General features: G+C 45.8%; 1 protein-coding gene across 1 annotated transcript; it reads right to left on the bottom strand.

The window, feature by feature from the left end:
• Nucleotides 1-38,998: 38,998 nt before the first annotated feature.
• LOC119391907 (protein GPR107) lies at nt 38,999-111,236 on the bottom strand. The gene is made up of 16 exons (XM_037659560.2): nt 111,104-111,236; nt 101,220-101,324; nt 87,487-87,537; nt 85,576-85,661; nt 78,932-79,089; nt 77,479-77,681; nt 72,637-72,744; nt 70,964-71,097; nt 62,481-62,556; nt 59,784-59,857; nt 57,554-57,671; nt 54,801-54,931; nt 50,740-50,833; nt 48,595-48,642; nt 43,063-43,217; nt 38,999-40,482 (listed from the first exon to the last, which is right to left on the bottom strand). The coding sequence occupies exons 1-16, from the start codon at nt 111,197-111,199 to the stop codon at nt 40,368-40,370; spliced, it is 1,752 nt and encodes a 583-aa protein (XP_037515488.1). The 5' UTR covers nt 111,200-111,236; the 3' UTR covers nt 38,999-40,367.
• Nucleotides 111,237-144,179: the final 32,943 nt, after the last annotated feature.

A 144,179-nucleotide genomic window follows, 5' to 3' on the forward strand; every position in this document is an offset into this window, starting at 1 on the left:
ACCACTTACAAAGCCGACCTAGAATGGTTATGTAAACGTTTTCGAAACAGCCCAAGAATTCCACGACATTTTATGCGAAACAAATATTGTCTATCTTTAACAAAGGAACGTTACGATTACTTTTAAACCGACAAAAAATACCACAATTATGTAAACTGAGGCAAGCTCGTATACAGCAGCAACTAGAGACTTCGAAGTATTTTGTCACCGCAGGCTGAAATACAGCAGTGACTACAGTATTTAAGGTGGCACTTTGTAAGCAGCTTTTAAAAAATGGTATATAAATATAAAACAATATTCATATAAGTCGACATGTCATGATGAAGATAGCAGATTGACGACTCTGTCGCTACAGCGGCACTGGAGTTTTAAGCGAAAACGCCTTCATCCTGTGATCAAAACAGCGTCGATAGTCCCGTGGAAGCTTGGGCTACACATACATATCTTGGTAATTCGATTATTAAAACAAGAAACGTTACCCTTCTCTGTTTCAACGTTTCCTTCCTTCGAGGTTTTTCCATCGCGGCGCTTATTATTCGAAAAATATTCGGTATTTCTAATATGCACTATTAGGTTCGAGTACCGATATTCGGTTCGTTATTCGAAAGTTTCGAATATTCGCACACAGGCTCAATAGTATAGCAACGGGTAGGCAAGGGAAGTGAGCGAAATTTCGAGCACGGGCGTGGCTCTGTGGTAGAACATCCGCTGGCCACGCAGAAGTGCCGGAAACACCTGCTTGTCAAGCAGAAAGTGCCCGCTCGAACAGAAGATTTTTTTATTTACTAAATGCGAAGCATTTCTTAGCGAACCCAACGCACTTTGAGCATTCTACATATCTATTACTGTTCTGTCCCCTCTTGACCCTAGACGGTCGAATTTTTTCGCGAAATCCAGTCCAAAATTGTGTAATTTTTTATTGCTGAAATAAACTCATCAGACGATTCTATTTAAGAAAAAAAATGTCTAATTTTTTTTTCGTGACCGTAAAGTGACAAAAAAAATCATTTTTGTTGTTGCATACACATGGCTTATTCGTAGTAAAATCAAGCAAAATCCTAAAAAAACTTGAACAGTTTTTATAAATGAAAATTATGCATTGTATTAAACATAGCTCACAGACATACAAAAATAAGCGCACCAGAGTACTTTCCCGGTTAAAAATGTTCGTGCTGTAACACTAAAACTTTTCAGCGTGTGATAGTCTTTGAAGCATGGCTCGCCGCGCATGCTTTTCAGATGTCGCTCGTTGATCGTCATCGGAGTCTGAACTCGTATACAAATCCTCGTCTGACAAACTGAAATCCAATGAATCGGATTCTGATTCGGCACTTGGGGAATAGTCCGCATAGTCGCACTCGGCAGATCCCATGCCTACAAGGCACGGGATCTGCCGCATTTTTATTTGAATCTATCTCGAATTTTCGCTCACAAACAATGCTGATTTTTCGCTCACAACCAACGATGCCAACACCAGAATTTTTGCGAAACGAGCTCTTTAACGCTATCGCGTTAATTAATAAACTCCTCTAATGAAGTCTTTCGATGATTATTTGAAAACGTGTTGCAGGGCCCCTCTAAAACGTAAAAGGTGGATTGTCGTCGCATCATTGCCACAATGTTGCCTTAACATTGCTGCAACGTTGTAGCAACAATGCGTGCTACTAGGGAGAGGGCGTGGGGGAGGCAAGAGGCCGGGGCCGTGTGCCACCTCATGAAGCTACGCAGGCACGCGTAATGGCCTTGAGCAATATTTCTTTTTTTTTTTTACCCTGAAGCTGATGAACCAGGCCATCACAGCTTGCGTGGCTGAAGAAAAAAATTTCGTTGGAGAAGAAGCACTTTCACCGATTCGTATCATTAAACGTTTATTCGATCTCCGACTCAGATGTGTGCGGCGCTGGCACGTTTGCGGCTTAATAGAAAAGGCCCTCGAAGAACAGAGGTCCTCCACCCCCGGCCTCCTCTATGCCCTTCCCTGTTGGCCACTTTCTAGCTGTCACCGCGGTTGCCCATTGGTCGATCGCGTGCACCGCGTTGCTGTGCATTACGCTAAAGAGCTCGTTCCGCAGAAATTCCGGTGTCGGCGTCGTTGGTTGTGAGCGAAAAATCATCATCTTGTCCGTGACCGAAAAATCGATAAAGATGCAAATAAACAATCTTAGGTTCGAGTGAGAATGGAACCCAGGCCGACTGCGTGGCAAGCAGGTGCTCTACCACAGAGCCACTCCATTTTTTTTTTCTTTCATGGTATTTATTCAACATAGGATAGCACTTGAAAGCAATCGAATACAGACCAAGAACTAGTATGTTGATTATGCTCTTATCGCAACACAATGACGAACAGAAGGCACTACATAATTCGCAATCACCTCTATAGCGAATACATCAAGTAACTGATTTTCCAATTGTATGCTAGAATAGCGGTAAGGATAAGCACCTCACCAATGCCGTATACCATTCTGGTTGATATTCCATTTGCTCGTAGACATCTCTTAGCTGAGTGACCAACCTAATGAAGTGCAGGGGCGTAGCCAGAAATTTTTTTCGGGGGGGGGTTCAACCATACTTTATGTATGTTCGTGCGTGGCGTTTGTATGTGTGCGTGTATATATACGCAAGCAAAACTGAAAAATTTCGGGGGGGGGGGGGTTGAACCCCCCCCCCCCCTTTGGCTACGCCCCTGATGAAGTGGGCTGTTGAGGAAACTATCGGCTCTGCGTTTCTCTGCAACATGCGCGTCTTCCACAGGCTATGCATTCCAATGAGAAGAAACATGTCGAATGGTATGTCATTACAACTCACTGGCAAGAGATATCGCACGGAATGGGAATTTAGCACAAAGTCTTTTTGAAGAGTTCGTTGGAGCACATCCCAAAATAAGATTGCATCTCTGCAGCCTATAAAACAATGTTCAATTGTTTCTGGCACATCACACAGAGGACAATCTACGGACGACACAAAAATGTCTCTTGAACGGAGCCAAGTTTTCACAGGCAAGGTCTCTGAATGTAATTTAAAAAAGAACATCTTTGTCGATGGTGTCAGCGGCATTTTACGTACTCGATCTAGAACATCATGCCCTAGCAGTCCCAAGTATTTTGCACGATATAGTGGTGGCGGAAACAGCATCGTTATTAAATCTCTATAAATATGTTTGTGGGATACACATAGCACAAATATTCATTTGAAAACCTAACTGTTACAAAACGAGCAGATAAATAAACTTCTCGCATAAATCCCCACAGACATGGTCGTGGAGAAGAATCAGATGAAACTACTAATCAAGCAGCACATTTACCAGATTTACCTGCAAGAATGCTCGAATAATAGGGTGAGAAACGTCGCGGAAAAAGAAGTAGCGAGATACAATTTGCCACACGTACAGATGTACTAGACCTAGCCCACCTGCACTAACTGGTCTGAATAGATTGTCTCGTCTCATGGATTCATATGTTGATGACCATATAAATGTTGCAAATTTACGGTGAAAGCTCTGAATATGCGATCTAGCACAATGCAGCACTTGTAGTACGTAGAAAAGTTTTGTAGCCAAAAACTTGTTGCACGTTTCCGCTTTACCGAAAATTGAAAGGTTATGTGGCATAAAAGTTTTAGCATAACGCTCAAGGCCTGCCACCCTATCTTTCCAGTAGTGTGAGCTTGACTTGTGTGCACCTAATGGAACACCTAGATATTTTGGTAGCACTACAGACCACTCAATACCGGCAAACTGATCAGGTCTAGATCCCCATGACCCAAACCACAAACCTGAACTCTTAGAATAGTTCACCTGTGCTCCTGAGACGCTACCAAATTGTTCTACTACATCAACAATCCTTTCAATGCTGGGTTTGTCAGTACAAAAAAAGGCAATGTCATCTGCATGTGCTAAAACTTTAACTTCATTCTCTAGCAGTCTGAAGCCATGAATATTGTGTGACTGAATAATATGCAAGCACATCGGTTCTAAGTATAGAGAAAAAAGGAGCGGCGACATAGGACATCCCTGCTTAACAGAACAGTTGATATAGGCTGCGAGAGATGACCGTTCACTATTAGGCGGGTAGAACAATGATTATAACAAAGTTTCACTCCTTTTAACAATGTTGAGCCGACATTAGCTTGCTGTAAAAGGGCAAACAGAAACGAATGAGAAACACGGTCAAATGCTTTTGCGAGGTCAACTTGCATGCTTGGAAATGCACTGAAATTAACTTTAATGCTTCACAAACATACGCGGCTTGTGTACAGGTGTCACAGTATATATACGAGATGTAATATCGCAGTAAAACGGGGTACAAGCGTATATTGCCATCGGGCGTCACACCATGTGATGAACTGCATAACGAGTTCGTGGTTTAAAGCCGGCCTCCCATTACAAAAGGCACACACATTACTGCGCGTATTCCCTTACGAATACGTAGTGGGTGCATCGCAACTTCGAAAAAGTATCACGCGCATAATTGCTGCTGGTTTAAAGCACGCCGTCCATTACAAAGGGCATCCACATTAGTGCGCGCATTCTCTTACACACACGTAGTGGGTACACTGTTGTCATAAAAGTGCTGTTGAAGAGGGCGGAAACCTTTACCTTTACTATAAGTATGTCGAGTGTGTGTGTGTGTGTGTGTGTGTGTGTGTGTGTGTGTGTGTGTGTGTGTGTGTGTGTGTGTGTGTGTGTGTGTGTGTGTGTGTGTGTGTGTGTGTGTGTGTGTGTGTGTGTGTGTGTGTGTGTGTGTGTGTGTGTGTGTGAGAGAGAGACCGGGCGATTGAACATAATGACAAGCAAAATACAGCACGATGAGGATGGGGCCGGATATCGCCATCGCGTTCAACTCGTAAAGGGACACTAAAGAGCAAAACGATTTTTCTCGGATTAGTAAAGTACTCTTTCACGATACCAAAAACACCACGCTTGCTGCGAGAAGACGCTTAGTAAGCGAGAAAACGCGCAAAAAAAAAAAATGTGGGTGGCGACGCCACCTTGAAGTTTCCGCACCATTCGACGTGACGTCACATGTTTTGACAGCGCCTACAAGGGACAGTATTGTAGGAAACTCTATGCAAGGGACTACGTAGTTCCTAACCGCTAAAAATGAAGCGCATTGTCCTCTGAGGGGGCCATAGACTTAGCATACCAAGTTTTGGGGTAATTTCGTTGAGCCAATGGCGCCAAAATACGATAAATACACTTTGAAATCCGTGACGTCAAGCGGGGAGATTTCGGCGCGAAATTTAAAAATGACTATTAAATTGGGGACCATTTGGGGATACTTGCCTATTCTGTACCACTGAAGCGTCCGCGGTTACAATCAAGCACCTGTTGTGGACATGCCCTGGCCTGAATCAGATACGGCGGCGCTACCTGAGAACAGTGGGTCTTCATCCGACAAGACCACCGGATTATGATTTGTGGCTCTATGGGCCCCACCACAGAGCATTGTTGATGTATATAGCGGAAGCCGGCCTCTACCTGTATATTTAACTATGTATGCCGTTGGGCAAACTCTCGAAATTAAAAAATTCGGCAGATCACACGTACCGTGGGAATCGATGTTATGCGAAGCATACGCGGGATGGTGACTGCGGCGTAATTTCTCATATCGAGCGAAACGTTACGGAATGACGCTAGAGAAATGTGGAAGTGGTATAAACACACTCATATGCTGAAGAGTCGCATATGTATTATAGAACCAGTTGTTTACAGTTGCGTAACGATGTCAACAGCAACATCGGGTGTTACCAAAACCAGACGCGTCAAGCTGATATGTATAGTGTTTATATTCTTCAATACTGGATAGCGCGAATCCGAACAGCACAAAGAAGAAACACAAATGCACGGACAGGCGTTGCTCGCAACTAAGCTTCAATCAGGAAAGTTCCCCTGGATATACAAACAGCCGAGCGGCAAGCGCATGCGCACTGCACGTACGTTACAGTCACAGTTGCGTTACAGTTGTTATGATTATACTTGTCCGTTATGACGGAGAACACACGCACGTTTCACGAACCCGTGTGTATGTGTAAAAGGGGTTCTTGACAGTTCTTGAACAAGGTCGTCATCACCGTGATCAGTGAGCACCAGCAGCTGGACCGGACTTGTTCATCGGATCCGTTCGTGATCGCGGCTACGAGAGGTCTAAGTGTAGTGAAGTGCGAGGTAAAGCACAGCTGTTGGAAATCCTGGATGCCTCTTACGATGAAATGATCTATGACGCCTCCTGTCCTGGACGTGGCAGCGAGGTCTTTCGATGCCTAGTCCACATTCAAGCCGTATTTTACGCAGTGTAAAGACCAGGCGTTGTTGGGTCTTGATAAATCAATGCTGAAATCACCGGTAATGATGAAACGCCTGGTTGTCTCGGCAAATTTATTGTTCACGTGGTCCACGTTGCGGACCACGTGAACGAGTGCACAGTAGTTGAGCGTCTTCCAGGGGTGTTCTGTTTTCAGCTTCCTCCCTTTCCTTGCATCCGCCGCGGTGGTGTAGCGGTTGCGGTGTAGGGCTGCTGACCCGAAGGTCGCGGGTTCAATTCCGGCCGCGGTGGTCGCATCTCAATGGAGGCAAAATGTTAGATGACCGTGTGCTGTTCGATCTGGGTGCACGTTAAAGAATTCCAGATGGTCAAAATTCCGGAGCCCTTCGCTACGGCGTCTCTCATAATCATATCGTGGTTTTGCGACATAAAACCCCAACGATTATTATTATCACTTTCCTTACGTGTCAATGTGTGTGTTCGCGTTTACTGTGTTGGTTGAGACATTGTATCACCTGTGGCACATACCCGCAAAATATGAACTCTGGTATGCGGGTATGTGCCACACGTGACTGAGAGAGAGGGTTTCATGACGTACGCGACAGGTATTTTGCGTTATTCATGTCATGACCAGTGAACCGTGTTCGCCATACGCAGATCCCCTGTTATGCCAAGTTTGGTATATTACAAGTTATGGAGACGACCAGGAGAGCATCCAGACGTAGGCGGCTAGATAGATAGATAGATAGATACGTAGATAGAAACGCCCAAAGCGCCTGAGGTTCGCTAAGAAATGCTTCGCATTTAAAAAAAAAAAAAAGTTTTCAGATCACAATTTATCGATATAAACCGATTTATTGTTTCTCTTTAGTGTCCCTTTAAAGGCGAAGCTTAAGCGTCCCCCAATTTTCGCCTTCCGCCTACAGTTTAGGAGTGTACCCGGCATTTATGAATGGCTCCTGGCGCAGAATCTTACGCCTGGAACGGCTTCCACCTTTCCCGCCGATTTTTCAGAAATGCACGTACACACCGGAAATTTTGCCTAAATTAACAGAGCCACCAAAGCATTTGCGCGGTTGATTCTGCCCACATTTTCCGAGGGCCCTTTCCCCTGCCTTTCCTGCAGAATAGCGAGATGAATAAACGCTGGCTAATTAGCACACTCCTATTTCTTCAACATGTTCCGTCCTGGCCGTCTTTCCCTATCGGAATACATGCAGCCGATAGAAATACCCACCGCAATGTACACAACCACAGCAAGATTACCAAGTGCGCCACAATTTTATTTCAGTCGGAGGAAATTTGGAGACCGCCTGAATTTTCTCTCGTGTGCGACTACATATGCGCACGCCTTCTCGCACTGTGCAAGCAAGGTAGGCGCCCACTTTCCACATCTGGACAGGATGCAGTTGCATGAAGTCTGGAACTGCGCGACCACCCGCAGGTTTCACTCGCCGGCAAGTGCGACAGGCGACGATCCGGAGACGAACCACCGGCGCGGGGTGGGGAGCAGGCTGCAGCGTCTACTCCTGGATGATTATGGTCGACGATGAGCTCTTGGCTGTATCGATGACCTCCACCCGAGTGGGAGACGGAGACCTGCGCGTCTCAGTCACAATGCACACGCTGGGTGACGGCGGCCTCTCCTCCGTCACGATGCACACGTCGGGCGACCGCGACCGCGGCGGCGGTGCCGGGGACGACGTGACGATGCACACATTCGGCGAACGGGCGGGCTTCCGAGGCTGCTCGCCCTCGCTCACCACGTACACGGTGGTGGGAGACGACGTACGCTTGCTGCTGACGACGCAGAAGCTGGGCGATCGCGACTCTTCTTTCACCACGCACACGCTGGGCGATGGGGACCTCGACGACTCGGTCACGATGCATACGCCCGGCGAGGGAGATCGCTGCTCGGTGGAGCTCACGATGCACACACTCGGAGACGGCGAACGCGCCGGGCGCGAGTCGCCCTCGACAATCTCCACCGTGGTCGACGAGTTGCAGCGAGACATCCTGGTGACGCGCCGAGCGGAGAACCTCGTCGACTGTGGCAGGAAAGGTGTGCCCTGCGCAGAAAGAGACTTGCAGTTGACACGTGGTTTTACTCAAGACGTTCACTCACTCTCCCTGCTTTCTTCCTGTCGCCAGCCGGAGTACCCAGTACTAAAACTCGATACATATATTGGGGCTGCAGCAGCCAGCGCAATATTCGGTGCAACAACCAACCAGCAACGCAATAAACCTGCGTCGGAATGCAGTTCTTAGATAAATACTACCTCGCGTATATTTTAAACATCGCGATGGTTACTATGTTTTTCAAGTCAGTAATCCGAAATACTATTGTTTCCGGCGCCGCGCATTTAAAATTTGCACGGCGAAACCGTATAATCCTCATAACCTTCATAATCAGACTTTCTGTGGTGGCAGACATCTGAAGCATAGAAACGCGCACGGGGGGCATTTCCCTTACTTCTGAGGATTTTCGGACCCTTGAACACCCTGTCCAGGCTCTTTTGGTAAAACCTCAAGAGAGCAAGCAACGCACACTACAGCACTGCAAAGACCCCGCCCAGACTCGGGTCCGGACCAGGCTCAGGTCGGGCTCGGGCCCGAGTTTGGCGTGTAATAGGCCCGTTCAAGCGAATTGTAATACCGCGAAACTGTAGACTATAAATTGAACCTCAGCGAAAATCTTGATTCAGAATGAAGGTGGCGCGGCGAGTGGATTCACCGCGCCACCATTCTAAACTAAGATTATCATTATGAGGTAGTAGGGGACAAGACATTATAGCAACGGACAAAATAACGACGAGTTAGTCGCGTTGCAATGACAAAAAAAAAAGATCAGAGTGGTGGAACGCTCCTTGAGAAAATACGATGTTGTCTTCAGTTACCTGAAATATCTTCCGTATAGTTAGATCCCAAAAGAATCGGTGAAACTGCAGTACACAACTACATACGGTCCTTTCTAGCCGGCAGAAAGGCCACTCGGATTCCAATATGGTCGAGGTCCGCTATAGTTTCGATATGACGAAACGACGCGGTCATATCTCCCTTATTTAATACTGGGATGAACAGCCTGGCGAGCAAATTAAAGCGGATACCTGACATACGTTTTGCAGACGACGTAACAGTACAGTTTTTTTTTTACAATAAAGATTTTTTAATAAAAATACTTTGACAGTGAGGCACCTGTCTAGAGGACAGTTCATATGGGAAAAACTTAGGTTATCACCGTCGATGGCATACCCATTTTTTTAGAAATCACAAAAATTGCACGTAATTTGAGATAATCACCGAATTAGAATAGCGGTATAGAAACCGAGCGCACCGGGCGCGCAGGAGGAGCACAGACAGTAACTATCCGTGTCGAGGAAGTGACTAAATTTGAATAGCCAGTGAAAGGTCGGATAATTAATGAGTCCCATGTAGTCGGTATGCTTCGCTTATGGCGCCTAAGCAATGGCCTAGCGGACCATACTATAAATACCCCGAGAACAACAGTCAAATCGCGCGAATTATGAAAGCGTTGCAAATATCTACCACCCAGAGACCAGAAGCGCGAACGATGCAGCGCAAGTACAGCCGTCAGCACGGTTAACTAGAAGGCTCCGCCGACCGGCCTCGACCGGCTTCGAATGACGCCAGAGTCGCCAAACGTTGGACGCGGGTATGTTTGCAGCAGCTAACGAAAGATCGAGCGCGGGTCGATTCCACTGGTAAATTTCCGTTTCTCTTCAGCAGCCTGACCGGCGGGACTTGGCAGGTCCGTTTTCGCCACGTTTCGCTTGTGGCTATGTTCTCACGCGCGCCCATGAAATCTCGGCAATCATTGCCGAGATAAGCATACGGCAACGAATTTCATGAGCGTGCGGGAGATCGCAGCCACGAGTGAAACGTGGCGTAAACGGACCTGCCAAGTGAGTGTAGTCTACCCGCCGGTCAGGCAGAAGAGAAACAGAAATTTACCAGTGAAATCGATCCGCGCTCGATCTTTCGTTAGCTGCTGCAAACATACCGCGTCCAAGGCTTGACGGCGCTGGCGTCAGTCGAAGCCGGTCGAGACCACGCGGCTGAGCCTTCGAGTTAACCAGGTGTACATGCACGCCTCAATCAGTGCCACGCCGACATATATCAGACGCAGCGAGGAAGCCGTTCGCTCAGGAAGTAAAAAAAAAATAATTTAAAAAGAAAAATATTTCGAGCTGAGATATTCCGAATGCCAGCGCGTGCACCTTGCCGTGTGCTTCCGCGCGCAAGAAGAAAAAGGAAGAGCTCGCTCGTGCCAGGAACGCGCGCTCGTGCAGCAGCGCGACGTTCCAAGAAAAAAGAAAAAGCACGGTAAAATCGTACCCGAATGGGAATATCGCGCCCCTGTCATGTGCAAGCTCAGCCTTCCGAAATCGTCGGCGGTCGACGTATCCCGAAGGCAGACTCCTAGCTATGACGTGTCGATCGACCCGCTGTACTGAGGAGCAAAAAATAATTAGAGTCCTCAGCCTCGTAAATCTAAGCGAATGGGCGGCCCAGCCGCATTTCCTAGTCGGGAATTGGAATACGCCGAGTGGGCGGCGTATTGCTGAAAAGGAGACTGAGCGTACATAGCCTCAGAGTCAATGGCCATCGGGCCGCGCGTTCGGTAGCATCCGGGACGAAAATTGTTGGAAAGCCTAACATGGCGGCAGTCGAATGCCCCGGATACCAGCGCCTAGGGAGCCTGTACAGTGCCTAGGGAGCCTGCACAGTGTGTACAGGACGACGCTGGGCGTTGGGCTTACCTCTTGCTGCGGTGGCGGCTAGCCGACGGTGCCTGGCTGCGGAGAGGACTGGCGCCGAGCAGCGACGTCAAACCTCCGACGACCGTCTGAGCAGATGCCCGGTTTGCCGATGGAATGTCGCGAGCTGCGCGTGGAGAGCGAGCCCGGCTGCTAACTTCTTCGTCTTCCACCCACCCTCAGCCCCACGCACGCGCACATATCTTTTCCAATGGGCATTGTTGGTCGACTTCGTGGCGCGTGGCTCGGTGAGCGACCACCTGTGGCGGCTCTGCAGATGAAAGCTCGGCCTCCAAAGTGGCGTCAAATATTGGCAAAAACGATAAATTACCGTCGAGTCCCCTAGCAGCAGTTAAACTATACGTGAAACCCATTCGCATAAAAGTGGCTGACTGTCCCGTAACCGAGAGTAGATGTGAACATGAAATGGCTACCGGCAAAGCAGACAATAATAGCCACACTCTTACAATATGGGTATTGTCCAAGTTCGCAAGGGCACACCACACCATACTGTGCACTGGTCCGCATGCACGCCATTGTTTCCTGTCCCTGTTTGGTTTAAACTTTTGAGCTTTGCCTAGCCTATGCGGCCACGACGTTACGCAGGCCCGAAAGCTTATGAGTTGAAATCATGGAGGGAAAAAAATAGGAATAATAACTCCCATAGCTTTCGACTTATTATCGAAAGCTATGGGAGAAAGGCTTAAAGCAACCGCGGAAGAGCTATCGAAGGTGTCGAGGTGAACAAATTTAGAAGAGGTAGGAGACAGCGGAAAGATTAGGGCGTCGACCCCCAGCGCGGGAGAGGCGAAAGGAAAATCAGTCGTGGCAAAAGCAGGTGCAATGATTACAAGGCCCAGCTTTCGGAAAGTAGTTTTCAGGGAGGGAGGGGACAAAGCAGCAGCCGTGACTCACGCTAGTCACCAAATCTGCAGCCAGGAGCAGGTCACTTCAGCAGGAAATTCTGAGCACGCTATTATTGTCGATGACTCGAATTTAGTTCGATGCGCAGAGGAACTCAAGGAGAGGGCGAAAGGCGATAAAAGAGTTTCGATAGGGACGTTCCTAGGACATCTGCTAGGGTCAACCGTAAGGCAAGCGGGGGAAAAACTCGCAGCTAAAGCTCACGGACGCAACCTCGTGGTAATTGCGGGAGGGCTAAATGACGTCGTGAGCTAAGAATCGTCAGGACTAGAGACGACCTTGGCCAAAGGGGTCGATGACATACGCGCCGTGTCCCCTCAGGTGCAGATTGTTGTATGCACAGCCACGGCCGGACTACAGTGGCGGCACGCGCGCACTTTAGTCCGGAAAGGAATGGAACAGGAAATGGGGTTGCTTTATAGACAGTACCATGTTTGACGTCTGCATCCCAGGTCAGTGGGCATGGGCTGAAGATTACCGTTGCGAGTGCCTCATGCCGCTTGAGTTACATTGGCGAAAAGCTGGTGGAGATAAAAAATTTCAAAAAAATATTTCTCAAGTCAAAAAAATAATACCCTTTTGTAACTTTGCCTATGTTCAGCTAATATATAGCGCGTTCAAATGAAGTATTGTGCATATTTTTAATCCGACCACCAAGGCAAGTTTTTTGATGCTGAATGCAGAGCTTTTCTCAAAAAAAGTGAAATTTTTTTTCAGACGATCTGCTAAACCTTCAGTGACTAAATTATTTTTCTTTTGTAGTATGTCGAACAGGCCACCAGTACATAATTCATTTCTACCCTTTGAGTTTGCCTTGTTCCTGGAAAAAAATATCAAACTTTCCAACTTTATTCAATTTTGCTCGTGCGAAAAGCCCTCGAAGAATTGATATACCTAAATAAGTCATTATTTTTACAGTTACATCACTTCATTAGCTTGCTGGAAATACCAATTCATCGAGTGCATCCCATAAACGTCTTCTGAAAAAAATTGTTGTTTGATGCCCTTTAGCCCAGTCGGCGCGAAACTACAGACTCTCACAAATAGGCGGGAAAATTTTTGTCAACAGAAATAAACGAGCAGAACGAGTTTCGAACTTCAAGAAAAACGTTGAAATTTTTGCAGCATATATGTGTGATGGTCGGAAAAACGCTGGATAATTTGGCGCGGAATGACCCATACACAAAAGGTAGCATATACAGTAACTCTAATGCGCGCTAAAGCCCCTTGATGTTGTAGCGGCTCTCTCATCTACGCCGCCACACCCTCGCCGCGCCGTCAGCCTCCTCTTTTTTTCACCCTCACCGCAAGCAAACTTCGTGCGCTTTTAGTTGCTCACTGTATGACGCCAAAGCTAACCGCCATCGAAGCTAGGGGTGCATCTGTCCCTCCACTTGCTTCCCTCGCACGTTGGGATAGCCGGGAACGAGGAGGCCGACGCCGCCGCTAAGGCAGCACACCACGGCGACACCATCAAGGCGGTAGCCCTGTCGGACTACTCCCGGCAACGATTGCGGCAGCTGCTACCAGCGGCCCTCCCTGACACGCGAGTGGCAAGCGGCCAACCACCGCCACCCCTACCAGAGACCGGCCTGGAGAGACGCGAGCGGTGGCTGCTGCTTCGCCTGCGGACCGGCAGCGCTTGGCCTGCGGCACGCATGTTTTCCAAGGGTCGCTGCTCATCGCCTGCGTGCCGCAGATGCGGCGACGACGAAACGTTGGAACAATTTGCGCCTGCCCTGTCCTGGCCGCTGAACGACGCCTGATGGCGCGCCGCTATCGCCTGCTCGGTCTCCCTGCGACAACGGTGGAGGACTTCCTTTTTCCCGCATGGTCAAAGCTACAAGCCCTGCGAGCCTTCCTCGAGTTTGCGGCTTCTGCGGACCTCGCCGCCTTATAAACGAGCGCTTTGGCTTCGTGCTCCCGCCTTCGTTGACAAGACACTCTTGCCACGCTAATCACTCCTTTCTGTCTTCTTTTCTTCAATCATCTTTACTTCCCCTTCCCCATCCCTAAGGGCGCTGAGCCGTTCCCCCACGACGGGAGGCAGAGAATAGCGCCCCTTTTCATTTCTTCTTTCGCGAACCACTCTCTCTGTATGACATTTTGCCGCTAGTGAAAACAACACACGCAAGACACGAACACAACGACATGCATGTCGTTGTGTTCGTGTCTTTCTTGCTTGTGTTGTCATCACTAGTTGCAAAACATCATACAGTAAGCAATACCAACTAGGCCAAGTTCTGCTCACGCACGCCATGAACCCTCCAGGCGTGTGTGTACGGGTGTGTGCGTGTTTGTATGTGCATATGTGCGTATGCGCACGTGTTTGCGTGAGCCATCGTGTGCGTACGTGCGTTTGTGCATGTCTTCGCGCCTGTGTGTGTGCCTGCGTGCGCGCACGTATGTGTGTGTATGTGTGCGCCTGGGCGTCCCAGTCAATGAATGGGTCCAACTGGTCCCAAATGGAATGAATTCGAAACCAACTTAATGCTGCGCATCAACAGGGAGGACCAATTGGACCTTGTCGTGGTCAAGAACAGAGCACACAAACGAGCAGACGGATAACGACAACTGTTTAATGACTTAAGGATTAAAGCACGCGGGCACGCGCGGCTACCATAGGTGCGCACCACCCCAATGGGCATTGAAGCTCCCTCGGACAACCGAATAAAATCCGAACGTCCACGTCCTAAGCAGTTGTCCAGGGGACATCCGATGGATACCAATGTTGGATTAAATTTTTACATCCGTTTGGTTTTCTCCAGCGGACGTCCTCGGGACATAACATGCAGGACATATCTCCAGTCGCGTACGATTCTAACTTGTTTCGTGCTTTATTTGCAAACTTCTAGTTTTCGGTACTTTAGAATCAAGGATATGTCTTGGAGGGCCATCATGCGCGCGATAGGTCGACTTTTCAACAGAAAATGTGATGTACATAATTCACGACGCTTTTCAAGTACTTATAATTAGAGCAGCCAAGCCTATATACCGCTTTCACAAACTCCACGGTCATCTCTTGCCGTGCCCGAGAAAACCCGCACGCTGCCAGTATGGCCCCCACGGGTTTTTATTGGAAGCTGCAATCAATGTCGGTATTTCCATTATGCTTTAAATCGTTTTTATTGGCGCGAAGTAAGGAAACAAAGGCGGCGAATCCGCCTCCCCTGTAATATATAGTGAGGATCCAAGCTCATGGAGCACTTAATAATTTTATTCTGGAAGTATTAAGGAAAATAAATTTTAAATAAATGTCTTTTCTATTATAAAAAATTCGCCGCCTATCTGCGTGCTTCGTTGCAAATGTCGTCGAAAAACAATAGTCTTCTGCCGGCCGTACTACATGAGTCTGTTGAATCGCCGCATCTGGTTCATAGCGTCGCATTTTCAGCACAGCACAAAAAACACTAGCATTTTCAGCGCAGCCTAAGAAACACTAGGGTCTTTAGAACTTCGTATCTATGTATTTTCTACTAAAGGAACACACCATCTAATACTTACGTATTGATGTTGCACCTCAGATATGCGTAATATTTGCTTTTTGATCGACAATGTTCACAAGTATGAACCCCGCTACCAGTTCAAGTTGGCTGGGCGTTATGTAAGTGGCTAAACTTTGGCCGGGTGACTGAATCGGGTGACAGACAGACAGACAGACCAGAGTAGCTGCGTTTAAGTTCCCCAAGAAAGACCATCGTCTTTATTAACTGACGATATGGCGTGCATATACTATATATAGTCACGCTGAGGCGGCGACGCCCTTTAAAACAAATTACGCATATTTTGAAGCCACAGATCCTACTCGATCGTTGCAAGCGACTACGGTTGATCTGCGGTTGCCACGCGCATTTTTTCCCCTCCATGGCAATAAAAAAATAAATACAATAAAAGAGCTCCTGCGTCCGTTGGATATCCGCATATCCGCCCTAGACCCCGCAGGACACCTGCTGGACTGCCAATTAGTATGCGCCTTACAGTCCAGCGGATGTCCGCTGTACGCCTATCGGCTATTTGCGGATGACCACTGGACGACCAAGACATCCAGAAGTGGATATCCAGTGGACGCCCATCGGTGTTTAAATGCCCAATGGGAGATCTGTGGCCTCGTCGACCTTTCTGATGACGCCAAGTTTCATCCATTCTCTCCAACTCACTTTTGACACTGGGCAGCATGGGCAGGGGTACTCGCCGCAGATACGTAATAGCGCTCGGCTTGGCATCGGGGAGTAATATTATCCTGTATTCTGTCTTGAGAAGACCCAGGCCTGTAGTCAAGTCGGGGTAGTGTCAGAGAATGTTGGCAGGGTCGCTGACCTTGCTTGTTGACGCTGTGACTTCGAGGAGGCTTGGAAGGATATCCAATGATTTGATTGCAGGAAGTCCGAGAAGTGCATCGTGTAACTTGTCGATCACGTAAACTTCTTGACACACTCGGCCATTCCAGCACAAGGTTGCGCTAAACAGACCTATTGTTGCGATTTTGGTCCGGCCGGGTCCCAGCAGCTGTTTCTTGGCCTGCTTCAGGTTGCCCATGACTTGTTCGACATCTGCACCGGTGTCTACTTTGAACTTCATTGGCAAGCCATTTACTGTAACGTCAGTCCTCCACGGCCCAGAGTCCTGTTGGTCAGTCAATTGACCCAAGCGAGAAAAGAGCTTGCTTTTCCGAAGAGTTGATTGTTAGTGCATGCGTGCTGGCACTGTGCGGTAGGATAAAAAACTTAGTGTTCAAGGAAATAAACTTCGCTTAGTATAGGACGCTCATGTGTGCCGTTGTCACTTCCTTTAGTCGTTGTTGTGTTTGCGCATTTCAACACTCTTGGTCCCGTAACGCTGCCATTTGAAAGATCGCATTTCCCATATCTCGATCATTTCTAAAGGGGACTTGATTTGGCGTCATGATTCGAGAAACACGTCGATATTGATCTCCAGAGTGACTCAAATGTGCACGCGGATTGTGAAATATTAATCTTTTTTGTTCCGCGGTTGTGTTTCAACACATGGTGACCGCGTGGGGTGCCTCAAGAAAAAAAAAAGGCTTGGAAACAGTCCCGTCGCGCTTACCAGAACAAAGCGTTATTAACCACAATGGGCGAGTAAATAATGCAAGTAACAAAAAATACACACACACGCGCGCGCACGCGCGCGTCTGTGTATGTGTGTACGTCATTCCACGCCAAGTGGTGTCCCAACCGTGGCGCTCCTCGGACATCGCAGATATTGCTAATAAAATTTGCGCCTATTTCATGTACCACATGGAGTATTATGGCAAAATTTTTCAAAGTTCGCTTGCTCTTGGTAAACTGTGCCTAATGTAAAAATGTACATAAAATCTATTTTCCTGTGTTAAGCTTCCAACTGTGCTTGCGCTGCTACAGAGGTTCTGCTTAGCGGTCACATTTAAGAATTCCGAAATTTTTTTTCCTTTCACTGCCAGCTACGTATTTTCAAAAAACTACAAAAATCTTCAAGGTATTCTCGGTAACCAATCTTAATATTACTATGGTTTTCAGGAAAGTGTATTTCCGTACAAAAATGTTTATGGGTGAAATAGACTTCCGAAAATTTTCCGAAAAAAATTGTGAAGTTAGAGAAAATATGCGATTTGTCGCATATCTGACATGGTGCTACAGGGCCGCCTGCACAACTAGTATACACAGGAAAAAAATGTATACAATGCGTTTTTTTTTTCTTTTGGTATGTGTCACAACGTGCCAAGGATTCCGTCAGAGCAGCTCTACTCTCCGGCGTCCATATTCCCCATTGGGCCCGCTAAGCGTGATCACATTGTAAGGCAAATTCATTACTTGTAACGCTGAAATCAAGGCAACAAGACTTCCGAGCGCTCACCAGCCGCTAACATACATCTCGCATCTTGCCGCCTACTGTTCTGAGTGTCAGCTGTACATAAGAGCGACTATGCGTGCTTTGCTGGCAACAAAAATAAATGCAGGGTGCGTTCTGAGTGAGGGCCAACTTCAACAACAATTACTTTCTTCCTTAATATATATATATATATGGGTCATTTCATGCCAAATCACCCAGCGTTTTTCCGACCATCACAAATATGGCTGAAAAAATTTCCACGTTTTTCTTGAAGTTCAAAACTCGTTCTGCTCGTTTATTTCTGTTGCCAAAAATTTTCCCGCCTGTTTGTGAGAGTCTGTAGTTTTGCGCCGACTGAGCTAGAGGGCATCAAATAACAATTTTTTTTTCAAATCGCGTTTATAGGATGCACTCAATAAAATGGTATTTCCGGCAAGCTAATGAAGTGATGTAACTGTAAAAACAATGACTTATTTATGTATATCGATTCTTCGAGAGCTTTTCGCACGAGCAAAATTGAATAAAGTTGCAAAGTTTGATTTTTTTTCCAGGAACAAGGCAAACTCAAAGGGTAGAAATTAATTATATACTGGAAGCCTGTTCGACATACTACAAAACAAAAATAATTTAGTCGCTGAAGGTGTAGCAAATCGTCTGAAAAAAAATTGCGAATTTCACTTTTTTTGAGAAAAGCTCTCTATTCATCGTCAAAAAACTTGCCTTGCTGATCGGACTAAAAATATGCACGATACTTCATTTGAAAACTCTATGTATTAGCTGAACATAGACAAAGTTACAAAAGGGTATTATTTTTTTATCTTGAGAAATATTTTTTTTGAAAATTTTGTATCTCCACCAGCTTTTCGCCGACGTAACTCAAGCGGCATGAAGCACTCGCAAAGGCAATCTTCAGTCCATGCCCACTGACCTGGGATGCAGACGTCAAACATGGTGCTGTCTCTAAAGTAATGGAAAAGGAAATGGGGTTGCTTTATAGACAGCACCATGCTTGACGCACCATTCAATTTTGCTCGTGCGAAAAGCTCTCGAAGAATCGATATACATAAATAAGTCATTATTTTTACAGTTACATCACTTCATTAGCTTGCCGGAAATACCATTTTATTGAGTGCATCCTATAAACGTCCTTTGAAAAAAATTGTTGTTTGATGCCCTTTAGCTCAGTCGGCGCAAAACTACAGATTCTCACAAACAGGCGGGAAAATTTTTGGCAACAGAAATAAACGAGCAGAACGAGTTTTGAACTTCAAGAAAAACGTGGAAATTTTTTCAGCCATATTTGTGATGGTCGGAAGAACGCTGGGTGATTTGGCATGGAATGACCCATATATATATTTGATTAGACTGTTTATTTCCTAGCAATGAAGTTCCCGATAAAATGCCGGATCACAAGGATTTTTACTTGGACCGCATCATTACAAAAGATCTGCGATGTCCGAGCGCCACGGTTGTGACGCTTGGCCATAGGCATGCGCAGGGTTCTGAAGGGGAACCCTGCGCTCACAGATGACTTCAGGGGGGGGGGGGGCGAAGTTTTGTCGCCGCGCCCCCTCTTCCAATTATGGCGCTGACATTGCGCCCCCCCCCCTAATATGTCAATGTGTGGGGCTGACTTTGCGCGCCCCCCCCCTGCCCCCCCCCCCCTGTGCGCACGCCTATGCGCTTGGCATGGACTAGCATGGATTCCGGCAACGTAAGCAGTGGCGTAAATTATGGTGGGTGGGGGGGGGGCAGGGGGGTCCTGAGCCCCCTTGTGTTAAGTCCCCCTTTGAGATTTATCTTTCAGACGTCATATTTGAATTTGAATTAAGGATAGCGCACTTTCCGTAATACCAACTCTGAAATGATGATGATATTTGTACAAGAAGGGAAATCTGGGCTAGTTGGTTATAGTTGATTTTCGATCAGCTTACAGCGCAAAAACGACGATGACACAGACAAGAATGCGACGACACGAGCGCTGACTCTCAACTAAGGTTAATTGGAAGGAAGGGCACGAATAAATACATACAGAGGTCAACCGGCTATCAACCGTGCAAGTGTGCGTGTGCATCAGAGTCATCCCGGTGATAACCAAATTACTCAGGGCACGTGGAGCACCTACGTGCGTCAAAAAATATACATAAACAAGACGCACTTACAAACAAATGTGTGACGCCATCTAATCCGGCGCCAGTGAAGACAAATTTCGATTAAGAAATTGCCCTTCCTTTTCGCTGAGGGCAACCGACGGATGACTTATACACCTTTCACCTTCTCTGGCAATGAACAAGGCCTCCATAATCTCCCTCGTGTTCTGATTCTTATGGCGGAACAAACAATCTGTTTTCCCCGCGACCGGTTCGCAACCACATTCTCTGCAGTGTGAAGGCAGGTGCAAACCGCCTGCAGCCCTTAACGATGACAAGTGCTCTTTCAATCTGATATTTACACATCGTCCAGTTTGGCCAATATAAACACGCCCGCATGACAACGGTAAACAGTACACAACACCTGACTTGCATCTAATGTATCTATCTTTCAGATTCTTGGAACATGAATTACAATCCTTACCAACCCCCGATAGTCTCTTATGCAAACGTGAACAGATAGTCGCAAGTTTACTAGGGGCGGACAAAGCCACGCGCACCCCATATCTGTTTCCTACATTCTTCAGGCAGTGCGAAAACCTATGTACATAAGGTACAACCACCAGCCTATTTTCCTTACGCAGTTGTTCTGTTGTCTTTTTAGCCTTATTGGCACCCTTAACCCACTTGACCAGATTATGGCAGGCTCTCACGATTTCCGTGTCCGGATAGCCGGCCATCTGCAATTTCTCTATCTGGCTCACGAAACTCTCCTTTAGAGAATGACTGCACGTTTTCTGGAGCACGGCGCGCAGTGCCGCGTACACGATACCGGATTTAACCGTCTTCGAATGGCCATACGAAAAGTTCAAGATCGCCTTTAAAGAGCGTGGCTTATATAACCAGCACAAGTGGTCCTTCTCAAATCTAAGTATAATGTCCAGGAAATGTAGTTCCGCGTCAGCGGGTAGCTCACAAATAAATTTCAACCCCATACCGCATGCCGTAAAAATCCTTATAATACTATGTACCCTGTTATGCTGACTGTCACATTCAGTGATGACCAAGAAATCGTCAACATATCGGAAGACCCGTGCGGCCAAACTACCTAAGCTGTGGGCTATTACTTTGTCAACGCGGCTAAGGAAAATATGGCTTAGGATCGGGGCCACCCTCGACCCAATACAGATTCCTGACTTATGAGCAAAGAAGTTCCCTCTCCATTCAACCAACATGGATCGCAAATAAAACGACAGCTTTTCCAGAAAACTTTCCACAGAAGTACCACATTTGTCAATAAAGATAAGCTCGTCATTATCGTCAACAATACATGAGTAATTTGGTATCACCGGGATGACTGATGCACATGTGCACGCACACTTGCACGGTTGATAGCCGGTTGACCTCTGTATGTACTTATTCATGCCCTTCCTTCCAATAAACCTTAGTTGAGAGTCAGCGCTCGTGTCGTCGCATTCTTGGTCTGTGTCCTCGTCGTGTTTGCGCTGTAAGCTGATAGAAAGATGATAAATATTTGTGTTTTAATGGCGCAAGGGCCAGGCTTGGCCAAAGAGCGCCATGACAAATAATGGAGTGTTAGCTGTGACCACGGTGTAAGAAAAATAATTTAGGTGTGGACACTCCGCCCGACGGCGCGTCCACATAATGTTCGCCTCTTTCCTCCTCTCGGCCCCCATGTCGCAGCGCCTCCCACGCAACCGCGGCCGGCGCATGTACTATAGAAGACGAGCTGCGTGCGTAGCGTCCGAAACGGCGTCGCGCACGTGAGAAGTCAGCGAGCAGAAAGACTGCTCACGCGCTCTAAGCGAGACGCCGCGCTTTTACGTACGCAACGCTGTTAGGGACGCTATGTGCGTCGGGTGCGCCGTTTACACCGTGGCCGTATGAAAACTCGCCGTGAAAAAATGCAATGAGGTCAAAAAAAAAAAAATGAAGAAAAACGCGCGTTCGCCTCGTCGCAATAGGTTTCTTAAGCCCCCATGTCGCAGCGCCCCCCACGAAACTGCGGCCGGCGCATGTATTAAAGGCGAACGTTATCTGGACGCGCTCTCCTTCGCGGCGGGTGGAGAGTGTCCACACCTAAATTATTTTTCTTACACCGTGGCTGTGACCAATGATTTACTATGATAGGATGTAGTGTGGCTGTAAAGTGGCCTAAAAACACGCGCTATATAGAAGCGTAAAAGATATAGGTGGTATAAAATAATGAGAGTGATATCGGAAGTGTTCTATGAGTGTTGAATGCAATAGATGTGAAAATGCTATTAAAATTTTAGGCATGAAGAGAACACAAATGCCTCCTCTAAGCTTCTTCCCCCAAAAGCCGGGAGGCAAGTGCTTTCTAATATAGAAGATCGCAGCATCAGCCTCTGTGCAGAGGCCGTGCTACGGATTGCCTGGGAACAGAACACGTAAAGTATGGACGTCTCTTAAAAATGCAAGCAATGATCCGTGTTTAAAAAGTGGCTCCTATACCTAAGAACATCGAAGGATGCAGTGGAAGCTGCTGTCGGCCAGGTAGTAGAAAGTGTTGCTTCCTACTATCTTCCAGTTGTGGACATTGTAGCAGGACGTGAAGAACCGTAAGTGGCTCATCACATCTGGCACAGCTGGGTGCATCAGCACCGGACAAGGTGTGTGCTGTGTGTGTGTCCTATTCGAAGTTGACAGAACGTTACATCTGTACGACGTATGTTTGATGTGGGTGGCCAGTCACCGAGGGTGTGGCTTGATCACGTGTAACTTATTTTCTACTAGTCCCATAACCGCTGCCAGTAAGCCCTGAGTTTTTTTCCTTAATAGGGGCTTTAAGTCCATTACAGGGACAGCTGTGGATGATGCAGTAGCGTTTGCATGAGTTGATATGGCGAGCTCATCAGCCAGCTCATGGCCTTTTATACCACGATGTCCTGGCACCCAGCATATTACAACATGCTGTTCGGCCGGTGCACAGGAGACAATAACAGGATTTATGTATGTTTTGATGGTTTTTAATCCTTTCACCACGCTTAAGGAATCTGTATATATTACTGCATTTCTTAGTTTCATTTCTTTAATGTGTTTTACGGCCGCCAGTATTGCGTATGCCTCTGCTGTGAATATATGCTTGTGTTAGGGAGAATAGGATTGACAGACGACTGCGTAGGACACGCCAGCATGGGTCTTTGACGCATCTGTAAAAAATTTCTGCGCAAGGGTATTTGTGCTGCAGTTCACGGAAATACATCTGGATGCGTAGAGGGGGGGGGGGGGGGCATGCTTTGTGACATCTACAAAAAAAGTATCACAGTCTATAACCTGCCATTCCCAAGGCGCGGCCTGTAAAGTAAGAGCCATTAAGCGGTGTTCGAGCAGTGGGACACCTGTTTCTTCAGCGAGAGCTCGTACACGCAGCGAAAAAGGCTCCTTCACTGTGGGTTCAGGGGTGCAACAGCTGAAATAGGATTTGGAGCAATTTTTGGAGCAGCAAAATGTTGCTTTTGGAGCAAAAAATTCAAATTTGGAGCAGGTTAGGAAAAAAAACCTGAATTTTTTAGCTCGAAATCCCAAATTTTGAGCAATATAACAAAGAAGGCTTAATTACTTTTAGAAACCAAAAAATATGTAAAAACCATTCAACATCAGCTAATTCGCGCACAGTGCACGTGAACACCGCTGTTTCAATAAAAGCAGTGTGTTGAGCCACCCCACAGTGCAAACAATGACTAAGTCAGTGCGAACAATGACTAAGTCCACATTAGCATTTGCAGAACCTGTCAAATAATTCTACAAGCACTGGAAATGCTAATGTGGACCTGCGAATCTGGAAATTTGGGAGATTCGTAAAGCAGGAGCAAGTGGGGGTAGCGAAAAAAGAAAACTGCCATACGCTTTTGTCTATTATTGCTTCTCAAGCCCGCAGAAACGCGATACACAGCAGCTCCAAATGATTACGAATAATTTTTTAGACGTCAGCGATCATACTAGTACTCGTAATTACACGGCACGTGTACGAATGAGTAATTAAGGAACAAAATGTGCTGTGTCGCTAGCTAGTACTAATAGCACCTTCTAAATCTCAGTATGCTTTTCCACAGGACACCATTGTACTGCGGCAAAAGTGGCTTAAAAAGCCTTCTGCACGCAATAAAACAAGCATCAGGAATTTTGAGAAATACTGTCCTTTTCTATCGCGATAGCAACTATATGGGCACTCTCGACGAGTTTTTGCCGTCATCTCCCGTATAAAGTCCAAATTGATAACATATCCCTGCGCATAGTATGTTCTACCGCGGGTGAAAGCGCGCGAGTGCGGGCGACGAACGAGCCAGCCCATCTCCGTCGCTCGGAGGGCGCATGCGATAACACCACTCCGCTCGGGAAGCCTGCCGTCGAAGCATAGAGGAAACGTCCCGCCCGTCTTGAACGAGCATGGATTGACGCGAGAGTGGGGCGGGGGCTGTCGCTCGAGCAGCAACTTTGAACTTTGATTCTAAGCTAGGGCGCGGTCGCGATCTCTGGCGCGCGCGCTATCTCGGCAGCCATCAGCGGGCGGCTCGTATATCCTGCTACGTGCTGCGCTCTCAATGCGAAGACACTGTGCAGAAAGAGCATCTTTCCCTGGAGGGGCCGTATTCTCTTACACCAACGTTGTGTAAGGCTGTTTCACATGCCGCGATTGCAGCGAAGAAAATCGCTCGGTTCGTTCTATTCGCTCTGTTCGCAACCGCCGCTAATGGCGGTTTCGTTTCACATGGACTCCAAATGGTCTGCGATTTTAGCTCTGCGACTGGCGCGGCGCGCAAAGTTGCTTGCTGCCGTTGTTTGTGGCAGACTCTGCATAATTTTCGAATGTAATGTAACAATCTGTGCGTTATGATATTCTTTTCATCACCGGTAGCCAGGAGCACGCGTGTCTTGTCATTTAAGAACACTTTCCAATCTAAATTCACTTGAGAATGCGTACGCGACAACGGCCATAACCAAAGCAAACTCGCTGGCGCAGTTTCTACGGCTCGGCCGGGTCGGTGCAATTTCGACGGGTGTCGGCTGAAAAATCGCTCCGCCGCTGCGAAAAGAGCGAAAAATTTCCAACATGTTGGTCGCTCGTCGCTGACCGCTGCGGCGAGAGCGATCGGCCGTTTTTTTTTTTCGCTGCAAGCGAATTCGCAGCCTGAAAATCGCTCTGTTTTGTGTCATGTGAAACGGCCTTTACGCGAGATCGTATACAAAAGAGGTTGCTGCCAGCCTCACTTCGTATAACATTACAATTTGTTGTTATCGCATTCACTGCTTCGTCCTTGCGGTGAAACTGACTTTTCTTTCGCGGTGGGGTTAGGGTTAGGGTCTGCGCGTCTGTATTGGATGACGATGCCCACACTGCAGGTGACCAATGCGGCCTCCATTTCTCGCTCAAATTTGCGCAACTGAGAAAATTTTAAGCTGGTCGGGCATTTTGGCGCAGCGTGGCGCAATTTTAACAAATTTCACGGTTTTTGGCTCAGCTTGGCGCAAAAAAAAAAAAGGAATTGTATCAGCTAGCTGTTGCATCCCTGCGGGTTTGTTGTGAAAAAGCTGACAACTGGACAGGTCATTTGCAGCAGGATATGCGGGATGATCAGTACTTGCGTTCACTTTCAAAAAATACTTTAAAAAGATAGGTATGACCTAGACCACTCGTCTGATTCCACGTAGAGTTTCTACAGGGCTTGTTCTGAAGGCACACCTGTAGAAAGACGAATGCCTAAATGGTGGACAGGGTCCAGCATTTTCAGCTGAGCAGTTGGCGTTGCAGACTGGTAAACGGTCGCTCCATAATCTAGACAGGTGCGTATGAGGCTTTTATAGAGGTTCATCAGACATGCTCTATCATTGCCCCACATTGTGCCTGACAGCACTTTTAGGATATTCATTGTTTTCATACATTTATTTTTAAGATATTTTATGTGCTGTACAAAGGTTAACTTTGCGTCTAAGATTATGCCTAGAAATTTATGTTCTCCGTTGACAGGTAGACACTCACCCCGCATAACAATTTCAGGATCAGTGTGCAGACCTCTTTTTCATGGTGAAAAGGACGCAAGTGCTTTTTTGTGGGTTCAGTTTGGACCCGTTCTCATAAGCCCATTTCGAGACAGCTGGACCTGTCGCTCACAGATTGCGAGAGAACAGGATTTAAACCCCATCTGCACATCGTCTACATACGTAGAATAAAACATGTAACGTGGGATGTACAGGCAAAGAGAATTCATTTTTATTATACAAAGAGTACAACACCCCTACCCTGAGGCACTCCGGTTTCCTGCACCAAATTGTCTTGACAGTAACATTGCCCACTCGAACACGGAATATGCGGTTCGACAAGTAGCTCTCTATTACATTTAACATTACACCACGCACGCCTATAGGTGTGAGAGGTCTCTCATAATTCCACACCGCCATCATACGCCTTTTCCATATCGAGGAACACAGATAAGAACTGTTTATGGACAAATTCTTCACAAATTTGTGCCTCGATACGTATCAAATGGTCAGTGGTCTGACCTTCTCGAAATCCACACTGATAGGGGTCAAGAAGTTTGTTGGATTCAATGAAATGTAACAACCGGCGGTTAATCATCTTTGCAAAAATTTTACAAAGACAACTTGTTAAGGCTATATGGGCCTGTAACTGAAAACCGAAGATAGATTCTTGCCCTCTTTCAGAATTTGAATTATAATAGCCTCCTTCCACGCAGAGGGGATCTCGCCGGACGACCATACGGCGTTGTAGAGACAAAGGAGGGTGTTTTGTGTTTCATGTGGTAGAGTGGTAGATTTTTCAACATTTCGTATACTACACGGTCGGCACCTGGGGCAGACCCGTTGCAGCTAGCTAGTGCTGCCTGCAGCTCTGCCAAGCAGAAAGGCCGGTTGTATTCCTCACTTTTCGCACTTTTCCGTTCTAACTTCTACCGTTCTGCCTGTGTTTTGTACCGTTGAAAGGCTTCGGAGTAGTGTGACGAATGTTCGAAGTGTGCGCCCAGGAAGTCCGCCTGGTCCTTCAATGTGTCTGTTCACCAATAGAAGAGAGAATGTTTGTCGACCCTGTACCCTACCAACCCTGTCCCATACCCTAGCCTCATCCGTGTAGGAGTTGATACCCGATATGTATCTTTGCCAAATCTCTCTTCTGCCGGCACGTTCTCCGCCCTTGGGATTTTACCTGCTTAAAATTGATTAGAGCTTCTGCTGTGGGAGAATAACGTAGTATAGCCCCCCACGCTTTGTTCTGCTTCTTGCGAGCTTCACGGCATTCGTCGTTCCACCAAGGAACACGACGTTTACCTATTGCAAGCTAGGCAGCGTCAATGATAAAAGGAGTGAAATATTGAACTGCAGCGTCAATTCCTAAGGAAGACATGTCGGCCCAGGAGTTGCTTGCAGTAAGACTTCGGTACTTTCCGCATGCGTTGACACGCTACACTTTTGCCTATATTATAATGGCAACACCGCCAGACGACGCGAGCGCATCATCACGGTCTTTGCGGAAAATGATATGTAGTGTGTAAGGAAGTTCGTATGCTTTGGTTTAAGGTGTGTTTCTTGCACACACAGCACTTTTGGGTTATGTTTGTGTAGGAGTTCTTGAACGTCATCGATGTTCCTAAGAAGACCCCTCACATTCCACTGTATAATTGTGAAAATGAGTTGGTGCTGTGTGTACAAAAGAAAGAGGTACTGCCTTAGATTACAGGACCCTCTCTGGGCCCTGTGACGCGTGTCTTATCTTTTTTGGAGCGGTCGAGGGACGCTCGCCGCTCCTTGGGCGCTTAATTGGTGCGCCGTTAGGATATGTGTAGCGTCCATTGCCTCCTGCGAGGCGCCAGACAAGCGCTCGTACGAGCGAGAGGTTTCCCGTGAAAGTCTCGCCACAGAGGACGAGATTTTTGAGCCCACCAGCCCGGAGGTCGATGGGACTGTCTTCGGGTCCAGGCTGCGTTTGTCCTCGACAGCGCCAGCCGGGGCCGGAGAGGCAGCCTTGGCTGCGCCCACCGTGAGTCGTCACGGTCCTGCGCTTTCGATTCGCGTAGCGCAGGCTTTCGCCGGTGGTTGTGTTGGTGCCAGCGACCAGGGTTGGGGGGGGGGGGGGTGTTTCAACCCCCCCCCCCACCAAATTTTTCAGTTTTGCGCACATACAAACGCACGCACGACCACACATAAAGTATGGTTGAATCCCCCCCCCCCCCAAAAAAAAAAAAAAATTCTGGCTACGCCCATGCCAGCGACCCTAGCGTAGCGGGGCTTTCTTGCGGGGTGGGTGGAGCAGAGCCAACTGCCTCCACCACGGGGTCGGAAGCCACAGCCGACACCTCGCTGCGCGCGAGCTGGGCTTGTGGCGAAGGCCGCTGCGGCGCTGGCCCCCGCCGCGCCGCATCAGCATAGAATGTGCCATGGAAAGGTGAACGCCGCCTTCGTGCTTCCCTGAATGAGATATTTTCTTTGTATTTTAGTGTGACTATGTCTTTTTCTTTTTTCCATGCAGTACAGGCTCTAGAGTATGCTGCGTGCTCACCTTCACAGTTTGGACAGTGGAGCGGACTGTCACAGATGTCGGAGGAGTGTTCGTAGTTCCCGCATTTGGCACAGGTCAGTCGGCCTCATGCAACTCTGCGAACCATGGCCGAAACGTTGGCACTTAAATCACCTACGTGGATTGGGGATGTAGGGTCCGATTCTTGTTTTTGTATAACCAGTTTCAAGGGAATCTGGCAGGACAGCTAGTTGAAGCAAAAGTGATGATTAAAAATTTTGTCGGAATTTCTTTGTTCTCGCGCTTGATCTTAATTCTTTGCACCTGGGTTACGTTCTGCTCCCTCCATCCTTCTAGAAGCTCTTCTTCACTCAAGTTTAGAAGGTCATCATCGGAGATCACTCCTCAAACGGTGTTCATTGACCGATGAGGGGTCACTGTGATTGGAACAGCGCCGAATGCCACAAGGTTTGAACGCTTTCTGTACTGTGCACTGTCTCGCACTTCAAGCAACAAGTCGCCGCTAATCACTTTAGTGGCCTTATAGCCGGGTCCTATTGTGTCAGCAAGACGCTTGGCAACAATAAATGGGAAAAGGGTTCTGACGGTCTTCTGAGGATCTGTGCAGTGGATTACATGATAACGATCGAGGGAAACTTTCTTTCGGCGAAGCAAAGATGCTGTGGGTTTCTTCGGTGCGCCATCTCTTTGCGAGAGGGCGATCAGACAGTACATGACCACTAATATATAATGGCCAAGGAAGGACATACAAAATACAAATAATAAACTAATACATTACCAATAGGCAACATAGAACCAATAGGCCAATATAGTTCCACTTGGCTAATAGAGAACCAATACAACAATATAGTTCCGATAGGCTGATAAAGAACCAATAGACCAACAGGTGTCAGTAACCCAATAGGCTATTGGTTTTCTATTGGGAATTTTTGCTAGGGCGCTTTACTTAGGCGTCATCTGCAGAGGAGAGTCGCCGTTATTAGCCGTCTTCATTGTCCGCTAGAACATAATGAATGCCGAAGGGTGCAGTTTCGTCACCTGTCATTCACCGCGACGTTCAGCGCGGTTCATTTCTGTTGTAAGAGCATTCGCTGTTCGGCGAAAGAAAAAAAAAAAATCGGCGTATATTGACGTCAGTGCCGCACATGCCGCACACCGATTCATAAGTTTTGCGGCGTTCTGCTTATTTTTGCTAAATTGCAACGGGCGTGCTTTATTTATAGTCATCGTAGTGATGTTCACGGATTTTGTTCACCGTCCAACTAGCCCAGGCTACCCAGGCACCCCGATTTTGTGTGCTATCACTCATAGGTGTGCGCAGAATAGCCCCCCCCCCCCCAATTCACTTAACCCATGCATATATGCCCAAACTCAGAAAAAATGACAAAAGAAATATTTTTTTTCACAAAAAGTGTACTTCTACTTTCAAAAGAAAGCACAAGTTCTTTATTTACTGCCAGGTAAACGCAATACCGTTTTTCAAGCCGTCCTATACAAATAGTACACTGGGCATTAAGGGTGCTATGTGCGGGTGTGGTAAGCCTTGAAATATTTCGCGTGCACACCGACATAGCACTTCTTCCTCTCCATGAAGTCTTTCATAAAAAGCACGCGTTTGCGTGGAGAAAGCGGTCGGCATTTCGCGTGCACTTCTTCCTCCATGACGTCTTTCACACAAAGCACACGCGCTTGCCCGGAGAAAGCGGTCGGCACGTGGTAGCATGAAAAGCAAGCAATGTCTAGGCTTGCGCACGTTGAAAATGAGGCCTGCTTGATGTGCTGTAGGAGGCGCTAGTCATCACCTAAATAGCGACGTTAGAGTGCATCAAAGAAGCGTCCTATATGTAGGACACTGGGCATGGGTTAAGAGAAGGGGGGCGCTAAGTCTGCCCATGTATATATTGACTTAAGGGGCGCTGCGATGAACCTCCGCCTCCCCTGATGAGGAACCCTGCGCACGCCTACGCTATCACTGTTTGTCTACACTGATGAGTTTAAGAAGGATGCCTTCTTGCTATCCACGTACGGCAGCGCGAACAAGACAACGCGATGAGCACCGACGAGGTACGTTTTGCGAATGCGAATGCAACCCGGCCATTGAGTGTGCGCTTGCATCAGAAAATTATCTCTAGCCGTCATATCACTAAAGTAGTAGTTGTCAAATATGTCAAAGGAGCTCTTGTGAGGTTTTGTAATGTGCACTTTTTAGGACAACAGTTCACACTGTCTGAGGCGAACATTCCCCTTTTTTATTGTTATACTCAATTGCAGGCGTTTGAACTGGTGTCAGCATTTATTTTCGTCGTAAATTCTTCGCTTCTCTGATTTGCTTCCTTAACACCTTAAGCTGTTTCAGAGATGCCAGTCAAACCAAAACAATACCCTGGGGCAGTTGACACCTAGCTCTTCAGGCTGTGAGTAAACTCCCTGGAAAACTAGACCATACCACTTTTTATGCAAGTATGCTAGTGCAGTTACATCTAACAAATAATTTCTTCAAGCGAAGAAAACTGCAGAGATGGAACAGTCAGATAACTGCTATTCTGAGACCGCAGGTGAGAAGTTTGTAAGCTTACTACTCCTAAAATGTGACATAACCTGTGTAGTCAGTGGCAGTAGTGCAGGGGCGTAGCCAAGGGGGGGGGAGGGTTGGGGGGTTCAAACCCCCCCCCCCCGAAATTTTTCAATTTTGCATGTGTATATATACACGCACACACGAACACACATAATGTATGGTTGAACCCCCCCCCCCCCCCCCGAAAAAAATTTCTGGCTACGCCCCTGCAGTAGTGGTAGCTTGGTTCATCCCCTAATCCGATCGGGCTGTTTGTGCATGTGGTGCAAGTCTGTGGCACATTTGTTATTGCTGGATAACAGGAATGCAACTCTCTATCGTTCAAAACAGAAAACTGAGTTTGTTTGAGCACAATCATCCCTTAGTTGGTGCAGTGCACACAAAGGTGAGGTAAGTTAGAGTGTGGACAGGTCATGATTGACTTGCAACTATATTTTTATTTGGAGAAACATTTGTTTATATATGTGCGCAAACAACATTTGCAAAAAAAAAGACGGGAACACATGACAACAAAAAAGCATTGCACATGAACACTGGCACTGACAAAAAAGTGGTGGCTGTGTTAGCCTACTGTCCATGACCCTAAGTGATGTCGAGTCTAAATACATTAACAGCATGTATATACTGCAAGTCAGCGCATGCCATGTGCACTTATTAGACATTCTCCCCTTTGTTTGGTAGAAGTACAATCAAAGAAAGCTATTTCTTTGATTACACTGCCTATTTCTCAAAGGATAAAGGCATAAAGGGAAGGTGCATATTTTTTTTTTTCCACAGGAAGAGCATTTTCGGCATGCTTGACTTGTCAATGATTATGCAGATATCTGACATAGAAAATTGTAATGATTCAAACATGTCAGCAAATTTTGTTTATGCAGAAGGCACCATGAATACAGAGAAGGTGGTCATGTCCTATGGAAGCAGAGGTAGACGCCTGCGATTCATAATAGTACTGCAGATTTTGAAGCATGTGCACAGCACTTGTTCTAATAGCCCTTGCATTTGTTGCATGTACAGGCTACACTTTACAAGAATGTGAAAGTGCAACAGCAGAGTGATCCAGAACCATGACGCCTGATTAAGTACTTGGGAGGCAAGACCGATGTTGTCCCAAGAGTATTCAGTCGTGAATTACCTTTGTTTTGCTTATAATATGGCGTGCTTGTTACTCCTTGACAGTTCACGCCAGCGGCCTTATCATTGTACCATCAGCAATGCTTCCAGAGGCTCTGCAAGCCCTGCATGATGACGCGAGAATTCCGGAGAAGTACCATTGGCAGCACCTTAACACCGACGTTGCCCATTACATTAGAACATGTCGGGACTGCTAATGACGCACGACACTGCCAACAAGGCCAGCGGGATTCCTGCAACTGATCGAACCACCTTACCGACCAAACCAGCAGGTTGGGATGGACTTACTGGGGCCCTTTTCGGCATCAACATCCGGTAATACGTGGACCGTCGTGACTACAGACTGCCTCACCAGCTATGCCAAAACGAAAAGCCTGGCCAAGGATAGTGCCGCATTGGTAGCCGAGTTCTTCATAGAGAACATCATGCTGCGGCATGGTGCCCCAGAAGTCCCCATCAACGACAGAAGGACAGCTTTTATAGTGGACCTAACTCAAGCCATCCTGTGATACAGCAAGACACAGCTTGTGTTCTGCATACTTCACCATCACGACCATGTGACAATATGAGCACCTGTTAAAACATCACAGCACAAACAGTGAAAAACACGCAGCTGCCAGATGGCTAAAAATGACAGCCCTGCAGCCTGCCTTCTTTTGCTAGCCACACTGGCGTGGTTGCAATAAAGCAAGATGCATGGCTGATAGTTCAAAGTGAGACTTCATGGCAACCGCGAATATCCTACTAAATAGGCTGGTTCTCTCAATGTTGCCAAATCTTCACTTCCAACAACTCACCTCCCACTGTGGAAAAGTGCAAGTGTTCGGCTCTAGTCAGAAAGCAGATGTGTCCTTCATGCAGTTATTAAAAAGAACTATATATTATACAATATTTATTTATTTATTTATTTATTCATGATACCTTACAGGGCCCAATAGGGCATTGAGTAAGGTATCACATGTCCAAAGTAACTTGCTTAATATGAACTGAACACTATATATATTGAACATCAAGCGTCTAAAACATGTGCCATAAATCTGACAAGTCATCGCAAGACAACCGCCTACCATCCGCAGACGAATGGCCCTAACAGAATGCCTGAATAAAACCATCGCCAACATTTTAGTCATGTATGTTGACGTTGAACACAAGAATTGGGACGCTATCCTTCTTTATGTAACTTTCGCCAACACAGTGGTATAAGAAACCACACAGATGGCACCTTTCAAGGTGGTTTACGGAAGGAGCCCCGCAACGACGCTTGACGCCATGCCACCCAACGTCACCGACAAAAACGTCGCTACCTATCTGCAGCACGCTAAAGAAGCCAGGTCGCTTGCCTGCCCATGTATCAAGACCCAGCAGATGACCAATAGCTGTCACTACAAACCTTCCACGACGCCATATCGAATTCCAAACTGGCGACCGTGTGTGGGCGTGGCCGCTGATACTAAGCTTGTGCGAATAGTAAATTTTAGGTTCGAAGCAAATAGTGAGTTGGTCGAATAATTTCGAATCGAAGTCGAATAGTACATATCACATATTATAAAGAAAAGTGTGCATATTTGTCCTGGCCCAACTAACCTGCGCAATATATTTTTTTTAATTGAAAAGCATGTGCAAATGTCATTCTTTTTGGTCCAAAGGATGTGGAAGTAACTTTGAATAGTAGCAGGATTTGACTTTCGGTAGAATACAAGTGATAACCTGTAAAATATGTTACGTTTTAAAATTTACCATACTTAGAGCACATGAGGGTGTTACTTAGAGCACACGAGGGTGATGTGAGGGTGTTATGTTCATGTAACATTGAAGTGGGGCTTCGCGGCAGTGTGAATTTTTCCTGGAAAGGTGTATTCATGGTACAGCACCCCTCCACTGCAGTGAAACCACCTTTACAGGGGGGTTACATGCGGACTAATATCACCTATTCGCTCATTTCGAATACTTCGAGATTTCCAATAATTTATATTCGAATCGAAGCAAATTCGAATAGTGTAATATTCGTTCGAATATTCGCACAAATCTAGCCTATACGCGTCCACATGAGTGTGTGGATGTTGTCGCACACAGTGAGATTTCAAAAGGCCTATGTAATAAATTCCGTTCTTTTGTTAACTATCTCTGTGAAAAATGTTTACATGTTGTGCATTAAGACAAAGAAGGGTTTTTTATTGTATTGCCAGAGGATCTCTTTGTTGAAAAGGCACATTGCTCAGTCTTGAAGTATTTCCGGCCAGTTAAAAGTAATACTTTTCAATGCAAACAGAAGGCAGTTGATCTACTATTAGAGTCCAATTTAGAAGGTTCAGCAAGAAAAGTGAGAAATGCCGAGCTAGTTGTCCTTGAAATTTTTTTCACAGCCAAGACACAAGCCAGAAGTCCTCTTCAGGGCAATGGTATCCGAACACTGCACGTGGCAGATGATTGTTTCCTTCTGTTTGAACAAACATTTATCAACACCAACTGTATCAGACCTGTTTCTGGGTCCAAAATCTGAATTAATTGTGGAATTCCTACAGCATAGTAACCCAGGGGCATGCTCAGGTTTCAGCATGGATGTAGAGGATTTGTTTTCTCTTCCCCTCCTCCTCCTAGGGCCTTTCTGTCCTCACTCCCCTCCCCTATACAGAGTAGCATGTAGGTGCCTTTAGGTACGCCGGCAGAATTCTCTGTTTTTCATTAAAGAGCTTTCTCTCTCTTCCCCACTCCACTCTCCTACAGTATGTTCGTAAGTGCATTGAAAATGAAAACAATAAGCGAGTCTTTCAAAATGAGTCTGGAATTTTTACTGGGCCTTTCCTAGAAGTGCTGTCCTTTTACATGAACAATACATATGTGATGTGCATGGGACAAACATACATGCAAAAGACGGGTGTGTGTATTGGTGCAAAGGTAGCCCTTTTACTTAGCAGCATTTTTCTTAGCTTCATTAACAGAAAAGTAGAAAAAGAATTGGCCGGTAAATTTGTGCACATATTTCGTTATGTCGATGATTTCCTTGTCATCGTGAATTCACACAAACCTAAAACTATGCCACGTGTTGTTGATGTTTTTAGGGATAACTGGTCCGGACTCAAATTTACCTATGAAGTTCCACAGAATAACACACTTCAATACTTCGATTTGAAGCTTACTTTTGAACCGGACCACCTTTGTTGGCAATACGTACTCGCCTAGGAGTGAGAAGCCGCTGCTGATCTACAGGTCATGCCATTCAGAAGTGGTAAAAAAATGGGATAGCTAGTGGATGTATGACTATGGCTGTCAAAAAAATCGTGTCTTCACATAATAGGTCCGAGCCTCAAGGCTCAAGTTAACCGCTTCAGGGATGCTGATTTCAAGGTCTCTGTCCTTGTTTCGTGTGCAGGAAAAATCATGAAGTTGAAACTTGCCAAACATGACGTGGGACAATGCACTAGCCAGCATGAGAGCATTAAGAATATAGCTGTGATTCAATATGTTCATGGGCTCTCACATAGGTTTAAGAAAGTAGGGGCAAAGTTTGGCATCAGTTTCCTTTTTTCCACTCCCAATAAGTTGGGCAAAGTGGGAGCTGTGGTTAAAAGAATAGATGAAGGAATGGGTAAGAGGGTAGGCTGTAAAATAAAACATCAAAACAAGTTTGTTCCCTGCAAAATTGGTGTAGTATACCATATCCCTTTGTCATGCAGCCGTGCATATGTAAGACAGACAGGCAGGTGTGTTAATGCGAGACTGCTTGAGCACCAGAATTCATTACCAAAGAAATTAACTTGGCAAAACAATGCTTTGAACGTGGCTGTACACCATTCTTTGTTCTTCTGTTCATAAAGATGTCTCCACTAGAGAAGTGGCAGAGGCCTTTCACATTTTGAGAAAAGGAAGCAAATGCATTAGTCACCCTTCTGTAGACCTGTCTATTAAAGAGATAGGCCTGCTTAATTAGGGATAACATCAGCACTTCTTGCACGTGCGTGTATGAGACAAAGTTTTTATGCTTTTATGTACTTACCAGTGTTGCTATTGACAATGAGCATGCGCATATGCTTGCTATCTGGCTTAAAAAATAGCAAAATCTTTCTTCCAATAAACTCAGTTGCAAGTACAGCGTCGTATGTGTCTTCCTTGGTCCGGTCTTTTGCGCTGTTCAAGTACCATGCCTAAAACGTGCCATAAATATGTGTGAATATTTTTTTGATTTGTGCTTTCCGAGCCAACTTTTTCAACAATGGAGTTGTTTAAGTTAGTCCGTCCGTCGTAGACAAGAAAACTCGTGGAGCGTTGTCTAGCATTGTCTAGCAACCCCTGGCGCATCTGTGCATAGCTTCGTGCTCGCTTCACTATTTAGCCCTTGCGTGGCAAGGCCGGCTACTTGGCTCAATAAAGCTGGGTGTAGCTTGCACTAGTAGCGCGAAGGCTAGAGACACAGCGGAGCTGATCGGCACCTAGCTGGTCCTGGCCCGAAGCTGAGCACTACTGGTTGCTACTGGCTCCCACCTGGCAACGTTGCACTCATCTCTGATGCGGGGGCACCTACCGAGACTGAAGGCTGGCTTAGAGTGATAAGAGTGGGACATGGCAAGTCTGGGCATCACCTCGCAACACATTGGCAAAAACTTAGCAATGCCTAGCAAAACTTAGTAAAACTTTGCATATGGCGAAACTTGTAGCACACAAAAAAGACATGGACAAAGAAAGTGACGACAGGAGGATGCACTTTGAAGCGCATTGTCCTGTTGTCACTTTCTTTGTCCTAGTCTTTTTTTGTGTGCTACAAGTTTTGCCATGTATCACTACGTACTAACAAGCCCATTCTTACATCCTTTGAAACTTAACATAACCTCGCAACGCTCAGCATAACCTCACAAAACTTAGCGAAATCTAGCATAACCTCGCCAAACCTCGAAAGGTAAGGTGCCGATCAGCTCCGCTGTGCTCTAGCCATGCGCCACTACTGCAAGCTATGCCCAGCTTTTTTCTGATCAAGTGGCTGAGAATTCTGGACAGCATGTTCAAACATAATGAGACAGAGTTCAACACAACTAATAATTCAATAGAGGGCCAGATCATATTGTCTTGCTGCGCTAATTGCAATGTCCTGTGCTGAGATACTGAGCTGATGTTGAAGAAAATGGCCTACAGTGCTTCCATACAATGTCACACATTGAGAATGCTATTATCAAGGATGCTATAAAGATAAAGGCTACACACCAAAATTATTGCATACTAAATGTAGCTTTGTCCCCAATAAATGAATTTTTCACGTAAGTGGTGCAGATAGCAAGACATAAGAGACTCATCTTGGGCATACAAAGTAACTCGGGTCTTGGTGTATCGAACAATTTTTAGCATGTGAACCAGTTCATTATAACTGGGTTTGACTATTGCATAGTAGCAGTACTTGGTCAAGCATGCCAACATTCAGAGCAAAGGCCTGCACACACTGAAGGTGTACAGAGGCATGTACCGAGAAATACTTGACCAGCAAGAAATGCTGACGTGTAGTAATTTGCAACACTTATGTGCACTTTCAACAATCAAGCTACATGAAACACCAACCTACACCAAGAAGACAAAAAGGCACAAAAAGACATTATAACAACAGAGAGCTGAGGTAGTTGTTAAGTATTCATGGACTAGGTGTTTATTTTCCGCCGTTGTGCACCTTTGCAGTTGTTAGTCGGCGTTTGTGGTGTCTTGACTTCTCTCTTGTGTCCGTGTTTGCACGCACAGTCTTTTAGCACAAAAGACATGTCCCACCAAATGTGGCTGTACACAGCAGCGCAGCTACAGCTTGCAGATGTTGGCATTGTCTTTCCTTAGAAATTGAACAAAGTTTGCAAGAATTTTATGCAGTACAGCACTTTCTTAGCTGTATGTATTTGAATAAGCTGAACAACCAAGCAAGTTGCAAAAAGTTAACATCTTCAGATGCTGCTTGCACCTCTTCTTTGCTCCAAAGAATCCTCTATAGCAGTGGTTCTCAAATGTGGGTCCGCAAAGCTATTTTTGGGGGTCTGCGAAACTCATGCTCGGGGGAAAAAAAAGAACGAGTCTTTTTGAAGCCACACTATGCCCCGTGACAGCAGCCCCTTCCGATTTTTGGTTTGCTTCACCACACTCCTCCTTTTCATCGCATTGCTCCGCCGTTTGCTCCTTTGCATTGTGGTGGAGCTGACTTGTGTGTGCCCTTCTCCATGAGATGGCTGTAAAGCTTTTGTTGCAGTTTTCTACGACATATGCACAGCATGCTTTTTGCAGGCTTGCATACTTGAAACGCAAACACAACTAGAAACAGGTTGAATGTGGCTGGCTGCAGACTGTACAACTAATTGGCACGCTGTTGAGATCGAATTGGCGTGGTGCTTTAGTTTGACTGTTCTTTGTCAGGTAGAAATAAAAGGCACCTATTTCATGCTGCATGTCGCGTTAATTTATGACCCCCACTTTCACTCGCTGCAAGGGGTCCCCCAACCACTTCCACCGGTCCACAAGGGGTCCCTGAAACATCCGTGGCTGAGAACCACTGCTCTATAGTGTGTCGGAATGAAAAAAATTAAGTCCATTAAGTTCTCCGTCACCTTATTCCACTGAATGAAAAAAAATCTACGTTCCCTTTGGCCAATGCCAAGGACAGCATAGGCAAAACCCTATGCTCTCACGAGACACCCATTAAACTACACTTGACTCACTTTATTGACTTCAACATTTGACTCACTATTAATTCACTGCGATTAGCTTGCATACCCTTACTAGTACTTCAATTCACTTGAACATCTGAGTCACTTTTCATACACATTTGATTCATTCTATGCAATAATTATCACTTCTATCACTTGGCATACTATTACTACATTAGCTTATTCCCCCCCCCCCCCCTCCCCCATGAAGCTTTCTGCACATCACTCGGAGTTGTACTACCTACGGGATCAGCCCACCTGACTTTTGATACAATTCATGTTCACACCTACAGCGGGCGCCGGATTTTTTCACTCATGAGCCATATAAAGCTTTCAATAAACACTGAACTGTAGCTGTTGAGCAAGATGCTACACCAGGGATATAGCACATGCTCTTGTGCAATGGTGTGCATCAACATTACTAAAATTTCTCAAGAAAATGCGTAATTTTTCAGTGAGGTGCGTCAAATGCTCCAAATGCAGCAAAACCACTCGTCAGTAACTACCAAACATTCAACTGAAGAGTGCCCAATGTTGCAGGAGGAAACACAGTAGTTTCAATTGTGTACTTTATTTGAAATCGTCTGTAAACTCAACGCAGATCAAAGCACAAAGGGAGTGTGAGATCCTCCATCTAGCACTGGTGCCCATGACTAGGCAGATGTGGCGCTAGGCAGCATGTCTAGCCTTGTGCTATATATATCATATACATATACATATCATATACACATATATATATATAAAAGCATTCCTCTAACACTGGCTGGCTCGACAGATGAGGGGCACCAAACAAAGATGTGTTACAAGGACCTACCAATTTTCTTTGCACCATAAATTATAATATGTACGTACCATGCACCGTATGAGTGCAATACACTAACATAAGAAAACAAGGAAGGCACGGAGAAAGAGCGGGGAAAAAAAAAAAGACTACAGCAACACCAGCATCGAATGCGTAGCCAACATATACTAGGAAGCTGCAACGTTAACGCCTCAACTGCATATAATACAGCAACCTCGTCTAAAGATACAACAGTTAGGAAGAGAAAGGAAAAAAACAACAGGATACTGCACGATGCAGTAAGTGCATAAACATTAAACATGCATTCGTAGCACATAACACTTAGGGGCAACAATAATATTATTGATAATAATGAAAAAAAAAAAAGAAGCCCCTGCAAAAAAGTAAGGGGAGGATAAAGTGTGCCTCACATGCGTGAGTTTTTTCACGTGCATGTGGACTTTCACACTGGACTCCTTTTTGCTCGTAACACTGAGCTGATGAGTGTGATGCAGAATTAGGAATGATGAAAGTGACACACCTAGCAGGCAACACAGACATGATAACTACAAACACGAATGCCAAGAAAAAAAAAAAGTGCTGCGACACGTGTTGTCTTGAAGAAACACGATAGGAAACGAGAGAGGGAGAAGAGGAACGAAGAGAATTGGGTTCAGAATGCAGTCAGTGGGACACCAAAAGATTTGTATCGGGAGAGGCTGGCCTGGCTCGCTCGCACAACCAGTGGCAAAGTGCACGCTTGCATGTGTGTCGGTTGAGGGTGGGACACCCCTGTCCTTCTCAGTCGTACTCATGGCTGCTCTCGCGTTTGGTGGCCGTGGTGCCCTTCTCATCGTGAATGTCCCGGTTGCGCAGCGTTTTGGACACATTCTCCGTCAGCCCAGTTTGAGTCAGCCTGCAGTGAAAAACATGGGTGCACTTATTTGAACGTAGCAAAAAAAAAACTCCACGCTTCTGAATTGCAATTGTGACGTCAAAAGCCTTTACATACTCTTTACCAGACAGCAGTCAAGAATATGTTAACTGAATGCTCTTTTGTCAGGTAAAATCAAATGTTTGGGAAAAAGCAGGGCTGGTATTTTGTAGCGATGCCATTTCCAATGCCACTGTTTTCATGCTCTTCATGCTTGGCCACTGACCAATGGCCAAACACGAAGAGCATGAAATGGCATGAGCATCGCAAATGGCATTGCTACAAAATACCAGCCCAGGTCACTCACCAAAGTAAAAACAAAACGTCCCTAGAAAATTCTGGAAAAAAACAAAACGTGATTCGGAAAGCAGTGACCTGCTTGTTTCCTACAAATGGTAGCAGTGATTTGCACTAGCAGGGGTGGAAGCGGACTTGAGTGTTTTGGAGCAGCTCAGGGAGCAGGAATAATGCTGTTTTGGAGCAGCTTTGGAGCACCAAAATGTGTGTTTTGGAGCAATGCAAGTTAGTTTTGGAGCAGAATTCTATGATCAAATATCATTGTTCTTTTTTATTTCTGGTAAACACAAGAAATTCCAACGATTTTTGAAAACATTTAATACTGATGAACCAACCACACTTAACACAAATTATATATATATATATATATATATATATATATATATATATATATATATATATATATATATATATATATATGCTCGCTTACTACCGCGGCCGAAAGATCGACCATCCCGGGAGCAACACCAGGGCGTGGTCTACAAAGTGTCATGTGCTGACTGTCCAGCGAGCTACATAGGCGAGAGTAAGTGCTTCCCAGAAAGAATGCGCCAACACAAAAACGACGTCCGAAAGATGGAAATACAACGCAGTGCCCTTGCAGAGCATTGCGAGAAGCACGACCACAGAATTGACTTCGAGGGCGCTTCCATCATAGAAACGGAAAGGAATCTGGGAAGGAGGCTCTTACTCGAGTCGTGGCACATCCAGAACACACCTGCGAATGTGAACCGGTCCCTCGGAACAATGCCTCCGATCTACGTGCACGGCCTCCGGAACGTGAGGGAAAGAGAAAGGCGGAGCCAAAAACAAGCTGCGACGAAGCCCCCCTGATCAGCACAGTCTCCCCTGAAGAAGAGACCAAGCCGGTCTCGAAACGTCGGGTTCCCTCCAAGAATTTGTGGCTGGAGGTATTTCAACTTCTTAATCAACAAACTTACAAAACCAAGCGGCGCAGCGCTGGCTATGAAACCAACACACTGGCGAAGGACGGTGTGGAAAGCGTTCGCTCCACGAAAGGCGTGGAGCAGACGCGTCCTCGAATGATTGAAACGTCGCTCGCACAATTAGTAACAGCGCTTTGCTGACGAAGGATAGAGGCCCTATTTTAATGTATCGACAACTAGAGATCGCTCAGTTTTACAAGAGCACATCGCGAGCCCGCGCGACCTCCCGCGTACAGTGTTATGAGATTCATGCACTACAAGAAACACTGACCAATGCTATATGCAAGTAAAACAGGATGAGCTTCAACTGAATATGTCAGACGATATCATTTAACTAACTTACGTGGCTAGAGAAAGCCTCGCGAAGCTGATAGTATGCGTACGCTGTGGGCTAGCAGCATTGAAAGCGCGAGTTGCCACGTATTTTCACGAAAACTTCGCGTCTCGCAAGAACGAATCAGATTTCTCGTGTCACGGAAGGCCCGGTTTGTTCACTGATGCAGGGAACATGCAAAGTCGTAGTGTTCCTTCCTTGCCAACGCGTTAACACTGAGCTTAGCACAGCCGAACAAGGGAGCGACTGCGTAGTGCTGCCATTTTATCGTCTACTAACCCTCCTCGAGAGGACGCTCCTGAATTCCGCTTGGCGGCGCGACACTCTATGGGCATTGCGAATACAGCGGTTTGCTTAATGCAAAGTTTCTAAATAATGGTCGCGCGTTTACGTCCGCGGCGGCTGCTCGCACTACCCTCATGGCTTTACATCAAATTAAGTATTCGCAGTAAATAGAACCTTTTCGACAATTATGAAGCGTCAACGCAGTTACTTTTGTTCATGTTCGCAATCCCAGGCCACGATAACCGCAACCGCCTCGTGCGCGCAGCGCACCAGAAAGCTCCATTGCCGCCGGAGTCACAATCGAAATATGGCCGCACAACTCACTTTCTTGTAGCTAGCTCCTGTACAGGCTCGCTAGCTTTTTTGTGCCTTCGACAACGTCACGAGAGCGCGCCAAGTGATGTGATGATGATATAAGCTCGCATAGGCGTGCCATGACACGGATGACAGCGGCACATAAAGGCACCAAACGTAGCCTCGGTGATCGGTTCCGGAAGCGCACTGGAGCCCATCGCGGAGGCCGTGCACCAAAGACCGCTTGGGAGCAGTTTCGGCGCAATAATGCGTTTTGGAGCAGGATGGCGCAGCAGAAGCGGATTGGCGCAGCGTGGCGCAAATGGCGCAGCGCTTCCACCCCTGACTAGAAACACAAACTGTAGATGCCAAGAATAAAGTGTAAAACACAAATGCGATGCTCACACTTCCTCCATTTCCTCCTCATCATCCTGGGAGAGGCGGAAGTAGGGGTTGGACTGTGTGGGCCGGAACTTGTAGCCGGTCAGCACGAAGAAGATGAGCGTGGCCCCCTCGCGGAACAACTCGTCCAGCCACTCATACCGGAAGGGCACTGTGATCTGCATGGCCATAAAGGTCTCATCTTCAAATCGTTAACCAACAGAAGACGCAGTAGCATTGCAAGGCATCACTTCTGTCAGGCCGGAATGAAATACAAGCCATATGACACACAGTGTTGCATTTCTATATCCTACTATGTTATTAACAAGCACGATTACTTTATCAGTGTTAAAGCCTGACACCTGTTGGCCAACCACTGAGGTGTTGAATGTCAGGTCTAATTGTTCCGACAGTCTGGAGTTTATTACACACCTTTGAGAGGGGCTGCAGGAGGCCATTCTGATAAGACAGATGTACCTTCTCTCCATTACTTTTCACATTCACAGCCAGATATTGCAAAAAATACCACTCTTTCTCCTTTCAAGGTTCCTACAGGATTTGAAGGCAAATATTTTAAGGACTTTCAAAGGCCCCAAAAAGTGTTTTTCAAGGGCATATTTTAACACTTTGCGGTCCGTTGTCGGGCCCCTCCTGACAAAGCAACATGACTGCAGCGGCTTGTGGTCGAGTACTGCTCGACAAAGTTCTTTCGTGGTTCATCCACGCGCGCATTTTCTCATTACATTACGCGTCATCTCTAAATGAGTAAGTAAACTTCACAGCTTCACAGTCTCTCACGCCCCTCACAAGCTATACGCCTAAGCAGACTTTCTACTATCTCTGTAAACAATCTAGCTGAAAACGCACCTTGCCCGAAAAAGCAACTTAGCGCAGGCGACGAGAAAGGAGCTCAAAATCACACAAAAACAGCAGAGTTCACGGGGCTATTTTGTATTTCCCACCATATTGGTGTCATTCAAAAGCTCGAAAAGTTTCAACTTTCCATTCCTCCCCTCCTCTCCTATGATGGCTGCATAAAAAAAAAAATGGCAAGAAAAAAAGTTGAAAAAACTTGGAGGATGCTTCAGCTTCACTTTCAAGAGTGTAACACAGTAGCATGATTGGGTCCCATTCGCATTGTCTTCTCAATCGCTGGCCTGGCTTCACTTCTCGGTGGACACCTCAACCGTGCCACAAAGAAAGGAATGTCTGTGTGCATAAGACTGGCCATTTCAAACTGTCCTAGAACGACTACCGCAAGTACAGTGTGTAGTGCCCGCTACCCCATAATTGTTCCTTTTGCGAATTAATGAAGTACACACTGCGCGTCTGTAAGGCAACACATGCCCTCTGCAGCTGCACACTTTGTCAATGCTGTTGCTGATAATAATGAATTATTCCTGAGCACTTTGTAACAGGTGGGCCTTTAAACCACTCACTTGTTGCGAAATTCACATGTTTTGACGCCTGGTGCCATTCTATGCTTCTTCCACGCAATATTACATGCGTTCGGGAGACTCCTCGCACTGTGTGACATTCGTATTGCATTTTTTTCCGGAATGGTTACAAGCTCTGGCGTGGCTCTGTGGTAGAACACCTGCTCGTCACGCAGAAGGCCTGGGTTCGAATCCTACTCGGACTGAAGATTTTTATTGTCTATTGCTTTTGCATTAAAGCAGAATTTTTGCTCACGAAAAACGCTGATTTTTCGCTCATAACTAATGACACCGACACCGGAATTTCTACAAAACGAGCTCTAATGCTGTCGTGTTAAAAAAGACCTTCTGCAGAAGTGCGTCTTTGCTGTGGTGCAGATTTCCCCTGAAAAGGTGGTTTCAAAGCAAAGCAGCCTCATGCTGCAGTGAAGCCATCTTTTAGGTGGGCTACATGCAGCAGAATACAGTCGAGCCCGACTATATCGAACCCGTTTATATCAAATTATCCCGTATATCGAACAATTTCTAAGCACGGTAAATTTACATTGAGAATATATAGCAAAAGTTACTGTTACATCGAACGAAAATAGCAACGACAACCGATATATCAAACTCCATATGCCTCAAAAGTGCCCCAGCAAGTTGGCTTTCCCTCGCGGTGGCGGGCAAAACTGCCGGCGCCACCCTAGAAAAAGTGGTTTAGACCCGGCTGTGCACGGGCGAACACCCCCCTCCAAAAAATGATCCTGGCCTGCTCGCTGCGCTTACAGCCAATCAGAGGCCGTCGTGCTTTCTCCGAGGCGCGAAGGCGGTACAAGTGAGCGCCATTTTTTCTTTCTTTATGCTTGCGTGCCTGCTGGTGCCTCTTTTCCTCGGGTCCTCATTCAGCGTGGTCCATGCTGGTGGTGTTGCCTGTTGGTGCTCTGTGATCTTTCTTGGCGCGCTGTCGTCATGGCTTGTGCAAGGAGGCAGAATTTGCCGTTTGCTGCGAAACTCGATGTCATAAATCGAGTCGAGCGCGGTGAGAAGAAGTTCGACGTCGCCACCACGTACAAGATTCCAAGGAGGTTCCAACTGCTTTAGGCATGCCGGCTTCCGCATGCCTCCGTAGCTGACACCGCAGATGTTTCCGCCAAAGTTTGCAGCCAGCTGGCAGAGTTCCCGGGTGCTATCAACGGATCGACATTCAACGAGTTCGTCAGTGCAGACGATGATGTCACCATCATATGGCAGCTACAAGATGAGGACTATGTTGCATACGTTGTGCCGACCATGAGCCAAAGCGACAGCAATAAGGAAATTGACGATGGCCTGTTACCTACATTCTCCGAAGGAATTAGTGCACTTGCGTTGGTCCGGTGCTATTGCGTGAATATGGAAGGTTGCGGCCTCAGCTGCTCCGACTCTGACAACGTGGAGGCGTGCGTGCTGACCCAGGCAGCGAAGTCGTTGAAACAGAAAATCCAAGACTATTTTGTTCCAAAGTAGGGCACGCAAGTAAGCCACCATATTAATAAAGTGCTTTTCTTATTGGCATGTGCCTTTGTGTCATCAAATCCTATAGCGGGCCTATATCGAATTATGCCATATATCGAACTAATAAACGTTTTTTGGCGAGTTCGATATACCCGGGTTCGACTGTACGTTCATTCGTTTGTTTCAAATACTTCCAAATTTTAAATTAATATCGAAGCGAACCTGACAACTGTAATATGCACTCGAATATACGCACAGGCCTATTAAAAAAGCAATTGCTAATGACCGACTGAACAAAAGTGTATTACGAAATTCAAGGACATTTAAGGACCTAAAAAAATTTGGGCTTTCAGGCCTTGAAAATGCTATTTTAAAATTCCAGGGTTTTCAAGGGTTTCAAGGACAGCAACAAACCCTGTTAAACAAAGACCAAATGACACTCACTTTAAAAAGTTTGAAACTGCAAATCTCCTACAAAAAACAAAGTGCAGCCCTTATCTGATTATACGGCGAACAAAAAGGAGGTGGTTATTGTGAGTATCAGATGAGCGGGTGATCCGGTCGTGCCAGAATGAAAAAAGTCTAATGCACTGTACAATCCCATACACACTGTGTCTTCAATTTAGCAACAGCAAAGCGACACACTGTATTGTCGAGTTGCGCACTATACATATGATGACACAGCCAATGTGCAAGCACCATTTTACTTAAGAGAACACAGATGATGCACTGGCACACACTCTTGGCCTCTCTGCGTGGTCACGGTTTCTTGACATCTACGGCCCGTTTTGTGATACGGTGCATGTAATCTCACTGGGCTCAGCAGCTGCCTAGCATAATGGCCTTGCCAGTGCCATTTCCAATCGTTGAGGCATCGTTTCCAGTGACATTTCCAATTGATGAGGCAGCTTGAAGTGCAATTACTACAGTCAACTGCCGATTTTTCTGACTCCCTAGGGACCGCGAAATCATCCGAAAAATCGGGCAGTCCGAAAAAACAAGTTCATGCTTTTTTATTCTGCTCAAGTGGTCAAATCGCCACAGCCACGTCCGTAATAGCTTTAATGCCTCCCACTACAATTATCAGGCATTTTGGTGCGCGCCCAGGCTCTCGCAAATACATTCGATACCTGCCGCAAACCCCACTTAACTACGTACGTGCCAACCGCCACTTTTGCATCTCGTGATGAGCACCGCTGATAACAGCAAAGCGCGGAATAGATTACGGCTATCTCGCATGAAGCGTTTGTAAACGATGACGCAGAACACAAAGACTGTGGCGGAGGAGCGGACGACTCGTCCGGCTTTCCCCGATGCGTATGCACATGTAAACATGCGCACACAGATCGCTGAATCGCTGCCGATACGCAGAATTTGCTGCCGTGTCAAGCCGATCGTTTCTAGTTGTGTGCAGCACATCGCCAACTAAGCTGACGCCGTCACTTTACTGTTGCTGTATCGTACGCACGCATTTATGATGAAAGGGTTCGTGATGCGCCCTTAGTTCCTGACCGCACACGGGCGCGGCAATGGCGAGCTGGTTTCGTCCGTGAAGGCAACGTGTCTATGCGGTGCACTTAGTGGTCTCGCACAAAGAGGCAGCAGGAATGGCAGCGCGGCGCATTTGGGTGCTCGCCTATTAAATGCGCGCAGTACGCATGCAACTGCGCTAGCCCACGTGCCCTACTGAGCAGTTAACTGAAGATGCTTATCGTAAGGGCTATCAGCGATTAAGCCGTACTGGCGCGTTTGCCAGCTGCCGCCATCATGCCTCCGTGCATTTCCGCTGCTTATCCGTAACATTGCCGCACGGTGCCGCGATAGCGGCCCCTTTGAATTTCTGGTCTGCTTCACCCCATAACGCTTCGGCATTGCGGCAAAGCTGACTTTCGGACTTTGCTACTGTCTCAAACAGATCGACTCGTGAAAGCGCTGGTTCGAACCTATGAGACAGTAGACGCGGCAGAGGTGGGGGCTTCAAATAATGCATTTCGGACCTGCAATTTGGCCAGAAAGTCCAAAAAATCGGATGCGGAATAGCTTCAGCGTCCGAAATTTTGGACGTTCTAATACATTGAAGTCTATGGGGCTGGTGACGGTGCCGCGAAAGCGTCCGAATTTTCGAGCATGTCCGGCAAATCGTCGTCCGAAAAATCGGCAGTTGACTGTACTTTGGTGAAAAGAAATTGTAATATCAAATCTTGATGCCAAAATTCGAGCGTGCGATCGTTATGCTGAGAGTGAATACAGCAATACTCTTCCGCATGGGCTGCAGTATGAACTGTGAAGTATGCTGTGGGCCGCATCATGAGTCGTGCTATAAACAATTAAAGGTGTAAGATGCAAGGGTTAAACTATGGAAGAAAAAAGAGAGGACAGAAAGAGGTGCTCTCTCTCTGCCCTCTTTTTTTTTTCTTCCACAGCTTAACCCTTGTGCCTTACACCGTTAATATTCAGCTATGTACCCAACTAGTACAACATCGATCCTACCGTGTTATAAAAATGATGCCAGTAGCTATACTATGGCACTGCCAACTATAATAACATACCAGATATTGTAAGATGATAACACTGCAGTTGCAATGTGCCTCTCAATATGCTGTTCGGGCTAAAAATTAAGACCACACAACATTTTTTTGCTCACCTTCAGCAGAAACACGATTATCCTGGTGAAGTAGATGTAGCACACAATCTGCAGGAAGAGAATGACATCGGTAAGAGAGAGGTATCAGAACAACATATTTGTCAGCTTGTGCGAAATGGGCAAAGATTTATAGTAACTTTTTTTTTGTGCCTAAAAATGTACGTTCAAGGCAGAAATTAAGGGGTTCTTAACGTGCACCTCGAATACGAGTTATCAATGGTTGCAATGCATCCCCCTCCATCCCCCCTCCATAACTCATGCCTCTGATCAATAAGTATTGAGCTGGCATATGAACGCAGTGCATTAAAGTATGTGTGAGTAGACATGAGCATAAACGCGAGTCGACATAAGGCTGACCGTATTTTAGTAGGTAGAACTATAGGTCAGCAAAAAATGTCGAGCTCACTCAGACTCACTCAAGAAATATATTTTGCACTTCTTGGACTCACTCACCAAAATTTTCCTCAACCGGACTCACTTGAACTCAGAGTCACAAAACTTTTTTTCAACTGGACTCACTAAGACTAGGACTTAGCTCGATCTGAGACTGAGTGAGTCGACTCATGAACGAGTTTGCCGACCTATGGTGGTGGCAGAGCGGGAGGTGGTCAGGGGCACACCAAATGCCAGTTTTCTTTGGTGCGCAGTGCTGGCCAATAGGTGAACGGTACGGTGTCGGCAGCGGTGGAGGTGTTTAGCGATGGTACTGCGGCAGTGCAGAGTCTCGACGCAGGCGCGGAGGGGAAGTGTTATGGGGGACTGCAGCAGCATAGCTCATCACTTGTGGCTCAGGCTGCGCTGGTTCAGGAACTCGGAGGGATTGCTGAATTTCCTCACGTACGCTGTTAGCAATCAAATCCACTGATGGCTGTGACTGCAACATTTTTCATAGCTCCTCCTGCACGATCATTCTGATGGTCTCGCGCAAATCATCGGAGCAGAGTCCTTGAATTTCTGCACAGTCAGGCATAAAGCAGTGATTGAATTGTCAGGTGCGCATTTCAATCGTAGTCGCCTCCAAGAGAAATTCTGCTACGGTCTTGAGTGGGTTTCTCATCAGTCTCATGAAGAGCTCCTTCTTCACCCCTCGCATGAGGAAATGAACCTTCTTCTCGTCAGGCATGTCGACATTGGTATGGCGAAAAAGTCTGGTTATTTCCTCAGTCTACATCATAATATTCTTGTTCAGAAGTCGTACATAGGTCTCCAACAGGGTTTCGGCCCTTTCTTTGAGGATGACGCTCGTAAATGTACCAAGGAAGGCAGTGTGGAAGAGGTCCCAGGTTGTTAGCATGGGCTCTCGGTTCTCGAACCACGTCCTGGCGCCACTCTAAAGTGCGATATAGACGTGGCAAAGCTTCGCATCGCAGTCCCAGTTGTTGAATTGGGAAGCCCAATCGTACGTTTCGAGCCAACTTTCAGCGTCTTCACAAGGTGATCTGTGGAAAGTTGGCGGCTCCCTGAGCTGATGCATTACGACTGTTGCAGGCGACACGGCGGCCATCATTGTGGCTGTTGTCTTCATCATTGTGGCTGTTGTCTTCATCGTTGTAGTCCTTGTCTTATCGTGCAGGGGTCCATATTCTGGTGGTAGTCCTTGCTGCCTTCGTCTAACTCGATGAGTCGGGTTGGTTTTGGCATGCTCTTCTTCATGGCTTGGGCTGGGTTCACGGCTTTTCATGGGCGTCCGGAACATGAAAGAACCATCACCTCCACCAGATGTCACGTGGTTGGTAAAGTGAAGAAAGCAAAACGCAACCGGTAAAAATGAAATGCTTTATTGGGCGAACTTGTGCCGAGTAAAAGAAGCAACACTCAAAGTGCTGCGAAAGCGGCAAGCACAGACGTCAGTCGTCAGTAATCTGAGGTGGGTCGGCATTTATACAAGTGGCATTGAAGATTCCAGCATTATCGCTGGTGGCCACATTATTTACAGAATGTTGTGCGCACAATCTTATCGGAAGATTCTAAAATAATCGGGAACGTTCTGAGACATTCCAGTGCAACCTGCACAAGGCAGTGGTTACACGTGTAACGGGCTGGTTACATAAAAATAGAAAAAGAAGTGCATGTGGCAAAACAGTAATCTACACCAGGCACTTTTAGACACCCCCATCACACAAACACAGAGGTAGGCAGTCTCACCATGACATAAAAGTGTCTGAACAGTTTGAGTTTCTCCAGGTTGATAGCTGCCTTGCCATCTGTTTGCGATGCCTCCTGCAGATGCCTAATAGACCTGCACGAATAAAACCAGCCCAAAAGTAGCAGTTTTCACGTAATTGCTGTCACAATATACAACTAAACATGCACACGGTGGTGAGTGCACTTGCCTAACTCACTTCGCTGTGTCAAAATGTGAGGCCTTGGTAGCAGTGGCTCAAAAAATAAGTACAGTAATATATTAAAAACTAAGTTGGTAGTAAATTTAAACCATTCTTTTTGTTATTAGGGATATTGTTATGCATTAAAACCTTGTGTACTACAAAAGATGCTAGTTTACCATTCTCATCCTCAGGCAGTTTACGGCCAGAGCTGCCATGGACATGCCAGGGCACGTGCCGTGCAATGGCCACATCCACTCCATTTGTACCTAAAGTTTATTCAGAAGGCTGTTTATAAGGAATATTGCCTAAAATAAAAAATATTTGTTGTGTTACTGACCCACCCTATCACCTTACCATCATTTCCAAAGTACACTTCTCTTTCTCACGTAGCAGTGTCACCAAAGTGACACTCAGTGAGCTTAAGTGCACTCACTCAAAGAGCACTGAACATGGGTAATTCTTCCACATGATGTCAAAAGCCGCTCCCACAATCATATAAACTAATTTGCATCATCCAAACTGCTCACAACTCAGATGTGCCACAAAATATACATGCTGCTGCAAACCAAGGCAAGAATTGCATTGATCAATCAGAGAAAAAACATTAGAGCCTTATCATGGTTCAAAGAACAAAAAGAGATATCTAAGGCATTGATTGAATGGTAACGATTACAATCAATCAAGTTACTCAGTGAAGTATGAATCGCACAAAGTAATATGCAAAATTAAGAGAAGTAATAAAAGTATGTGTCGTGCACATGCAATACACCATACTTTTTGTACAGTACAATTTGTTCACTTGTGTGCCACTGATGGTGAAGTTCACAGGCCTCCGGGTTTAAGGATTAGATGCGGAAATTAGTCAGCCAAGAAGGTCACATGCAAGTGTTTTCAGTGCTTGAACAAAAACTGTCAAGAGCACAAAACGCTCTCTCCAGTTCTATTACACAATAAAAAGCAACAGATGGATGATTTGCACATCCCCTTCCAATTGAGGTGGAGGCAGAGTGTCTAGAAAGAGATGCTTAAATGGGGAACTCACACTCATGTATTAAGCTTATTCTTTTGCCTATTTGCCACATCTCGTCTTGATCCTCATGGACTGCAGTTTGTGGCAATGAACCATTAAATCATGAAAAGCTTTTATGAACACCAAAACTCCAAGCTGTGTCTAGTGGCAAAGGTGTTGCCAATCATCTACAGAAACAAACTGTCTGTTATTGCTTATGGCAACCTGTAGGTTGCATGCGATGCCATGCAGTTTAATGTCACTAAGCTATGAGTTTTGCAGGTCTGTTTCATACAATCAGTGCACGGATCTGTTAGCAGTTTGTGAATGACTATGAATGCAATCTTGATGCAATCTTGTAGCGTCACTAATAGCGGCTTCAGGAACAGACTAATTTCACATTTGTGGAGTATGAGAACTGCTTTTGCCAGCTATACCGATGCTTAGCTGCATGGCAACATTGTGCTGCCAGCCACATTGCAAATTTAACATAGTATGGCACGACAAAATTTTCCCATGAATGTGCTTTCTGCTTATAGTTGGATAGAGCTTAACCCTTTGGGATGCTATGTACACAACTGAGTACACCATTTGTTTTTGCTATTAGTATTGACTAGGGACTGAGAAAGAGCACAATACATTGAGCTTTGGATGAATTGAACCTCCTGCAAAACAAATTTGCCTTCATTTACTTTATTTTGCAGTGTACTGTTGCATATGATCGCTTTGCTGAAGGCACTACCATATTTTACGAGTCATTCGACGTGGCGTTTTCAGCGATCCACATCAAAAGTATAATTTTTCTTTGTTCAACATGGACATAACCGAAAACTAGGGATGGGCAAATATTCGGGTGTTTCGAATATTCAAACGAATATTACAGTATTCGAATTCGCTTCGATACGAATTTATAGTATTTCAAATGAACGAATATATAAATGTTTGAGCGCACATAACCCCCTGTAAAGGTGGTTTCACTGCAGCGTCAGGTTGCTGTACCGTGAAACCACCTTTACAGAAGAAATCTGCACTGCCGCGAAGCCACACTTTAAGGTTAAGTGTACATTTTTTTTTTTTTAAGTTTAAATCGTGTTATATGGGCTTATATGCACTAAGTATAGTAATTTTTAAATTGTAACATATTGTACCACTTCTAACCTGCACCTTACTGCTATTCAAATCTTGATACTATTCAAGGTTGCTTCCACTTCATTTCAAACCAAAAAAAGTGACATTCGCTCATACCTAGTTTCAATCCTTAAAAATATTGTGCAAGGGTCATGACAAAAACGCTCATTTTTCATATTAATATGCACTATATACTATTCGAACTATTCGATTCGATATTATTCGACCAAATCACTATTCGCTTTGGATTCGCTTCGAACCTCAAATTTGCTATTCGCCCATCCCTACCGAAAACGAATTTGCACTCTAATTCTATCCAGAGATTTCATTCTATTTATGCAAAAACAGCATAAATGGCTTCAGAATAAATAGATATTTAATTACAAAGTAATTAGGAATGATTACTATAACACATATAGATGAACATATTACGACATTATTTTCGTTTCAATATATAATATCGAGTGCCTTGAAATAACATTGTGTCCATTTGACGCATTTTCTTCATCGGTGGTGTCTGAAAGGGTTAAGAAGGCAGAATGAGGCCCTGCCCAGATGACCGAAGTGTGCAGCCGATTGCCTTCATGACCAAAGTAGTCCCGCTCATGAGAAGCATGGTGGAATCACCGGCCATTCGGCTCATGACGTCAGTCTAGAGTGCACACGTATTGGTGAAGGCTCACATTCACCTGCCTTTGAGGACGAAATGTCACTGCCTTCTCTGCAGGCATTTCCATAAAGTTGTTCTCTCTCTCTCTCCTTCTCTTCTAAAGTTGTACCAGACAACAGTTTTGGTAAAAGTATGTCAACATGTGCATGCTACAAACCACAGCTGCTAGATCAAATATACAGGTGTGGCCTGCCGCATGCACAGGAAAACCATGGGAGAAGCCTAGACTGGTATTTTGTAGCAATACCTTTTCCAATACTAATGTTTTTTCACGCTTTTTGCTCTAGGCAAGTGGTCAGACCGGCAGCCTGCCCGCGTTAACAGGATCAGGTGGCCATGCGCAGTAGATGATAACACCAGCATAGGATCAAGCATAACACATTGCTACAAGATACCGGTTCTAGTTTGCTTGGCTGTGACTGCGGGGAAACCAGTCAGGGATATTCAGCAACAACAGAGCTGCAACGCATATGCTAATTTCCATGATGTTTCACTAGCTCTCGCTGTGCTGCAAGCAGACACGTTCAGCTACATAACCCCTAAGTGCAATGTTGAGTACTGAAACAGGACCCATTCTCTAATCTCAAATGACTTTTCCTCTTTGGCATGCGATGGTGTGACTTCAACAAAGTGTACTTGACTCTATGACAGTGAAGTTTCAGCTCCTACTTTAAAGTGTTTAAAAGTTATGATTAACATAATATACAATAAACTCTACATATTATTAAGAGAAACTCTCAGCTCGCAAAGGCACCCATGCACATTTTCTAATACAGTAGTATAATTTTGTCAATAGTGTAAAGTAAATAAAAACGACTGCTTGTCAATCTGGGATTTTTTCTTTGTATTCAATGTACCCAGTGGAACAGACGAGTTTCATGGCATATTGTTGCTCCAACTATGCTGCTGGGATGTGCTTCTCTTTGCAAGTGAAAGAAAGGCAAAACATGCTGCACGACTGTCATTGTTGTGAGGGTCTAAATTAGCTTTGAATACCTTCCCCCCATCCCACCCCAACAAAAAAAAAAATTGTGCAGGGTCACTCAGAATGGGACACGGCAGAAGAACAGACCAGACGACAGGGAAGAGAATGGCTCCGCAGCACAGGAGGTCCACTAGGATGAACACCTCTCGCCATGTGGTGTGCTGGGATTCCCCCTCCTCACTCTCCTCCATGATGATCTGGGCCACGTTGGCCAGCAGCTGCAATACGTCAGATGTGGCTTAAGGAACACTTCTTGCATTGCATTAGCAAAGCAGTGGCAAGCCTGAAAAGCTTTCTTGTGGCAACACGCATCTGCAATGCACGCCTACATACAGTAAAACCTTGGTATGCCAAAACGATTTTTTTTAGGCACTACAGAGTGAGTTGACAGGAAAGTCCTTGTTATATGACATAGATTAGGCAATGCAGATGCTGAAACAAATGTTTCCAGGCAATCGATTTCTTTCACATTCTTCGCTATCTACCGTATTTACACGATTGTAAGTCGACTCGAATGTAGGTCGACCCCCCCCCCCCCCCAAATAGCACGGCAAAAAGAAAAGAGAAAACGTGTGAGCGCATTTCATGAAGGAAATATAGTTACGTAGTCGCTGGAATGACTACACGTTGACCAACTTCATAGTTGGAGTCACCACCCGTCCTGACACAATTCTCTGTCCTGTCCTCGCTGCGCTGGAATATTGTAAGTACAAATGTATCTTCGACTAGCCCCGCAACGTGTTTTGTAATATCAAGACGCGAATTTTTGGTATGCAAAGGTGGCTTCACGGCTAATAGGGCGGCAACAGGGGCTAGTTGGTACAGATTCATTCTTGTTGCGCATCATCTTGTGTTGTTTTTCCTTGTTTCTTGGTCCGTGTCCACCGGTAGCGCACTACAAGAATGGCTTCACGGCAGTGCTTCACTGCTATGCAGGGAAGCTAGCTTCGTGGCAGTACGCGAGATCATTTTTTTAAATTTACGCGAATCGTTGCTTAAAGTGCGGGTTACACGCGAGAAAATACGCTATGTGTTACAGGTAAAGCCTGAACGGAAACTTAATGTTGTAACTATGCCACAGCATCCCTGATTTCTCGTTTGTCCCACCGTAACTTGCACTACAAATTTCTGTTTCGACTGTAAGTCGACCCACCAACTTTGGATTTCAAATTTAGGTAAAATGGGTCGACCTACAATCGTGTAAATACGGTAGGTCCTACTACTGTGTACCATCAAGATTCTACTATTATTTTAATGTACATTAACTCGTATGGATTGTTTTTGTTCACAGAATGTTCCTAAATTTAGTAACCAGAGTCTTTGATTCCTTTAGTGTGCAGTCGCCAACCGTTTATTCGGACGCCAAAAATTCGGACGTGCTCGTTTATTCGGACACCTTCGTGGCACCGCCACTCGTCCCATTGAAGTAATGTAAACTCATGACCGAAAAATTCAGACGCCCCACAGTCCGCCGTTCGATTTTTCGGACTCCAGCTGGCTCATCGAGTGCAACATTGAACGCCATGACAAGCTGTCAGCAATGTTTACAATATTTTTGCTAGGTTGCCAGCACTGAAATGTTGCACTGGCTGTAACTGGAGATCGTGCCAGTGTCAAAAATCCACGCAGAAATTACCGACCTCGAAGGCTATGCTTGTTGGCTACACGTAACGGTTGCCTTTTGGCTTTAGCCAGTAAAGTATCCATTGAACAGCTACCACGGCCAAACAGCAGGCCAAGCCAAGCCAAGATTGGAATCGGCTCGGTGCGGCGTGTGAGATGAATGACAGCGTGTACGAGTACGACGCGGATCCTAATTCGGACAAAGAGAGTACGACAACAGAAGCGCTGCAACATCAACCAGCCCAACGTCATTTCCTTTTGGCGTGTGAGAGTTTGCGTTGTCAGATGTTTCTGTGGCTAGGCCTGATCTGCATCCCGAGCTTTGTGTCCCGCTCCCTTGTTTGTTGCTTGGTGTGCGAGGCCTGATGTGCTGAAATTGCTCCGACGCTGCCCGTTCCATGTGCGCCGTCGGAACTAAAGAAATGCGGCAACTACAAGGCCCCGACGATGGCGAAAAAAGCGACGATTATTCACCAGGTGGAAGTTGCTTGGGAGTTTTCATCGAGTTGGGCGATGAGATCATCCGTCAGCTACTCGAACCAGAGCATGTGGACAGTGACTGCCGTGATGACGCACCTCCCACACCACAGCCATCAAATGCGGATTTAGTGTAGGCCGTTGCAGTGCTATTGCCGACCATCAGGGGTGGCCAAACATTGGCTGAAATACAGGCCGACTTGGTCGCGCGTAAGCGTACATGTGTACAGACGTGCACTGACAATTAGCAGGGACAGTTGGGCGAGTTGGTTGAAGTTCATCTTTAAAAGGCGCGAAAATAACCACAACGGACAGGTAGGAAGGAGACAGGACGAGCGCGTCGTCCTGTATCCTTCCTACCTGTTCGTTGTGGTTATTTTCGCGCCTTTTAAAGAGTGCACTGACAAGTTTTTTCCGGCCACTGGCCAATAAAAGTGCTTTTTTCTGGTGAATCCTTTTTTTCGGACTCCCGATTATTCGGACTTTTCGGCGCTTCCCACTGAGTTCGAATAAACGATCGGTGACTGTACTTGCTTATCAAGAAACTGTCAACCAATCTCAAGCCGTAGGTTTCACTGTGCAAAGTGTCACTCAGCCTCCTCCGTTTTTTTTCCTGATCATGTCACTTAAATGTGAATTAGTTCACAAGAACCTGCATTTGCCGGCAAACAAGCGGAAAAACCAACAATGGCACAAAGCATGAGAAAAGCCGATATCTAACATGAGCTCAAACAGCCTACCTGGAGCGGGATGACAATCATGAAGATCTTCTTGTCTTTGTCACTGAGAATGTGCTTGATGAAAGCCCAGCCCGTTCCAATCAGCACTATCGTGATGAACAGGAGGGCACCCTTCAGTCTGGCCAGAGGGAGAGAAAGATACGAACAGAGGCCATTTTATATGCAGGAAAATTCCCAACATATTACGCATGCATATCATTAATACTGTGTCTAACAAAGAAAAACGAGCCCTTAAAATTCCACTTCTTTCGTTCACTCGTAGCGAGGGTCTCGTTCTGGCAGACTTGATGCCTTCAGGTAGTGTGCGAGGGGTTACTGGTCAGCTGCCAGCTTGTAGAAAGATCACGTGCTATGTGACGCCAGCAGGCAGAAAAATAGTGTTCCACACTCGCCGCCATGGCTACAATCAGTGCTGACTAACACTCTCAGGTTTAAATGTACAGACATACCCAATGAAGTGGATGGGGGGATGACCACCACCGTAGCCCAATGGGTAGAGCATCGGATGCGTTATTCGAAGGTTGCAAGTTCGGTCCCTGCCGGCGGCAAGTTATCTTTTCATCCACTTTACTTTCTTCACATTTATATCATAATTACTACCAATAACATCCCCTATACATCATCATCATCATCATCAGCCTGTCTACGCCCATTGCAGGGCAAAGGCCTCTCCCATGTTCCGCCAATCAACCCGGTCCTGTGCTTTCTGCTGCCACGTTATACCAACAAACTTCTTAATCTCATCTACCCACCTAATTTTCTGTCTCCCCCTCACTCGTTTGCCATCTCTTGGAATCCAGTCAGTTACCTTTAATGACCACCGGTTATCCTGCCGACGTGCTACGTGCCCGGCCTATATCCATTTCTTCTTCTTGATTTCAACTATGATGTCCTTAACCTCCGTTTGTTCCCTGACCCACTCTGCTCTCTTCCTGTCTCTTAAGGTTACACCTATCTTTCTCCTTTCCATCGCTCGCTGCGTCGTCCTCAATTTAAGTTGAACCCTCTTTGTAAGTCTCCAGGTTTCTGCTCCGTAGGTAAGTACCGGTAAGATGCAGCTGTTATATACCTTCCTCTTGAGGGATAGTGGTAGACTACCAGTCACGATTTGATAATGCTTGCCGAATGAGCCCCATCCCATTCTTATTCTTCTAGTTATTTCACTCTCATGGTTCGGCTCCGCGGTTACAACCTGTCCTAAGTAGACGTACTCCTTTACAACTTCCAGTGTCTCGCCCCCTATCGCAAAGCGCTGTTCTCTGTCAAGATTGTTCCACATTACTTTAGTTTTATGCATATTAATTCTGCATATTATGCATATTAAGTTCTCATTAATGCATTCCTTGGCATTACTGTGTGTTAGTTCTCATTAACGCATGCCTTATATGTTACACGTAAAGCTGGAATACAAACATAATGTTGTAACAATGCCACAGCGTGCCTGATTTCACATTTGTCCCGCTTTAACTGGCGGTACTAGTTTCGGTTTCCATTGCAAATCGGCCCCTCAACTTTGGATTTCAAATATAGATAAAATGGTTCGACCTACAGTCGTGTAAATATGGTAGATGGCTTCGCTACCACTTTATATACCCTGACAAGACTGCACGGTCCCTGCTCCCAGTTTCGGTAAACAAGTAGACAAATTAAGGCAGGTGGGATTCCTGAATGCAGTTATCGCAAAAGCATGTAAAAAACTGAAGTAAAAAACAAGTCAATAGAGCAAGAGATGGTAGGAATTGAAAGGTGACCGTAAGCGTGAAAAGTGCACTGTTATACCCTTTGCATACAAGCTTTCACATGGTCTCAAAAACGTTGCAACATGTACGGATGTGAACAGAAGTCATGGTACGCTGAACATTTGTGAGCGAAATCCCAGCTTGACATTGACCCCCTTGAGAATGTTCAGTGTACCATGACTTTTGTTTAAATAGGCTTATGACATGTATTCTTGTTTTATTGCATAAAGTGCTCATTCAACATTACTATGGTATGCTGATTTACTTCGTAAATCTCTCAGTTTAGGAAAAATCTTGCTCTCAACAAGACCCATGGAATGTCTGACATCTTGAAAACTACATACTACTGTGCTAGAAAAATAATCACATACTTGAAATCAGCACATAAATATACATAAACTCGGCAAGTTCCATCAAATCAACGAAGTACTTCAAAAACAAGTTTCAAGCGCTGAGTCCCCCCTTAAGGAAGTACAAATGAAAGCACTTACAGGTGCGTGATATAGAAGAGCACAGCCCAGGCTTCAATGGGCGAGCCATCCTTGGAGATGAAGTGGTAGTTGATCTGCATCAGTAAAACAGGTATCTCAGGTGCCAAAGCCAGGCAGAAGGAAAAAAACCAAGGCCTGTTTGGCGCCGAGCATCGGCACTTACTGTACTGGGTACCTCATTTTCATTCTTTCGAAGCTTCTGGTTCTTCCATTATTAACCAATTCACCCAACAATATGTTGGTGAATTCGTTAATTGGTGAACAAACCACTTGACACACAGTGTCACATGATTCAAGATCTTTAAGGTAAAAGCAGGTGTTCTTTTTTTCAGTTACTCTTTCCAGTATAATCATGAAATAAAGCAAAAGCAGAACAGAGAATATGAATGCACACATTTCCGCCATAAAATTTGGACACGAAGTTCACTCAGAAGTCTATTGCCTGGGATAGAGTACTACTTGTGCCGTTAAACCGACCAGTGCCATCTTGATTTCGTTTTGTCCGTGAATTATTACAGTGCATTTTTTTACGGCCTCGGTGTTAGTGGTGGTGGCGTGGCCGAAGCATGATTCGCTTATGGTTGAGGGGCTCGCGGGGGCTTTCAAGTTTCTCGCGTCTCGACGTGCAGCTGTGCTTAAACTAAGTGCGTGCTCCTCGAGGGAGTGAGGAACACGTGGCTGCTGCGCGCGATCACGCGGTGGCCTGCTCCGGCGGTTGCTCCGTGCGTCTGCTGTGGCTCGTGCCGACGCTCACTTCATTCATTGCTGCTGCCGTGCATCCAGCCTTTGTGTGTTCCGCTTTGCTTTTCGTTATCACTTGAGGCACTTTCCGAGTTCTACACCGTGTTTATGATCTTGCATTGTGCCTGCCGACTGAGAAGTGTCATGTGCCTGCGATCGTTGCGCACCTGTGATCGTTGTGTTATCGGACATGCCGGTAGTCATGCTATGTGCATTCGGTAGGTTGGTAAGCTGAAGCGTAATATATAAGCTTTGTTACCGTGGTGAAGCGCGCCGCGAACAACGATTATAACGACCCTTCTCTCAGCGAAGCAGCTTCTCTATCGGTAAAGGCGACTGCATCGATGGTTGCAGTGCTCGTATCTTTAGCTTGTACCAGCAGCACATGAATACATAGTTGAAATGTGCTTGGCATCTTGAATCAACCTCGACAATCGCAACTCCGACTTGTGCAAAAACAAAAAACAAAACCAAAAAATGTGGCAAAGGATAAAGTGTATAAAAACGCATTTTTTTTTTTCATCTGCAAGTTCATTTTTTTAAAATGACTTTTTTGGCTGGTGAGGCTGCTTAGTCGAGATATCTCTGGAACCGTTGATCTGATTTCTATCAGTTTTTTTTATTATGTACCTGGATACATTTTTCAGGGCAAGACAAAGCCGTTTTTCAATATATTATGTCTGCAATTTGTAATAATTAAAATTTCATTGATGAAAACTTAATCACCAACACTAGACTCAGTGCTCTGCTAAAATTTTTCAGCAAGGAAATTTAACAAAAGGGCTCTATCTCGCCCTAAAGTTTCCATCCGGGAAAAGTCATAGTAGTGAATTTCACAGTGCTAGCACATTTTACAAATTCTCCAGACCCTCCCTAAGGGACCCATATAGACTACTCTGATACATGGCTGTAACTTTGGAACCAGTAAACATAACTGCATGAAACTTTGTGGTTCTTTAATTCTTTTGCTGTGAGTCTATCCTGATAATTACATTAAGATATCTCAAAAAGCAAAATGTTGCTCTTCCAGGGTAGCCTCCTCCCTTAATTAAAGGGGCCCTGCAGCCTAAATTACGCATATTGTTTTTATTGGCCATTTGCTTGTTATGAGTCTTGATGATTGCTGTGGCACCAGCAGAATCGGCAAGAGCAATGCGTTTGATATTTTATTTTCGAACTGGGTCTCCGCGCCGACTGCGGCATTTACATAGACAATTTCTGCTACCGGATGTGAGGTATCGCTCAGCTTATGCTGGCCATTTTAATTGGTTGGAAATAAAGAATATACAGCGCACACTTGCTATGTACTCATGTGAGGAATTTACAAATTGTGATTTAATACTTGTTAGAGATGCGAAAAAGACACCAATTTGTGTGTCATTTTCATGTGCTACAGGGTTCCGGTACAACAAATGTAAACTGCATTTTGATTGGAACCAGACAAACCAGTCTGACATGTCACTGGGAGAGTGAAATACGAAAGGGTATGCCAGTTTCTGTTGTCTGCTTTTATTTTGAATTTGTAAGTTCAATAACTTCGGTTTGCATGCGTCTATCTCCAAAATTCCTTTTGCACTCATCTAAGGACAATACAAGGAACACGTTGCAATGTAAATTTCTGTGGGTAAAATTTGGGTGCAGGGCCCCTTTAAGACAAAACTTCAGGTACAGGATGAATCACTATGAGACGGGACACTCAAGTTGAATTTGAGATCATCAACTCTACTTAGGAACAGGCCACATTTTGCACACTGGGCCACATACTCTGCAGGAAAGTTGCTTGCAAATCGCCAATGGCAAAGGTGTGAGGTGAGAGAGCGTTACAACACAACCGCTTCTTGAGCGACTAGTGGCATGTAGTGGCTTTTCATAGTGGAATATCCTGCAGAGAAGACCTCGTGCCCATATCCCACGACACAACAAAGGGTCACACTGAGAAAAGTCACAGCAACTCACCCCATGCAGCAGTAGGGAGCATGACTTGACAAAGACAAGGAGACCCATTAGAAAGTGGATCTTGTAGGCTTCTTGCCTGTGAGTGCAAGAGGGAGAAAAATGCTTGAGATCAAGTAAAAAAAGATCTCCTTTCTTCAAGTATAATGTTTACTGACCTTAAACAATGGCTTTGAAGTGTATTGCGTAGTGTGTTTTTTAGCTTATAATCCGCCCCTGCATATAACCTGCACCCCCAACTGCAAACAGATTATTTTGAAGAAATGCAGCAAGGCCTCCATCCAGTGCTTTGGGGAAAAGGTGGGTGAACTTTGTATAATGATTTTATCAGGACCAGGATCTGTCTTTTCGCCTACAGTAAGTACAATAAAACCCCAGTGATACAATCACAGCTGGCACGAATTTTGGTGTGATACGAATTCTAATATTCCCACGCCGAAATGCATTGCTTACAATACAGAAAATATTGGCTGTTCCGAACGCGTTTCCATGCTGCTGCAGATCATACGAACGTGCGAGCAATAGTAGCGGCAGCCTAGCCGAAGGAGTGGCTGGTGGAGCGTGATTTGGACAGGATCCCTAGTTCAGTGATGCTACCGAAGACTTCTGATTTGGAGCAATTTTTGGAGCAGCAAAACTTCCGTTTTGGAGCACTTTGGAGCAGCAAAATTTTCATCTTGGAGCACTTTGTAACAGATAATTTTGCATCTGGGAGCACTTTGGAGCAGCGAATTTTACATCCTGGAGTGCAATGCAGAAGCATATTGTATTAACATTGAAGCACCTGAGTATTATTATGGGGCCATTATGAAGGCTGGAAAGAAGCATATACTTATGAAGGCTAGAAAGAAGCATAGGCGTGCGCACAGGGGGGCAGGGGGGGGGGGGCCTCCCCCCTAATCACGTAAGAGGGGGAGCGCAATATCTGCCCCGTACATTGACCCTTGCGATAGCAATTATATGGACACTCTCGGCGGATTTTTGCCATCGCCGTTGCCGTAATTTTTCGTATAAAGTCCAAATTAATAATCACCACGCGCATTCTAGCCGCGGGTAAAAGCTCGCGAGCGCTGGCGACGAACGCGGCTGAAGCGGAGATTAAACTAGCCGGCCGTCTGTCTCCGCCGCACGGACAGCGCATAAGATAACATCTTCCCGCGTGCGGGCCTGCCGTCGATTGCTCATCAAACAGAGAGGAAACGCCCCGCCCGTCTTTCGTAAGGAGCATGAAGAGACGCCAGGGGAGAGGAAGGGGGGGGGGGCATCGTTCAAAGGGCGCAGTCGCTTGCGCGCGCGCTATCTCGAGGCATCACGAGACGACTCGCAAACTTGCTGTGCTCTCAACGCTTACTTCGCGTTTAGAGAACTCAGAGCAAGAAAACGCTTCGGTTCCTGGAGGGGCCATATTCCCTTAAACCAGCGTTTTGTTGAGTTACGCAAGATCGGATCCAAAAGAGTTAGCTGCTAGTCTTACTTCGTTTCACAATACAATTTTTTGGTATCGCATCCATTGCTTCGCTCTTAAGCGAAACTGAGTTTTTTTAACCGTTAGCTATTGACCCCCGAAAGCGAGGGGCGGACGTGTAACATATGGCGTAGCCGCTTCACTGTGGGCCGTCAGCGACGGGCCCGCTACTGACAGCTGCGCATTTGCGGCTGCTCCGACCAGGAGATATGATTTTACTAATGAGATGACATTTTTAAAAAAGCAAGCAAAAAATTCGATTTGGAACCCTAGCACGTGAGCTCGAAAGGGCAGGGCCTTTCAGGGGGTATTTACCGCAGAGTGATTACAAACTCGGACGTGCTGGCGGAAGGAATTACGAAAAAGCTGTTCTGGATGAAGATCCATGGATAAAGTATATCTGAGGAAAAGTGTCAACGCGTTTCCACCATTCGCGTGCTCTTCCATAAATGCGAAGCAAGGAAAATTCGATATTGTCCCATATATCTACTGCGAGCGATCCCAGTTTCATTCCGCGATGTCCGGAAACAGAAGTGACAGACATTTTAGCGGCACTCATGTAGTTATTACTGAACATTGCTTTCCTTACGTGCCGTGCGACGCTTGAAACGAGCTATCAGCAGCGTTTCTGGAACAGACGACGTCCGCCGATGAATCGCCGTCGCACTTTCTCGCTGCCGATAGGCCTAGACGTCACGAGCCTCTGCGGAGAGCGCGTTTTGCTGTCGAGCCGACTTGCAGAACAGAAGCTGCGTCGGCACCTTGCATGGCATCGTGGCTTACTCGGAACGCACGCGCGAGCGCTATTTATTCAGCGGAATAATTCTTGGTCCATGATTGCGACTTGATTGGCAGCCCCAAGATCGAGCTGCACATGTTCTGACGCGCCGGCGGTGCGATTGCCGGTGATAGAAGCCCCCAAACCCGAGACTTTGGCGCAGTTTGGCGCAAATTTCGTCGATATTATCAGGATGGCGCAGAAAATACAATTTGGCGCACTTTGGCGCAGTTGGCGCAGGAGTGGAATCACTGCTAGTTACCGAGCAACTGGCTATGTCAAGAGGCTGCGCAATCTCTGAATGGTCCCCCGTCGAACGGACCATAGCATTCTCAGCACGCCTGAAACGAGGAAGTGTAAGAGACGGGTAGCCTTTGAGAGCCCACCCAGCCCGACAACTTACTGTGAGGCATGCGTGTCTCCCACCTCCCCAACCCCTTCTTCTAATTAAGTGACGCTTGCCATGTTTGCCTGCCACGGCTCCGTACGCTGTTAGCGGAGTTCGGTTCGGCAATTCATGCTTGCGGTTTCAAGCTTGCTTCATGGTTTTGATTTGTTTCTCGGCAACATGTCGCGAAAATGAAGGCCTCTGTCAACGAAGAAGTTCAACATAATCAGGGGTGCAACAGCCGAAATAGAATTTGGAGCAATTTTTGGAGCTTTGGAGCACGAAAATCCCAATTTGGAGCAGGTTACGGCAAAAAAAAAAAGCAATTTTTTTGTAGCACGAAATCCCAAATTTGGACAAGTATATGAAAGAAGGCCTACTTTTAGAAAAGAAAGGAAAAATACCTATGTACAAACAATTCAACATCAGCCAACTCTTGCACAATGCACATGAGCACTGCTATTTCAATAAAAGCAGTGTGTTGAACCACCCCAATGTGAAAACAATGATGAAGTCCCCATTAGCATTCGCAGTGCCTGCCAAATGACTTGACAGGTGCTGCAAATGCTAATGTGGACTTGCCAACCCGGCGACCTCGAAATCCGGGAGATTTGTAAAGCAGGAGCGAGTGGGGGTGGCAAAAAAAAAAAACAAACAAACTAGCGTACGCTTTTGTTTATTGTTTCTCAGGGCTGCAGAAATGTCGCACACAGCTCTGAATGACTGCCAGTAATTTTTTTATACACCGATTATAATTACATGGCGCATGCATGCACAAGTAATTAAGGAAGCCCTGCAACACAAATGAAGCGTGCCGTTTTCATCGCTTCTTCGGGAACTGTGGAATGCACCGACATTCATTCTAAAAAGACAGGGCGTGCAAACACGGACAGAAGAAAGAAGTCAGGACACCACACTTTTTAGAATGAATACTTACTAACTAGCTCAGCTCTCCATTATTCTAAGCACCGATATTGTTGCGCAAGTTGCAACGCCAAAAACAAAGCTAACAAATTATAAGTGACACACAACGGCTATTTCCGTCATCGAACGTGACGTTTCGTCACGTGACAGTGACGGCAAAGGCCGTTTGTTTTGAATGGCTTGACACGACAAATCGTATGCAATATTTGTATGGTCCCAGCTATGCCACATTATTGCGTGCTAAAAATGATAAAAGTCCTTTTTATACTTCCTCAGATATAAAAGGATTTCTGTTTTTAAAGATAAAATTTTGAAAACAATTGCAAAGCGACGCTACATGTGCTACGCAATGGCCACCATGTGGCCAGACTTCCGGTATGTCTTCTTAAGATGCACGTGGTGATTGTAATTAGCCTTTGATGTCAGTGGCAGAGTGAAATGCAAAATGGGACATTTTTTCTCATCATCTGCCTGGGTTTTCAAGTTTGAAGACTAATAACTTCCGTTCCCGCACACAGATTTTGATAATCGTTTGTGCGTTCCCATCTCAGTATTCTACACTACAAACACTTCAATGCTGCATAAGGCTGACGAAAAACGCTGCAGGGCCCCTTTAAGGAAAAAAATGTGCTGTGTCCTGCAACAGCTAGTACTGATAGACCCTTCTAAATTTTAGTACGCTTTTCTGCAAGGCACTGGTGTGCTGTGGCGAAAGTGGCTTAAAAAGCATTCAGCACGCAATAGAACAAGGCCAGGAAATTTTATAACTGCTGTCCTTTCTTCTTTTCTTTCGTGGTGGGGTTAGGGTTAGGGTCTGCGCTTCCAGATTGGATGATGATGCCCAAACTGCATGTGGCTAAGGTGGCCTCCATTTCTTGCTAAAATTATTGGAACTCAGAACATTTAGGGCCAGTCGGACATTTTGGCACAGCGTGGTGCAATTTCAACAAATTTCACGGTTTTGGCTCAGCTTGGCGCAAAAATAACGATTATGTTCATTATGACATTGACAATGGCAGGTGAACAGTTATGTTCAATGGCTGTATAAGGGTCTAACATTCTGCGCACTAAAGGTGTGTAAAACCTAATTAAAATCATGAGAGTGACATGAAATGTGCATTATGAGAATAAATTTCTAGCGATCATGATGCTGAAATATGGAAATGTAATATTAGCGTGGATGCCTTGTCAGCACCATTGATCCCAAGGGCTGGGAGGCAGGTGCACTCTTTTAATGTAGCAACCGCAGCAGCAACTTCCTTTAAGAGGCTGTGCTACTGATCACCTCTGTAAATGACATGAAAGGTATGTAGGTCCTCAAAAATACTACCAATATACAGTCAAACCCACTTATAATGATCTCAGATATAATGCTCTATGGGTTATAACGACCATATTTTAGTGCACTTATAATTTTCCTATGCTACCCATTGAAATTGCGTCCACATAAAGCAAACATTTTTCAAAGCCTCCTACTTTTACCATGAACACTTCAGACACGGTCACGGTAAAAATATGGTGCATACTGTGGGAATCGAGCGCACCCTCCCCTCTGGCGCCTCTTTCCCCAGCTAGCACGTGCTGGCCCCGCGCGGCTCGAGCGGTGGGAACCCTACCGTGGCTGCACCGCCAGGCCTTTTTGCTTGGGGCGAGCCATGCGTTGGCCTTCCCCGCACGAGCCACACACTGCGCTAGCCTACGTCACTGCGCTTCGCCGGTCCTCATTGGCCGCCAGTGACAAACCCCTTTCCCATGAGCTCGCTTCTGTCTGGCGCTGGCTTGCCTGCGTCAGATGCTCTCAGGCCTGCACGAGTGGTCGACGCGCTGCCCTGGCAGGCGGCGTTTTGTCCGTGCGCTCGACTGCTGCCCTTTGTGTGATGGTCGTAGCGCCGCCGGCAAGCGTACTCGATCGGTCTTGCGGAGTTACCCTGACGGCCCACAAACCCGTGATTGTCACACTGTGCTACATCTTGGGTTAATAAACCCGTGTTTGTTGACAACCTGCCTCAAGTGCCTTTTCTGCGCCGTGTCGGAGAGTCGACGAACCCGGCCGTAGCGTCTTGGTTCGCTGCAGCAGTGGAGAACGTCGCGTCCCTTCCCGGTCGCCTCGTAAGGTAAGCTTCGTGCAAACCTATCTCCCCAATACGAAGCAAAAACAAAGTTAAAACAGGCCTTCTCAAGCATGAGAAAGGCACGTACTCGCGCATGCCCTGCTCTAGTTTACTTGAGACGTAGAAATCCTAGATCGGTGAGCAGCATACACGCAGATTTTGAACACTGCGAACGAGGTCGCTCACTTTCCAGACATTTCTTCAACGGCAGAATGGCAGTGAGCAAGAAAAAAGGCAGCATGAAAGCCCTGCGGTCAGGCTTTTGCACGGCAACCTTTTCTGACACCATTCCCTGCAGCTATGACCGCCTACGATGAACCAAACAATTCCTTGGAACACAAGAAGCCATAAATGCAAGACGCGATAACCGCGATAACTTTTACTATTGTTAAAGTTCACTGTGCCCTCCACTCGTCGACGCCACAATGTGCCGCAAAAGGTCTTTCCGTCTTTCCGGTAACAGCAGAGACCGGCCGATCAATGATTGCACTTTCCGCACAATTGCGGCGATGCCTTCGCAGTTGAAAAATGCGCGTGTGGCGTCAATCCGCGCATATGGCATCAATCTACGCGTGTGGTGTAAACTGCGCGGTTTGACGACAATACAAGCGCATCATGTAGCCGTCTGCAAGTTCGCCACCGCCGCCGCGTTGTACGAGACCACTTGAAAGTGCGCGTCGCTTTGTGTAAACAAAAGTAGCTCTCTAGTGTTGAGCCACCCGGCCACTGAGAAACATGATGCACTGCTAGTGAGTGTATACTAATGCATGTTTTATTAGGCGACAACCCAAGCACGCTAGGCCTCGTCATGCAGGACCGCCGGAGCATCACGGAGACGTAGAGTGCGCCCTGCTTACATAATGCTTGTCTTCACCGTGTTGAACGAAGAGGCTATTCATCACACCTGGGCACTGTCCCGTGTGAAGTACACACAAACGCTCGCATACGGTATACAGCAAGCGGCCCGGCAGTGACAACGTGAGCCGAGTAGGCAACGTGCTGCACGCAACTAGCCAGGGATGATCGGCTCCACGTGGTGGTACCGCGCTTCAGTGAAACGGTGTAAGTTCATTGCAAAGGTCGTTTAATTGACTCGTGAGCACGCAGCAAGTGTCACTTCATGATGCGAAAAGACTTGTCATCAGAGCAGTTGTTAGCACCTTTTAATAAAAATGTGCAGAAAAAAAAAGAGCACCTTGGTCACTAAGAGGATGCTTTAAGGGTGTGTTCATATACAACGAACTACTAATATAGCGACCACTTTTCGCAGCACTTCCGAGTTTGTTATAAACGGGTTCAATTGTATCATATTTAAAAATGTTTCTTTACCAATAAACAAGGCTGGATGAAGGGGAATGAAGGGGAAGGGGAAAAGGTGTGCGTGTGTGCTGTGTGTGTGTTCTATTCTAAGCCGACAGAATGTGACATCTGTATGGCGTGTTTTTGATATAGGCGGCCAGTTGCCGAGGTATGGTTTAATCAAGTGTAACTTGTTAGGTGCTTGTAGATCCCATAACCTCTGCCAGTAAGCACTGAGCTTTTTCCGTACTAGTGGCTTTAAGTCCATTACAGGGACAGCGATTGAAGAATTGACAGTGTTTACATTCCAAGCACTGCATTGTGTTACCAAAGTTTGGCAGTCAGGCTTGTGCAGTGCTGGTCGAGTACACTTGCACATATGAACGGCTTGCCCTCTCTGCTTTTAGTTCCGTAAGCCACTCATGCTCTATAAGCGCGTTCAGAGCTACGACTACATGTGACACATCATCTAGTTTTTACAGCAACCTCCAGGATTCCTTGCACGAATCATGGAGGCTGGCGTGTTTCCATCGTTTACATGCTCTCCTATGGAAACAACGCATAAAAATATTGACAGATATAATTCTGCAATCTCCAGAAACATAATTTACTGACATTTAGGTGCAGTTGTGCCGTGCTGCCCTTGAAATGAGCTACCAGTGATGAGTGCTGTTGCATCGCCACTGAATGAGCTTGACCTGGCCCAGCAAGCCTTTTTTCAAAATGCTTCTGGCCTAACCAGAATGACTTCATGCCAAGCCGAGATTGTGGCCAAGACAAAAAAGCCCAAATTTATCGGCATGAGCAACGTCATGCTTGGGAATGGAGATATGCTGTGTGATCTCTAGAAGCAACAGTTATGCACTGCTTTTTTTTATGCTTCTGCTTCGTTGTTTACTTTGGTTGCAGCTGAAGAAGAGACTTTTATAAGTTTTGATCAAAGGTAAGCATTGTTTCTGTGATAGCTGTGCAGGCTGCCATTAGACAGTTTCCATGACCCGATCAGGTTTTCATAAAATTCCACGACAATTCCATGACTTTTCCAGATATGCCGACATTCCCTGACTATTCCAGGTTTTCCAGGTTGATAGACACCCGACATTAGGACTCAATGCACATTGGCTGAGGTCCTTCGAAAGCACAGGTCACAATCCACGATCACATCAACAGCGTTGTGAACAATGGCCACGGTGAGTGGTAGCTTCGTTATGACTCAGTGCTGCGAGTGTGACATCACAAACATGGCAGAAGTCATCGTTGGAGTGGTGGGGAGGGGTGTGCGTACACAGGTGGGGCGCTTGCTGGGAATATTACGGTAATACAGAACCACTCTGCAATTTTCCTTGCCAGTAGTGAATCCTCTTGAAGTAAATCGGCTTACGTGAATGGAAATGTGGTAGTCTCTACCACAGGACAAATGCCTTTGGGGTTATCTACGTTAATGAACTTGTCTGTTTCCACAAAAATAGATAAACTGTCACTAGAAAGCCTTGGGCCACAATGAGTATGAATAACACATGCCTCCTCTGGCGCAGTAGGTAGATCCAGTAGCAGCCGACGGCAAAGAACACAACGGCCATGAGGAAGTAGACCTGTGGCAGAGGGATCTCCCCAGCCGAAAGAAAGCTGCCGTCATTCCGCTCCGAGATGGACACCTGTTAAAGCCACAGGTAAGAACACTAGTATAAACAAGAAGTAGAGCTGTGCGAATAGCAAAATTTTGGGTGCGAAGCAAATTCGAATAATAAAGATTGAGTGCGAATCGAATCGAATAATTTTCGAATAATTTTCAAATATTCCTCAAATACTTTTCGAATACTTCGAAGAGAAATTACCGAAAAAAGCTGCAGAGAATCCCTACGTATGTTCTTATGAGACAGGAACAATTACAAGTCACAAACATGGTCAAAGAACAGCTAAGGGGGGATGCGGCTTTCGTATCGCGTAAAATTTAAAAAAAAATCGATTTTCGGAAATCACATCTTCAGTCAATTTTATGTAGCCCTTTTTCTGATTCCAAAATATCGTCACTGAAAACTACGTAGAAGCGCAGTAAAAAACTTGTGCTTGCCGAGGTGGCGAAAATTACTGTGGAAATTGCAAAAAAAAAAAGAAAAACTATGTTTAAAAAAATTATAGGTCCGCAACGGCGCAACCGGGCGCCGCCATCTTATCTTGGGCTCGTGGGAAAAAGCATTTCTCCGTCTTCAAATTTCCCGCTTCAGCTAGGTCCTCCATTAAAAAAAAGCGTACAAAAAGCAAATGTTTGAAGTTCGTTTCGAGAGCATGCGTCGCCATTGGTCCGATCCTCACTCCAGGAAAGCGTCGTCTGCTGCTTGCATGTCGCAAGATCACGGCTGCCTAAAATCTCGCTACATACTGACGCGTTCGCACTCGTTCTGTGTTCACAGGTAAACAATCATTTAGAATGTAATTAGTACGCTTTAGTTTGGCAGCTGCAAGCGGAAGCTCAAGCAACAGATTACGATAGTGCGCCGTGCTCGTCGCGAACATAGCAGACATGCATCTCGGACAAACTGTTCTGCTTATCAGCATTATCAGCATTTCGCACCTCGTGACGAAGACCATCGTGGGACGACTCTTCGTACTCGCTATCGAGCATGACGTACTACTTTGAAACATCGGGTACCGCGGCCACGCACATCGCGACCGAGCTTACTTCTCGGAGTCGTGGCTAGGCCTAACTCCGCTCACGGCGCCGATGTACGAGACGAATCCAAACTTTGCGAGCAAGAACATTGCGCTAGCGGACATGCGAAAGCGAAGAAGCCACAACGTGTTGCGTCGCAAGCAACGAATCGCATCGCCCACTGGCTCCTCAGAACCATGGATGGGCATTTTACGCATAGGCAGTGAACTCCCTGCAAGCTCGTCGCGCAGTGACCACTCGGAGCACCAGTGGAAGCGGCTAGCAGTTTCGCACATCGGCGCTGCACGCCGATTTATCGTCTTTATATTTATTTTCCGTTGTTATAAACAGTTAAATTCATTTTCCAGAAGTTCGAATTACTTCGAATAGTAAAATTTCGGTGCGAATCGAATCGAATAGCAAACACTATTCGAAAAACATTCGAAAGTTCAAATATTCGCACACCCCTAGTTTTAACGTTCCATTTTCTATTCCACAAGTGCATTAGTGGCACGTAGAGCAAAAATAATGCGAAAAGACTCACTGAGAGATTAGCAGAGTTGTTGAGGAATCCCAACGACCCAACCAGGCAGTTGTGGAAATACAGGCTGTACAGGCCCTCGTGAGCTTCTTTGTCGATGCTTACACCAAACTGAAAGGAACAACACAGTGATGTCTTCAGGGGGCATGGCAAGGGTTTCCAAAGTAATCCTAGTAACATTGTGCAAAACTAGCTGGGGAGGTTAGATTAGTAAAAATTATTGTATGGCTCGTGGATAAAACATCATATGCCATATTTACACGATTATAAGTCAACTCGAATGTAGGTCGACCCCCCAAAATCACGCATGAAAAAAGAAAAGAAAAAAGAAGAAGAAGAAGAAGAAGGCAAGACGGAGAGAAAAGCGCGAGCGCATACTGTATTGGACTCAATACACGTGCTCACTAGTCATCGTCAAAGCTAGCCCTCTTCATGAACTTTTGACGCCCAGACCCTGCCAGCCTTGAAGCACGTCCTTGGCATTACCGTTTCCAGAGCAAAGACACGGAGTTTTTGCATGTCAATTCCGTGTGTAACCAGCGGAGACCGATCACGTAGTTCGTTCACGCGTGATGGAGGGCTTTTATTCCACCACCACAAAACATTTCAACAAAGCCATGATAGAAAGTGTTCTTTTACATTTTTTTTGTAATGCCAGTACAACACATTCATATGGTCGTTATATATTCACATTCTGCAAGCGTGGGTGTGTAGCACAGTAGTTAGCCCTTTGTGCGTCAGTGGGATACATACGCCCCACTTTTCCTTCAGCAGAAACGTTTTTCTCCCACATCACCCGTCACAGTTAGCGCAGCGCTAGTGGCTGCTATCTTACCCAAGTCTATGTAAGCTCGAGAAATATTGTTTTACTGCGGTTTCGGAAGGTGGCAGTAGTGCCGCAATGCCGTTGAAATTTGTTCCATTTTTCATGGAAGCTTCTGAATTTTCCTCTCGTTCAGATAAAAAACTGTTATTCAAAATGCCAGGTAATTTTCTCTTTTTCTCGCTTTCTAGAGAGGCGATTTCAGCTTCCAGTCATCATGTGTTTTTGTGCAGTAACTTGACTGATAAATGCATCAAAATACAGTCCTTTGTGAAATTGCCACACTCTTCGCTAAGCCTAATTGTGGATAACTGTGCATGGTAATAATTTTCTTGATATCATATACCTCCTGAAAAGTGAGCAGATATTCAGGGGCAACATCAGTACTGAACCATTTCGACAGCAGAAGAACGGACAATAAAATCGACAAAAATAGTTGGTGTATATGGTGAAGCAAGCTTTACAGGAACCAACCACAGCCCTATGAAGGCTTGTAAGGCGAATGTGCAGGTGCTGTTCTGCTGCTGGAAATGAGAGGCGCGCAACGTTCCTCCGCACAACATGAGAAGTGCTTCTCTGCGCCACTTGTTTCAGCCGTTTCATCCCAAACACCCGGTGATGTGATCGCATGATGGTACCTTCACGAGTCAGTGGGACATATGTGTCCCACTTTTTTCCAGCAATGTACTGGCTTGATTTTGATGCAATTTGTTTTATACTATTCTTTTGTGGTTTATATGTATATACCACGGCCAGTTTATATAACATAGTGTCAAAAATATAAGCGAACCTACAAAGGGTTAAGACACTTTCCTTTGGCGCATGGGGGGCCTTGGTTCAAACCCCAGCACTGCCAAGAAAACTTATTTTGTTTTATAAATTTATTTCGTTATAGTGATAATCATCCTACATGACAGGGACAGACGGATGGATGGACAGTTTTCTCATCGAGCTGGCATAGAAATGCTTATGTATTTAAAACACATGCAGTAGGCTCTCGACAACTCAAAGTCAAGGGGACATCAGAATGTTGTCTGAACTATCAGAAGTATGATTACAATGTGCTTGCGCGCTAGTAGGTTGATCATTACAGCATATGGCAGTGCACACCGGGTGAAAAGACGAACACGAAAAAACAAACGGACAACCCAAGTGCTGATCTTGAACTTTGAAGTTTGGGTTATGAATTATTGGATGCAAGCACAAATATGACTTGGGGCTAGATATTAGAAAAAACAGAGATGGCAGATTATCACGTGCATTCCCACTGTCTCTCTTTTTTTTCTTTACTTGTGGCTTTGACAAGGTCATGCAGGCAATTGGTGTTATATTTGGCTGCTTTAAAAATATATGAATGCAAATGTTCAACTAGAGGGAAGAGAGGCTGCTAATATTTACAGCATGAACAAGAAAAATGTACGAATTATCAGAATTAAGGGAATAGTGCAGTTTTATTTATGCAAGATACATTGAAAACATAGTGGGCCACCCAAAAATTGGATGCAGGAAAATTTGCGCTAAACTAGAAAAGGACAACACAAAGAAGGAACACTTAGACAGATCGAGCGCACACTACCAACTGTTTTTATTGAACGTAGATCATCAGTTAAAATAGGGAACCCCGAACTGCGCAGACACCCCGTGGCTGCGCATAGATGCACAGACACATCGAGGAACATCACGTGTTAACACACATTATTCATCAAAAAAGACACTTCTGCGCCGTAGAGCGCTACCGAGGCCTCACTTACAGAAGTGTCTTTTTTGATGAATAATGTGCGTTAACACGTGATGTTCCTCGATGTGTCTGTGCATCTATGCGCAGCCACGGGGTGTCTGCGCAGTTCGGGGTTCCCTATTTTAACTGATGCTCTACGTTCAATAAAAACAGTTGGTAGTGTGCGCTCGATCTGTCTAAGTGTTCCTTCTTTGTGTTGTCCTTTTCTAGTTTAGCGCAAATTTTCCTGCATAGTATGAACCAACTAGCCCCTCAAGACGTCCTGACCAAAAATTGGATTTTTTTTTATTTACCAGAGACCATGAAATATCGGAGTCTAAATTATTGAGTCTACTGTACTGCTTTCTATCCTTTCCCTGCAAGTAATTCAAAGAAAGAAGAAGAAGAAAAGCGATGAGCAAATATAGTACACTTCTCTAGAGATCTTCAGCTCAATTACCAGAAGACATTAAAGTAGCATACAAGTTCAGCAACAAGTCATATTTTAATCTTGCAAAAAAAATCACAGCTAAAAAGAAAGTCTGCTTATCCTCTGAACTCCGCCAAAGTCCAAAAACTTGGAGAATGCTTAATCTCCGCCTTTACGAGTGGAATGCGACACTGTTACTGGGCCAACAACGCACAAACATATAACATAATATCCTGAAACATCAGCGCTATCACCAGGGCCATGGCTGAGTGCACAGGATTCCGAACCAGGCGGTGGGTGGCAGTAATGAATCACCACCACTGCTGGTGGTATCTGTGGCAAAGGTTGTGTTCAATTCCAGTGATGTGATCAACTGAAGCCACTTCAGCGTTGCGTCTGAAGCAGCTACAACATCGCTTTGGAGCAGCATAACAACCTCATGGAGCAATTACCAAGCACAGATTTTCAAACGTAAATATTTGTCTCTAAGCTGGAACAGTTAATAGGAATGGCGATGCGGGCAAGTTGTACGTGTTTCCCTCTTTCGCTTCCTCAGTCCTGCCTTGCCTGTAATTCTGCCCTTCTGTGCTTTGCGCTGCTCATCTTTATAATGAGCTAGATAGAACAGTTGTACCACATGTTTAACTAAATACATTTATGCACAAATACGTGCATGTTTAATTCAAATCCCCCAAAATATGAGATTAGGTTACTGAGCTTCGTTTTTCTACGGAAAGCTCTAAGTTTCTTTAATCTCATGGCCTCAGGCCACCTAACATTTTTCCCGAAATCCACTTCATATTTGTATATGAATATGACTTTCCCTGATGCTTTAGTTACAGTACTGGAAACACAAGCAGTGTAAACTTCTATGCATTCTGTTTACTATCTAGAAAAACTATTTTGATGTCGTTCATCAGGGCCTTCGCCGCATGGTGAAGTGCTTGCTGTTAAGCTTTATGGAGAGAACAGTTAGGATCCTGGTTCATTGGTGGTTAATAAAACACAGGGTTTAATAACTGATCCTTTGTGCCCGAAATCTCATTTCTGATCCATGAAATTAGCAGTAATGGGAGGTTTTGTCTTTAATTTTGACAAGTGCTCAAACATGAACTGTTGGTGTGGTCAAGAAACAGAACCGGGATGCTGGGACACCATGCTTTCTCAGCAAAATCCCACAATCCACTATAGCGCGTGTAATTGCTGATAAAGAGTGGCGATTCCATCATGAAATTTAACTTAAAAATTAAGCTCCCTGCGTGAACTTTTATGGAAGTATATTACAATATATCGTGCTACAATTTTTTGTAAAACAGACTACCTCCACGCGGACACGTGAGAGAAGTCGAGAAGTCCGCATTTGCACGCCCAGTGTCTTGGCATGAATATATACCAACTATCTCAGTTCTCTCCTATACTAAAATGGATGTTTCACGCCTAGCATCTGGACACTGCTTGCTGAATGAATCGTCACTCGAAGCTTCGCAGTTTCGGTTCCATCGGCCCAACCTCTGTAGTTTGCCATGCTAATAGAAACTTGTACTATAGACAATCGTCTTCCCAGCCAAGTACAATGTCAACATCTATGTCAATAAATCACAGTTGTTACTTTGCCAGCTGCCCACCTGTTCATGCCTTCGCCAATACTCCTACTCAGAGGCTCTTCACCTTCCATCCTGGCTGTTCTCTCTCTAAACCTGTCTCCTCAAGTTGCATCGTCTCACATTTTAAGACACCACAAGATAGCGGTGCTCCTTGGCTGTCAGTTGGAACTTGCAAAATACAACTCTGGCTGTGACTTTTCAAATAGGATTGCTCAGCCTTGCAGAGTTTAGTAACACCCCACGAGAGGTCGCCAAGAGAAGACCCACTCACTTGGAAGCTGTAGACAGCAACGCCATCTACCATGTCCTTATGTACAGGTAAATTCGCGCTGGCACAGCGGCCCACGGTTGTCTCCTTTGAGGGCAGTGTGGTGGTTGCTTTCTTTGTTGACTCAGACGGGGTGATCGTCACGGCTGCGACGGGAGCTGCAGTTGGATGGGCAGCTTTGGGAGAAGTTGGCGGTGTTCCCGGCACTGGACACAAAAATGAAAGTGAAAACCCGTCAAAATTGCTGGCTCAAAACTGAGAGCACGGCAAGTTGGTGTGGATCCATCTCAACAAAAAAACAGTGAGCAATGACTAACACGAGCAAGAAAATGACAAATACGAGCGCAGCCTTGCAACAAACAGTTTATTTCTAATGAAAACATGAGATGGTTTTCCTGTTGGCATTTCTTCGTGGTTTCTACTTACTCTGTTTCACTAGAAAGAAACTGTTAGTTGCAAGTCGGTGCCTGTTTTCGTAATTTCCTTGCTCGTCTTCGTCTTCCCGAGCTGTTTTTTCGTTAAGATATAAAGTTGCTGGCTGTCCTAGGGTGTGTGCAAGTGGTACCACAGCGTTGCAGCATTTCCCAGGAAAACTGTTTTGAAAACACTCGGCGCATTTTCTTCCTGACAAGAAAAAAAATTTAGGTTTTGGTGAATTACATTAAGAACTCTAAGTAATTATTTGGTATTTGTCAGTTGGAATGCGTTATTACTCGGAATACATTAGTTGGAAAGTTGTTTCCATATCTTTGGCTGCCATGTTGGGTGATGCAGCCTTTACAAGAGTCTATACAGTAATCGGGTTTGCAATGACAATGCACATATTACTGTTTCGAAGTCAGAGATCAATATTCATGATCAGGGTACGTTTGATGGCCTATTTCTTGTCTTTCTTTTTGATAGCTTTTTGCTTTCTGCAGCATCCTATGCATCCCAGGCACCCAAACTATAACACAAAACAAGTGCTACAATCAAGAGCACGTCAGGGTAGTACGAATCAACGCGTGGGTCCACAAATGGCAAAAATATAAAGCTGCCATGCGACTCTTTCAAGTGATAGTGATAGAAATACAAAAATAAGGTCTTGTAATCCGACCCATACTTAGGCAAACAAAGCATATCTTCATAACTAAAATATAGAATGAACCATCAATACATAAATATGAAATAAGCTTTATATTCTTAATAGCAGGCATTGGCAACGAAAGCCTACAATTCAAGGGATGTTTATCCCGGTATTGCTGCCGCAGTTGTGCATGGTGCTGACATTTCTTTCAACTCTATTTTGGAACAAGTTAAATTTTATAAATACCCAGGCGTCACACCTTATCCTGAGACCTCTCCTGGCATGCTATCACCAACGTCATATCATCAACAAACAGACCTCACAGTTTTTTAAAGCATCCCCGCACCACAGGACATAAAACCAGGAGCATGAGTTCCTGGTCCACCCCACCTGTCTGCATCCCATCAGCCTCAGCATCTCGGCGTGCACGAAACAGCTGCTGCACGGCACTCGTCTGCCGCACAGTGCGCGGCTGTGGCCGCCAGTTCTCCTGATGGCTCACAGGGAGGTCGCTGAAGTTGCGGTTGCAGCGCAGCACCAGGCGTTCTCTGGGCACAACCGTCAAGAGGAGATACCACATTTACTCAATTCCAATGAGCCCACGGTTATACAGCTCTCTCAATTCTTTGCAATGAAAAATTAAACTCCACAATGACTGATAATGATGCCCACACCTCCTTTTCTACACACTTGAGCTCATTTTCACACTGCCTACATTATTCCTGACACATCATTTCTCAATAAAATGCCTAGTGGACAATGACAGCTTAACTTGTGAAGCAGAAATAGCTCTAGCAATGAGTGGATTACATTAGATTCAATCCCACTGACAACAGCTGGTCGCTATTGTATAGCTTTGGCTTTGTACTTGAGCATAGCCAATACACCCTTGTGATTACGTTTTCCAGAAAAAAATATCATGGCAGAACCAACTACAGTTGAAACTTGACACTCAATTTGACTAAGTGATGACCTCACGTGAACTAGTATTTCATTAAATTGGCAAGTTCGTAATATCGAATAAAGGATTTTTCTAGGCTTGTGCGAATATTTGGGCGGTTCGAATATTCGAATTAATATTACAGTATTCAAATTCGCTTCGAAACGAATTTAAATTATTCTTAATTTCGAAGTGTTCAAAATGAACGAATAGACATATATAAACTGCATGTAACCCCATGTAAACGTGGTTTCACTGCAGTGGAGGGATGCTATACTGTGAATACACCTCTTCAGAGGAAATCCGACCTGCTGCGAAGCCCAACTTCGAGGTTAAATGATCAAATTACCCTCACATCGATTCATCATTTAAGTTTAAAAGCTCGTTATACCGGCTTATAGGCTCTAAGTATAGTAAATTTTAAAACGTAACATATTTTACAGGTTATCACTTGCATTCTACCGAAAGTCAAATCCTACTATTCAAAGTTCTTTCCTCTTCTTTTTGAACCAAAAAGAATGACATTTGCACATGCCTTGCTTCAATTTTAAAAAATACTGTGCAGGTCAGTTAGGTCATGACAAGTATACTCATTTTTCTTTATAATATGTGATATATAGTATTCGAATTCGATTCAAAATTATTCGATCAAATCACTATTCCCTTTGAACCTTAAATTTACTATTCGCACAAGCCTAGATTTTTTGGTTATAAAATATCTAAAATTATATTGTAGCAACACCCAAAAGCTACCACCGCATCGTTTTGCCACCATTCTACGCATGCGCAAGTGAAAACCCCGTGAGGTCAACCGAAAGGTGGCCTTGACATGGAGCCTCCCATATCGGTATGGGCAATGCAAATGCAGGCCAGGTAGATGGTCACATGCAGTTATGAGAGTCTGCCGATACGCAAAGATGAGGCAAACAAATGTAGTGATTGTGCAAGCAGGCCGAGTGAGAAAGTTGTGTGGAGACGATCAGTGCTATCTGCCACATAAAACCATGGAATAATGAAAGCAGTGACGCCAATGAGGACTTGTGACTTGGGCAATATGTGGAGCAGCGAAAATTTACATATTGGAACATTTTGGAGCAGGTAATTTTGCATCTGGGAGCACCCTGGAGCAGCTAATTTCACATTCTGGAGTACACTGAAGAAGCAAGTTGCATTTACATTCAGACACCTGAATAATTATTACGAACTCATAGGAAGAGCTATATAAATATCTCAATTCGTTGCAAATCTCACGGGGAAAGTGCTTTCCAGAGCACTCATTATTTTACTCAATTATGCAAAAAATAAGGGTGTCATGCAATTTGATGTGCTGGAATAACCTCCTCAGCTATTTTTTTTTACACGAGCAAATAAACAGAATAATGGAACAATAAAATTTTATATCACGAATTAACACTCGAAATACAACTATGCGGTCATCAAAGTCATGCAGGACTCCTGCCAGAAATCTACAGTCTCAATGTTAAAAAAACGTTGTCCTTTAAATCAGTAGAAGTGGCAGACAAACGACGCGACATACAACAGCGGCTGTGAAAACATAGGCGTCGGCCAGTGCCCCCTTCACACACTCTTGTTAATGCCCATGCCTTAATGCTAAAAATTCACACAGTCCCTTTTTATGCATTTCCCAAAGGTAAAAGCCAGCCTACTTTTCTTCTCAGTCAATTGTACTGATCCTTTTGATTGATTACTAAATATTGCCTTAATTACATGCCATGCAGCACTTCAAACGAGCTACCAGCAGCGTTTCTGAAACAGACTACGTCAGCTGATGAATCGCCACCAATCCGCCTCTTTCATTTTCCTGTGCTGCCCTCTGTCGTTTTGGTAGGGGTTTGGTAGGGGCCGAGACAGCCGATATTGCCAGAAGCAAAGCCTCCGAGATGAAGAGAGGTTTTGAGACTACCGCTGAGGGAAGGGCGCATGCGCAGGGGCGTCGTGGAAAAGGCGGATTGGCCTAGACGCCATGAGCCTCTGTGGAGAGCGCATTTGGCCATCATGCCGACTTGCACAACAGAAGCTGTGTCGGCACCGTGCATTGTGTCATGGCTGAATCGGGTTGCACATGTGAGTGCCTTTTAGCCTGTGGAATAATCCTTGGTTCGTGACTGCGACTTCGTTAGACCCATGATCAATCAAGCTGCGAATGCTTTGACACGCCGACGGTGTGATTGCCAGCGACAGACACCACTAAACCCAATACTCTGGCGCAGTTTGGATGGGCTGAGCTCATCTTCGGTAGGGAAAGGGTTAATGCAATTGTTGTCGTGAAACGAAAGAACCTGCTTTTCTCTGCAAAGCTGGCAATAATCAACACAGTCAAAAGTGGAGAAAGAAGTCTGCCATCGCCACTGCGTTCAGCATCCCAGAAAGAAAGCTGAGTATGATTGAAGAACAAGGTCGAAATTACCACATATACTCGTGTACAGCCCGCACCCCCCCCCCCCCTCGAATGAAATAATCTGAGGGGAAAAAAAGAGAAATAAAAAAAGCTAAATAGAACGTGCCAAAATTATGGCCTTCAAGATTGTGTGCAGCGGCTCGACATTTGCGTAAACCGGCCATTCAAGACGGCATTTTGGTGGTGCTACACCGAGTGGATGGCCTCGGGTAACCACGAAACAACTCTGACAGGGTGACTGAAGCAAGCATCTCTTCAGCAAGTGTGGGTTTGGATCATGGACGTGTGGCGTTCATCAGTGGAGACCATCGCAAAGAGCTTTAAGGTCACGGGGCTATCAAATGCGATGGACAACACGATCAGCTCTGGGAGCATGCCGATAAGCTGAGCTCGTCCGACAGTGAATAAACATTGAATAGTGAAATAAAACATTCATATTTGTCACCAGTTTCTGAATTATTGAACACAGTTGCAGTGGTGCTTCAGTGTGTTAATGTGTAGCTATAGGCCTGATTCATATATAACCCACACCCGAGCAAGATTTCATGGAAAAAAGTGCGGCTTATACACGAGTACATATGGCATAGGGCCAAGGCGGACTAGAGGCTTCTGGCATGTACGTATGAAGATGTTGATGCACTGCTGACATGGATACCACACTTTCTCACGTATAACCTGCCCCTGCTATAAGCTGCATCCCTAACTACAAACCGTGGAAAAATAAAAAGTAAAAAAAAAAATAAAATTCAGAAGCTCTTCCCCTATAAAAAAAATGGGGGCAAGTGAAGCGTAGCGTGTGCATGTGTGACCTACTACTATATTCTTTCTTTCTGTCTACATGAGCCCTTTCCCTCCCTGGTGGAAGCGAAATGGCTCTGATTGGTTGCAGGTGTGGCGTGAGGGTGCACCTATGCAGTTGGCATCGTGCCTAATGACTCATGTTCCAGCACCAGCGCTGGAATGTGAGGTGGTCATGTGTTCATATCCAGGCAACAATGAAATGTGGCAACGTGAAATGACAAGTGACCTTGATAAAAGATCAGATTGCCATATCAGAAACGGCTCATCACTAACAAGCCTACGATTGAGAGAGCATCAGTTATTGGAAAATGGCACATACAAATATGCATGTGGCCAGCGAACCTTTGAGAGTCGCATTTATCTATCTGTTTTGGCGCCGGCGCCAGTTTTTGTGCACAGCAACGCTGCCACCGAAATCTGGAACTCATACCAAGCTTCGCTTGAAAAAAATCTTCGCGCATTGCCATGAAACAAACTAGTGCACTGAAATTCACAGAAAATACAGTAAACTCTTTAGAAGTTTCATATTGAATTGTATGATATATCGAACTAATTTCTAAATTTTTATGAGTTGGATATATGCAGGTTTGACTGCAGTAAAACACAGTGGCGATGGGAAAACCAACAGATGACACAAGAACCACCGACCAGCATGCTGAAATTGTGATAAGTGGCACTTCTGTGCAGGAATATGAAGGTCGTGTAAATGCTGGACTCTTGCGATGTTTGCGGTGCAGGCGATGTTACGTTCAAGAGCAAATGAGCAACCAAGAACTTGTACCACACCTTGTGTTCCCATGCTGGCTAAATGCTGAATGTAAAACCAAGCCATACAATGACATCTACTGAACTACTTTCAAGTGTGAGATAGTAAGGAATAACCTTGCTATCAGCTTGATGTAAGCTGAAGTACTGCCTACTGCAATCTAACCACTCTAATCAATGGTCACTTGTGCTAATATATTCTTTGTTTCCTCTATATCACAGCCAATGATGGCTGCAGTAGACTTGGCCATAGCAGGGAACATAATCACAATGTTACAAGTCTGAATGACTGGTATATCTACGTTCTAAAGCTGCAGGAAGAAGGCCAAATTGAGTATTAATATGCCAAATCATTGTATTTAGATGCATATGACATGCTTATTAAACAAAACCTAAGGAGAGCAGTCTGGATGACGGAAAGACAGAATGCTCTGATGAGTACGTTCAACCAAAAACAATTAAGTAGCATTACTAAGTCTACATGATCTCACAAGGAGAGAGAAATGCACGAGAGAAGGAGGCCAAAATGAAGAGAGTTGCTTCTTTCGTGCTCTGCCATTTTTTTTATCGAATAACTTGTTTTCCATGTGTGCCAACTTCCACTGTTGATTACGTAATTATCTGACTGATTCCTTATGGGAATAGCAATGGACCATCAATGGTAGCTTTAGAAAGCTGTCAAAGGGCAGTTTTATGTGTGCGCTAGGCGGTATACCATTTTGCTGAAATGGAAAGGAGGAGGACAGGGGGGGGGGTGGCTCATCGTACGACAAAACTGGACCCTAGTGTCCCACCTGCACAGTGGTGGTCCAGCCAGTTTAGGATTTGGAGCAATTTTTGGAGCAGAAAGAACAGTGAAGCAGGTCTGGAGCTGAAAAACAGTGTTTTGGAGTAGGTTTGAAACAGACGAAATGGAATTCAGGATGGATCACTTGGAGCAGTAAACGTCTAACTTTTTGGTGAATATTCTAATTAGGTTGCCGACAGGAAATGCAGCTGCAATGTGAACAAGGAGACAAGGCCAACAGTCGGAGAGCAGCTATCAATCAGGGCCTTAAAACGAAAAAAACATGTCACATGCTGGCTTCACTGCACTGCACAAGATGTGTGTTGCGGTCAAGCATCAGTGACAAGGCGAGCATGGCACATATGGTTTCTGACAATGACAGGTGTCATAACAGTCATTTCAACCGAAAAAAATCATCCTAAGCAGAAAACCAGCAGTGTAATAATTAAAAAAGGGAAAAATAGAGAAAAGCTTGATAGAATCGAGGACATTCTGTTTACAACTGCCTGCGCAGACAGGGCATCATATCATCTCCCCAACTCACTATGGCTGCTGCTCCATAGTACTTAATGATAATGAACTACAAAGTGCACACACAATCACAAAACGCGTACTTCTAGCACAGGAGCAACTGTAAGTGCTAGCATTGAATGCCGACCATGTATCAGACTCCGAGCAGAAGCTATGAGAATGCTTCACTGCAATAGGTGAAGCTGTGAATCATATTTAAGATAGACTGAGATCGCAATTCGATGCTGGCCATGGAGGGAGATGTAACGAGGGGCACAGGGTCAGTGACCGATCCAACCATGAAGAGAGGCACAGAGAAAAAAGAACAATATTTTTTTTTGCATGGAGCGCACCTTAATATGCTGTCATAGAGTATGACTCCCAAAGATTACAAAGGATGACCAAGTGGTTATGTGGAAGAAGTGTCACCCATTTCATTTTTCTTCTGGGGTGAGGAGGAGGGTGACGGCATATGGAAAAGCTCTTGGTGTGTTTGGTGCCAGACCAAGAATATTTTGGGCCAGAAACACTCCACAGCCTTATCAGCTGGAATAGCGAACTTTGGCACAGTTAGCACAAGCTGTCTTCGAATGGGCGCAGCAAGGCATAGGGAGATGGGATTGTAGAAAAATGGCGCAAATGGCACAGTTGAACTACCACTGCATGCCAAGATGACCCTCCAAGTGGACATGCTGTGCCCACCATGATCTTACCTTTCACGCTTGTCTCTTCATGCAGTACCTTTGAAAAACAATGAACCAGCAATACACCAGCTCAGTTTGTCTTCCAAGAGCCACTCCAGGCAAGCTCACCTGTTTCCAGACGCATCCAAGGCAAGCGTGAGCACGTACATGTCCTCCTTGACTTCATCCAGCGGGCAGCCTTCAATACGGCCATCCTGTAAGTGCATAGGAAGACATGATTATATGGACCTGTGCAAGAATTCAGACCGCTACGGCGATCCGCACGATGAGTCACTTATCATCATCATCACCATTATCATAACCATCATCACCAGCAACAGCCTAACTACACCCACTGCAGGGCTTTTATTTCTCCAATTAACCTGGCCTTTTGCTTGCTGTGACCACACTATCCCTCCAAACTTCTTAATCTCATTCAAAAGTGCTTCCACTGGGGCTAGTTGGTATGGCATACTGAAGGGTAACGATGTGCTGGTTAGATGCACAGAGAGACAAATGACACAAGAACACAAATCGGACAAGGACCTTGTGTGCAAGGTCCTTGTCCATTTTGTGTTCTTGTTTTTTATCCTATCATAACTTCATGTCCACAGAAAAACATGCTCATGGTTTCATGTCTATTCTACGCATGCAAGCACCCTAGCACATTGTATTGTGCACTCCACAATTGGTGTAGTTCTGTATACCGTTCTGCCCATGACTTATGCCAGAACCGATTTAGTGTCTTCTGTTGTCGCCACGTCATGTGACAAGCACAAGTAGCCGTAAAGGCAGTAACACTAAACACAACATGCTGTCACTTGCAAGTGATCGCAAGCATGCAGGAAACCGATGTCGCCGACAAGGTTAGTATTTTGCAAGTGATCTTGATCAGTGAGAAAAAAAAGACGTCACGGCTTGTTTCGGTATACTGCATTGCTCACTCTCCACTCCAGGATCCCAAAATTGAAAGAAGATATTCTGGACTCTCTATAAAGAATAGGATACATTCCCAGCAAGGGCAATCGGAACTAACAGATGCTTTTACTGCAAATAAAAGTATTTTCCACTGCACTGCCGTGAGAAATTTCAAGCAGATGACCATTAATGTTGGAGCTGCTCGCACGCACTCACCACACCACTACACCACCTCTATAAAATTAGTGACTTTTCTGAGATAAAGTTGACCTAAAGTCACCAGGTTTCTGTTCAACCAATGCATAATGGCGATCGGAATTCGCGACACCATAGTGGGTCTTGCTCGATTCTTAAGGTGCATGGTGTTGCAAAACAGAAAACGTGGCAGCATGAGCAGAGTTGCCATAATTCAGGTTCCTGCCTTGTTATTGTGCAATTTAGGCTGAAGCTCTCTCTTTTTTGTGGCATGCGATGGGGTTCATTGTGGCATGCGATGGGGCTCACATTCATTACAGTGGGCAGTGAGCAGGTGGCTCAGTTTGGTGAACACCAGCATTTGATGTCGTGTCACTCTTTTCCAATAACCGAGGAATAACCGAGAGTAAGCAATATGGGCTCCCACCAATTACCACAGTGAAATGGACTTTCATTTGTTTCAGCATCACCCGTGATGTATGGCCGCTGTTAAGATGAATTCACTGGCGCAGCATTAAGTTTGGGTCACTGAATCTGAGTTTGATCAAATTCGATTTTTTTAACATTATTAAAATTAGTTTATTTTTGCTGCCCTACTATGCGAACACTTCTGCAGCACCTCCCATGTAGAAAGCAGTTCTTCGGGGACAATATACTTTGCAGACGAGTTCTGCGAAATCCTGCAAGGTGGTGGAAGGGTTACGAAAGAGATGATTGGCAACCACCAGTTTGTAGCACAAAGCCACAAGGAAATACATACGGAATATACTTTGCAGAAAAGGTCACATTTCAATATAAAAAAATAAATGGCCAATTTTATCGGCTTCAGTATCTACTTATAGGTTTAACTGGATATAAAGTGAACTTCACATAATATTAAACGATGGGCCGACGAATCAAAACATTCTGTTAAGCCGCCACACTCACAGGATATGGGTTGACACTGTCAGTAGGCGTCCTTGTCAAGCTGAAGCCCACCTGAAAAACCCCAGACAAGACACTGTTACTGTGCACTGTTGATCTGTTGATGTATTGCAAAAAATAAACTGTACATGCACAGAAACTGACTGAATATACTATACATGAATGAGTGAGCGGGTATACACAATAGGGAACGAGAACTGCATAGAACATGTAGAGAAAAAAACAAAGCAGCAATCTTGAACTGGTACAGCGCATCACGGGAAAAAGGAGAAATGGCTGAGCCAGCCAGACAAAAGAACAGAGCACTAATTTTTTTAAAAAGACGTATTTGCAGAAGAAGGTAGAAGAGGGAGCCCGATGTACAAGAAATAAAGTGAACAAGTGTTGAAGATTGGGCGACTTGGCTTGTCGTACTTGAACTGGTACAGCACATCACGGGAAAAAGAAGAAACGGCCAAGCCGGCCAGACATTAAACAGAGCCCCCTCCCCCCCTTTTACTTTTAAAGATGAGCACTTTGTCCTTTCGTCTGGCTGGCTCGGCCGTTTCTTCCTTTTCCCGCGATACACTGCACCAGTTCAAGTACGACAAACCAACTCGCCCAATCTTCAACACTTGTTGAAAGCAGCAATCACTTGCCATGGAGTATTCAAGGGTGGAAGCAGGCTCCAACGTTTTGGAGCAGGGCTGAGAGCTGTAAAATGACTGTTTTGGAGTAGCTTTGGAGCAACAAATTTGTATTTTTGCAGCAGTTCCTACCCTAAGAACATTTACATTATGAAACTTTTGCTTTCAACAAGTACAAATGCTGAGAGAGAAAAGTTTATGTTATGTGCCAAGGTGAAATTTCTGTGGAAGATTCTATGCTCTTCTTACCAAGCAACTAAAAGAACTCTTATCAATCTGGAAAAGTACAGAACTGTAACAGTGGTACAAGTTCTAGTAACAATTAGGATGAAAGCACAACACAATAGCAGTAAAAATCTATGTATTGAGCCAGTTCCAGTCTAAGTACGACCCACCCATTTCATACCTAAGAGGCATGAAATACATAGGGAAAACCAGTAGTGGCACTGCTGGTGCAACTCAAGTCTTCGAAGTAGCCTAAACTGATATTACTAACAAAACGAAACTTCTTTTCTTCATTGGCTGAAGAATCAAATAAATTTCTTTGATTCGGTCTAGCACACCTGACAGCTTAGAGTTCACGTCACCAAGCAGAATGTTCCCACTTTCACCCTTCTCTACATCTTTTCCTGCCACTCCCTCGGTGATCAGCAGATTCTGTAACAGCAGTGGTTTTATTTTGTGATGGAATCACAGGATGATTTTGCTGAGCACTACAAATCCTTTATTTGCAACACGGTACGTCAATGCATGCTCGTTCCACGTACTTTAGTTCAGACCCGCTGGCTACAAATGGCAGGAGAACAGCGCGTAGCTAACAATATGGCACAAAGAATGGATACTGCCAAACACCTTCAGTCGGCCATGGTTTGAGACCTATGGAACTGCTCAAGCCCACGCCACACAATACAGTGCACTGTGTAACCATAACAATGCCGTTACTGTGCCCAGTCAATATGGCCGCAAAGACATCATTTCCTCCACACTTTTCTGCCAGCGCACGGGCTGTGTAGTAGTTTAAGGATAGGAAAGACATATTTCTGCAACCCATAAGGGAGCATGGCTCAGTGTCGTTGGGGGGAGGGAAAAGGGGAGTGAAAGAGCACATGGGCTGGGCCATAGCCTATGACTGAGCAGGCCCCCTACTCAGTTCTTCCTACCTTCCTACCTCCATGGGCTAACCCAACACCAGTGCTCCCGGTACGAACTTGTGTGAACCTGGAGTAAACCAGTGGCATGCATACACCTAGTGCTGCCTGACCACAGACTACAGTCAAAACAGACTATATCGAATTAATTATTATCCTTAATATCAAACTATTTCGAACAAAACAATGCTTTAAAGGCCAACTCTGGCGATTTTTGGCCATGTCAAAGTAATGGTGCTTTTATGTTCCTGAGACGCTCCTGTTACGGGCCCGGTAGCAGAAATACTCGGCAAATTGGAGAATAATTTTAAATAAGCAAAAAAGCGCAACACCGAAACCGAAACCCAACCGAGTGTACTGTCTACGTATGACGTAGACGTTGTTACGAACGAACCGGAAGTCGTGCAAGGCATGCCGGTCACGCCGGCGCGGAGTATGAAAACTGTGACAGCCGGGACGACCAGCGAAGCGCCGGCCAAACGAATGCTGTCTGTCGCCTTGTGCACAGCAGACGCTCGCTGTAGCGGCCGAAGCGCCGAAGTTAGCGGTGCCATCGGCTGCGTCACTTCCGCCGCCTTCCCAATACTGACGTCACAGACGCAATGTTGCCAATAATTGTGGGAAGCCAGGAGGGCGTTTGCAGACAATCTTTAAAATTCATTTGCAAACAATCTGCGCATGCCTCAAGCCTGTAATTCGGCATAAATGACGGAAACGTGCAAAGGAACGTACCCAGCGAATTTCATTGAGATCTATCGACCTCGAAAAATCGCCGGAGTTGGCCTTTAACATCAATGCATTGAAAAACCTACGGCCACTTAATAGCTGGAACACTTAATATAATTGAACGTTGGGCAGCGCAAAACGCCAGAAAAAATGGCTTTCCCACACAAAAAGATGGCTTTTCCTCGTGAAAGTGGGCTTTCCCGCATGCGTTTGGAAGAATGAGCGGTGTGATTAGAAAGGCACCGCACCAAGTGAGTACAAACTACCACTTGCAATCACATGCTTTCTACAACGTTTCTTCGTCGTCACGCCTGTTGGCCCGTCATGTGCGGTCGCCGTTCACTTCTCTGTGATTCTACGTTCCCTATGATAACTTGATGACTGCCGTGAAATGGAAAAGCCTGCTGTTCTCCGCAAATGTGGTAATAATCGACTCGGTCGAACGTGGACAAAAGTCTGACGTCACCCCTGCGTACACCATTCCAAGAAACACGCTGAATGTGATACTGATGAACGAGGCTTACATAAGGGCTTAGGCGGACCAGCGGCTTCCTACGGATGAGTACGTACTAGGGATATGCGAACAGTAAATTTTAGGTTCGAAGATAATTTGAAGCGAATAGTGATTTGGTCGAAAAATTCCGAATTCAATAATTCAAACAGTATATATCACAAATTATTAAAAAAAAGAGAGCGAATTTGTCATGACCCAACTAACCTGCACAATATCTTTTTTTTTTTTTAATTGCAACGAGGCATGTGTGAATGTCATTCTTTTTGATTCGAGGTGAAGTGGAAGGAACGGAGTGAAGTGGATGCAAATGATAACCGGTAAAATACCATTATCAAGAAAACTGCACGAAAAACATGGACGAAGAGAGACAAGAACAGCACAAGCACATACTAACAACTGAAACTTTTATTGAAAATATGAAGAATATGAAGGAAGAAAAAAAAACCCAAGAACGACACGCACATGCTCAAAAACCAGAAAACTCCTACATTTGCGCATCAAGATAAGCAATCTCTGATTGGTGCAATGCCAATGAAGGCTTGGCGACACAACTACCTCCGGCTTTTAAAATAAAATAAGCTTCAACAAGCTCACGAGTCGTATGTTCTTTGTGCCCACACCTAATTGCAGAAAGCTTCACTAAGCAGCTTGGGTGACTTTGGAAGGCACGCTTTCCTGCAGCCATTCTGGCTCGCCTATGCGAAAAAATTCTGTGTAGCTTGAAATCCGAGTTGAAAGGTTCGGCTCATGCTGCGAGAGATCCCGATAAGAAGGCGCTTGTCAGCATTCCTTACCTGCATGGTGTGTCACACCACCTGAAGAAGGTGGGAGCGAAGTATGGTATTCACGTCGTATTTTCCGCAAGGATTAAGTTAAGCAGAATATGTGGGGCTGTTGAAAGAAAGATGGAGGGCACTGCACAGAAGTGGTTTGAGTGTAAAGTCAAACGCAGAAACGCCCTATCAGACTGTGGTAAGGGAGTGGTATACCGTTTCTCTTTCTTGTGGCAGACACTATATCGGTCAGATCGGCTGCTGTCTCAATGAAAGGTTGAACGATCACCGATAATCTATGAAAGGACAACCATCAACTAACTTGTCATTGCACTGTCGTGAGTGTAATTGCAGCCCAGACTTCCGAGAAACCAGAGTCATTGTGCAGCACAAAGAACGTACGCCTTGTGAGCTTTTTGAAGTTTATTTTATTTTAAAAGCCAGAGATAGTTGTGTGGCCAAGCCCTCACTGGTATTCCACCAAGCAAAAATTGCTTATCTTGATGCGCAAATGTAGGAGTTTTCTGGTTTTTGAGCATGCGCATGTGGTTCTTGTGTTTTTTTTCTTCGTTCATATTCTTCGTGTTTTCAATAAAAGTTTCAGTTGTTAATATGCGCTTGTGCTGTTGTCTCCCTCCGTCCCCGTTTTCCGCGCAGTTTTCTTGATAATGGAATATCAACTCGCCCAACAGTCCATTCTTGTACGGTAAAATACGTTACGTTTTAAAATTTACTATACTTAGAGCATATAAGCCTGCATAACAAGATTTTAAACTTAGAAAATGTTTAATTGATTTGAGGGTAATATGTTAATTTAACTTCAAAATGGGGCTTCACGGCAGTGCGGATTTTTCCTGGATAGGTGTTTTCACGGCATAGCACTCCTACGCTCCAGTGAAACCACCTTTACAGGGGGGGGGGGTTACATGCAGTTTAATATATTCCCATTTGTTCATTTCGAATACTTCACGAAATTTCAAATAATTTAAATTCATGTTGAAGTGTATTTGAATATACTGCAATATTCGTTTGAATATTCGCACATGCTTAGTACGCACAGCTGCGTATGAAGCTGTGGAGTTGCAGTTTAAAATATACTTCAGGAGGACAGTTTGTTGGGCTAGTTGATCTACCATTGCTACCAATAAATATAGTGCGAAAAACTAACACACACATTGCCGAGTGCTTGTCCTCGTCTGTGTGTGAATTTTTCGTGCTATATTTATTGGTAACAGTGCTGTTTTAAACGATACCATACTACAAACCACGGAAATGCAAAAACTAGAAAACTAAAATCCTCGCGCACTGCCGTGAAGCCTCCTTCTTTGCATTATTGTGAAGCAGTGCCTTGAAGCCAACTTGCGCAGTGAAATTTGCACTGAAACGACGGTAAATTGTTTAAAAGCTTTATATCAAATTATATGATACATCGAACTAATTCCCGTTTTTTTGCGAGTTCAATATATGCGTGTTCGACTGTACCATCATCTAAACTGAGGAAATAACTGCATTAAACGCCACTTTGGCACAGCTTGGCGCAGCAAGGGCAGCCTGGCACAGCACTTCCCCACTTGAGTATTACCATTGAAATAGTTTGTTGGGCAAGTTTGTACAAGTCAACTGGCAGCCAACAGGACGGAAATGAGAAAAAATACCTACGTGGAAGAGAGATGAAAGAACAGGGACAATGCTGGTCTAATGACAGAGTTTATTATTTTGGGGAATGCGATTCCCTAGACCAAATGGAGAATGTGTTACAGCGTTGCTTGAAGTCACCCAAAGGCAATAAGTTTGACTACACATGAGATTTAGAAACTGAAAATATAATCATTTCTGTGGTTTTATGTGCCAAACTTTGATATGATTATGAGGCACGCTGTAGTGGAGGGTAGAACTTGCGCATCTTATCACGTAAACAGGATGGGCGCTAGACATCAACTGAGAGTTGATGTCTAGCGCCTGTCCTGTTTACGTGTCTTCTTATCAAGCGCAACAGAACAAACACAGCAGAAAGAGACACGTAAACAGGACGAGCGTGTCTTTTTCTTCTCTGTTTGTTCTGTTGCACTTGATAAGATGCACAAGTTCTACACCCACCAAGTAGCCCAAATTTCTGCGTTGAATGTAGTGGAGGGCTCTGAAATTTCGACCAACTGGGGTTTTTTAAGGTGTACCTAAATCTAAGTACACGGGCCTGTAGCATTTTGCCTCCATCAAAATTCACCGGGATCGAACCCATGTCTTTCGTTTCAGTAGCTGAGCATTGTTATGACTGTACCCCTGCAGTGCCTATTTAGAATTTGAACTGCTGTTCTCGTTAAATAGAAAGATGGCGCGCTCACACAGTTGTACAGATCATGTCTGCAGATGTGGCATGCTTCTGTTAACACTCTTTCCCATTGCCTCATGGCTTTCCCAATGATCTGCTACATGACCGCTGTTTTATGTGATCTGCTACATGACCGCTGTTCATGAACTTTTGTGTTATGTTACGGACCTTGTGTTATGTTGTGTCATGCTTCGGAAATCCACTTTTTTGTACTGCCCCCCTTACACAATGCCTCAACAGAGGCCTGTAAGGTATTTTTAAATAAATAAATAAATAAATTAATTAATTAATGTATTGCTAAAGAGGGAAGTGTGACTGCAATGTTCACAATGAAGTTGAAAGGAACCACATCTTTGAGAAGTAAATTGGCATGATATCCTAAACGCATCTACCCAAGTTTCCAATGTACTTTTTCACACAGCTAAACAAAATCCTGCAAGCAATACATACGTCACACCACCTATACTTAAGTACATGAGTGGTCTTGCATTCAACCCTTTTCGTGCTATGCTGTGAGACCCACTTACGAATGCTAGCCAGCTCGCATAGGGCAGAAAAAGAAAACTGTTTAATTATGTTCTAAAAAACAACCCTATTGAGTTCGATTACTCCATAATGCAACATTTCAGTGCAGCTGTTTCATTTTGCGATATACGAGACAAAGAACTTAAAAGACATGCATGTATTTCTTGGCAGCAGTGTTTATGTACTGCCTCAGCATCATCGAGCCTGTGCTCAAGAAGTAGCAGCAGACGAAGCACCTCCACCGGTTGCGTCACTCAGGCTGAAGGGAATGCTGTCAGTAGTGGGGCTGGCATGGACAATGTTATCTGCAAATGCCAACAGCACACCACTCAGGTGCCACCTTTACATCCATTGTGGCTTCCTTCATTTTCCTTTTCTTATATCACTATCTTTCATTCTCCACATATGCTCTCTTTCATCTTCCCCAGTGCCAGCAGATTGTCCGCTCGGTTACGCTGAGGGTGCTACCAACCAGGCAAAGTGGGCACTAAAGAGCTGCACTATAATACAACAGTGCAAGCTTATTAGAACTTGCTGTTGGGCTAGTTGGTAAGATGTCATCTTGCAAATTGGGTGCAACTTGGCCCTCCCTCATTCACACACACATTCACACATGCACATACTCATGTTACAGAATGTGGGTGTGTACCACGATTTTCAGACACACAGGTTCTTAGAAGACACGCTAGGTTTTCCGTACATGTATCATTAGAAGCCTACTTTATAGCAAAGAACAAGGATCAATGTGTTAGCGAGCTATCTGTGTCGTTGTTTCCAAAAAAGATAGCTTTTCTTGACGAAAGATTTTGAGTGTTGACGGCCTGTTTTTCCCTAGTGTTTTTATGTTTGATGGCTTCTGTTGTTCATGCATATTTTTGGTTCATGCGCATCATCGTTTATATATATGGCATCCTATGCGCACAATTACTAGTTAGTAGTGAGGGCTGTTTGTGGTCTGTGGTTGCCAGTACGGGTGTGTGCGAATGAGGGAGCGCTAAGTTACGCCTAATTTTCAAGATAACATTACAAGCGGTTCCTTTCTTTCCCGGTTGCTCCCTTTAGTATCATCGTGACTTCTGTGTTTTATTTTTGGTACTTGTGCAAAGATTCTGCCACAGCTATGGTAACAGACCAAAGGCAGCATGCTGTCAGGAGTTTCTCAGTTTGCTGGTTAAGACGTTTTGATTTTATGCATGCAACTCTTTCCTGGTGCATGTGATATGCACAGGTAGGTAATACTGTGACGAACTAGTTTAGAGTGAAAGGACCAGTGTGGTAGCAGTTCGACCTTCTTTTGTCCAAGTTGCAACCAGCAAGCTGACTGCCGACTACAAGCTTTCATAGTTTGTGATCACTGCTGTTGCAAGATCACTGCACCATGACGGATAACGAAACGCAAAAGCTTTAGTGACCCCAAAAACCACAATTAGGAGCGAAAATAACTACTTGTGATGCCTCACCTACATGAAATCAGGCATTACAAGTAACTATTTGTGATGCCTTAACTTAAAAAGGTTGCTGCTAGAAATGAAATTAACCTTTCATGTGTGGCTTTAAAGCTGGCTAGCATATGTAAGAGGAAGTTGCAGTTTGGTCTGAAAAGGGTTGACTGCAATAACAAACATGTGAACAAATATAAAGAAAAATAACTATCTGTTTCTTATCCCACGACTCCTCAAACTTTCTGACCTTGAGGAACCCCAACAGCTTTTTCCAGAGCACCGCAGAACCCTTACCTTCTTTCCACCAATATGCTACAGTCAAATCCCGTGACAACGAACACCAACATAACGAAATTTACGCCACAGCGAAAACTTTTCAATTCCCCGTCACCCACTCATGCAACACAATCTGAAAAACGGTCACAATTAATTTTCCTCAGTACGTATTTCTGCTCCAATGAAGGCAAGGGAAGGGGCGCAGCTAACTCGACAATAATGAGAGAGCTTGGGACTTCTTTCACTGTGCAGCCACATCATAAGACCTGTACTTTCATCTGATGCACACTTTCCACAACCATGAGCGCAATCCTTGCCGTTTAGTTGGTCCGGCAGCAGATTGTCCATTCACCAGAACGTAAATGGTGGGTTTGATATGTGAGTCGGTCATAGTATACTCGCTCTTCATCCTGAATAATTTTTGCAATGTTTGCACCATTGCATGCGCATTGCATTGAGTAACTACAAAACTTGAAAAAACTAAGCACTCGCCGAAACCTGGAGCAAAAGAAAAGAAAATTATTCAATCCAACATTTCGAAACCCGTCCAGGTTTCTTGTTCACAATGAAGCAAATGTACAAAAAGGCATCCTTATGTAGTAGTTAGACTGCGGCCATTTCATATGCACCTGGAACAAGCCAAGCGCTGGCGAGAATTTCCAGAAATTACATCGTTCAAATTTGCACATGTTCCTTCAAAGAAGTTGAAGGGCAGTCTTGTTCGCGCAAAAGAAATATTGGATCACAAGCGTTTCCCAGGGGTTGTTTATAAGACAGAGTGCGGAGACTGTGAAGCTTCATGCATTGGAGAGTCCGGAAATTTTAATCAACGTCTTAGACAGCACCGGAATGACGTGGCCAAAGGACATGGAGCCTTAAATGCATTGGCTGGAAATGCTGTCGACACAGGCCACTTGACTGGACGTCAGCACAAATAGTCGCCACAGAAAACTCATTATCTCACTCCGCCACTGAGTTCACTCAGTCACTGATGTAAATGGCTGGTTTGAATCACCGCACGCCTCTTAGAGAGACATACTGAAAGTTTCGCATCATGGTGGTCGTTGCGCAGCACAACTAGCATTATTTTGCAATTGTTTTCAAAGTTTGATATTGCCACACGCACTTATTTCCTTTATTTTAATGTGATTGGGCTTCACCCACAAGACTGTTACCACCACTTGTCACAGGCCACGCAGCAATGTTTGGAAACTTTGCAATTGTGTCAGACTGCTCTGTTAAGAGTACATGCAACCGAGACTGCCGTGTTAAGAGTACACGACGTGTGTAACAGAGTTTGGTCTAGAACTTACACGAGCACCTGCGATAACACTGGAGAGTTCGAACACTGATGCATAAAAGACAATGCGTCCTGCTGGTGTTCAGATTACCAACGACAGATGTCCACGCTCATCATTGTAGAGCTAGTGTTGCTTGCACCTTGAGCCTTTCCTTTGCTTTTGCGGGTACAAGTATGCCAAATAAAGCATTCCATCTAGTACAGGTTGCGTTTGCTTCTTCGCCATCACTACTGCGTGAAATCTGGAGGAGGTGCTGGTTCTTTCACATTCCAAACGCTTATGAAAAGCCATGAACCAAGCCTACAACATGAAGAAGACACCAAAGCCCCCCTGGACCATCGGGCTAACCGCAGGCTACAAGGACTCCAACCAGAATACGGACCCTTGCCTGGGAAGACAAAAGCCAAGACAACAAGAGCAGCAGGCATAATGACGGCTGCTGTGTCACAAACGACAGTTGTCATGCAGCAGCACAGGGAGGTGCTGACTTTCCGCAGATCACCATGTGGCGATCCTGAAAGCTGTCTAGAGAAGCAGGCCTAAGTTGCCCAATTCAACAACTAGGACTGTGACGAGAAGCTTTGGCACGTCTACTTTGCCCTTGATGACGGTGCCAGGACCTGGTTCGAGAACAAGGAACCCATGCTAACAACCTGGGACCTCTTCCGCACTGCATTCCTCGGTATCTTTACAAGCATCATCCACAAGGAAAGGGCTGAAACCCTATTGGAGATCTGTGAACAGCTCCTGAATGATAACGTCCGAATGTACACTGAGGAAATGACCAGACTTTTTCGCCATGCCGACGTCGACATGCCTGACAAGCATAGGTCGGCAAAAAAACTGGAGCTCACTCAGACTCACCCAAATAATATATCTTGCTCTGTGGACTCACTCGGACTCGGACTCACCAAAATGTTCCTCAACCGGACTCACTCGCACACAGACTCACTAAACTCTTTCCTCAAACGGACTCGCTCGGACTCAAGCTCGTCAACATATTACTCAGCCGGACTCACTCAGACTCACGGCATGACCTGAATCTGAGTGAGCCTGAGTAAGTCGACCCATGAGTCCGTTAATGTAAACTTAGCTTTTTCGATCATGGTGTCAATTCTTTTTATCATATACCTATATGGTTAGGTAGCACACTTTGGACAGGGACAAAAGGAACAGGAAGGACACGACACTCGCTACCTGTCCTTCCTGTTCCTTTTGTCCCCGTCCAAAGTGCGCTACCTAACCATATAGGTATAATGATCAGTCACCAACTAGCCCAGCTCTTAATCTTATTGAACCTTATTCAATGCTTTTTAACGCCAATATCTTACATAACCGGTGCTCTACGATACGCCTTTTGATTTTGTACCTTCAAATGCGAGTTACCACTGGTTTGAATCCGGTAAGGACATCTTTTATGAAACACACAACTTACACGAGATATCTTTATCAAAAACTTCCTGTGAAAGACTTAATGAAGGGGGGGAGGAGGTCATGGCATTCCCCCCCCCCCCCCACTATTCCTAACTCACACATCTGATCAGTAAATATTGAGGTGGCGCATGAACGCTAGTGCGTTGAGATAAGTATGAATAGACTTGCATATAAACGCAAGCCGATATAGTGCTCGTAGTAATGCTGAAGATGACTAGATAGGACGACAGGTCAGCAATAGAAGGCACAGCCCACTCAAAAAATATATCTTGTGCTTAGGGCTCACTAGGACTCAGACTCACCAATGTTTTCCTCAAACAGACTCAGTCAGACTCAGACTTTTTCTGAACTGGACTCACATGAACTCAAACTCACCAAAATCTTACTCTTCCGGACTCACTCAGACTCACGGCCAGATCTGAGTCTGAGTGAGTTGACTCATGAGTCAAGTATTCTACCACAGCGCCACGCCACGTCTTGAAAGTTTTTGGAAAAAGATCCTACGTAGGCGTCATGTTGGTGCAACGTCAATTGTGGTTGCAGTGCTGGCTATCTAATTTTACAAAATGTAATAAATGTCGGGTAAACATCAACTGTGGTTCCAGTATTGGCCCCACATTTACAAGAGTATAATAAACAACACATATGTACTCCTATGACTCAGCAAGCTATTTTCAAGCATTGCTCGACCCCGGAGGAATATGCTAATGAATGCTATGTATGATATTCACATCATCGCACCATAGCGTGCACTTTGTTTCGATAAAACTGACGTCTGTACTCCAACATGAGTGCTGACGTTATGTCAGACCACAAATTACCATTTAAACGCCAGTGTAGCCAATGTGCCTGGTAAGCCCACGATGTGCACACAATTACTCCACTTACAAAAGCACATCGATTCACCTCGTAACGCTCGACTCAAAACAGAAAAATGTAGCTTAGACAACTACTCGCTGACTGCTTCGCATAAAGCTAATTCCCAACAATGCGTGGTATCTTCCGAATTTTTTTTTTACCTCTTTCTTCTTCCTGGCTTGTTTGCTGGCATTCCACTATGTAGTAGTATTATCATGCCCAGAAAGTGAAAAAAAAAACATCTTTTTCTTAACAGCCTGCTTAACCCACCCGGAAACAAGTGGTACAGAAGAAACAGGAAGTTTTGTTCTTATGCCACAGTTCATCTCTAAACTGCGTCGAATGACAAAAAAAATTCACAGCATATCCACGGGTGAATGATGAAGAGCTTGGGCGAAGCTCCTGAAGCAATCATGGTTACACCGTGAAATCTTCAGTGGTTTCGCCCAGCAGTAATCAAAGTGATAGCCCAGTACATCATCAAAGACGTGACAAACGCTGTATATATTTATACAAGAAATTTTATTAAGCGTAAGTGGTAGCTAGACGTGGCTTCCGTTCCCCCTTCATTATAACGGCTTTATGGTCGGTGAAGTGATGGATCGGTGATGGGTCGTAGTGGGATGTTTGCAAAGACGAAGTAGTGAGCAGTTTGCAAAGGATTGGTGATGGGTCGTAGTATACTGCCGGTTATGCCTTACGCCAGATGCCTTACGCCGGACAAGGTTAGACTAAGAGGAGCTTCGCCCCTAAAACGCCTGTCAAAAGCGCCTGTCTTCGTCGGTTGTCACTTTTTCCTTGTCTTGTGTATGCGCTAGATACTAAAATGGAATACCAACATGCCCAAACTTGCGTGACAAAAAGAGTCATACACATTTACAAAAGGCAGCATGCTTTAGCTGCTTTTACAGTGCCAAAAAATGTAAAGTGAAGCAACTGGGGTCAAAATCACAAAGCTGTTTTTTTTTTTCACGAAGTTTGTTCTTGACTAGGCGACTGCATTTGCGCACCTAATCACACAAACCAATAAGACAACTTTGAAGGGCCATGGAAATGCCTATCAAGAAGAAACTACATTGAGAACCCAGCCGTTGAGGTTGACGGCATTACGTCTATGCATGCAGCAGGAACAATGCTACTAAAATTGTGTATGCAAATGAGTGTTTTCATGGCGTCACAATTTGTCTGTGTGAGATTCGAACACCAAGAAAACCCAGAATATGAGTGAAAATAGCCAGATGGCTCTACGTTGTTTCCTTCCCATGAAACTGAGAAAAGCATGTTTCACAGACAAAGCTACAATAAAGCATATACAACACTCGCCAATGCAACAAAGGAGTCAATGAACTCTTTCACTGCCACTGAACAACAAAGTGATTCCAATGCTTGGAAGAAAGTTAGGGAATGCCACATAGTTTCTCAGAGCACTATGATGAGGCACTTTTCTCCAAATAACCCAACATTTAGCTATAACTTTGAAGGTAACTTGCAGCTGGGTGTTGATCACCCCTAATGACTACGTTTATAAAAAAACTTTGTACTTGGAAATGTGTCACGAAGCACCCCTTCCTGACACATGTCCAGAAGTTCTCTTGTCTCACGCATAAAGGCGCCACAAAAAGGAAGGTGACAGAAAATTGATTATTCCAGAAATGCGACACATATAAGGTGTGTGAGGCATTTGAGGACACAGTTTTAAATTGGCATTTTGGTAGTGTTCCTGTTTCTTGAACAGGAACACTACTAAACTGGATGCAGCACAAATGGTGCAAAGCAGAACTCACCCTGTTGGTGCTTGGCGCAAACGACAATGCCTCAACCTCAATGTTGAGCTCCCCGCCAACCAGGAAGCCAAATGTGGTGACACTGAAGTACCGCCGTTGCTCGCCCTGCAGTGAACAAGAAATTGTAATTTTACTTGTACCAAATATGCACAAGTCGCAGCAAAAAGTTTACAGAGCACGAGTACTGCAAAAAAAGTTCAATTTCCTGGCTGCACGAAGTAAACCAGCGTGGCGAAGCATCAGTTCACAGATGCACAAGTTGTAAGCCTTCAATTTTGTGCACAAGCTTGGACTTACTGGTTAGTTAAACTTCCAGATGCAAGTGTTAAAGCAGAAACAAGGAAACAAAAAGGAGGCTGATAGCTTCCACCAATGGCATTAAATGTAAGAAAGGGACTGATGGATTTGAAGAAAAAATTTTGAAAATAAATTTATTTGACAACTTTATTGTGCACAGACAACATTGATGGGAAACACAATCACTGCAGAAGGCAGCGCTTATTTCTGACCAATCACGGTTTCCCAAAATGCATGTCGAAAGCTCACAAAATTGATTTCACTCTGTCCAGAGCGAAATGCACCACACACAGGAATTGCCTGGCTTTACACTTGGCTGAAGGAAGCTACAGCCACCACGGCAGGTAGGAAAAGATAATACACAGTGTCAACACTTAAATCAAAGCAAAATAAGCATGATAAGGACAACAGAAAAGTGAACAACGGCAAGCGTGAGCAAATGGGCAAAGAACACGTTCCTGCACCACTATGTTACATTTACAGCCGGATGACTGACTATTCACTTGCAACACAGTGACAAAGCCATGATAGCTTGCAAAGAGCAACTGTCGGTGCAAGCTCCCACTGAACACTGAGCAGGTCTCTCAATCCAATGCCTCCAAGTTACTCAAGAGTGCACACCAACAACTACACCCATCACTATTATTCCAACGAGTACTGCAGGAGTCAAAACACACAATTTCTTTTAACACTCTTCGGGGGCTTCATCTTGTCCTCCAAATAATAATTATCATGCAGTCATTCCTTTAACAATCTGTAGCCTGTGCCTTGGTGCAAATCGGAGACTGTCGCTATAACTGATGCTAGAACTTATGAAATGCAAGAGTTAATTTTCTTTACAGATTTCACAGCCAGTGAAAGTCTTCAAATATGCCACGTGGCAACAGTTTTCATGTTCTCACAGGTGCAGTTGTTTGGCAGAGTTACCAGAATTTGGAAGGTGGCTGAGGGAGCTGGTTTTCTCTTTTCCCACAACACTACACACAGCTGGGTAATGACTGCTCTTTCCACATCTGATAGAATGGATATGTTCAGTACCCCGGTAGAGGCCAGTGCAGCGATATTGAGAACCTTCTAAATGTGTATATAATGCACGATACATAAGCTTTCACCACTCTGCTTTTGTTAGAATGCAACTGTCACATTTCAGAATTCAAACTGTGAGCTCATGCTAAGTGATAAAATGTCACAGTCAATGATTGAGTGGGTGTGCTATCTGCTCACCTCAACCGTGAGCCAGTTTTTCCATTTGTAAAGTTGTGCTGATGCCAACCTTTTTTAGCAAAGGCAATATTTTGTAAACATTTATTTATTTCAAATGGCTGCAACACTGAAAGGCATTATTGCAAGAAGGGAAAAAAACGCAGTGTTCACACAAAAAAAAAAACAGAAAAAGCATGAATAGGCAACGAACAAATAAGCAAACAAATTGAAAGTGACAAAACAAAAGCAAGTGTGCATGCCACTATACATTTAACAACAGAGCACGGAACAACACTTCCGTTTCGCACTCAGTAATTAGTAACTTTTGCTGCCTAAATATTCTCGAGTGACGACAAGCATATTTAGAAGAGACATAGCAGAAGAGACAAGGCATTACTAACTAATAAATAAAATAAATTGTGGGGCTTGAAGGAGGGCTCAGAATTAAGGAGTTCCTTTAATGTGCTTGAAAAGAGCGGTGAGCGGTACACTGCATTACTGCATTCCGCCCCAACCAAAAAGTGGCCGCAGCAGCGAGGAATTGCAACCACGTCCTTCTGTTCTGCAAATACGATGGCATAAGCCACTGCTGCACATAACTTGGAATCAGACACTTACCTAACTTCTGTTGTCTTTTCTACACACCCATCAATTCATTTTGACACTCATGAAAGGGAAGACTGACACACTCACTTTCCTTCCAATGGATGGCATTTAAATTAACTGCCTTTTTAATTACACCATAATCACTTGAATATCTCAACACATTAACATTAAAACACATGGCAGAGATAACTTAAGATAACAGGTATGGAAGGTATGCCGTGTCACTATGCAAGAGATGCAAAGAAAATTGCACCGACCAAATGACTTTCAAAAGCGTAACCAATCAGCTATGTTAGGCATATGGAATCCCACTCAACAGAGGGTAATACTTAAAGATAAGTGTAACCCCTAGAAGAACCCAGCACAAAAAAAAAAAAGAAAAGCTCAGCACATAAACTCACCTATATACAAGAAGACAAAGACAACATTGTTCAAAATTTTGCAGCACCAAAGTTAATACATGTAACGGTGGCACAACATCAAGAAATCGGACACGAATATTGCCATCCTTGAAAACAATGCCTAAAAAAACGCTTGCTTATCCCGTTCTTTTTCTAGTTGACCACTGCTCCAGCAGACTGCAGCCGTCACTGTCTTCCCCACATTCCTTTGTATTAGTGAAGGAGATATGCATTGGTCGAGGAAGGCTAGGTTGTAAGCTGTGCACACATCAAACAATTACGCGCATGTTCAAAGCAGTGTAGCACACTATAGTCGGGTACAACTTTGGAAGTCTGCAGCAGTTCCTCCTCAAAGGTGGATGCACCCAAGTCTGCACCAATGGGCATGCACTCCAGACTGATGTCATGAGCCGGACGACTGACGACCCTGCCTTCGGAGAAAATTACCGAGTGCATGAACTGGACTATTTAGCCGTGGAGGTGATCAGCTGCTGCGCTTCAGCCATCTGGGTTGAGCCTCTCTGGGCTTCACGAGTTGTGCACAACTATAGATTTATCGCACTAAGTGAACACCAGCTTGTACACTCATACACAGCTGCAGCTCTGAAGCCCAATTCAGATAAGCCTTTTTGTCTTGCAAAAAACATAGGCCAGACACAAGAACCATTATCAAAAGCGCCTGTTCTTTACAAATTCATGCTGCATATAAAGTGCCTCGTGAACATGCACACTTTTTGCTCATAATCGTTTTCTGCCCGAAAATGAAAAAAAGGCATGCATAACACTGTCTTTTTTCCCCCATGCGCTTATTAATGACATTGCCACATAGAATGCACACGCTGCATACCTTTTCTTCATTTACATTCATTTATTTACTTTATCAATGCCGTGAGGAGTTATAACAGGAGGTACATACACATGGGTTTCTTACCATTTAAAGTAACAAGTTGCAGAAATTGGATTACACAAAATAAGTAGGTATTTAGTACAGGCAGGCAGAAATTAAAAAGTAATACATGGTAATACAGTTGCAAATGCACAATGATAATAAAAATGTAGGCAAGTAGCATAAGCAAGCAGTATGATAGGCAAAAATGAAGAAATTCATGGTTATCAAGTAGCAAATAAACCAGAGGTAATAAATGGTGGGTACACGATTAGCATAGGAAAGCAGGTAGTAATAATATATGTTAATAAACATCTGGATAAACAAGCAGAAGTAAACTAAGACGTGCATTTTTTTTATTGGGAATGTAGACTAGGTAAAGTAGCTGCCTGGGCTAGTTGGTTATTCACACTGAAGATAAATAGCACAAAAAAAAAACAGCCATGAAAAGCAAACACACAGGACAAGCGCTGTCTTCCAACTCAATTTTACTGACATGAATGTGTCATATAAGTATCTGCAGAAACGTACTAGCATACTAGGACGATAGCATAAAGCTTGGTTTAGGTTTTGTTTAGGCTCGCTGGATGGTCACATGGTTAAAGTTCATTGTTTTCAGTTTCCCAGCACCTTTTTCAAGCAGCTTTGGAGCAGTTACCAAAAAAATTAGTTTAGAACAGCATGTAGCAACATTTATCTTTTGGAGCAGCACTTCCATCACTGCCAAGTGCTCAATACACAGCCACTCAAGTGGCTCAGACGGTACAGTCGCAGTAAAAATTCTAGAGACCATGAGAGCGTGTGGCAAACAGCACCGCAGCGCCTTCTTGCAAAGTTTGAGAATGTGCATGGCACACACGCATTCTGTTTGCAAGGTTTGACTTTTCCAGTCGGCGTGGAAGCACTGAGCGATTTGCCTGAACGAAAAGTTTTCTATTTGACAAAAACTTCGTCCTGGTCTGGGGTCCAGGACCAATTTTTTGTCAGCTTGCAAGACTTTCTGTCTTTTTTTTTTTTTGGAATTCATGTGCATTTTTGTGCAACAAACCAGTTGACGCTAAGTTTCTTCTTTCATAGTGCATATGAATGGGTTCAGGATACTTGCACCAAGCACCACAAGAAATTGCAGCATGCATGAGTTCCACAAATGAAAGCTGCTCGGTAATCTTGTCACATATGGTAAATTGGGAAAAAGTGACGCAAAGTGTGTTTTCCACACCGCAAAGTGTCCGGGAACAAGGCGTGGAGTGCGGTGTGTACCAAGCACTGCCAGCACAAGTTACGTATTTCCGTCATGATATCATCGCTCGGTGCTTCAGCGGCCACTGCAGAAGTGGCACGTTGCGCTTTCTCTGCCGTTCTGGTGCACGCGCACTTGAAGAGAGTGAAAGAGCAGACTGGCAGGCAAAAAAGGACACGTGTGTGCAGTGCGCACACTCGAACTTTGCATGTAGCTGTCGGAAGGCACTGAGGTGCTGTTTGCCACAAGGATTCGCGAAGCAATCAAGAAGCAACGTGAAGCATCACGGGAGCATAGACAGGCAAAGAAGGCAAAGCGGCCACAGGATGAAGTCAGCAGGAGATGGGAAATATATTTAGAGAAAAAAAACCAATTGTACAGGTATTGGTCGAAGCAAAAGTTAAAGGTGAAAGTGAACACTAGGTGACAGAGATTCCCGCAAAAAGGAAGGCTGCGCCTAGGGTACTTTGTAGCCACATAAAAGTGCTACATAGGAAATCTGTCACACTGGAACGACATATTGCAGATGAAGGAGGAAATCAACTGGAAGGATACGAAGCACTAGCAGCGATGGAAGCAACATTTTGTTTCTTGGAGCAAATTCTGGAGCAGAAAAATACTGCTTTGGAGCAGCTATTGGTGTTTTTGGAGCAGGTGGCAGAACATTCGGATTGACTGCTGGAGTTTAAGGGGGTATGGTAAGGTAAACAGGTTGTCCTGGCTTCAGCTTTATATCTCAGGGAACTGTACCATATTTTGTTGTGAAATTTTGCGTGTGCAATAAGAGAGCTTGTGGCCTTCGGTCTGTGCTACTTTGACCCTGTAACTTTTCTTACTTGCTTCTGGTTGAGTACCAAATTTCAGACTGGTGCACAAACTTAAATGTACCTTTCCTCAAAAACCAAAAACAGTATGACCGTGAAATTTGGCACGATTATTCAACATGATATTGGTATTCATAGCAAGATATAAAAACTGGCTCCTATGTTTATCTCACAAGAAAAATATTGTCCTCACTTGTCACGCGCCATGAGGGAAACTTCCAATTAATCTTTTTTTTCTTAATCATAACTTAAAACTGTTTTTCAAAGTTTCATTGTTCAGATTATTTGGAAGACATTTAGGCGTAACCTGAGAAAATTTGAGCGCAATCGGTCGGATAGTTTTCCAGAAAAGGCACATCAAGTTCTGAAATTGAAAAAAAAACTGATAAGAAAAACAGGATTTTATGTTTAAAAACACGTGGAACATTCTCACAACGTACAGCCATAATTACGTTAAAAAAGCATTTTGATGGAAAAATTTGCAATGAAAAAGCATGAAATTGGTAGGAAGTGAATATATTCAACCGATCTAGCCATAGTTATTATAAAAAAAATGCATACATGCAGAAACAATGATACAAAAGAGCCCGCGTATCCATTAGGAGGCACGATCTTTGGTGCCATTTTTAAAGGGCTTGGAGCACTCCTACGCGCTCGCCAATGCATGGTCTTGCTCCTCACAGTGTGTATTATTTTTTAGTAAGGAAATAAAAAAATAGCTTTTTTGGTCGATCTACCCTACCATACATACCCCCTTAAAGCATCATTTAAGCCTCTCATAAATATTAATATTTAATATTAAACATATTGCACATACAATAATCACTACTAATTGCAAGAAACAAATAATTAAGCAGGTGGATGGTCACTGAACACTAAGCAATATGAGCTATATTTATTAAGATAGCAGTACTTGTGGCAGATATGATATAAAAGCGATAAAGGTGAACACCAAATTATAAAAAAACACAATCACATATATAACTGTCACCAAAGCAGCAGTTTATAATCAGTACGACGTCAGCAATCTGTCATTTTATATTAAATCAAAATAGTCTGCACTGCAAATTAAAAAAAAAAAACAGCTGAATGAGCTATACACTTAAAATGTCAGTTCTTGTTGCATAAATGAGGTCAAAGCTGATAAAGCGATAAATGTAAGTTGCACATCACATTTGTCACGGAAGCAGTTAGTAAAAAAAAAAAAAAGTAAACAGAATGATATCGAACTAATCTCGCACACATTTCACCAAAATAGACTGCTTGTCAGGTACAAATATACAGCTAAACCAAATACATATCGACAATGCCAGTATTTAACTAGTATACAAGTTGCATACTAGCATACTAGGATGATAGTATACAGCTTGTTCTTGGTTTTGTTTAGACTCGCTGGATGGTCACATGGTTAAAGTACATTGTTTTCAGTTTCCCAGCACCATTTTGGAGCAGGTTCAGAGCAGTTACTAACAAAAATTACAGTTTGGAGCAGCATGTAGCAACATTTCTCTTCTTGGAGCAGTTTGGAGCAATTGGAGCAGCATTTCCATCACTGCACTGGGTTACATGCGAAAGGTAACAGCAGATACGTTTAAAAAGAACGTCCTGGGGATTTCCACGGGGAGTAAAAGTATGAAGGGCAGCGCAACCTAGGAAGAGCTAGTACTTGAGAATTTCGACTGGAAGAAGGCTGAAGTAAAAATTCCAAAGCGTACTACTCCGGGTTTAGATGTGGTTTCCGTCAGCCTCATTAACGAACTAGGACATAACACTAAAGAAGCATTGTTGAAAGCCATAGAAATATGCTTACAGGACAGGCAAATACTGCACAGTTAGCGAAAAAGTAGAATGAACTTGATCTATAAAGGCAAGGAAGAAAAGGATAACATTCGCTCGTATAGACTGCTAACCATTACATCAGTAGTACACAGGTCGGCGATGCAGGCAGTAAAATTAAAAATAGAAATGTGGGCAGAACATAAGATTTGGGAGAATAGAATGTATTTCGAATCGGCAGGCAGTTGGACACCATACTTGTTCTTACACAGTGTATAGAAATGTCTTAATAGAAAACAGGCCCTTGTACATGCCTTTTCTAGACATCACTGGGGCGTATGACAACCCTAATCACTGGGGCATATGACAACCCTAATCAGGTAATTTTGTGGGATAGTATATTGAAAGGAATGGGCATAAGTGACTACTATATACAGATTTTGAGAGATATATACTAAGAAAATACAGTTTGCATGGAATGGAAAGGAATAAGTGGCAAAGAGATTGTTGATATTAACAAGGGACTGAGGCAGGGATGTTCTTTGTCCCCACTGTTATTCATGCTGTGCATGGTGATGATGGAAAAAGTGCTAGAAGGCAGCAACACTAGTTTTAATCTGACACACAGGCAGGCCGGCGTGATGATTGAGCAGCAGCTTCCAGGTTTATTTTATGCAGACGATATCATCTGATTTGCGGACAGCCGAGGTGATATACAGCGGCTGGCTGATATAGGAAGAAGGGAATGTGAAGCTCTAGGTCTAGCATTCAGTGCAAGGGTTTCAAACACGCTGCCCACCGATGTTTCGCTGGCGGCTCAGAGCTTCACAAGGATAAAATCTTTGTGACTGCAAAATGGTACACATTATTTACTCGCCTAGTGCGATTAATAACGCTTTGTTCGGGTAAACTGAACAGACGGGACTGGTCTCAAGAATTTTTTTTTCATGAGGCACCCCATGACGTCACCACGTATTGAAACATAACTGAGGAACAAAATCTCTATATTTCAAAATCGGCGTCCAGATTTGAGCGATTCAGGAGATCAGTATCGAATTGTTTCTTGAATTCTGAGGCCAAATCCCCTTCAGAAATGATCATATATGAAATATGGGGCAGCTATGGGGAAGCTAGGGAAACGATGAAGCAGGTTCTAACTGAATGCAGAGATATCCACCATGGTGTGTGTTTGGGCATGAGCCTACATGAAGGCTTGGGTATTAGAGACAACAATGGAAAGGTTAAAACGTCCGCAACTGAAATAGGTAAGAGACTGTTGGAGGATTGGCGGCGGAAAAGTTAAGAGAAAAGTAAAAAATAAATAGTGGGAAAAATAAGGTCATTCTACCTTAAGGGTTAGAGGATTGGGCTGTGAATTTATGGTCCTTTTTTCCACAGTAAGATCGATTTATTTGAAGTAAATAAGGCATTAAGCCAAATTAAAATTGAAAAGAAAAATTGTCTTTTCTGTCGAGCCTGGTAGTGCACATGGAATTGCCTCGTTTTAAAGGGGACGCTCATCGCATCCATCCATCCACCCATGCACTCCCGTGGTCTCCAGGATTATGATCGCGACTGTACATAAAAGTCAGACCATTCTATCCTACTTCACAGGAAGAATGGTCAATGTGTTCAATTCGGTGCAATAAATTTGGTTCGACACACGAAGATCTTGCTCAATTTTACCTTGATACAACGAATCCCACACACCCCTATTCAATGTGCCTGAACATCCTAAACGAAAAGCTTATAATGCTAGCGGGCTTGGCGAACCAAAATTAAACAAAACTGTCGGAGCTCTCGTACAACTCGCGGAGACGTGTTTCACATTGTGAAACGCGCCTCCGCTTTTAACAGGTGCAAGAATGAGGCAGTCGTTATTGAGCACTCTTTTTGACAAACCGACAGAAATCACTACGTCGCTGCCCTCAACGTACCACGTTTCTTTTCACCATGAAAACGCGACGCTTCTGTAAAATCGTGCCTTCTCAATACGATTTAAATGAAATCGCTATTGTTCCGACTAATTACAGTATAAAACACGTAGCGACATTGTGAACGTGGGTGCAATACGCCGTCCACAAATCTCACGCAGCGTGACGACGTTTAGGGCACGAAACTCGACCACCAAGACGCACGGGCAGTGCCCTTCTGTTGTTAAACAGATGACGATAACACAGATGACGGTGTTACCGACCAGACACGCAAGAAGGGCAGCGATAAGAGGGCGGAGAAGCGGTCACGTCACCCGTCCACTCCGCCGAAGTTCTTGACATGCGTCGCGAATGAATGCATGCGCGATTTTCACCGATCGTACATTGCATTCTGCGTCAAGTTCCACGAAGTTGTGGCGAGAAAGCAGGGCCAACACATTCGCAGGCACGCCTTCTGGGGCAGTAACGTTTACCTGACGGAAGTAAAGACGTTAGGTAAAGTAACGATTTTGGTGGAAGACGTTCCCCAATCTTTTACGGCGCATCGTAACGCCGCAAACATCGAATGACTGTCGGCATTTAGGAATCGTGACAACGGCCGAATTGAGAGGCAACGCGAAGGAGAGGTGGGCCCCACCAATACTGCCATTATTGGCCTCTGATCGTTAATACAACAATCAGAGACGCTTGTAGAGAGTGAAAAAGCGCGAAACTAACCTTGAGCGACAACCGGTGATTCCTAGCATCGCTGACGCAGAGCAAACCGATCAGAAAAAACGCGAGCGCAGCTAGCGAGCATATGCGGCCAGCCATCTTGGCACTTGGTCCCACATGTTGCCAGTTGAACAATACATTTGAGCCACATGAAGACAGTTTTTTTTTTTCGTGGGCGCCGCCATACTGCCTAGCGGGCGGTGCTATCTTTGGTCTGGCAACGACAGTTTTTCAATCTTGAAACTGCGTTCCGAAACCGAAACTCATGCCCATGCCGAAACCAAAACATGCCGGTCTGCACCGAAAAGAAGTGGAGAAGAGAGGAGGCTGCAAGTTGTCGCGTCATCTGGGAGCAGCAATACAAAACACGAAATGTTCGTTTTTCGCAAGTTGCTCAACGCCGCACGCAGCACTGGGGCTGGCGTTGTCGCGAGAGTTTATTACCTTATTCTTTGTCAAAAGATGACGCGACAATCAGAAAACGCTAGGGGCTTTACAGACTTTACAGCCGCGTGTTGCACAAAAGCAGAGTGGCACGAAAGCTCTCGAGTTGCCACCTCTCCTACGCAAGATGGCAGCAAGAGCACTGTGGGCCGATTTTTCCGCTCCGCTTACTTGAAAGCAGTGTCGGCGTAGCGCGTTACGCTTTTCAGTAATTTAGTAACGTACTCGTTACCATTTCGTAACTGTAACGCGTAACGTACTTACGTTAACATTTTCCGGTAACGTGAGGCGTCACGTTACCATAGGCGTATCTACCGGGGTGTGGAGGGGGGGGGGGGGGCTTAGAAATGTAGGGGGGGGGGGGGGGGGCGGAGCTTTCGACAGTGGTTATTGTCGGCTGCAGACTGGGAAACTAACAAGTCAGGCAGTTTTACTTGAACGCAGCAACAACGTAATTTTGTAATAAAATTTGTCCTCCGATTCTGCTGTGACTGTCATCCGTGTGACCATGCACTGTAGGCTACTTGCAGTGCGGGCTGCCTACGCTTGCGCGCCCGGCGCTCGAGCATTGCAGAGGAGGCTATCGCTCAGCAGGCCGGGGCTCTATAACATTACAGCAATTTGTGATCTGTCATGATTTTATTTTGTTCTGCCTGGCCTGAAATTTAAGTACAAAACCTCGGTGATACGAATCTCGCGGGATCATCAAAAATATTCGTATCATCCGAAATTCATATGACCAGAAAGTATGGAAAATTAGCATGCAACAAAAGAAAGCTGGCGTACATTTTCATTTATTGTTTTGCAGGGTCTTAGCAAAGTCACGAAAAGCTCTGAATGATTGTCAGTAAAGTTTTTAGACGCCAACGATCACACCTGCACTCGTAAATATACGGCCCGTGCGCGCGTGTGTTGAACCAGGTGTGTTGTGATCCGCGACAGCTAGTAGCCCCTTCCAAATCTCAGTATGCTTTTCCACATGACAACAAAGTACTGCGGCGAAAGTAACTTAAGGAGCGCTTTGACGCGATAGATGAAGGCTAGAAAATTTCAGAACCGCGGTCCTATGTTATTATTTTCTTGTCGCGATGGTGTTGGGGATCTTTTCGAGAGGTTTACGGCCGTGCCCGCGCAAGTGTGTCCTAAACAGTCGTGCATGCTGACGTAGTGAGGCCCAACGTTTCTGAGGCCTAGCTCCGGCAAGACCATCCTCGTCTTCTTTCGGTCCTTAGGATGTCTGATATACGAGGACATTGCTTGCATCAACGTGGCAGGCACGTTACACACAGTACGACAGCAGCACGCGTCGACGCGTCAAAGAAAAGAGCATGACGCCAACTGCATCTGTAATCTAAACGCGAAAGCACACGGCGACATATTAAGGCCTCCAAGATGCACGCTCACAATCTCGGAGGCTACGACGCGTCACTGAAGGTTTATTCTGACCACTGTGTAAGAAAGGTATTTTTCTTACACCGTGATTCTGATGTATTGGCGGCGCGACGCGCATGCCCGCGCTTGCGTTCCCGCGCCCGCACGTGCTTGGCGCGCCTTCCGCGACAGCGCCTCTTCGTACCTGCGTAGCGTACGTTATCAAACGTCGCGGGGTGAAAATCGGTTCGCAACAACCGTACTCCATTACATTGCTAGGTCAATGGGCCTTGGCCGCGGGACCAAAGAAAAATTCGGATCACCCCGAAATTCGTAAGAGCCGCGATCGTATCACCGAGGTTTCACTGTAATCCGCGACGCAAAGATGGGCGGGAAGCAGTACGTTTTATAGCCCGATCAAACGCTCGCCTTTTTCAGGAAATTCAGTTTCTTTCTCTGAAAACGAATAGCATCACCACTGCTCCATATTCAAGCTGCTGTGAGTTGATCAGTGTGCAGAAGTGTCCAGTATTTTAGTTGTGCATAGCCAGGAAAGCTAAAATAGATTCACACTTTAGTCTCCGATTAGCCTGCTTCACTTTACTTATCATATGGTAGCCTGCAGTGATCGTCGCGGCTTGTAACAAGGCAGTGGACTCGAGCACATAGCTTTCAAGTTTGCCCGTTACTTGATCTACCTCACCAGGGAGATGATCAACGTCCACGAATTTCTGGACTAAGAAGGCTGCCTACCTGCAAATGATTGCGTCTGTTCCTAATAATGTTTATTTCTCTCTCTACCTCTCTCTCAACGAGGAGGAGTGTATGTGTATCTATTATACACATATGAATCCATCTCGCCCGCTGCTATAAGCAGCCGCTGCCAATGTGATTGGCGGGCAGCCTTCTTAAATTACGTTCACAAAGAGACACTCTCTGGCTATTCCGAAAAAAAAAAATGAGTTATTGTTCAGCACAGTAATGTGCCGTTTATTGTGCACACTTCATTTTAACGCCGCGAGTTTTCGCAGACTTGTGACGTCGCGTAACAAGGAGGCGATTTTATGGCCTATTGAAAATTTCTGACCAATAGAGAAGAACCAATGACATACAATACGCCGTATTGAAAATAGTTCATTAATATTATTTTTTTACGCCGTCATGCGTACGTGGTAATTACGAGGTAGATCACTTACGCGTAATTTGTTGCGTCGTTTTACGAGCAGGTGCTGTGAGCATGACCCAGAAAATTTCGACCAATATCATTAACAGCTAACGACATATACGGAAAGAAACAATGCGGGGTAGTTTAACGTTATAATCGCCCACATTTTTTCAAGGAAAATTTGAGCTTACACAGTTTACGTAGGCTGTTTACTTGGAGGAACCGGAGGGGAGGAGTAAAGGGCTCTCCACCGCTTTTCAGCCCACCCCTCACCCAAGCTGGGAAAAGTAGGAGGGCAAGGAATAACACCTAGTATATAAATTCGTAGTCATTTAAAATCTTATACCTATACACAACCAGCTCAATGTGGTTTGCTCACGTAATCGGCTGAACTTGGTCTTCTTAAGAAAAACTTTATATTAGGGGGCTCTAACAGTAAAGAAATTGGCACTCGGCTTATCCTGAAGACTTCTGCGAAGTACCTTGCTTTGTCAGCCACATGTCTTGTTTAATAAGTGAGAATTTAAGGTACTAGAGTCATAGCAGGTTCTTCATACTCATCGTATCTACAACGCCAAACTAAGACTGGGAAGTTTGCTGATGCAATTGCTCAGATGACCAGGTTAAATTTGGGTGTACTTTTTAAACTTCACGGTAATATTTCCAAAATGTTATTAAACACTGCTGTGTCGTCGCGGTATAGGGCGGCCCAAAAAAATCGCATCAAATATATATATATATATACGGCGGACAATGTGAGCGACGCCAGCCCCCCCACTAGCCAACGAGTTGGTACGCCACTGCTCGTTACTTTTTATTCAAATTATCGCGGAAGTATTACACAGAACTCCTTGGACTCGTATGCGCCACATTCCCAGAGCTATCCTTTTGTCGCAGCAGCGGACCGCTATCGGCCTGCCAGGCGTTGACAATAGGAATATCATTTAATGCGTCCGTCGACCACCAACCTATTTACCGCAGGTGCGGGCGTATTCATTAAGAAGGGAGGACCCACGAAATACAAAACCTCTAAAAAAACGTCTCGAAACGGCTACAAATGGCTATAGACGTCTTGATCTACGAGAAGACCTTGTGGTGGCAACCGACAAATCAAGCAAGGACGACGCGGCAGTAGTAGTATAGTGATTCGAAAGGAAAAGGAAAAAGGCACCTAATTTCTGCAGCCCAATAGGGAGCACGGCGCAGTCCTCTTCATAAGCAGTTCTCCTCTCGCCTACTCAACTCCCTCAACACACGGGGAAGAAAAGGGCGAGGAGAGCGAAGAGACAAGAATAAAGCAGTTGAGAGTTGGGATTCACGCCATTCGGTTGTCTTTCTCTACCGCGCGTACACGCATCCCAAGAACCTAGAAGTAGACATTTTTTCAAAATATAACATTTGCGCCTCAAATGTGCTTGCATACTGTTTATTAGCATTTTCAACAGCTACGGCATAGCCAGAGTGTATTCTACCAAACAAGTTCATAACGTCTACTTCGAGACATTTATTAGACATTTTGTCTGACAGTGCGAGCGCACGACTACCTCAATGATTCTTTGAATGTTTTGTCGATAAGCGCCAAATGCCAAAACGGCATGTCGAAAGAGCGACAAAACCCCAAAATAATTATTTTAACACCGCAACGCCAGTATACCTGTAGATATATTACTGTCAACAGTTGAGTAAGTATATTCTCTTCAAGCCAAGGCGCTCTTATATGATAACGATGCCACCAGCAGCACGCTCGCGCAGGAGCGACTGACAACAGGAGCAAAACGCAGGCACGCACGCAACGCGCACGGCCTCTGCGTGCAATCAGCTTCGGGCCTTCGGCGGTACTCATGTTGAAACGTGTCTTATTGTGCACCTGTGATTGCGGACAGGGCCGTACCCAGGAATTTTTTTCGGGGGGTGTTTTTGTGTAGAATGGCTAACTTTGGCAAGCGGTGGTCGCTGTAGGGTGTGCAAGTATTTGTGTCACCCGAAAAGTTAAAGCATGAAAAAATTTCGGGGGGTGTCAGAACCCCCTCACCCCCCCCCCCCCTTAGTTACGGCCCTGATTGCGGAGGCCGCGTTGGCCTCGTTTTGTGCTGGCAAATTTGCGTGTATCACATTGGAGCATGGTCATAGATGGTCTCTGGCATGGCGCCCGCAACGGTTTCCGGTGGCTCGGCGGTCATCGTTTTGCGTTTTGTGTAGCGTTGCCAGCTTTTCTGTACGGTTTACTGGCTGTTATCTGGCATCAAGTATAACTGTGCTGATATTGTTTGCCGCATGTTTTGCATCGTGTCTTCGTGAAACAGGCTGTGTGTTTTCGCCGACGGTTCGTTAAAGGCCGGATCTGCTCGCCACCTTCCTTGCTCATGAAGCAGCTAGGAACATCGAACGTTCGTATAACACTTTTTTCGGTAAGTGAAATTCAGTGCGCCTGACTTTTCGTCATTACTACTCGAACTTTTTAGCTGTCTTGTAATTAAACGTTAAATGTGACAGTTATGTTCTGGTAGTTGAATCTTGCTCGATGTAACACGAAGCTATGGAGGATGCGCCTGTGCGAATCGCATCTTGTTCTCATACGGGTTACAGCAGCTCGTGTGTGGGTCCGTGCGTGCATGTGTGTGCGTGCACGTGCGTGCGCGCGAGCGCTTGTTTGTTTACAAACATGTCGGCCTGTCACTACTGACAAATAAAGTGCAATGCTTCTACCAAAGGTGCCTCGCCTGCGCTAGCAGTTCTGATTGTTGTTATGCATGACATAATTTTGTTACCTCTGTAATTGCAAATATGTCTTTCGAATGAGTTGATGGTCTGTTTTTGTTGTAATTATCATACTTAGCTTACTTGCTTTTTCTTGAGTGCAGCTTTCTTTCACTGCTGTTTGTAGAAGACATTGGGCTTGAGACGGCGCCAGCTAATGTGGAAGCCAGTGCAGTTTCTCTGATAGACCTGGAGTGCAATCATGCAGAATCTGAATTTATGTTGCTGCCGCAGCAATCGGCTTCATCTTGTGCGGTCACCTTCTGTCGTATTTTGTGCAACATTCGGTTGTGCTTTATTCATTAATAAAGACGATTTTATAAGATCGTGGGATAATTTATTGCTGCTTATAAGCATGATTATTTATACACGAAAAGTCATTTATGAACTACCGTAAAATCCCAAGCAAGCGCCCACTTTTTTTTCAACCTGTTCTCCGCTACAGAATCCTGCAACAAAGGTTCCTAGGAACCCAGGTTCTGAAAGTCTTTGGATAAGTGCACGATTTCTTAGTACTTTTACAGCGTGGTGCCTCGGGGTTGACACAAACTGTCGAAAAATTTGGAGAACGTCTTTCCCTTTTGTGATAACGCATGAAATTTCACACGAGGATTCCCTTCGGTTCAGTAAAAGCAGTAAATTATTTATTTTATTTATTTGGTTTGAATACATAGAAAACACGAAGACACAGATGAAATAGGGAGGCAACAGGCTGACAACTGCCACCTAAAGGGGCACAACGCCTGCCTGCTCATTTGGGAAAGGAGAAACATTGGGGAAAGGAAGATAGGGGGGAAAGAAAAAGGAAAGAAAATAGGTAAGAAAAAAAAACAAATAACACAAACTTAAACACGAATAAGTGGTCACAAGGAAAAATGTCTATACGCGCGAGGCCAAATCGGTATTTTTAAGAAAGTAAGTAGGGCTCGATGGGCCTGGTCACGCCGAGCAGCACAACCCCTCGGGAACAGGCAATCATCAAGGTTCGTACACTTTAGACCAATCACACCATCTCCCGCTAAAGGGGACCATGAGGTGAAGCGAAGCAGCGTTTCGGCATGTCGAGCCCGCGTTTCAGAGGGGGAGTGGATGGGGGAGGGGAGAGGGGGTGTGTGGAAAGTGTTTGCGCATGCGCAGCAAGGGTGGTCACGCCGCACACCACCACCACCACTGGTTTGAACTCCGCCATAAGATGCTTCGCATCTAAAAGTATTTGATTAGAAGCGCAGGTGTGCATTCTTCTTGGAGGCTATTCCCCCGCCATCTTGAAGTTTGGTCCGCGACCGAGCAAGGGTCCCCCTCTAAATATTGTCCGATTATCTTTTCCCGTAGGGCGAGGGGGCGCTTGCTCGGGATTTTACGGTACGTGTTAATCAATGCATGTTCAGATTTATTTGTTCAATAATGAACCGATGTGTTCTATATGAAGCTTGGATATATGTGAAGGAAAGCAGATGATTTTTCAAGGGCTCGTTTATCTTTGTTAGACACAATATTAATGAGAACTAACAGACAATAACGCCAAGGAGAGTACAGGGGGTGTTATCTGTAGTATTTAGAATATAAATGTGAAGAAAGTAAAGTGGACGAAAAGATGACTTGCCGCCGGCAGGGACCGAACCTGCGACCTTCGAATAACGCGTCCGATGCTCTACCACTGAGCTACGGCGGCGGTCATCCTCCCGTCCACTTTTCTGGGGTATATATGTTGATTTAAACCTAGGAGTGTTAGTCAGCGCCAATCGCAGCCATGGCGGCGAGTGTGGAACACTCTTTTTATTGCCTGTTGGCGTCACGTAGCACGTGATCTTTTTACGAGTTGGCAGCTGACTAATAATCCCTCGCATACTACCTGAAGGCATTAAGTCTGCCAGGACGAGACCCTCGCTATGAATGAAGGAAAGCAGATGATTTTTCAAGGGCTCGTTCATCTTTGTTAGACACAATATTAATGAGAACTAACAGACAATAACGCCAAGGAGAGTACAGGGGGTGTTATCTGTAGTATTTAGAATATAAATGTGAAGAAAGTAAAGTGGACGAAAAGATGACTTGCCGCCGGCAGGGACCGAACCTGCGACCTTCGAATAACGCGTCCGATGCTCTACCACTGAGCTACGGCGGCGGTCATCCTCCCGTCCACTTTTCTGGGGTATATATGTTGATTTAAACCTAGGAGTGTTAGTCAGCGCCAATCGCAGCCATGGCGGCGAGTGTGGAACACTCTTTTTATTGCCTGTTGGCGTAGCACGTGATCTTTTTACGAGTTGGCAGCTGACTAATAATCCCTCGCATACTACCTGAAGGCATTAAGTCTGCCAGGACGAGACCCTCGCTATGAATGAAGGAAAGCAGATGATTTTTCAAGGGCTCGTTTATCTTTGTTAGACACAATATTAATGAGAACTAACAGACAATAACGCCAAGGAGAGTACAGGGGGTGTTATCTGTAGTATTTAGAATATAAATGTGAAGAAAGTAAAGTGGACGAAAGATGACTTGCCGCCGGCAGGGACCGAACCTGCGACCTTCGAATAACGCGTCCGATGCTCTACCACTGAGCTACGGCGGCGGTCATCCTCCCGTCCACTTTTCTGGGGTATATATGTTGATTTAAACCTAGGAGTGTTAGTCAGCGCCAATCGCAGCCATGGCGGCGAGTGTGGAACACTCTTTTTATTGCCTGTTGGCGTCACGTAGCACGTGATCTTTTTACGAGTTGGCAGCTGACTAATAATCCCTCGCATACTACCTGAAGGCATTAAGTCTGCCAGGACGAGACCCTCGCTATGAATGAAGGAAAGCAGATGATTTTTCAAGGGCTCGTTTATCTTTGTTAGACACAATATTAATGAGAACTAACAGACAATAACGCCAAGGAGAGTACAGGGGGTGTTATCTGTAGTATTTAGAATATAAATGTGAAGAAAGTAAAGTGGACGAAAAGATGACTTGCCGCCGGCAGGGACCGAACCTGCGACCTTCGAATAACGCGTCCGATGCTCTACCACTGAGCTACGGCGGCGGTCATCCTCCCGTCCACTTTTCTGGGGTATATATGTTGATTTAAACCTAGGAGTGTTAGTCAGCGCCAATCGCAGCCATGGCGGCGAGTGTGGAACACTCTTTTTATTGCCTGTTGGCGTCACGTAGTCAGCTGCCAACTCGTAAAAAGATCACGTGCTACGTGACGCCAACAGGCAATAAAAAGAGTGTTCCACACTCGCCGCCATGGCTGCGATTGGCGCTGACTAACACTCCTAGGTTTAAATCAACATATATACCCCAGAAAAGTGGACGGGAGGATGACCGCCGCCGTAGCTCAGTGGTAGAGCATCGGACGCGTTATTCGAAGGTCGCAGGTTCGGTCCCTGCCGGCGGCAAGTCATCTTTTCGTCCACTTTACTTTCTTCACATTTATTCTAAATACTACAGATAACACCCCCTGTACTCTCCTTGGCGTTATTGTCTGTTAGTTCTCATTAATATTGTGTCTAACAAAGATAAACGAGCCCTTGAAAAATCATCTGCTTTCCTTCATTCATAGCGAGGGTCTCGTCCTGGCAGACTTAATGCCTTCAGGTAGTATGCGAGGGATTATTAGTCAGCTGCCAACTCGTAAAAAGATCACGTGCTACGTGACGCCAACAGGCAATAAAAAGAGTGTTCCACACTCGCCGCCATGGCTGCGATTGGCGCTGACTAACACTCCTAGGTTTAAATCAACATATATACCCCAGAAAAGTGGACGGGAGGATGACCGCCGCCGTAGCTCAGTGGTAGAGCATCGGACGCGTTATTCGAAGGTCGCAGGTTCGGTCCCTGCCGGCGGCAAGTCATCTTTTCGTCCACTTTACTTTCTTCACATTTATATTCTAAATACTACAGATAACACCCCCTGTACTCTCCTTGGCGTTATTGTCTGTTAGTTCTCATTGGATATATGTGGTATGCTGAAGTATATAGTCATTAATTTTCCCTGCACGTGGAACTGTAGTACGATTGAGTGAGTGAAAACAACGTTATTCGGTCCACCTAGATGCGAGTAAACTCAAAGCTGAAAATTTATAAATGCCGCGGTGAGGATATAGGTAGATGAACAGGTATGTTGGTGATGTTGCTTGATTATTTGGTCACCTGCACGACGGTTGCGAGGAAATGGTAGAAAAACGGGAAAGAGCTCTTCCGGGAGCTCTTTGAAGGATGAAGGGACTGAAAAGTCCCTTTATTCTCTAACTCCCTATGGTAGCCGACAGGCTGCCGACCAGACATGCTGCAAAGACAGTTATAATAGCTTATTTTATATTTGTAAAGCCATTACAACAAAATTTTGAAAACGTCGACAAACAAACTCGTTGCATGATCTTGTCAAGACGTTTCTTTGGACAACTTTTAGCGTGACATTAGCAGGTCTAACCGATGGTCGGACAGCCGTCCACGGTCACAGAATGTCTTGACCAAGACATCTATTAGCCCATTCAGTTATCCGTTCGAGACGTTTTTTAGACGTAAAAGAGCTTCCTTTGTATTTCATGGGTTGCGACAAAGCGGCTGCAGGCCACACGGACCCAAATGAAGCCGAAAGAACGAAGCTTAGACAAATCCATGTACTACCCATCATTCCCATGTAGAGGTGTGCGCCGTGGCGGTTTCCACCGGCGGCGTCGCCGGCGCATGCCGGTTACGCCATCGGCGGCGGCGCCGGCGTCGTGGAAACCGAAACCACAAGTTCAAAACGCTGTTTCACTGCATCCTCTTTGTTAAACTAGCCGAAATTCAAAGCCTTTAACACTAACCGCTGAGAGAACCGCATAGAAATGTTTTGAAAGTGGAAAACGTTTCGTAAATGTTTTCTTTTTCAGCCTACATATTAAAATAAAGGGGGGGGGGGGGGCACATATCTCAAGTCATGTACAGTGCATTTAGTCATATTTTTCTTGTGTTTCACGTACCGAGACCCCGATATAAACATGAGGCGCGCCGCAGCGGACGACTCTGGAAGTTTCGACCACTTTGGATTCTTTGACGTGCACTGACATCGCATACACGGGCCTCTTGCATTTAGTGTGACAAAATGCGACCATCGCGGCCGGGATCGAACACGCGTCTATCGGGTCAGCATCAGAGCACCGTGCCACCGCGGCGGCTATGCTGAATGTGTGTGTAGTTCTTCCACAAATGTGCAGCACAGATGCTTTTTGATACAAAGCATCTTATGGCGGAGTTCAATGCGGTGGTGGTGTGCGGCGTGACCACCCTTACTGCGCATGCGCAAACCCTCTCCAAACACCTCCTCTCCACTCCCCTTCTACCCCCTCCCCCTCTCCACTCCCCCTCCTAGTTTAGATAAAAGGAGAAAATTTCATGAATACACAAGCTGGGTCTCGCAATAGTTTAATGAAACAACACGGCTCGAAAGGACCAAGACGCACAAGCGCCCTATACACGATGCAGCAGCGATGAAAGCTCTGCGCATGAAACACTCCAATAGTAACCAAAACGGTGATTCACCGTAAGAAACCATACAGATAAAAACGCAGCGCATGATACCTTCTAATTACATTTATCTAAAAAAGCAACCTCTTTTAATGATAATGACATGGAAGGTACACTTACACAGCAATCTTGACCACGTTTTTTTTTTCATTTGATACGCTTAAATCTGTTCCCGCTAACATTTCGTGGCTGTCCCACCAATAATTTGGGTATCATTAAAAACGGGTGAGCAATCGCACGCTCTGTAATGAGCAGGCAAGTCTCCTCATGGTGTGACAGACGTGGATGTTCCTTTAGCATGTCTGTCCTATGCACACCCTACCACAACAAAACCGTATGCGATACACGACATTTGTGATTCATTGGGATCACGAGATCGCGACCTTTGGGATCACGAGCATTTACTGCCCCTGTTCTGAAACTCTCTATTAACTGCGCGTTACTAATATTTACGTTAATGAAATTTATCATTAGACAGTGCATTACACTATGCCCTATTCTGCAAAGCACTTACAGTTCTTTTTCCCCAGTTTGAATGGTTTATTAAAATTGCTGGCGCGTCTACACACTGAGAGATGGTACCTCTGCTGATTACTAGTGGAAGATCGTTCGGTAATCTAAAAAAACAGCGCTGATAAGCTGAATCACGGAGCACTATTGGCTCTAAGCCATTTAGTTGTCGGACAAAACTATCTGCGGCCTATATACCACATATGTAGTTTCGTAGTACGTTGTGAAGAGGTCCTCCCAATTCTACCAATAAAGAGCCTTTCCAGTTAGACGTTATGGTTCACTATTTCTGACGCTATTGCTCTGCTAGTCCACCAGTCAATAAGGTATTTTCATATGCGGTTGTATGCACATCCTCTGAATATTCTAGTAGCGTTGCGGTACCTCGATTCGTAATGAAACGAAATTGTCTACACCAGGGGTCTTAAAGGGGCCCTGCAACACCTTTCTTAATTATATTGGAATAGTCTCATTATTGACGTATGGCTCTTCACGAGTCATATGCCGCAAAAATTTTTCGAATCCGTGAAGTCTAAGTGGTGTTACTAAATTATAGAGATCACGTTCCGCAGCTTCCTCTCTCAACTCAACGCAGCGAGCGCGCGGAAAGCTGCGCGCGGCGTGAGGGGTGGGAGGGAGGGCGGAGGTGCTAGGAGGCGATGTCAGCGCCGGCGGCATTTTTTTCATTTTTTTCTCTCTGGCGTCTCGGCGCAACCACGTGGTCTGTGCCGCCACTTCCGGTCGGCTTGCGTCGTTCTCGTCGAGCGGAGTCGATCGCGCTGTGTATCGCGCGTGCTTGAAAACTGCGCGTCGGTTTGGTAATGTTGGTGTGCACCTCGAACGCCGTAGTGTTTTCATCACTCTGCCAACCATGGAAGCAAACGTGCGCGCTCGTTTGGAACGAATGACAGCTGAGATCGGTTTCGGCCCATACTCCGATACACCGCCTCGTAAGACGGCACTGGCAGACGACCCCGAAGCGCCGCCATTACCGGACGCCAGCATTGTTATCGGAGACACGCTGCGCCCGTGCCTCGGTCGGTCGTGAGAACGTGCCGATGATGCAGTTCTCAGCTGACGAGGCAACACTCGAACGGCTGCCACTCTCAACGGCAACCGGCGATGGTCAAAAGCACAGAAATATTCACGTTTTCGGCACTGCGCATGGCGAAGAAAACGGAACCACGCAACTACGAGCAGACGAGCTGTCGGTGAGACCAGAAGTGCTAATATTAATGTTTGTTCGGTGTTTTTAACGCGATAACATAATATAAACGTACATATTATCTACTTATTGAACTCAAAATTAACAACGAAAGTAATAATGAGGGTGTTATCGTGATTATAACATCAGCCAATGGTGGAACTGCCGACAATCGCGTCATATTTTGCGGACTAATACATCATTTGTCGAGAGAAGAGGGAGCGATTTTCAGCTGACTTTGAGAATTTATTGTAAATTCCAGGCCGTGCGCATCGCTATAATATTTGGCTCGCGTGTTCTCGAGAGCCTCGACTACCGATCGGCAGCGCTTTTTGAGCATGCTCGGAAAGTGTTGCAGGGCCCCTTTAAACACGCGACCCGCGAGCCGCATGCGGCCCCGCCCGCACATGACTGTCCTCGTCCCTTTTTTTTTCTTAATACGTATGTTCATGAGCTACACAGACGTGACTGGTCAGTCAGTCTGTCAAGAACTTTTATTCATCGGTCCTGACGAGTTTAAGCCGCCGGGGGATCCTGGGGGGACACCCTAGCAGCCGCTACTGTAGGCGCGACGCCCGAATCGGGGCGGGAATGTGATGGCGTTCTCGAGCATAGGCGTGCGCAGGGTTCCCCATCAGGGGGGGGCGAAGGTTCATCGCAGCGCCCCCCCCACCCTACTAAGGGGGAGGGGCGCAAAATCTGCCCTACTAAGTATGGGCAGATTTTGCGCCCCCCCCCCCGCTCTTTGGTGAGTAGAAGGGTCAATGTACGGGGCAGATTTCGCGCCCCCCTCCTCCTGCCCCCCCCTGTGCGCACGCCTATGTTCTCAAGCGACGTCACGACCACGATGTCACGTGGTCGTGACGTCGACGAAGACAGTAGTCAGCAGGTCAGAGATGACCCTTACAAAAAAACTTACAGCCAATCTGCAGAAATTCTACAGACCAGGAGTCACCCCTGATTCGGAATGCGGAAAGAAAAGTGAAAGACTTTCTGTCACCCCTTGTCACCTCCCAGTAGGCAATTGGAACACCCTTTCTGCAGAAAGTCTGCAGAGCACTTGTAGCCGCCAGGATGCAGTATGCCGGCAGAATGTCTGCAGAACGTGTGCGTCTGCAAATTTCTGCAGCATTTCTGCAGAATATGTGCGGAGCTTTGTCGCAGATGAAAAAAAATAAATAAGAGCTACCCTTTGTGTTAGCACCACGAGCCAAGTAACATGCAGCATCCAGGGGTAGAATACCGCACATACGCCCACCAACACACGACCACAGCGTACGCGCAACAACAGCAAAGTAAATACCGCACACTCGCGCTTCACAACCTAACACCGACCACCCGGTATATATAGCCATGGTAGCATGACCTGCCATTCAGTGCCGGTGGGAAATTCCTACGCTTCAAAGTTTTAAATTTACACGTTCACAGAATGCATGTAAATTTATGCTGAATGTTAGGTGGCCATAAAACACACAGATCTGTTAATCTACACCCGCCAAATGTGCAACGCTATTTTAATTAGCGCATTCCAATTACCAGCTTGCAGGCTGTCGCATGGTGCCGCAGAAAAGCTGCAGCCTTTCTGCAGCAATCCTACAGCCATGAACAACCCAGGTGCAGAGCACGTGAAGACAAGTGACAGACTTTCTGTCACCCCCTATCAGTGTGTGACTGAAAGGTGAAATCCATTTAATCATTATTATCAAATGTTTCATGGTCCAAAATATATAGGTACATACATATGTATTATATACATCCACATGCACGCAATCTGGGCGCTCATTATTAGAAAAGTCTGCTTGCCGTCTGCTAGGGGTCTGCAGAAAATCTGCAGACTAGGTCTATATGGGGGTGACTGGTGGGTGACTGAAAGGTGAAATCCATTTAATCATTATTAGCAAATGTGTCATGGTCCAGATTATATAGGTACATACATATATATTATATACATCCACACGCACGCACTCTGGGCGCTCATTATCAGAAAAGTCTGCTTGCCGTCTGCTAGGGGTCTGCATAAAATCTGCAGACTAGGTCTATATGGGAATGACTGGTGGGTGACTGAAAGGTGAAATTCATTTAATTATTATTATGAAATGTGTCATGGTCCAGAATATATAGATACATGCATATATATTATATACATCCACGCGCACACACTCTGGGCGCACATTATCAGAAAAGTCTGCTCGGGGTCTGCAGAAAATCTGCAGACCAGGTCTGCAGAAAGGTCAAGTCTACAGGGAGGTGACTGGGATGACTGGGTGGTGACTCATAGGTGACAGACAGGTGAAACCAATTTTTGGAAACTCTTTATTTGGCCGAACTTGTGGCCGGGAAACTGAAAGTCAAACTACAGCAATAGACTGATAGCGGCGAACAGAGCGTCGACCGTCGATCAACTGACAAGCGGTCAAGCGCGTCGGCTTTTATACAGGCGTTATCGAACTTTCCAGCAATATCGCTGGTGACGGCGTTATCTCTCGACAAAGCAGGAACATTCGCGTGCGGCGCGCAATCTTAACAAAACGATCTACTAAAATCGCGAAGCTTCTCGAACACTGCTTCGCGGCCAGCGTCGAGCGTTGATAACCGTCCTTGCTGGTCAAACCTGAATACAAGAAATGGGCGTGGCATTGCCCCCTCTGAAAAAAAGCATCGTCCCGATGCTTGTGAAAGAACAAAGAAGAGAAAAAGAAAAAAAACAAGTGAATAAATAAATTACAATAACAAAGGCAAAAGTAGAGTCCCCAGGTTCGCTAACGCGCAAAAAACGGCTTAAGGCGCACGACATGGACGACTTCAGGTCGTGCGCGGCGTCGCTGGGAGTTCGTAATGCCGTCCGGCATGACCTCGTAGTCAAGAGCGCCGGGACGTCGAAGAACCTTGTATGGCCCGAAGTATCGCCGAAGGAGTTTTTCGCTAAGCCCACGTCGGCGTATCGGCGTCCAGACCCAAACACGGTCGCCGGGCTGGTATTCCACGAAGCGTCGTCGAAGATTGTAGCGACGGCTGTCGGTGTACTGCTGAGTCTTGATGGGCAGGCGGGCGAGCTGTCGAGCCTCTTCGGCACATTGCAAGTAAGCGGCGGCGTCGAGGTTTTCTTCGTCGGTGACGTTCGGTAGCATGGCGTCGAGCGTCGTCGCCGGGCTCCTTCCGTAGACCAACTTGTACGGCGTCATCTGCGTTGTTTCTTGGACGGCCGTGTTGTAAGCGAAGGTCACGTACGGAAGGACGGCGTCCCACGTCTTGTGCTCAACGTCGACGTACATGGCCAGCATGTCGGCGATGGTCTTATTTAGACGTTCGGTGAGGCCATTGGTCTGCGGGTGGTAGGCGGTGGTGCGGTGGTGGCTCGTCTCGCTGTATTTGAAGATCGCCTGAGTTAGGTCCGCAGTAAAGGCGATACCTCTGCCTGTGATGAGGACCTCTGGGGCGCCATAACGCAAGACGGTGTTCTCCGCGAAGAACTTGGCTACCTCGGCGGCACTGCCTTTGGGCAAGGCCTTTGTCTCGGCGTAGCGGGTGAGGTAGTCAGTTGCTACGACGATCCACTTGTTGCCGAAAGTTGATGTCGGGAACGGCCCCAGTAGGTCCATCTCGATTTGCTGGAACGGCCGGTGAGGTGGTTCGATTGGCTGCAGAAGTCCCGCTGGCCAAGTCGGCGGTGTCTTCCATCGCTGGCAATCTCGGCAAGTCTTAACGTAGCGGGCGACGTCGGCAGCAAGGCGTGGTCAGTAGTATTTTTCCTGTATTCTGGCGAGCGTGCGGGAAACACCGAGGTGTCCAGGCGTCGGGTCGTCGTGTAGGGCCTGGAGGACTTCTGGTCGCAATGATGAGGGCAAGACGAGAAGGTAGTCGGTTCGAAGTGGCGAGAAGTTCTTCTTCAGGAGAACGCCGTTCCGTAAGAAAAACGACGGTAGCCCTCGCTTGAATACCTTCGGAACAACGGCGGTCTTGCACTCGAGGTACTCCATAAGACCCCCCAGTTCCGCGTCGGCTCGTTGCCTTTCGGCAAAGTCGTCGGCACTTATAGTTCCGAGGAAGCAGTCATCGTCGTCGTCTTGCAGCGGCGCGTCGATGGGGGCACGAGACAGGCAGTCGGCGTCAGAGTGTTTTCGTTCGGACTTGTACACGACGGTAATGTCGAACTCTTGAAGCCTCAGACTCCATCGTGCGAGACGACCTGAAGGGTCCTTCAAGTTAGCTAGCCAACATAAGGCGTGATGGTCACTGACAACTTTGAAGGGCCTGCCATAGAGGTAGGGGCGAAACTTTGACGTAGCCCAGAGGATGGCGAGGCACTCCTTTTCTGTTGTGGAATAGTTGGCTTCTGCCTTGGATAGTGACCGGCTAGCATAACTGATAACCCTTTTAAGCCCGTCAGCCTTTTGCACAAGGACGGCACCGAGTCCTACGCTGCTTGCGTCGGTGTGTATTTCCGTATCGACGCAATCGTCGAAATGCGCAAGTATGGGTGGCGTCTGCAGGCGTCGTTTAAGTTCTTTAAAGGCTTGCACTTGCGCCATTTACCACCTGAATTCCACGTTAGTCTTCATGAGAAGCGTCGGTGGTTCGGCGATCCGTGAAAAGTTTTTGACGAAGCGTCTGTAATAGGCGCATAAGCCGAGAAATCGGCGCAAGGCCTTCTTGTCGGTGGGTGGCGCAAAGTCGGCGATGGCAGCTGTTTTCCGCGGGTCTGGGCGCACTACAGACTTGCTGATCACATGACCCAGAAACAAAAGCTCGTCGTACGCGAATCGACACTTTTCTGGCTTCAGGGTCAGTCCAGAGGTATTGATTGCTTGAAGTACTGCCTCAAGCCGCCGGAGATGCTCGTCGAAGGTCGAGGAAAACACGACGACGTCGTCTAAATACACAAGGCACGTCTGCCGCTTCAATCCTGCCAGTACGGTGTCCATGACGCGCTGGAACGTCGCAGGTGCCGAGCAAAGACCGAAAAGCATGACCTTGAACTCAAAGAGGCCGTCGGGTGTTATAAAGGCGGTCTTTTCTCGGTCTCTTTCGTCTACTTCGATCTGCCAATAGCTGGTCTTGAGGTCCATCGACGAAAAGTACGTCGCGTTGTGAAGTCGATCCAGGGTGTCGTCTATCCGTGGGAGGGGGTACACGTCCTTCTTCGTGATTTTGTTCAGGCGCCGATAATCAACGCAGAAGCGCAGTGTCCCGTCCTTCTTCTTCCCTAACACCACGGGTGACGCCCTTGGACTCTTGGACGGCTGGATGATGTTGTCGCGTAGCATCTCGTCAACTTGTATCGCGTCGCGCTCTCGAGTCGAAACTCTGTAGGGGCTCTGTCGCAGTGGTCGAGAATTTTCTTCTGTTATAATGCGGTGCTTAGCAAGGGGCGTTTGTCAGACCCACGATGACGACGAGAAACAGTCCTTGTATTGCAGGAGCAGGGTTTTGAGCTGGTCTTGTCTGACTTTCGGAAGGCTCGGGTTGACGTCAAAATCCGGTTCGGGAGCTCCATTCGTCGAAGCAGGTTCGGCAACATCGAAGAGGGCGAACGCATCGCTGGCGGCTACACATTCGTCGATGTAGGCAACCGTCGTACCAATGTTGAGGTGCCTATATTCGTGGCTGAAGTTTGTCAGCATCACCTTTGCTTTACCGTCACGCAGCTCGGCTATACCTCGTGCGACGCAAATTTGACGGTTCAGGAGGTGCTGATCGCCCTCGATGACGCCTTCAAGGTTCGCAGGTTTTTCGTTTCCGACGGAAATAATGACGCTGGAGCGCGGCGGAACTGTCACCTGCTCTTCTATCAAATTCAATGCATAGTTCCCTGGCGTCGCGTGGGGCGGGAGCGCTTTGTCTGAGGTTAGTGTTATCGACTCAGACCTCAGGTCGACGACGGCGCCGTGGTCACTTAGGAAGTCTATTCCAAGTATCACATCCCTGAAGCAGTTTTGTAGGATTACAAAGCTCGCAGGATAAGTCCGGTTATTGATGGTGACTCTCGCCGTGCAGACACCAATCAGCGTTATCAGATGGCCTCCAGCGGTCCGGATCTCGGGGCCTTCCCAAGCAGTCCTAACTTTCTTCAACTTTGCTGCGAACGGCCCACTGATGACGGAATAGTCGGCTCCAGTATCGACGAGAGCGGTGACGTTGTGGCCGTCGATCAGAACGTCGAGATCGCTAGTCCGCCGTCTTGCGTTGCGGTTACGTCGCGGCGTCGGGTCACGGCTACGTCGGTTTGCACCGCTGGTTCCGCGTTGTGTCGTCAGGTCTGCTTCCGGTCGCAATGTTTCGTCTTCAGGACGTCGTTCGGCGTGCGGCGTGGGCTCGGAACTTCGTCGCGGCGTCGTCGTCGACGGCGGAGGATCTTCAGCATTTCGTCGTTCAGCAACCGCACCTCCATCGGTTGCTGCCTTTAGTTTTCCGGATACGGGCTAGGCGACTGGCCCCGGTTTGGGCCAGTGTACTGCCGGCGGTGCGGTGACAATGAGCGGGTGGGCGACGGCGAGCGGGAAGGTCGTCGTTCTTGCCACTGTGTTCCGGTGAGGTAGTCGTCGATGTCGCGAGGCCGTTCGCCTGGCTGCGGGCGCGGCGCGTTGACGGCGAATCCTCGTAGCCCCATCTGACGGTACTGGCAGCGGCGGTACGAGTGGCCAGCCTCTCCGCAGTGGTAGCATAGCGGGCGGTTGTCAGGGACACGCCAAACGTCGGTCTTTCGGGCTGTGTAGCGTTGGCGTGCAGGCGGGCGGGATGGCGTCGGAGGTGGCGGCGGTGTCTGGCGACGGAACTGCGGCGGCACGGGGCGTTGGTGATTGCGCGGATTGGCGACAGCATGGCGTGCAACGGCAGCATAGCTCATCACTTCCGGCTCAGGGTGCGACGGTGCAGCAACTCCTAGCGACTGCTGAAGTTCCTCGCGAACGATGTCGGCTATGGAATGGACCTGGGGTTGCGATGCAGGAAACATCCTTCGCAGCTCTTCGCGCACGACCGCCCTGATCGTCTCACGTATAGGTCGTCGGAGCCCAGCGCATGTGCTTCCCCGTAGTTCGTCGTCGGCATGCGGCGGTTGTACTGCCTAGTGCGGATTTCTATGGCCTTTTCGATTGTGGTGGCCTCCGAAACGAATTCCGAGACCGTCTTCAGCGGGTTGCGCACCAGTCCGGCGAAAAGTTCTTTCACTCCCCGCATCAAGAAGCGAACTTTCTTTTCTTCGAACATGGCGGGGTCGGCATGGCGAAATAGGCGAGTCATTTCTTCGGTGTACAGTCCGATGTTCTCATTGGGGAGCTGTACACGGGTTTCGAGAAGGGTTTCAGCCCTTTCTTTCCGGATGACGCTCGTGAAGGTGTTCAGAAATTCGGTGCGAAAGAGGTCCCATGACGTTAGCGTGGACTCTCGATTCTCGAACCAGGTCCTTGCGCCATCTTCAAGGGCGAAGTAGACATGGCGTAGCTTCTCGTCGCAGTCCCAGTTGTTGAACGTGGAGACCCGGTCGTATGCCTCCAGCCAGCTTTCTGGATCCTCGCATGGTGATCCGCGGAATGTCGGCGGCTCCCTCGGTTGGTGCATGACGACCTTTGCAGGCGCCACAGCGGCGGTCATTGTGGCTGTTGTCTTCTTCGTTGTGATCCTGGTCTTGTCCGGTAGGGGTCCGTTTTGGGGGGGGGGGGGGGGGGGGGGGGGGGAGGGGTAGTCCTTTCAGTCTGCGGCTGGCTCGACTGTCGCTGATGGTGTCGGTGTCTTCTTCGCGACGTGGGCTGGGTTCACGGCTTGACGGGGGCGTCCGGAACATGAACGAGCAGCACCTCCACCAGATGTCACGTGGTCGTGACGTCGACGAAGACAGCAGTCAGCAGGTCAGAGATGAAACTCTTTATTTGGCCGAACTTGTGGCCGGGAAACTGAAAGTCAAACTACAGCAGTAGACTGATAGCGGCGAACAGAGCGTCGACCGTCGATCAACTGACAAGCGGTCAAGCGCGTCGGCTTTTATACAGGCGCTATCGAACTTTCCAGCAATATCGCTGGTGGCGGCGTTATCTCTCGACGAAGCTGGAACATTCGCGTGCGGCGCGCAATCTTAACAAAACGATCTACTAAAATCGCGAAGCTTCTCGAACACTGCTTCGCGGCCAGCGTCGAGCGTTGATAACCGTCCTTGCTGGTCAAACCTGAATACAAGAAGTGGGCGTGGCACTTTTCTTTCGTGAGGCACCCCATTTGTCACCACGCGTTGAAACATAACCGTGGAAGAAAAGCTCTAAATTTCAGAATCGGCGTCCAGATTTCAATAATTCTAGAGATCAGTATCGACATGTTTCTCGAAACCTGACGTCAAATACCTTTCACAAATGACCCATATATTAGGTAATGGAAAGGCCTTCTTTCAAATGGTAACGTTAAGTGAAATTCTGTTAACACTTCCCACCTCTCCAACCTTGTTCACTGACCCGGCCCTCGTGAGCGCCTACATTTCGTGAATGTGGCCTGCTCGCTCGGGTGAGATTGAGAACCCCTGCTGTAGACGATAAGGTGGGAAAATGTCGTCAAAAAGACGCAATGCATTCATAAAGAATTTGTACCAATCGTCATATTACAATTAATAATAATAATAATAATAATAATAATATCTGGGGTTTAACGTCCCAAAACCACGATATGATTATGAGAGACGCCGTAGTGGAGGGCTCCGGAAATTTCGACCACCTGGGGTTCTTTCCCGTGCACCTAAATCTTACAATTAATAATCGACATCTCTGCTAGCACCATGCAAACCTTGGCCATTCCGCCATAGTGGGTATACCTCATGAGTGAAGCAGAACCAAGCCAAGCCAGAAGGTAGAAGAAGAGGAAAAAAGATTGCAGGTAAGGCCTCCGTGGTCATCCATAATTCTTGCTTCCTAAATGCAGCTGTTCTGTTTCGGGATTATAATAATAATAATAACAGTGTCCCACACAATTTGAGAAATACGAATGTTAAAGATGCCAGCCGCATAAGCGATGCCAGTTTTCAGATTTCAAATAAACAGCCTTATAACGCAATGCCTAGACTTCAGACTTCCGAAGACCCCTAGGTTGCACACGGAAACCTCGTTAAACGTTTCAATCTTACAGTGTCAGTACGTGGCCCCTCGAAGAATTCAGGCACAGCCTTTAACGAGCAATGTTTCGCGATCTCGCTGAATTTACGGGAAGCAGATATTTGGCATTCTCTTGAAGTTTGTTTCAGGGACCGATTTCAGGTTATGTACCAACTGGGCCCGCAACAAGCTCTTCTAAGTTACATTGCATCGACGAGTTGTCACACTTACGGTATAACTGCCAATCGTTCAATGCATAATGTAATTCACAGACTATCTGTCGCGTGCTCCATCGTGCCTCCTCACTTCCTGCTACTACACGGCGATAAGGACAATTGGGTCGCGTGCTTACGCTAGTTGCAAACTTTACAATCAAGCTTTTACCCATCTTCAGGAGCTGAAACGTGACACTCGAGGTTAGCGATCGCCGGCATCATTCTACAATGCTAGACTGCTTGTAACCATAGCAACCTCCTTCTTCTACTTCTGAAATACAGGAGTTGCTAGGTGTGCTTTCTTTGTTCAATTCATTTTTATACCTTATTTACAGCCCGCTGTTGTGCTGGCCAACGACAACGCCGCCAGTTCAAGCAATGAATAACCTGATGCGTAAATGTGTGTGGGCTTCTAACTTTAATGAAGCAGTCAAAGAAAGAAAGAAAGAAAGAAAGAAAGAAAGAAAGAAAGAAAGAAAGAAAGAAAGAAAGAAAGAAAGAAACGGTGCGAAGCTGGGAGTTTGCTTTAATTTTTCTTTTTTTCGGAAACTATCTCTACGGGCAATTTCTTTATTACGTTGAAGAATAACTGCCAGAAGACGAAGTACCAGTTAGTACTAGGGGATGACCCCTGCTACTAGCTGGCATGGAATGGCCAGCCCGCAGTTACGCCAACCAAGAGTAACGGTCCCATCTTCGTTATATGCCATCTGACAAAATTGTGCTATTGAATGGGCACTGCGTGGCGTAATTTTTAGAAAGCAATGCACGAGGGCTATCAGATAACGCTGTGCTACCAAGTTCAATAGGACAGGAAAAGAACGTTTCGGCTTTACTCGATAGCAAGGATCAAAAACTCCTAACTCAACAGAAATTTTTTGACTGGGTACATTTCCAGGCGCTTTGTTGAAGAAAGTCAGGAGTGTTTTACTGACGATTTGTGAAACGGAGCTTATCCACTTACAAATTAACTGAGAAATGAACAAGCAAACATACAAACGAACCAATAAATAAGTACATGAATACATGCAGAGGTCAATAAATTATGCAAGCCATCGATTTGGATGCCGTTGCATTTGTTGGCAATAGAGGAAAGAAATGAATATTGTTCCGTAACAGTAGAATATTGCTAACGCGCACACCAAAGAACAGTACAATATTCGTCATTCTTCCGCTCAGCCGAAGTATCGGTGCGATGAGAGATGTATGCTCAGCATTCTCAATTTAGCTTCCCTAAATATCTTAAATATTCGCTACCTTAGAATCCTTAGATATCTTAGCTATTGGCTAAAAAGAACGTCAATATAATGTTTTTGTGAGATAGTACGTGTGAACAAAAAAAAAACAATAAAAAAGTTGCATATTTTGGAAACTAAGTGACGCTATCGCTTTGAAAATTTTTCGAGATGTTAAAAATGGAGCCTGAATAAAGGTTGTGCGCTTGGGTTGTGTGACTCGGTTGAAATAATTTTCTGCTCTGCTTTTCAGAAGAATGTCATCGAGACAGCCTGCTACCGGTGCTTGGGTAAGTTGATGACTCTGTCACTGACTTTGCGGATGACGAAAGAGGTTACGTCCCGATGACTGAGCGATTGCGAGCGACCTAGATATTATCGCAAACGCAAATGCATTCTCTATCACAGAACGAAAAAAGATACAGAAAGCAAGTGGTGCCACGATGTTCGTTTCTGGGAATTTCTCGCCTATAAAAGCAATTGATGGACTGGCACACGAGCACAAAAATGCAGTAATTTTCAAAAATATTCACACAAGTCTGCACGGGGTTACATTGAAAAAAAAGATTAAGGCAGCTTCCCACTAGTGGTGCCAAGCCTGAAGGAAGTGCGGAGCTGGGCGGCCTTCTTCGTTCCTCTTTATTTTTCTCTTTCTTCATCACCTTCTTTCCTTTTTTTTCTCGTCTCTGTATTTTTTGTGTATTTTTTAGTCTCTGTCTGCTTCTATTTCTGTCTTCCTCTCTCTATATATATTTCTTTATCTCTCTCTTTCTTCCCTGTCTTTTTAAATGTGAAGCATTTCTTAGCGAACCTCAGGCACTTTGGCCGTTTCTATCTACGTATCTATCTATCTATCTATCTATCTATCTATCTATCTATCTATCTATCTAGCCGCCTACGTCTGGGCGCTCTCGTGGTCGTCTCCATAGGTTGTAACATACAAAAATTGGCATAGCAGAGGATGAATGTATGAACAACACGATTCACTGGTCATGACATGAATAACGCAAAATACTTGTAGCGTACGTCACGAAACCCTTTCTCTCTGTCACATGTGGCACATACTCGAATACCAGAGTTCATGTTATGTGGGTATGGGCCACAGGTGATAGTCTCAACCAACACAGTAACCGCGAACATACACATTGACACACGAGGAAAGTGATAACCAACTTTAACCAGTGTTTAACCAGTGTTATTTAACGTGCAATGACATGGCACAGCACACGGACCTTTATCATTACGCCTCCATCGAAATGCAACCGCCGGGGCCGAACCCGCGACCTTTATCTCATCAACCGAGCACCGTAACCGCTACACCACCGCGGCGGAGCTGAAGATAAAACAGCCCTGGAAGACGCTCGACTACCATCCACTCACTTACGTGGTCCGCAACGTGGACCACGTGGTTTGCGCAAACATCGGGGTCAGTGCTTCCTACAATAATTCTGCCGAGGGGACCATACCCGCCATCATTGCCGGGGACTTGAACATTGATTTATCACAACCCAACAACGCCTGCTTCTTACACTGCATGAAAGACGGTTTAGATGTGAACAGGGCATCACAAGACCTCGTTGCCAAGTCCAGGACAGGAGGCATCATGGATCATTTCTTCGTAAGAAGCATCCACGAATTCCACGAGCTGTATTTTACCTTGCACTTCACTGCACTTAGACCCCTAGTAGCCGCGATCACGAACGGATTCGATAACAAGTCCTCTCCAACTGTTGGTGTTCACTCGTCATGGTGATGATGACCTTGTTCATGAACTGTCAAAAACCGTTCCGCACATGCATACGAGTTCGTGAAACGTGCGTTGTCCGTCATAAGGGACAAGTATAAGCATAACAACTGAAACGCAACTGTAACAACTGTAACTGTGAGCGTAGCGTACGTGCAGGGTGCCTGCGCGTGCCACTCGGCTGTGTATATATTTAGAGAAATTTTTCTGAATAAAGCATAGTTGCGCGTAGCGCCTGTCCTGCATCTGTGTTCCTTCTTTGTCCTGTTCGAATCCGTGCTATCCAATACTGAAGAATATAAGCACTACATAGCTTCCCATGTTGCTGTTGGCATCGTTGCGCAACTGTAAACAACTGGTTAATAACTCATGTGCGACTCTTCAACATATGTGTGTGTGTGTGTACCATTTGCACATTTCTCTAGCGTCATTCCGTCACGTTTTGCTCAATGTCAAATTTACGCCACAGTCACTTTCCGCGAATGCTTCGCATAACATCGATTCCCACGGTACGTGGGATCTGCCGACTTTTTTCTCTTTCCATTTCTCACTTCCTGCTTTCTTTGATTCGCTCTCTTCCTGTCTTTCTTTCTCTTTTTTCCATTTTTTTCCCTATTTCTCTCTTTCTTTCTATGCCATGCTTTAGCCTCGCCCTTCCTGCTTTCCATCCCCCTCACTCTCACGTCCCTTTCCCACACCCTTGCTATACTATACAATGCAAGGCCATGTTTTGCTCTGCTAACGTGCCTGGATGGCCGAGCAGGTACGATGCTTGCATTCGGATCGCGGGTGCGCGGGTTCGAATCCCGCCTCGTCAACAAATTTTTTCGCCAAGAATTTTTCTCCTCTTTCTTTCTATTTCTTTCTTTCTTTCTTTCTTTCTGTTGTGGCGAAGCCTTGACCCGATACTTCCCTACAAGCCTTCCCTACAGCGCTCGTATGGCTCTCGGTCCCTACCACTGCAACTGGCCTCTCTTCAAAACTATACTGTCGAAATACGAAGGCCCCTACCGGGTCGTCGAGCACACATCCCCGGTCAACTACCTGATCGAACCCATCGAACCATCTTCGGGCATGCGCCGTCGAGGGCGCGACATAGTCAACGTGGAGCGCATCAAGGCCTACTATGACTCACTCGTAGTGACGAGCTGTTAGGTCGCCGGACGGCTCCCTTTTCGCACCCGGGGTAATTGTGGCGAAGCCTTGGTACTGTTTAACGGTTGCGCTCTCCGGCGGCTTCTAGCGGGTCGTCCTCTTCTGAACGCCGCTCGCGCTCAGAGTGTGTGCTTTTGCCTTGGCTGTCGCCATTGCGCAATGTCGCCGAGTGCCGTCCAATAAACAGCTTAACACTGTCTCTTCTGTACCCATTCTCTCGCCCATCCGAGTTATTGCATACCACGCCGGACAAATCGGCGCAGCGGGACAGCGGGCGCCGGGCGCACATGTTCGGGCAGCGAAGCAGATGATGAACAACAGGACGACGAGAGCGCGCGCCGGCCGAATATATTGCGTTGCTCGCAGTAGAAAGGCCATTCATGATGATGACAGTTTATGCGAACGCGTAACTGCATAACGAAAAGCACAACAGCTCCGCTGTAAAAGCTGTGGAGGCGGAATGATGCATGGGCCATCAGGAAGTTGTAAGCGCATCACAACGTCAGTGATTGCGAGCAAAGGAGCTAAAAGGTTAGGAAGCAGCGAACGACAGGCGAAAGACTGAAGTGACTTTGTTGTGCAAAAGTTTGGTTGTTTCTTATCGAAAAAGCTAGGAATTTCTAAAGAACTGCCAAGTCCAGTCTTCCGTAACTAAAGGAAACTTAGCGGGATAAACTTTTAGGCCGCCTTTCTGAACGCTCAGACTAGCCATCTCCGAGATGCCGTGGCCTCGTGGTCGGGATATCATGCGTCCTCTATAATTTGACGCGCATCTCAGTTGTAAATGCGGTCGGTAGTAACTCAACTGCAAGCAGTAGAACCAGCTGCTCTTCTATGGCCTTTGCACTTGCAGAGGGCGAGCGCTGTGAGTGCTGAGGACCACACTCCCAGCGGCCAATGCTTCATGGCGGATGACGGACAGATCTACTGGCAGCCGATACAACACCACAACCCATCTCAGAGAGGGCACAACCCGGGTTCGGTAAATAGAGCAGCAATGAAGCGCGAATGTATTGTTGCGCTGCACGAGCTATATAGCGAGGGTGAACAAGTGACGGTCACCTCAGACAAAGCTAAGGAAAGCACAGGCATCGCCTATGCTTTCACGAGACACTCAGTAAATTCAGTCGATTGTATGAGATCGTGTCAGTCAGTTGTATTGCCCCCCCCCCCCCCCTAAAAGCTTGCTGCACCTCATGTCATGTTGCAACGATGTCATGCGATGACGTCATCAGGTCACGTCGTGACATGATGTCATCAATGGCACGGACATCAATAATGACGCACGATGACGTCACGATAGAGTCATTGATGACGTAACGCAATGCTGTTACCATTCGTGTTGACAATGGGGCTCTTCGATTTTCCACTTCTGGCTGCCTGCGGGCTGCCAGAGCCAGCCAGAGCGCGTTCGTTTTGCTCGGGCTGCTCCGCCCCCCGCGCGGGGCACTTCCGGTCGGCGTTCATTTTTCTCGGGCTGGGCGGTTCTGGCTACCCGCGGGGAGCCCGCGGGTCGCCAGATGTGGTCTTTCGAGAGAGCAGACGTGGTCTGTCGTTAATTCTTTTGTATCAGGTATTCCGGACCAGCAATTCTTGGGAGTTGAGAAGGTATACGTTTTCTTTCAAGCAAATGGGAGAGTACGGCAACTTAAGGTGTACACTAATTTACTGCACTCTACACAGTTCGAATGGGTAGAATCAATACAATGCGGGCGAATGTACGCGCGCGAGTGCCTGTTGGGCAGTGCAGCGAGCAAGTTGCCTCCTTGAAGACCTTCCACCTGGGAAAAGTGGGAAGCGTTCAGCTAATTAAAATGTTCAGTGTCTCTGCTATAAGAAAATACACAAATTGTGGCGCATGTATGAGCTTGAGAAACGTAGATTTGGGTTATATTTCGAACAACGCAGAAAACTCGCGTCTGTTTATCTTGTGATGTAAATACAGAATGTATAGAAAGAAAGCCGAGTGCAGTGCGTGGGCCGAAAATGTTCAGTAAATTTGAACAGAGTTCTAGCAACCCACAACTATCTTGGATGTCTATGGGGGGTTGTGGAACGTGTAGATTATTTTGGGACGTCCCTGAGGGTTCTTGTGTTGTCTGTGCATGACCTACTAATGTTGACGATGCAAAGACAATTGTTTAAGCATATTGGGTGAAATATGCGGATTGACCAAAAGCGTCTTTTCGTGCACCCAGCGAAGCCATATTGAGCGATGCTTGCGTAACAGACATTTGCTGTCTTCCAGACCACAAAAGTGAATGTTGCTTCACTTATCACGAGTAGGGACTATACACAAATTAAATACATCAAACACGTCGTGATTTGAGAATTTTTTATCGTGTCTACTGCAGACATTATTGCCTAAAGGGAATCTTTAGGTGCTTTTTAGAGGCCCCTCGAAATTCATCCTCTAATTACAAATGCTACACCTACTCCTACAGGTCGCCTTCAAATTTCCCCCAGCAACTAAGCCACGTTTACCTATGCTTGTTCATTCAGATTCTTCGACTGTTGGGTGTAAAATTTTCACGTTATTCCCTACTGCAGCAGCACCACCCTCATCCGGGTCCTGTGGACACTGGCTCCGCGCACGATAGCCGGCACATGGCCCAACCGGGACCCCCATCAAGGACGGTATGTGCGCACTGAACGCTGTCTTGGAAGGCCTCATACATGGCGTTCTGAAAACGCGTTCGAAATTTCTTATGAGCCGGATGTTTCCATGAATATATTTCATATCCCAGAATGACAGTCTTGTAATAAAACGGCAGTTCCTATGGAGTCATGCCGTCATTGCTGGTGGAAGTGGAACAACGAATGAAGTAATAACTTACTAAATAACAAAGTTTAATCATTTTATTCTAAACACATTATTACCGCGCCCTCATCGTAATAAAAGCGATATCATAATAATATCTGGGGTTTAACGTCCCAAAACCACGATATGATTATGAGAGACGCCGTAGTGGAGGGCTCCGGAAATTTCGACCACCTGGGGTTCTTTAACGTGCACCTAAAGCTAAGTACACGGGCCTCAAACATTTTCGCCTCCATCGAAAATGCAGCCGCCGCGGCCGGGATTCGATCCCGCGACCTTCGGGTCAGCAGTCGAGCGCCATAACCACTAGACCACCGTGGCGGGGCAATAAAAGCGATATCAGCTTTCGTATTCGAAAAAATGCGATTACCTGATAGTTTCCCATTGTCAGCAGGGGCGTAGTCAGGAATTTTTTTCGGGGGGGGGGGGTTCAACCATACTTTATGTCTGTTCGTGCGTGCGTTTGTATGTGCGCGTGCCTATATACGCAAGCAAAACTGAAAAATTTCGGGGGGGGTTTGAACCCCCCCAACCCCCCCCCCCCCCCCCTTGGCTACGCCCCTGATTGTCAGAGCGCGCGAAACTGTAAGCGGAAGGCGGAAGCACGTGTATGGACGCACTCTTGGAGACGACGTTGCAGCTTGCGCCACCGAGCGGTGGGCAAGGGGCGCTCGGTAAATTCATTAGCGACGCGCGGCCGGCCAAGTCGTCGATAACGTGCAACGGCGCAGTGCTGGCATTCTGCTGTTCGGCAATAAAAGCAGAACGTAGCCGAGCAGGTCGCGGCCACACAAAGGACTTATTGTATGAGGAGGAACGGTGCTTGGGGAACAAGAAAAGAACGCAGCTCTTATTCTCGTGTTCGTGGGTTTCGCGTCGCCCTGGAGCGTCATCGAGCGAACGATTCGCCTGGGGAGGATTAACGAGAGCGAAAGCAGAGTGAAGCAGAAAGAAAAAAAAATTGCGTTTCGGGGGTCGTGGGATGCGCCTTCCGTTGGGGCGTTCATTCGCCGACCGAAATGCTACCCGTCAGTATATATTAGAGCACTGCACGGGCCGGAATTCTCGGCCCGCGCCCGGCCCGTGCCCGGAGCTCGTTAAAGTTTACCCGCCCGAACCCGGCCCGGTGACTCAAAGCCAGACCCGGGCCCGGCCCGAACCCGAGAAAAAATTTCACCTACCCGGCCCGGCCCGGCCCGACCGCAGATCGGGCCCGACAGGGGCCCGAGCCAATAATCTAGGTGGTGTTACTCGAACATGGAATCGACAGCGAGGCGTTTTAAGTATGAAATATCTACGCTTTGTTGGCGCATGCTTCGCTAACAATTATACTTTAACCTACGGTAATTTCTTGTAAAAAGGTGCTCACCGTGGAAACAGTTGAGCAGAGATATTGGGTACGATGAACGTTCGTTCGGCAGAGGTATAATGTACCTATTTTTTTCTGCACATACAATGGGGATCACCAAGAGCGTTTTGTAGCAGATATTGTAGCAAGGAAAGTGATTTGCAGCATGCTTTCAGTTTCGATAGGGAGCGCAATAAAAACAGAGGAGACAGGGAACAGTACGCTCTCTTCTCTTTGTTGTTATTGTGCTCTCTATTGAAATTTAAAGCATGCTCTAACGACAAAGCCAATCGTGCACCCTCCTGGATATGTAGCACCTGTCTTCAACATAGTAGCACCTTGCCACAGGAAGAGAAATAGAGGGAAAAAATCCAAATTTATTACCTTTGTTTCAAGTACACTAACCTAGATAAAAATTATAACGATCCGTGTGCGCCACGTGTACTTCATATACGTATAAGCAGCCGAAAGGAAGAAAAAACAAATTGTCATAGCATCGTTATGATATACCGCATCACTGCTAGTATATACAGTCTATAAGGTTTTGTGGCATAGTTTATAGTTTATTTCTTCACATGATCTTGTGCAAAATATCCAATTATCAGGGTATTCTGCCTTTTAGCATGTCATGCGCTGTTGCACCACATATCCTGGCGCGCTAAAATTGGTTGCACTGCTTTCGCTAGCCGCAGGGGCGCACATCTGTCTTACGAATTCTGAAGGCGTGGGCAGTCGTTGTTCTTAGTTTCCACCACTGGAGCTAGTTTAGAATGTCATTGTGGACCTCTGCAGAATAAACACAGCTGTCCAGCTCATCCCTTCATTTCTCTCGTTCCCGAACGTCGTGCCACTCTTCAATAGCATCTATAAAACTCCTCTTTGAGGGCTTCTACTTGCAGTTTTCAGCAGTTCATGTTATGCATGGTTTGCACCGTGCTCTTTTTTTTTTCTATATTACAATGGTGTATGCCTTCCTAACGATGCTGTACCGATAGAAGGTGGCCATTGGAACACGTGGGTAGGACTGGCAGGAGGTGGACGAGGTGATTTCGTTCCAGTTTGATAAGGCTTGAATAAGCTTCTCGACGATTACTCATTGAATTCATATGGTTCGAGCTAAGGGGACATCATCCGGCACGGAATTCGTAATCGTTTTTTTTTTTCAAGCCAGATACTTCGTCACGTCACCTATGCTGTTCCTGCATATTCCAGAGCTGTTGCGGCAGCATCATGTAGCTCTCGCACTATATATTGCAGGAGTCTCAAACACGCGGCCTGCGCACCTCTCGCTAGCGGCCCGCGGCCCCCACATGACTGTCTTCGTCTATTTGTTTTTAATTTTATTTATACGTACCTTCTTGAGCTACACAGGCATGACTGGTCTAAAACATTTTTTTTTTTTTTCGTGAGGCACCCCCTGCGGTCACCATGCGTTGATACATAACCGTGAAACAACTCTCTATGTCAGAATCGGCGTCCAGGTTTTAGTCATTTTGAAGATAGCTATCGATATGTTGTAGGAATCCTGCCGCCAAATCCCCTTCAGAAATAACCCATACATGAGCTGTGGGAAAGGTACTTCCTCAAATGACAACCTTAGCTGACGTTTTCTACAACCTATGCCCCCGCGCGCGTATACCTTCGGCACGTTGTCCTGGCCGTCGTGGGAGTAAATTTTCGTCAATGCGGCCCAACGGAGGTGACTTTGAGACCCCTGATATAGCGGAGAAAGACGAAAGCTAAGACATTACCAATGTGGGCACACAAAGCAGGCTGTGCATGTCCATATCGCGTCACATGACCGCTGGGAGCTGTGGCGGAGCGATGGAAAAAGAGTGTGTCTTTATAGGGATTCTATTGTAACGAGATTCCGCGCAGAGGCTTTCGCTTTAGTGGAGGGCTGGAACTTTCAAGAACGTTTCCCCGCTTTGGAACTCTGTGATCGCGCTTGTGATGATAAGTTAAAGGCATAAATTTATTGTATTACATTTATTACTGCGATTAAAAATTAAAATTTGGGATATAAAATCACAACAAATGCAAATGAAGCACAGACTAGCGAGACGTTATAAGCGCCTGATCTAATTTTAGCTCGCCCGTTTCAGCTAATTCAAGTAGCTCCATGTGCAAGAAGCAAACGAAGTTCAGTACTTGTACTTCATAAACTTCGCCAAATACCCTGCATTACATATATGAAACGTTTTTTCGGGACATAATTTGGAACATGTATGTCGGCACTACGTATGGGGAAGAAAGAAGCTTGAAAGGACACTAAAAAGAAAAACGCTTTTTCTATTATCAGTAAGTTACTCTTTTACAATTCCAAAATAACCACGCTCGCCGCGACAAGACTCTTCGTAAGCGTGAAAACGCGCAAAAGGGAAATGCGAGTAGCGAAGCCACCTGGAATTTCGCGCAGCAAACACCGTGACGTCAGAGATTCTGACGGCGTCTACTGGGGCCTACGTAGTTCCTAATCGGTAAAAAATGCAGTACATTGACATCTGAGGAAGTCATAGACTTAACAAGCAAGTTTCAGGAAATAT

Source organism: Rhipicephalus sanguineus, chromosome 1 (assembly GCF_013339695.2).
Source record: "Rhipicephalus sanguineus isolate Rsan-2018 chromosome 1, BIME_Rsan_1.4, whole genome shotgun sequence".
Classification (NCBI taxonomy): Eukaryota; Metazoa; Arthropoda; class Arachnida; order Ixodida; family Ixodidae; genus Rhipicephalus; species Rhipicephalus sanguineus.

Coding starts and splice junctions, on each gene's coding strand:
- LOC119391907 (XM_037659560.2), bottom strand. CDS start 111,199: ATGGCTGGCCGCATATGCTCGCTAGCTGCGCTCGCGTTTTTTCTGATC. Junction 72,745..77,478: donor TTGCTGTCTACAGCTTCCAA/GTGAGTGGGTCT, acceptor TGTTCCTTTCAG/TTTGGTGTAAGCATCGACAA. Junction 57,672..59,783: donor CTCTTCTATATCACGCACCT/GTAAGTGCTTTC, acceptor CCCTCTGGCCAG/ACTGAAGGGTGCCCTCCTGT.